We start from the raw sequence: 141,979 nt of genomic DNA, 5'->3' as shown, positions 1-141,979 counted from the left end.
GGAAGAAATAAATATTCATATTTTCTAAAACAAACATCAATGTTTCGCTTTACGTTTAAAACACTGCCTTTTAAATATACTATACAACATATCACTAACGTAATGAGCAAAGAATTGAGGGGCTGACATGACAAATTAGGCAAAAATTACTTTAAAATCTGCCGAGCAAGCGAGCAAAGCGAACGAAAAAGAAATTTACCTTTTTAATACCAAATTTTGTGATATTATGTCATATTATTCAGAATATGATACCATATTTCATCAATATTCTTTTCTTTTTATCTATCATTTTCTCTTTTTTTCCTATACGCCAGCAAGGCCGTGGGAATGTTTTTTTTTTGAGGGGTGCTGATGTAAATTTGACAAGCAAACAAAAAATGTACGCAATTTTGGTGCTGAGAAAAAAAGGTTTCACTACAAAATAGAAGTCATTTTCCTTACATTTCTCCATTTTTAGACACCGAAAAGAATTCCAGGGGGAGCTGCCTACGGAAAATATACACGCAGCACCCCCTGCTCCCCAGGGCCATGTACGCCAGTGTACATTATCGGATAGGCTGGAGCGTGGCAATTATAAACCTGACAAATAAATGTCAGAAGTCTTATGCCTTAGTATCCTCAGTATCTTCCAGAAGCGCCATAGCAATTAAAACATATAAATAAATGAATATAATTATAGTAGCTAGCCTATCTCTTATACTTGAAAAAAAATGTCTTTTTTAAAAGAGTACAGTGAGCAAGGAAAATTTAACATCTTGACTCTTAAACTCAGCCATAAAATAATAATATGCTATATGTAAGGCTATGGTCACAACCCCCAAACTTAGCCTGCTCGGCGACCAGGTGGCGAGTTTTTAGCCAATTTCGCCCGGGCACCGAGCGGCGGCCGTCCGGGCACCACTGGTTATTGGAGCATCGCTCGGTCGCCGCTCAAAATTTAGCGCGGAGTTAAAATTCTGGCGGCGCCTGCTCACTTACACTCGCCGCCCTAAATACGCTCGGTACCGGGTGGCCGTCGCCGTCCGCCACCGACGTAATCGAGCGGTTGCCGTCCGACGATTTAGGTCAAAGTTAACATTGAACTCCTTGGATGAAAGGCTGTCGAGCAGTCACCGGCTGCTCAGATATCGGTCGATGATCTTGCGTTGAACTGAAGATTGGGAGGGGCTACTTTTTAGAAATAGGCCGGTGGCCGGTGGAAGACCACCAGGGAATCGGCGAGTCGTCAGCCGATCACTGCTCGGACGCCAAGCTGAAAAGTGTCCGGCCGATTTGACCCAGATTTGACCTTGAGTAATGGGTAATCAACAAGGCACTGCTCGACCACCGATAGGTCTTTAGAGCCCGCTCGACTTCTACAAAAATCATTGGGCGATGCCTATAAAGGCTTCAATCACAACTCCGAGCGGTGGCCGACCGATAAGTAACCTGCTCGGGCGCCGCTGGAATTTAGGCATCGCCCAACGGTTTTTGTATAAGTCGTGCAGGCTGTAAAGTTTTATCGGTGGCCGAGCAGTACCCTGTCGGTTACCCATTACTCAAGGCCAAATCTGGGTCATATCGGGGGAACTTTTCTGTTTGGCGTCAGAGCACTGATCGGCTGATGACCCATCGATTCCCGGACAGTCTCCCATCGGCTACCGGCCGGTGACCTCTTGACAGTTTTTTGATCCAACGAGTTCAATTTTTAATATCTTAATCATTCGACGCCTTTCGACGGTGAATGCTCGATTGAATCGGTGCCCAGACGGCGACCACCCAGGTACCAAGCTCATTTAGGGCGGCGAGTGAAAAGTTAGCAGACGCTGCCAGAATTTGAACTCCGCGCTCGGTGCCCTGGCGAAATCGGCTAAGCTTGCTCGGTGCCCGGGCGAAATTGGCCCGGTCGCAGAGCACGCTACTTTTGGGAGTTGCGACCCTAGCCTAGATTCCAGCGGCGCCCGAACAGGCTACTTATCGGTCGATCACTGCTCTGAAGTTGTGACTGAAGCCTATAACTCTATTCTAGTTGTCTTATCTTATTCCCATGAGAGATTTGAGTAATCTAACAAGACTTAATTAAAAGTGATTTCCCCAAAAAATTATAATCTCATGATACTCGTCTTATCACTCAGTGCCATCGATTCGACCAACTTCTAAGAAAGGTACAGTAGCGGGTTCGAACTCTTCTGTTCAGGAACGAGTAGATTAGAGGGTCGAATAGTGGGTTGGAAAACCCCAACCATGCCGTGAGTACATCCAACCAATGGGAGAGATGCAAAGACAGGCTACAAGAGTTCACGATGCAGTATGGAGCCCAACAGACAACGGTGGTTAGCACCAGTAAGGTTCCTGGGGAGAAAAATACATTGCAGAGAATTTTGGTCGTCGGGCTGTGGTCATACCTATAAACAAAGTACAGAAATTCGCCTTCGTCTTCATTGCTAATGGTCATGAAGTACTAACAGGGACTAGAGATTCATAGATGGAGCCTCCCGAATACATTTGTAGCTACACGGATGTAGAAGGTGGCTACAATAATTAGGATGAACACGGATGATTACTCCGGGGTGAAATATTGAACATGTTCCATATTTCTCCAGGACATGCCGGTAATTTAAGGATGGCATCAAATGAGTAGCCGGTGTGTACACGGTAATCCCGGACTGTAACACAAATAGGATGGCCCCGGATGTATAATCCAGGATGATTCGTGTTGCATCCGTGAAGGTGTAATTAACAGAGGTTTGATCCTTCCTTCATCATATGCTTATAGACATAATAGGCAAGCATCCTGGTAGTCAGGATGAACTACTGGCATCTTCTTTTCACAATTCAGCGATTGTCTCAACTAAATGCAGACCCTATATCACACCAACACCCAACGATACCAACAGACCCCAGCTCTTTTTTTTTCATTCTTCACGATTCATCTTTCCCTCTTTTTCCTCCTCAGTAAATTCCTGACTCAATTTTTTTGTTCCTACCGCTATGAGAAATCCGTGCAGATTTTCATACATAGGATTGTAAAAAAAATGAATCGAGGGAAATGTCATGAAGGTTGATTTCCATTCAGATAGTAAGTCTTGTTTTAAAAAAATGAAACAACAGAACGTTCGACTTAAAGGAACTATCTGGGGAACTTATCCTAGGGTCACAAATACCTTTACGAATTATTTTATACTATTTGTTGCAATATATAGAAACCGTACGGTGTTCATAAAGGTATTTGTGACCTAGAATAAGCTGAACGAACACTCCCACAATCAAATTTGCCGGATAGGGCCTAAAGTTTGCGAGAGATCTAGATGATAACATTATATTGTCAATGAACCAGGGAAGTGAGATAGTTATTGAACTTTTGTGGGGCCTGTGCCAAATTCTCGTGGCAATAGAAGTCAAAATGATTAATCTATTTGCGAATGTAAGAAATTATACTTACCAGTTAGGGCAATTCTTTTCTCAATGGACCTAGTGTAGTTTTTATCCTTATACCGTGATACCACGAACCCCTGTTGAACTGTCTCATGTTCTTTGTTTTCCTTGTCAGAATATTCAGGGTCAGATTCTTCAGTGTTTGGAGATTGAGTGGGATGACCCAAAGCAGTTGTGGTAAGATTCGAGGAAGTGGTCCCTTCGTTCGACTTGCCTGTATCATCTAGATAATTATCATTGTCATTATCGTCATGATTGTCATCAAGAGTAACTGTAACCATGTTACTAACAGTGCCCGGTTGAAGGACAGCATGGGACCTGAGCAACCGCTTCTGGCGCCATACATGCAAGAACACACCAACATAGCAGAATATCATCATAGGTACGATGGCACCATAGATGATGGTCACGAGTGTGGTATAATAAAAACAGTCATTCTGCCACTCTGGCGAACAGGTGTGAGAATTTTCTTTATATCTGATTTCAGAAACTACTCCAAACAACGACGGAAGGGCGGCCCCAATGGCGATCACCCAAGTGATAACAATAAAAGCGATGGTTCTCGGTTTGGACGTCGGGAAGCGGCCAGGCCAGACTACTATCAGATACCGGTCCAGAGAGATGGCAACGACTGTGGCGAAGTTTCCGATGGCAAAGAGAATGTTTCCATTGAACTGTGCACAATCATAAACATTATAGTAAACGAGTAACTTGACTTGAAGTTAAAAAACATTATTACAGCGTTTTGGCACCACCGTTTCCATAGAGCTATTCTTGGATGCAGAGGGATACCGAACTCAACATGCTTATAAAGAGATATGATATTTTAATCACTGCATACGTTCTATTTGAACTCTATGGGTAAGCTTCAGGTATAGCTCCAGGACCCTTTAAGATAGTCAAGAGTCATCGTTATCCAAAAGCCTGTTATTAAGAATAGTCAATAAAGCTGTCTTTGATCGTTTAAAATTACATTTTTATGATTGGAAAATCTAATAATCTAAAATACATTATTCAAATGATAACATAATCACCATTAACTAGTATGAACTATGATTTCAGGATGGCAAATTGACATGAAGTAAAATAAAATAAAATAAAATCATGCTTGGTAAAATACTTACCAAGCACGCAGCGCGATGGTGGATCAGGAAATACCCGTGGTCGAACGCCGATACGATGGCGAATGACGTGTTCAGTATTGTAAAACTTAAATCATTTATAATCAGGTTCAAAATAAGCCAATTATGGAGGTTACCCCGTAGAACCTTGTCACGAATGATCGCTGTCATTGCAAGAAGGTTAGCGATCAGGGCACCAATGAAAACAATGAAAAGGGTTAGACCCTCAATGACAGCCACCAACGATGTCGACTCGTGGTAAATCGTGACATTGTCGGATCGATCGTATGACGTCAGGGAGGTATTGAGGCTCGACATCATGAAATCACGTATGCCTTCACGAGAATTCATCGCAATGATTTGGCATCTCAAAATGGTAAATGATCGTTTATAGCCTATAGGTAATGGTTAGAGATAGCAGACAATAACTAAAGTAACATATCCTAAAACTAATGTAATAATGAGTTGAAACCATTCACGTCTATCAAATTAATCACGTCAATCAAATTAATCACGCGACTTGTCGAACTGAACATTTTGCCCGAATCATGAATAAATATTCCAGTTTCATAATGTATTGTGTAACGGTAGTGGACGAAAGGCAGGACCGAAAGGGGCTGCGAAACGATTTTCAAAGTGACGGGAGGCTGACCATATAATATAAAACAACACAATCAGGTGATCATTATTTTTTACGTTAATTACACGTTCAGTGCATGGGGGCAGCTGCCCCCACCGTGATACTCCCCGGTTCCGAGGCCCATGGATGAGATTTTCTTTCCTCACTTTCTTTCCACGTCACATTACCGTTCATAAGCTAGGCCTGTGATAAAAGAAATTGCAAGTATTCAATCTAAAATACGCATCATATAGACCTATGTATATATGTTAATAGGGAGGGGGAGAAAAGAAAAAAAAGCATATATATCTGGAGATTCTTTTGGGAATTTCATGTAGATACCATTTTCTTTTTTCTTCTGTTCTATATTTTTACTCGTTTTTTTAATAAACTGAAGATATGGAGTAAGGAGCGCTTATGATCCTTTCGAAAGACACATTATTAAAACCAATTAACTAACACCCATATCCATGAAAGGAAAACACAAGCACGAGTACTCACTGTCAAATCTAACAAAAGATGTTTATTAAACAAAATACTTATAAGATTTTAATACTCCACAACGCCTTTCCTCGGTGAATCTATATCTCATATACAGTGCAATTAATGGCAAAATCGAATGACGAGAGCTGTACAGGAGAGGGTGGAATCCCTCTCGCTTAGCCTGGCGGAAATCATCGGATATCGATGGATAGCGCCACCTCCACACTAAACTCAACGAACCAATTTGTCTCGCTTGCACAGCAGAGTGGGACTATCATAGGCGCCGCTTTTCCGACGCCGGGGCGTCATCAACATCAAATCATAACCGAAGGTTAACTTTTTGAAATGTCATCATAACTTAACAAGTAAATAGGCATAGTCATGAAACTTATACATAATGGTTATCAAGTACTATTACTAAACATCCTGCCAGAGATTGATGTCATATATGACAAAGGTCATTTAGGGTCAATGAACTTATACCATGTTGGGGAATCAACATAAAAATTTTAACCGAGTGTTAAGTTTATGAAATGTCATAACTTAAAAAGTTATGGGCCTAGTTCATGAAACTTTTACATGAAAGTAATAAAGTATTACTAAACACCATGGGCTTGAGTTTCAGGTCACATGATCAAGGCCAAAGGTCATTTAGGGTCAATGAACTTAGATTATGTTGGGGAATCAGAACGAAATCTTAACCAAGGTTAATTTTTTTTGAAATATATATATATCATAACTCTGAAAGTATATGGATCTAGTTCATGAAACTTGGACAATAAGAATAATCAAGTATCAGTTAACATCCTGCGTGAGTTTCATGTCACATGATCAAGATCAATGAACTTTGGTCGTGTTGGGGGTATTTGTTTAATTACCATCATAACTTTGAAAGTTTGTTAATCTAGTTCATGAAATGTGGAAATAAGGGTAATCAAGTATCACTGATCGTCTTGCACAAGTCTTTAGTCACACAACCAAGGTCAAATGTCATTAAGGGTCAGTGAACATAGTATTTTATCATCATATGAAATGCCGTGTTTTTTTTGTGAATGATTATTCTATAGTTGTTTTCAAAGTCAGCTCTGCTGCTGCATTGAATCGTGTAATGCAGGCGAGACTGCCAGAGGCGCTCCACTTTTTTTTAATCATTAAAGTGTATCGCCATTCTTAAAGGACAAGTCCACCCCAACAAAAAGTTTATTTGAACAATTGAAGAGAAAAATCCAACAAGCATAAAACGGAAAATTTCATCAAAATTGGATGTAAAATAAGGAAGTTACGACATTTTGATGTTTCGCTTAATTTCACAAAACAGTTATAATATGCACATCCTGGCTGGTATGCAAATGAGGAGACTGATGATGTCATCCACTCACTATTTGTTTTGTATTTTATTATATGAAATATTCTAACTTTTTTACATTGTCAAGTGAAACAATGATTAATTCTTCCCTGAACATGTGGAATTATCATTGTTGAATAGTTCAGTCAAGTTGGTCTTTATTGTCAAATCTGTAACAAATGAAATATTGTATAATTCAAACAATAAAAAACAAAAGAAATAGTGAGTGATGGACATCATCGGCTGACTCGTTTGCATGTCACTGAGTTGTGCAAATCACTGTTTTGTGAAAAATATGTGAAACTTAAAAATGCTATATAGCTTTTTTATTTTACATCGGATTTTGATGAAATTTTCAGCATCATATATTAAACATAATCAGAAAAGAGTCTATGATACAGAGAATTTAATTATCGATTTAAAAAAAGATGACAAATTATCCACCTCAAAATTATGATAAACATTAAATATCCTTTCCTGATTAGACCGGTCTTTATGGATGAAAATTATAACTGAGCAGCGAACAATCAGACTATATTATACGACTAAAATGTACATACCACATGTTATATAAAGGTGAAAATATAATACCCATGTCAGCAGTGGCGTACCTAGGATTTTCCAAGGGGGGGGGGTCAAATTCGTCGGCCAAAAAAATGACAAGCAAAAATAAAAAGAAGAAGGTCTACAACCACAGATATAGGATTTCGTACCAGAAAAAAAAATTGACAAGCAAAAGAAAAGATCTTCAAGTTCAAAGAAGCATGCCACTTGAAGCTTGTCAGGGATCAGTTGTGACTCGTCAGGGGGGCCGGGGGGCTGGGATACGTCCCTTGCATGGGTTCTGACTCGCCAGGGGGCAGTTTACCCCCTCTGCCCCCCGTAGGTACACAAATGCATGTCAGTAGCTACTATTCTTTGGCAGTAAAACATTATTAGCCACAAACCCTCTGAAAGGACAAGTCCGCCCCAACAAAAATTTGATTTGAATAAAGAGATAGAGAGAGAGAGAGAGAGAAAAGCATATTACCCTGAAATTTTATGCAAAAATTTCATGCAAAATAAAAAAAAACATTTTTAAATTTCGCTTAGTTTCACAAAACAGTTATGCACATTCTGGCCTTTATGTAAATTAAGGGACTAAGACGTCACCCACTCATTACAAAAAGATTTATTTTGTATTTATTATATGAAATATTAATCACATTTTCTCCTCATTGCCATGTGAAAGAAAGTTTTATTCCTTCCCTAACAATATAATGTGCAAGTATTGGTTTTATCTTTTAAGGTTCAGTCAATTGTCCTCTATAGTAAATTTGTACAAATAAAAATATTGTATAACTCAAACAATAAAAAGAAAACAAAAGAAATAGTAATTGATGGACATGATCGACTCTCTCATTTGCTTGTTTAATGGTTTGTACATATAACCATTTTGTGAAAAATAAGCGAAATTTTAAAATGTCATAATTGTTTTATTTTACATCCGATTTCGATGACATTTTCAGTAATATGCTTGTTGGATCTTTCTCTACATTGATTCAAATCAACGCCTTCCTAAGGTGGACTTGACCTCTAATTAGGGAAGGTCATGATATAAGTCTGTCTATAGAGAGAGATATGAATACATAAATTATGAGTACGCGACAGGAGACTGAAAGGCAGAGAGAGAAAGAAAGAGAAAACAAGAGAGGGGGATAGAGAGAAGGGGAAGGATGGGGCATATTCGATGTTTTGTTCCATTTTATTAAGTGAACAGATGGTAATATAGATAAAATTAATACTTTTTTTCATTTTCATTCAAAGTAACCTGTCTCTTTTTAAGTATGCATTTAACTTATTGATATTTAGCCATGTTTTAAGACTTTCATCCGTCTTAATTCGTCTGTTCATCAATCTTATCTACTCTACTATACTAGTCATTCATTCATTCGTTTGTTCATTCGTTCATTCATGCATGCATTCATTCATTCATTTGTTCATTTGTTCATTCGTTCATTCATTCATCCATCCATTCATTTATTCTTATTTTCTAATAAGTAGTCCAACTTACATAATGAGGGAGATGAACTGAACTAAATATGACTATGACCAAATAAGTGGCCCCGTTCAGTATGTGCTCACGTTACTTTAAAAGTTCTGCCGCCATCAGCGGGCAACAAGTGTAAATCAATCAGCAGTAGTAAGATTAGTCTGCTGTCGCAGACCCTTGATTTTCGCACTAAGAGGTGAAACTATATTCACTGTGTACTGTGACTAGCTCTGGCATGTGTGTGTGTGTGTGTGTGTGTGTATTTGAGTTTTGTCAGACTTGACGTGTATCAATCAGATATGATTATTTACGTCTGCACCGACCTTTAACGTCACCATCCGAAAGACGTGACCGAGGCTCGAACTTCTGCATCAATTTGTAACTTCCCAAATTTTTTGGATTACAGGCGCACGCCACAACGCCCATTTTTGTTTTTTTACACACGCAGATAGCTTACACATGCAGACAGGGCCGTAGCCAGAAGCATTTTGTTGGGGGGGGGGGTGTACCAGCTAAAATTTGCCAACTAAATTTGGTGTGACAGCGCCAACGTGAGCACAGGGGGAGTCTGATGGAGGATGTGCCCCCGCCCCCCTACAATAATCACATGTAAAAAAAAATTGAATTTTTAGAATTGAATTAGTGGCATTCGGTGAATACTCTAAGGTAAATTATATACAAAGATATTTGCACTGTAAAAATAAACATTTTGGATCAAAATAGAAAGGCTGGTGTGCCGTAGATGCTAACTCGCAGTATAATGATTTACCCTAATGTGGCTACCGTGGGTCACGGCATGGGGGGGGGGGCACTGGCAAAATTTTTGAGTCACTCGGTGAGCGCGCAAAGCGTGCTCAATTGCCACGTATAGGCTTATTGACCTTATAGAGACATTTCAAGGACTGTGCCATTAAACGGATATGTAATGTACCTCACTGAGCAAATGATGCGAGCGCGAAGCGCGAGCTGAAATTTTTTGATATTCAGACCTAAAAAGGGACATAATAGCAATTCTTAAAAAATAAAAATACTTATCTGTCTCGCTAAACAAACAATGCAAGTGCGAAGTGCGAGATAAAATTTTTGTATTTATTGACCCCAAACAGAGAAAGTTTAAAGACTATTTTTAGGAATCAAATAAAAGAATACTAATCTCACCATACTCATCTAATTTGAGTGCCGAGCGCTTGCTGATTTTGTCAGAAAACATAAAACACTTTTTGTTGTCATTGCAATCATGATTAAAATACGCATCTGACTAACCAAATAATAGCGAGCGCGAAGTGCAAGCTGAAAATTTTGGTAATTCAGACCTGAAGAGAAGCATTTTAAGTCTTTTTTGTAGGAATTTACGAAGACCTTATCTATTTCGATAACAAAATGATGCGAGCACCAAGTGCGAGCTGAAAATTATGTATATATTGACCCTAAACAGGGACATTTTAAGGACTATTTCTTTTTTTTTAGAATCCATTAAGAGTATACATATCTCACCAAAGTCATCTAATGAATGCGAGTGCTAAGCGATTGCTGATTTTGTTAGAATCACATCTATCCAAACACATGAAGAGTTTTTGTAGTCATAGTTATAGTATCCAAGTCCCTTGGAAGTGCATATAGAGACATTATTCATAATTTTGATATGCGATATACAAGTACTGTTTATTATTATTATTACTAATCATGATTACCATACGCATCTCACTAGCGCAAAGTGCGAGCTGAAAATTTTTGATATTTAGATTAGAAAAAGAGACATTTTAAGGACTTATTTTAGGAATTCATGAAGTTATAGGGTTAGGGTCAAATTATGAAAAAAATGATGTAATATAACATAATATAATATAACATTATAATGTACAATAATTTCTTCTTTCCCACTACGTTTCTTTCTTCTCCCTCTTTTTCTCCGTTTTTTTTTTTTGGGGGGGGGACCAGCCGATGGGGGAGAGAAGTAGACAAGTCTACAAGTTGTAGACTTGTCTTCATGAATTTGCCAACTGCAGAGTTACTAGATTTTTAAGTCTTGTGTTCGGTTCTTTTCAGATCTGAAATGGGGCAGTATTTGTACATCACTTTGCTGACTGGTAGTTTGCAAAGTGTTCTGTCACTTTAATAGGCCCCCTTTATAATTTGCCAACTATACTTTGGCTTTGATTATTCAAATGAAACCTTGAAAATTCATCCTATCCCATATTTCTTTACCTAGTCTTGCCTCTAATTTTTTTACAAAACTAATGTGTTCGTTAAATTGTCAATAATTGTGGTATAATTTGCAAACTTACAAGCTTGTTTATATTGGGCGAGGACCGGGAGCTTACTTTGTGTGTTATTATAGCTGGCTACATGGACTTGGCCCGGGACTTGGATTTGCCAACTGGTTGTCTTTACTCTATAAGTCGTAACCTTCTTCGAAGTTAGTACCCCTATTTTTCTTTCCTTTTTTTTGTTTGTTTCTTTCTTTCTTTCTCTTCCTTTCTTTCCCTCTTTCTTTTTCTCCCCTATCCTCCATTTTGCCGACTGATACATAATTTTGCCGACTTCCATGAATGTTGGGGGGTGTCACACTCCCCCCCCCCATACCCCCCATACCCCCCCCCCCCTCTAGCTACGGCCCTTCATGCAGATAGTTTAGAGTAAAGTCTTCACTGTAGACAAAGTTTTGGCTTTTTTTCAAATTTGAGTCTGTGCTGGCAGTCTACGTCATACCGTCAGCTAGCGCCTCGGCCTCGGAGACTCGACTCGCAGCTTGCATTGGCAGAAATCTACCAGTAGTACGGAGAGAGCCTCGGCGCTAAGCTAAGCTAGCACTCGTAGTATTAGCGATGCATATACCGGCACCGTGGCCGTATGCACATTGTACGAAGTTAACAGTTACATAGCTGAGACCACTTATTAGTTCGAACTTGTGGCGTTCGCAACTCGGATGCAGGGCTCTTGTATTTCATCTGTCGCCTTGAGTATCTTTTACGGATTATACTGCTGATACTGTGTCCATTACAAAAAACTCGATTTCGACTTCAAAACAAATTCAAAATGACGATTTAACAGGAAGAGAGGATATATTTTGATCCCGGATTTTGATTGAGGGTAGCTTGCGGGCCCACAGCACAGGCACCACTACCACCAGCACCGAGCATCTCGGACTCGGGTCAGGTGCTTTCTCCTCCCCGTTGCCAGATGTGGATTGGAATGCAAGCGTTCTTTCCTGGCTCGATTGTTGAAGGATAGGAAATTCATTGCATTTTATTAATGTTACATTACAGCTTGAAACATAACTGTTTTGTGTCTCACATTTTTGAAGTCGTCTTAAAATTGAAATCTGTTCTGTTAGTTGACTTCGAATTGTTGACAAAATTATAAATACAAAAAAGTAATATTGAATAGAAAAAAAAAAACAACTGACTTATTGTAGCTTGTTGATATTTAAGAATTAGGAATGTCGTGAATCCTGCGCTAGATTGGTGTACACTTTTGGAAAGATGGCACTTATCACATTCACTGGAATTGTCATCCAGCTAATTTGTTCTTCACTACTTTCCGGTAAGTTTTTGTTATAAATAGATTTAACTTTGGTCAGTTTATAGTATTCACTCATATAAAGTCAGACATAAAAACTTGTCCTAATGTTATATATGTAATTCAGGGGCTGCAGAACTTCACCCCCCCCCCCACTTTTTTCCCAAATTGTGTACAAAAATGTAAAAATGACCATAGGAATTAGGATTGTGATTTTTTGCATGGTCAGCCCCCCACTTTGAAAACCGTTCCACAGCCCCTGTAATTATTGGCTGTTTAAAATTTTTACCTAAATTTTCTCATCCAAATGATATTAAAGGTAAAGGGTTTTTTGCAAGTTTTTTTTAATTCTGTAAATATTGGGTATATTGGAAGGGGGGGGGGGGGCACTGAATCCATAATAACCAAATCATGTTTCTTTTTGTTGTTTTTGTTAATTATTATCTAACATATGTAGACCTATGTGCACTAGATATTTAAATGCTAGTAATATGTCCTGAAATGATTCCCATTCTTCAACCTTCCATCTACCAGTTATCAAAACGGCTGTTTTTATTTATTCATTTTTTTTGTGTGTACCAATTCACTGTTCTTCATGAACTTTCCATATGTCAAATATAGCTTAACCTGCATTAGACCATGTGCAGGCCCAATCATTTACATGTAATATGTTTTGTAAGAGTGAGTCAGTGATGATGATGATGATGATAATGATGATGGCACTGATAAAAATAGTGTTCTGCCCATCATATTTCGATGTTTTCTTTCACAAGAATGACTTCAATTAGTTGTTCACTGCCGGAGACATACAATCTGTTTCATACTTTTCATCCAAATAAATTTTTAGCAAATCATCTTCATGCATAGAGTAAAAAACCTTTATTCTATAATCTTTGTGGAGGGGATTACTCACATTCAGTTGTCCATTATTACACAACTGCTACATCTACTAGTTCCAAATGATTATTTTTTATTTTAACTTGCACAACAGTCAACAATTCTTTGTGAATTAGTCTTTAAAAACCAGGCCTTGTGACCAGTTTCATAAAAGAATTACAAAGTAGTAACTTTGACATTTTGGCAGCTACCATGGTACATGTAACAGGGCTCAGCAGCCAATCTCAAACAAGGTTTCCATGGTAGTTCAAATTTTAAATGAGAAAGTTACCCTACAGATGTACATGTACATATGTATTTACAAATCTTTTCAGAGGTCCAGTTTAGGGCCAAACGAGAACTTCTAAAGATTTGTGCTTCTTTAGTGTCTATGCATGATAGACCCAGCCCAATGTACATTTGGAAATATGGGGGTACTGTACATGACATTGTACATTCAAACTTGCACAGTAGATTTACAAAGGACAAGAGATATTATAAACTTTAACTTTCTGTATACATGTAGGGGCCTAATTTAAAGTGATATTTTGATATAAATAATTGACCATATTGTTCAAGATCTGCTGTAAGTCTGAATTTTAAGCCATCCTGTACTTAAAAAAAGATTTGATATTCTTATGAGAGAGCAACAGAGCATGTACATGTATGACCTTTTTTATTTATGAAAAGATTTGTCATGTAGGCATAGAATTATTGAAATTTTGTATGGTTCTGTCAGCCCACAAGGCTGATCCAGTTTTTGAATTGCATCGTGAGAGTGGATATTGCCTTCGATCATCCTTTTTGGTTTTTTTTTCTCATCGAAAGGGAAGGAAATAAATTCAATCCATGGTTGAGTTTTCATCCAGGATTGTCCAACTTCATCCTGGGTCCCGTAACACAAAGGTTAGCGATTAATCGTACGCTTGACTTTCACGACAGATTGTACATTGTAGTCAATGCAATCAGTCCTAGAAAAATGTTCTATGATCATTGTTAAGTTTTGTGTTACAGGCCCCAGGATTGTCAAACTTCATCCTTGGAGTGGATCCCTTTCGAAAGTTACCAATTTATGGGTTTTGGTAGTGGCGCACATTCTCATAATAATGGTAATTTTTTTGTTGGTTGGGAAGATGAGTCATATACATAGTAACTCTTAATGTGTAATATTGGGAAACACCCAGCTCTGGAAAATGTCAGACTTGATCATTAAAGCTCAAATGATGCTTGCTTGCCATGGTACAATTCCTACTCTTTAGATGGTGCCTTGATCATTATTATGAGAATAAAGGGTACCATTCCTTTCCTTGCACATCTACATGTACAAACTGTGTGTCACTTAAAAGAACTTACATGTGTATAAATTGCTTCCAAAGTATTTTTGTGGTATTGAAATCAAGTCATTCATTGCTCATGCACATGTTTGTGTACTGCAATGCATGTCATGACTGCACATCTTGAGTGGTTAGTTGCCATAGCAACAGATTCCTCCACTGACACTGCCAAGCCTTTGTTGTCAGCTGCCAGTAATTTTGAAGACACTGTGTAGATGAATTGATGAAGTATACTTCTCCCTGCGCAAATTGCACTCTGTATACTCCACAGACCACAGAAATCCATTACCATGACTCATCACACTTTGTTTCTCTCTCATTTGTTGTGGTGATTCTGTGATGAAGCTGCAAGAACTAAATATGAAGATTATAAAAATAATATATTTGGCATATTCTATACATTATCAGGATCCAAGACCTACATGTACACATACATGTACATGCACTACATGTACACATCATAATTAACAACCAGTAATGCAGAGGAATGAATTGCAGAAAGTCATGCTGTTTTTTTTTTTATAATTGCAAGAAGAAGTTACAACATGTGATAAGGCTCAGATCAGGGCATAGATTCTAGAATGCTATGAAGATTAAGAAAAGTAATGTTTTGATTCTGGTTATTTATCCTCATTGTCCTGTTTGGTAGTAGACTACCTGTACATTGTAGAACATAACAGTGTAGTCACAGATTGTTACAGAAGGGCCTAAACCTACATGGGCCTACAAAAGAGTTTGAACAAGAATATTGCATGCATGTTCATGTATGAAGTTCACGATGTGATTGTGCATACTGTATATACATGTACAAGGAAGCTTTTGGTTGGATCAGTGCACATGAATTGGTTTCTCATTGCATTCAAAAGAACATTGAATTGGGGAATCATGTATGTTTTGTTCTGATTATGACAATCGCAACATGCAATTTTTTCTGTAATTCACATACATGTACATGAGCAGTTCTACATTTTCAATGTACAGGCATGCAGTGGTGCTCAAAAGTTAGCGAACCCCACCAGAATATGAACATTTAAAGTGTTCAAGTGTCTGCAATGTGTTACTTGTGAAGTTAGGTGATAAAATGTTACATTCATTATTTTTCTCTGGGCTCGCCAAATATTATAAATGTACATGTATGTATTGTCATTGTTTACATTCAATACTCAGAATGAAGGAGGTCTTTGTATGATGGTGTCTGTGGGGTTCACTATTTATGTTTATAGAGGTCTACTCTATGCCATGACTGTATTTTTTATAGGCATCATGGATTTGTAACATAAAGTCAGAGCCATGTCGAGCCTAGACCATCATCCCCATGTACATGTATTGGTATTCCTGAGTGGATCCAACATACAAATGTAGTTAAGCCTAACTTAAGCAGAACTACCAATGTACATAATACAATGTAGACCAAAGATTTGATAGTAAAATGTCAGAAATTGTTAAAAAGATCCCCTGAAACAACAGTTATTCTTGTCTCTGTCAAATGGTGCTTGCATCTTTTGTCCCTAATCCTGACATTCAGGCCAAAAATTCACAACTTAAAAGAAAAGGCCGGGTTCAAGCTTGGTTTCCTTTCTTGCCCCAACGTTAGGTTAAGGGCTATATAGTTGATTTCTGTTGGCTGAAACCCAGCAACCACATTCAGTTATTTGGTGGCATGAAGGAAGTGGTTAATAGTCAATCAGAAGTTGAACTTTGATATAAAGTATGGTTAGGTTTACATCATGATGAGTTTATTTTTCCATCTATGGCTATAATTTATCAAATCAAATTCAAAACTAACAATAACTTGATTAATGAAAGAGAGGTAATCTGAGATGATATTTATCCTGAATTTCTGACATATCATTTTTTTGTTCCTGAATATTTTTTTTTTAATCTGGTATCAAAGAATGAATAATTGATATCCATTTCCTCCATGGCTTTACCCCTCCCTCCACAGCAAAACCACAAAGCATGTTTCAAGCATTGGTATTTAAGGTTCAATGATGTAGGCTAAATGATATTTGAGTACCGTATTTTAAAATTCAGTTTCAAAAAGTGTATTGACTGTTTATATTTTGTTCAACCAGTGATTCTGTTCTAAAATTTGACTTTTTAGGATGTGTACATAATGTAGCCCCCCCCTCTCTCTCTATTGGTTAGGGTTTAATTTTTATTAAAAGATCATCATTCAACACTTGTCTCAAACATTTTGATACTGATTGAATGTTTATGACAAAATTGTGAAACTTGGGCTCCCTGAAACAACCTCTGCAGGCTCCCTAAAAAAAATGCTTGAGGAGCCCGGCTGGCTCCCTAAAAACAGTAAAGGTCATGCGGCCCTGCTGATATTTTCAGCCCATTCCATACTACGTAGTGAAACACCATTTGCAGATTATAGTTTTGTATTTTTTAAAGGTGATGATCCTGTCAATTAATTCATGCTCTGTCAAAGACCTTTTTCATTTAATAGACTATTCGATTCTACACCTGCAAAGTCTGATCAGCTGAATCTGTACAATGTACATGTATGTGTATTTTTGCTCAGAAAGAAAATTGCCACTTTTTAGTTGTTTCTTTGAACTGTCTTTGAATTTCCTCCATGAAAAAAATCATTTCATCTTGAGGGGGGGGATAGCAACTTACACATGTACTTTGTTCATAACTCAGTGGGCAATCCCTGCTTGGAATGTTTCATGAGGATGAAATCCAGCACTGGAGGTATCAAAAATATTTCAAGGAAAACAGTTTGAGGTGGAAATATGAAACAAATTTTTGTTTTTCCAGAGTTTGACAACTTGTCTTCAAGCAAATTTTATCTAGACACTGCTCCAGACATTGTTTTTTCAACAAGGAGATGCATTTCACTTGCTCTTTAAAACTTTTGTTCAGAAGAAAACTGAACAACAACAATTGCCTTGTAGTGTGAGATGATTGGGAAGGATGGGGGGGGGGGGCTGTCTGAGGAAGATGTTGATAGAGTGATACAATTGTCTTTTTGATGCAAGTACAAACCACTTTCGAAGGATCGAGGTCAATGACATTGATCTCATAAGAAGTGATCCATGAAGACAGTACTATGGGGGAGTTGAGGAGATGAATAAATGGGAACACCGTTGATTCTCTTGATAAATCTGGAATTTGGTATGATGAGATAATGCACTGCACTGACTGTGCAGTTGAATACAGTCCTGTACAACATCAAAAAGTCCACATGTACAATATTGCAGGTGAATATGATATCCCCCTGTATATAAAAAGAGTAAGGTCAAGTCAATCCTAACAAAATGTTGATTTGAATTAATAGAGAATCAAACATCTCATTGAAATTTCATTAGGTGGGATGGAAAATAAGAAATGTTTAAATAATAAAAGATTCATTTTGCCCCCCCCCATTTATTACAGGGGCCGAGGGGGGGGGGCTGGGGGTTTCAGCCTCCCACTTTTTTCCAAATTGTGTGTAAAAATGACCATGCAATTCATGTTGGACAGATTTCAATTTTTGTTGATTTGATTATTTAAAAAACTCTTGATGGAATAATACATTTGTTACAATATTGGTGGTTCTACAAACATGTTGATTTCATTATTTTACAGACTTGCCAGAATTTGCAATCACATCACACATATTCCCCAAAAGCCTGGAACAATAGATCTTGACTCACTGCAATTTATGTCTGAAAGATACAGATTTCCCGATTTGCAGCGGGAATTGTGGTAAAATATGGGGCATAGACCTCGATCGCCAGGCAGGCAGGCACGTATATGTGGTAAGAGTGCAGTTAAAGCAGTAACGTGATTCCTGACGCTGTGGATTTTAAGCCATTCTTGGTATCAGGTTCCTGCATAATGACAGGGTCAGTTCAGGGGTATACCTCTTATGACTGAATGGGTTGTCAAAGACACTGGTGAGAGGGGAAATGCAAAGTACTTGAGGAAGTTGTGCATGAATACATTATCCCCTCCACCCAAATGCTTGCAATTCAATATTTAGAGGATGTCACCTCCCATCTATTTTAGATGAGAGTTGATCTTTGCATGGATGTGAAATCAAGATCAGAAGTGGATTAATTAGAGTACCAGTCACAATTCTTTGACTGCCTGTTTCAACCAGATAGAAATAGATTCAGTGGACTGAATCTATTGTTCTCTGGCTGAAACAGGTAGTCAAAGAATTGTGACTGGTAGTGGAGCTAAACTTGGTGGCATAGGCACACAGGTTATGAGGTTGTAAATCAAACTCCTGTTTGTAGACCTATCTCTATTCTTGTGCTACAGTCACATGGGACAGTTTCAGAGGTTATACCAATCACCGAGTGAAGAGCAGTAACATGTCATTCACATGTTATCACCACTTGATGATACAGTAGCTTGCTCCAGGTGATCAGTAACATGTCATTCAGATGTTATGACCAATTGCGAATTTGCATAGGTAAAAAGTTGTGTGCTCATTCATCATCAGCAGCATACATGTAGTATGTGCTACAATGCATGATGTAGATCTGCTGAGTTATCACCAGTAGCGATGTTGTCATTCAGATGTTACCTTGAGTTGTCATCCATAGCACAAACTTGGGCCGTGTTTTGCTTCCACTTTTCAGGCCAGAATCAGCATTTCCAAACGTGATAAGTCCAAAACACGGTTGCATCCATGCTTACTTTCATTCAAACGCTGTTTCAAAACGCCAATCCTAAACTCACAAAAGGGTGCGTTTGTAAACGTCGTTTGACCAGAATCTGAAAAGTTAAGCATAAACAGCACTCCCAGAACCACGTTTATGATCGCCGTTTTGAATCAACGTTTGAAATCGCTGATTCTGTCCTCGCAATGGAAGCATAAACACACCCTGAGTTGTGAGTGGTGACAGTGGTCCAGTCGCCATCTATCACCCTGGCTATCACCACTATATAAAATGTGAATGAAAGTCTTATCCACCTCCATTTAGCAATAATAGCACATAAAAGAGGATTGTATGCGGCTATGGCTATGACAGGTACATACCAGTATAGGCTTACATGAAGATGACTTATGGTGTCTATGTGAATTACAGAAGTTTTATAAATGATTATTAGCTGTAACATAATCAAGATACAATAATCGTATGAAACCCATTTAACTTTGGTGTCCACAGTACTCAGGTACATGTATTAAAGAAGTCAATGCTTTATCACACACATGTGCCCTTCTACCACTTATTTCCACTACTTATTCCTATCTGTACATGTATAGTTCATCGAGGGTGTCTGACCAATGGGTTGCACTCGTAGGCATAAATATTGAAGCAATTGGATGTCATATGGATTTTGAAATTGAATTACCTACCAAGTGGCAAAGGAAACACTTGTTTTCACTGTTACAGTTGAATGACTGGTAATGCATGTTTTAATTGGAATTGGGAAGTTTATTCAAGCCAAGCTGGTATTGATTGCCCAATGGTCTTAATTTGAACCCTGTAGGCAAATAAACAAGATTTCTGTTGTTTGATGCATTTCTATTTTAAATGTAGATCTACATGTACATGTACTTTGAAACTTGCCAAGGCCCTTTTAAAACCCATTTCATGCATGTAAGGATTTACAGGTAAAAGGGCCCATTTTTTGTCGCCAGCATGGCACTGGCAGGTACATGTACATGTAGTTTTAAGACTCCAAGCTCATATCAGACTCAGTAGGCTTACAGTACATTGGTTCCATGACTTTTGCTCCTGCAACAATTGCTCCCATAGAAAATCTGCATCAACATTCAAAATTCGGCAGGGCTGGTATACGGGAAGACACTGCTTGTTACCAGCTTTTCCATCACATTTTGTGTCATGATTTTATAGGCAACTACAGTACATGTACATCTTGTTCTATTTCCGAACAACCATGTTTTTGCAGATTTTGTGCCACATTTGCACACACAGCTCCCAGAGCTTAGCTTGCGACACCGGGCATAGCTAGCCTGACTCTACCAGGGTTAGGCCCTTAGGGTGATTAATATTATATAATAATATTGCTCACATATCTACCTTGTTAGGTGCTCATGGCGCTCCTATATTACCCAGCTAAGCTAGGCGTTCACAGCACACATAACTTTCTGAGGAATTACTTCCTACCGGTACCCATTTACCTTACCTGGGTTGAATGCAGCACATTGTGGATCAGTTTCTTGCTGATGGAAATTACGCCATGGCTGGGATTCGAACCCACGACCCTCTGTTTCAAAGTCGGAAGACTAATCCACTGGGCCACAACGCTCCACGAGATTAACTCTGTCGAGATTCGCTATTCAGGCATCTCTCCTAAAATGTATTTTCAGTGTATTATCATAAAACTGGAATTTGAATGATTCATTCACTTGATATCATTTTTAATTGTTGTCTACACTGGGATTCATGATTGGTATACATGTATGTTCTCACATGAACATAAGAAGGTTTTAAGCATTATTCATAGAACAAGAGTCCAAATGCTGCACCCTCATTTCGTGGCATGATGCCATGCCTGATCCTCCAGCTCATGGCCCGGTCACTAAGGGTCGCTCTCACGCTGGTCTATGCTGTGGCTTGGTACGGGTATGTTGACTGAAATCGAAACTTTTCATCATTGTACAAACGTGATACTGAACGAGCGGTTTAACCACTTCTGGTCAACTAGGACTGCGTTGCAGTCGCAGAGAAACGAAAACTCAGTAATATTGCTCTTCCCATTTATTGTACATAATCTTGGAACTGTAAATAATTAGCACCACTCTGTTGACAAAGTTTACCAGAACCTTACCAATACACCTGTCAAAGATTATCTTTCTGAACAAAGGCTGTAAAAACATCCTTTATGGACTTGCCCTTTGCTTTGAAAAATAAGATCCAGTTCATTTTGGTCTTTTCTTTAATCCTAATCCCCACTATCAAGACATCTATTATGTGGTCAATGTTATTGTGTAGAGTTGAGAGACCAAGAATTGACCTACATGTACAGTACTTTCTTGAGGATTATTTTAAGCAATCCCTTCTTGTTTTTGACAAGGTTTAAATCTCCTTGGTTTTAAATATTACTGTAAAGCAGTAGGCTAGAATGAGAGGTATGATGTTGAAAAGACTTGAGCCATTAGGCCAACATGAATTAAGGCTTATCTTCCTGAGTTTATACTCATTGACCATGTTGAAATGGTTACTGTAGACAGTTACATGTATACATGTAAATCCTTAATCCTCCATCCTTTTAATTGAATTTAGACCATGCACCTTGCACTATTCAAAAATGCTCTATACATGTAGAAACATGGTACACAAATGTTTCTGACCTCATAAGAACATAGCCTACATGTACATGTAGACAGTATGGACTGAGTCAACAAATAATGTATTGATCATATCACACAGTCAAGGAAAAACAAAGTTTCTGTGTTCCCTCTTCAAAAACAAATTTGAAAAGTCATTTAAAAAAGTAGTGAAAGTGTTGCATTTTAATGAATGATTATATTAAACATAATGATATACATACTATTGATACGTGTGTTTATTTGCCTCGTCATATATATTTTACAACCAAAAAAATTGATTGTCTTTCAAGTATGACTTTAAGATTAAGTAGGGCACTTGAAGTAAAATTCTCACCATGACCCTAGAGTGCTATGAAATGATCATTTCTGGCTGTACACAGATCCACTTTTTCTAATGTACCAATCAGTCTGTACATGCCTACAATGCATACATGGACTCTTGTTCCATTATACACCCTTCATGATTCATACCCCCTTTCTCATCTTTTTGTTCATCATCCACACTGTCCCCCTTCACACACCCTCCCTATTCATGCTTGATTCATTCATCCTTTAGAGTTTGTTCAATGACCCCTTTCTTTCTAAAAACACAACACCTTTGTGGTCATGCCTTTGTGTATATTGCTTCAATGGATGGTGGTTGTGTTTGGTAAAAACTGGTGAAAATATGCTTTCAAAGCCCCAAAGGATGTGGTGATGGACTTGTTGGTCAAGATGAAGAGCTTGAGAGACAATTGGTTCTGATGACATGTACATGTGTAGGTAGCTTTATTCAATATACATGTAGGCACACACATGAACACTATTTCTTTTCATTGTTCTTAGAATGCATTGGTAATTTTCCCAATACATATAGATCAAGTATAATGTATACAACTAGAAATACACTGATAATGTGATATTCTTAAAAAGTAATGAATTGAAGATCAGATGATCTCACTTACACCTGGCCCAGTGGATTAGTGAGTCTCTGGACTTTGAAACAGAGGGTCGTGGTTTAGAATCCCAGCCATTGCGTAGTTTCCTTCAGCAAGGAATTCATCCATAGTGTGCTGCACTCGACCCAGGTGAGGTAAATGGGTACCGGCAGGAAGTGATTCCTCAGTTCATGGGCTTTGATCTAGTTTGTAGCACATGTGCTTGCACAGTAATTCAAAAAAATGGAACAATAAATATTGAAATATAGAATTATAGATCATATGATGTTATTTCTTATAGGAGGTTTTGTCTTTGACCTTTCACAAAATACAATTTCCAGACAGCAACAGATCTATTCCAGGAGTTGGAAATTGAAAATGAAAGTTTCTCATTTTAATTCATTGACTCACCTACTCATATAGCATGGTACTAGAAACCAACTTTCACTTTGTACCAATACAAACATACACCTGTTGGCATGTTTCCTGGTACCTGTACTTGTATTTTGTAGGCCTACTTTTCTCTCTCTCTCTCTGTCTCTTTACAATTATTCATTATTTCCTTTGTACATTGGAAATAATCGCATTATCATATAAAAGAAATTGGCTGTCAAATCCAAACAGTCGGATCTCACACTCTCACAAATGTGGTGGGATTCCTCTGTAGCTTGAAACGAAAGGAGAAGATGGTATCATAATAATAAGAGCAACATCCTCAAAAAGGCAATCAATAATCGTTACGCTTTTAGCCGCTCACTGTGACTAATGCTTGTTGATCTCATATATAAACAAAGCTGAAGGATACATGTTTATCTCTAGAGGTGTCGGATCTTCACCAAAACCATGTGGCTGCTCTACAATGTACACGTCAATGTAGTCTGCTATTGCTGATCCGATGAATTAGCTCTGTCAGATAATATTGGGCTTATTTTCTGCTCGAGCCAGCTCATACGCTAAAAATCAAGCCTGACTTAATACCTTGGACTTATTTCCAGAATGGGCCGGGGAAAGTAGCCAAAGTAGCCACCGACTTGCCTTTTGGTGCAAACCCCAGACAATGAGCCTCATACATGCAGCACTCTTCGATGCACATGCGTTCCAATTTTGGACTTGATCACACCATGGACCTATAGGTCCATGAACACACCAAGTTCAAACTTCGGCCGATTTCATTCTGTTGTAAAGTTGACTTCAGCTGATATATCTTGAAGGGGGCTAGAACAACCACTTCATTCTGGTGAAGATGGACCTAGAAATATCAAAGGTGTTCACAGTGCTAAGCCATTCAAGCAGCTTCTTGTGACTGTAAACTAGGAAGAGTCACATACTGTAATAGTTATAGAGCACATGTACATGTACCTCTGAAGTGAAAACATATTTCCTGAATAGCCACTATTGATTCATTCTCAAAAGTCACTTGAAATAAAACTGGCATTTAAACCCTTTGTAGGTCGACTTTTACCTACAGCATATGGTTATTGCAACGATGCCCCCAACCAGTGAAGGCCCACATACCATTGTTGATGCATTCATCAACTGTTTTGAAAATGCAGTTTCCTTTTATTGCTCTTTTTCTTTTCTTTCTATCATAGGAAATTCTCTAAAAGAATTACATGTAAAATTTGGGCTACTTGTTCATAATGAAATGGCTTGTGAATGTACAGTACACACATGTCGTCGATGTCGACATTTCTTCATTACAGAACTGCCTGCGTAAAATGCACATCCTTTATATACACTGCCATTATTTATAAGTGACTTTTGTATTACCCCTTTAAAGGGGAGGCTATTGTTCTGGAACTCCTTTTGTCAGTTTACTTTGTTGCAACTTAGAAGGGGTAAAATGGACCTTGGGGCAGTTTAACAGTATTCCTTTGTTCATTTTTCATTTTCAAAGCAGTGAAGAGTGCTGTACACATTGTGTACCCTGCAGTATAGATCTGTCTACATACTTAAATTTCATGTTATGGTGTTTGCTTGATGTTTTTCTACTGGCATACATAGTACATGTACACAGGGATTTTAGTAAAATGTATTGTGTAGAATGTAGATTAATTTGGCTTTGTTTTATGATTTATAGTTCTACATGGAATGGCCCAAAGCATGTAGAGGACCTATATAATGCACTGTAGGCTGTATGTACATGTAGCCTACCTATTAATTTGATCGGAGCGTGGACCTATAGGTCCATGATCATGGCAACATTCCATTTATGTTTGGTCACAAACCACTTGTTCACCAAAGGAGAGTGTACTGTGTGGCAGGCCAACCTCTTCTCCTGTCTAATGTCTTGAGATCATGTAGGTACTGTTCTATGTAGAGAAATAGATTGTGGCTTTTCAGGGATTTGTGGTCAGACTGGTTTTAGACCAATGCAGAGATTCAGTGACCCGGAGTCCACATGTGACTGCACTCTTCATGTACACATGACTACGCATGCATTCCAGTAGAAATTTTATTCTTCGAGAGTCAAAATGGTTTAAAAGTAAAATCATGCCCCTAAAGAAAATTGTGAATATGAATTCTCCAAATAATAAATTGAGAAAATTTATATCTTTCTTTCAAACTCACACTATAGTCCTAGCAATAGATCTGCACATGTACATGTAGGGCATACAACCAGACATTCTTCCAGGCTCAAACAACACAGAAAATGAATAAAACATGGTCTCTGATTGTGGAAAACATCATGTACAAAAGCCAAATGAAAAGATTGTTATGACAAACTTTTTTCAACCTTAAGGCTATGAGATAACTGGTCTCTTCTCTATGGGAGAAGCCTGATATCTCTTATTTAAAGAAAAGGCAAATTATCCAGCGAGTTACTTTTTCAACAGTATCATTGTCACTGAGCTTCTAGAGCATTTAGTTCCAAGTAGTTTTCTGAAGTGCAAACCAAGAGTTCAATAGTCTCCTGGATTTCAGCCCTCTGGTTTGTTTAGAGAAGAGGGTAATTTAGCCGAGATTCAGCCCACAATAGCATGGATCTTCTGAAAAGAATCGTTTGGAGGTTTGAATGGAGTGGGTCCACAGAGAGGTGAGGGTTAGGGGTACGGCTTAACTCTTGGCAAGGCTCTTGGTTTGAATACTCCTTGCAAATATTCCCCCTTGGCATACTACAGTACCTGTTGTATTGGAGTGCCAAATGCTGGTAACACGGGAGGTTTGCAGAGAGTCTACATGTTTAAATTTTCCAAAAATGCAATTTCTTTGTTTTGATGTTTTTCCGTTTTCTTTTGTTCTCTGTTCTTTTAGAGCCACAGAACCTTATATCGCATCTACTTTGATAAAACAAATACACTGTAGGTGCAGTATCATGGATAACGAGATGAGCAATACATGTAGCACCATTAATACACTTATGATCATATCAAAGTACTGGCATGGCCCTGGGAAGGGGGGGGGGGGGGTGCTGGGGGTCCTGAAGCACCACAAGGGTTTCCTTGGGGGTGCTGTGTGCATTATTTTCCATTCGCAGCACCCCCTGGAATTACGGTAGATATTAAGAAATGGGAAAATGTAATCAAAATGACTTATATTTTGTAGTGAAAACCTTTTTTGTAAAATTTCTCAGGACCAAAATAACTGTCATTTTGAAGTGAAATCTGTCGGGTTTTTTTTTTGGGGGGGGGGTGGTTGAATTTCTTGGGACCAAAATGACCTTCATTTTGATGCAAAAACTTTTCTCCTTTTTTGTTTATGAATTTACATCAGCACCCCCACTAAAACAATCGTCCCAGGGCCCCGAGTAATGGTACGAAAATATCAAATGATCAGCATTGGATTATACACTGTACATGTAGGCATACAAAGTACGTAGTAGATAACATAGTCACGTATGCCCTATTTTGTAGCATTATATTATGTATCACAAAATTCACAGTTCAGTATTAGAGATAATTGATTGGAGCCTGATTGATGAAGGATGAGCATGCGTTTCCTTCCAATTTTCATCATGATACTGAATTATACCGTATGCTTGTAATATTGATGAATAATAATAGAGACTCATCCATCAAGCTGTCAGCTTTATATGCTGCAGCATTGAAACTAATGGGAATACTTCTATGCCGATTGTCCCAGATTCATGAAAAACCTTACATTCTGAATATTATTGAAATATTGTGTGATGGATACACATACTGTACTTATTGACATGTAGCCCTACACGTATCATAGATAATTTTGAACTCATAGATATTAATAGGAAAAGTTGTGTCTTCTTTATTCCACATACCTGTACAGTGGTACCAACTTTCACAATGCATTGTATGTTCATATCTGATGTACAGTTCGTGTACTTTGTTGATTACAAGAGGAGACAATGAATTCACATTTATTTCAAACTGAAGTTCAAGTAGGTGCATTTCCTTAATAGGAAGGAAGTAATTGCATTTTCATGACAATGTTTCAAACCAGTAAAAAAGTACAGAATATCTTGGTGTGTTTGTGCAATACTGCTACAATCAGAGTAACACATTACAACTCTGATCAGCAGATTGTTTTGCCACCAATATCCACCCAACATTATTGCCAAGGTCCTGATGGATGCCAGTGAAAATCACGACCCATCCATTATAACTGTCATCAGTCATTCATTACACCATGTTCTTTCTGCTCCTCCTGACACTTCACGCTGTCGCCAATCACTTAAACAAGTGTCAAAGCACCCCGCTGTACTTAATAGGGGCTAATGCCTGGAATAGAAACTAACGCCTTGTAATTAGTTGCCTAATGGTTGTCTAATCATGCTATTTCCCTCTCCCTGGGGTGATCTGGCAGGTTGTTCAGGAAAGTGCAAGAATTTGTAAGTGATCCATCAACAGTGTATGATAAACTAATCAGGGATTTCTTACAGAGATTTCATGGTATATTTATTAAATCACAACCAACTCTTTAAAAGTACATTTAGATCGTCGATTATTCTTAATGTACATTGCATTGAAATGAGTTATCAATAATCCTTGATACGCACCACAAGGCGCAATGAATGAAAGAAATTATTTTTGGAGCAAAATTATGATACAAGTAGTTGATGTTCTCATGTTGGGGAAATCCCCTACACATGTTCATGAAGAAAGACTTAAAGCACATTGCATTGTCCATGTTTTTGTCATTGCAGCCTAGTCACAGGGAAATATATTCTCTGGTATAAGCATGTGTGATATATATTTCATAAGACTGCTCTCCAATATGTCTTTTGCAGAGCAGAGTTTACCTGGAATTGTAGAAACCTCAGATTAAAAAATCTTGACCAAAACTGCTGATCAATTTTGGAATATGACATTATTCCTTGCTTTTGTAATTAATTGTTAGTGGACATGGATTTTGTAAAGAACATACCCTATAATTTTCAATCACTTTGTTGAACCTGTAGGTCCATGATGTCACCATTGCAAATGAGGTCTCCAGACAATATGCATTGATGAAGCAAATTACGAAAGGTATTACTAGAAAAGATATTTGAAAGTGTTCTATTTTAGTCTTTACAGTCTGACTTTACTGAATAGTCTTTGTTACATGTAGCTTTGAATATTCACTCCTGTTTAATACGTCTTTTTAAAGCACATTTTGGACTTGCAAACTCTCCCCCAAACCCAGTGTGATTTCACTTTAACAATAGTCCAAGATATCTCTGATTATTACCGTGATTCTTCTTGCTTAGTCCATACACTCCATGAAGCGTGTTGGAGATTACTATAATTCCTCTGCAGGCTCGAGACCCTGTTGTCTCATCTTTTGTTCTGCCGATTGTTGCAGCATTTAATATGAGATAGGGAAAGTTTTCTGAAATACAGAATGGAAATGAGAAAGAGTACATGTAGGGGGGGGGGGGGGGGGAATTACGCATTAAAGGGACAGCTGCAGGAGCCTAATTACACGCAGGGTGTACTATGTACAGCTCAGACACTCCAGCTCAGGCCCAGGGGAATATATCTTTTTCAATAAGATTTAAAAAAACTCATCTTGGATAACCTCTTCAATACAGAGAAGAACTCGATCAAAGTTTTCCATTGAACAAAAAAAATCCCTCTTTTTGTTTTCACAACATTCAATATCACAATGATGATTTTTTTAAACTCTGAGATAATATATATTGGTTGTAAAAACCAAGTCTATCATGCTATTTGTTGCTTCTTCACTACACAAGTTCTTACTACTGAGCCACGCTGTTCAGCTCTGTGTAGATGTGTATCATGAAAATGTGTGTGCCACCTCTGTGTCATTTGTGTGGGTCAATGAACTTCAGATTAGAATAAAGCATGTGAGTCAATGTCATTCACTTGTTCATAAGTATGACAAGCTCTCCTCAAAATGAAAAGAAGGTTTTCTCTTGAAAAAATGAGTGTAGCTAAGCACTTTCTACATGTAAACTTCAAATTAAAAAAAATTAAAATTACTTTTAATGGGCATTTCAACTGTTTGTTGAACCAACAACAATCTTGAAACTTTAATACATGTACATGTAGCTATCCCTGTTTTAGGGTACATTTAGCATACTGTACAAGGGTTTGGTTTTTGCTCAATGCATGTGTATGTACTATTGCAAATTATTCTTTAAAAAATACTGATACTCGGTACACATTCTCTCGTTGTACCAATTATTCAAGGTAGTAGGTCCATGGTATTGTAAGTGTAGAAATAATAGAAATGGAACTGGTACCTGCTGCAATAATAGTTTCTATTAAATGGTAATTTTTAATACCACCCAATGGTAAATACCAAAAGATTTCAAGGAAGACGCCACTGGGTTCCAAAGTACAGAAGTAGCATGATATTAACTTTTTATACACTTTATGCTGAATTGATATTTATGTTTATTATACAGCCATCTGTCACTTGTGCCTAAGGTCAATGTTAGGAATGCAAAAACAGTCTTTGAACAAATACAGAAATTACAAAGCAAACAATTTATAGCAAGCAACCCTATTCTGTAATTCCAATCAAATTATATTGACTTTACAATTCATGAACTTCTTGAAGCATTGCCCACCCACATATTTTAGTACCCCACCCACACAGAGTACAGTAAATAAGTTTTTAATGGGATTTTATTTTAAAGTGAATCAAAGTTCAGGGACATTGCACACACATACACAGTGTACACATTAATTTGATGACAATCATTTACACATAGCAATACAAGTTACCTATAAAGTGTAGGCATCAATCGTTATTGATTAAACTTTAATTCGTAATTGGATGATAGTGTTGATAGCTGTCTGCACATACTGTACATGTACATGTAGGCCTATACAGGAAGCATGCGTTTTACAAGTTGTATTGTACCGTAGAGTTAAACTTCATTATTGCTCAATGAAGTACCAACGTCCAACCATAATGGATCCTACCAGGAGAACCAATGGCCAATATACATGCAGGGGGGAAAAAAGAGGATTGAGGGCTCAGAGCGACTTCACCCCCGAAAGGCCCAATAGATAAAGCCCTGGAAACTCAAAACGGAGCTCTGAAAATTCCCCATTCATTGCAGTGAATACAAAAGCTATATCCATTGCAATTTTAGTATTTAGGCGGCAGATTTTGAAAAGTAGCCCACCCCCCCAAAAAATGAATAAAAATCAATAAAATAAATTATAAAACTTATTGAATGAAAAAAAAATCATACATTTCACATTTTTTACAAATGTACATGTAAGTGTGTATGAATCTAAAGTGTTCTATTGAACTATCATTTTGCACCCCATCCCTGCCCCCAGTCTCTCTTTCTCATTTTTTTTTTTACTTTATTTGTTTCTTTTGTCTATTTCTCTGTTTCTTGACCTGCCCTCCAATCGTCATCCATCTCTCTTTATATCTGAGTGTCTGGTTCTTTCCCTTTCTCACTATTGAGATTATGATATTCATGTTGGCAAATATTGATCAGGAGTGACCTTAATTAGGGATATCATTTACCGCCAGGCTGGAATATTGATTGCCAGGTTCGCTCCCCTCAACCGGATAATTTGTGTCAATATGGATGCACTTCAGACGTGTGAACGGCTTAAAAGGTTCTCGCATCACACTCCATGGATGGTTAGAGAGATCTGGAAGAGACTTTGGTGTGAACTTAAAGTGATGTTATATATTATTAACGCATCTGTAATTGGAATTTAAGCTGTCCCAGATAGCTCTTGAAATTTGTATATGTTATTCTTTAAAAATGTATCGGCATGTACATGTAGACCTATAAAACAGTTTGCAAATTTTACAAGAGTATTATGCCATGAACATCAGCAAAGTCTTCAACATCTATATGAGATGGCCAAGTTGAAGTTGTGGTCTTTGACAGTACATACATGTACTAATAGACAGGGCAGTTTTATATGTACAACAGTGCATATGGTCCTAAAAAAATCAGCATTATTTTGACATTTTGTCGCATTTTCTGTATTTAGTATTTGAGAAATGTTGTTCTGGGGAAATGGAGTCCATATTTAGTGAATTAGTGGGTTCATTCAGGGAACTATCTCTTTAAATAAATCCAGTTTCGGTGACCCTCCTCTCATACTTTCTAACCTTCCCGACAGCAGATCCTCAGATGATATCCATTAGATATATAGCATTTATTGAAAGCTAGAAGGGCATAACTGATCACAGAACTAGTGTCATTCTTGTTCTAATGAGCTAGTAAACCCTGGCTAAATTGTTCAAGGTAAACTTCAAGTGTGCCAGCAACTGCTTTAAACCGAAATTGAAGAAGCATGTGTGCAATTCATGGGCTTTCTTTATCTTTTAGAGCAGTGATTTGGAAAGCCACTGCACTTCTAATGGCTACCCTCGAAGTAAGGTACCAATGTGGTATAAATGTATTATTTTTTCCTTACATGACTAAAAAAAATGCATCATCGTAGAGTGATGTCTATTGTAAGGAGTATAAAGGACTTAAGTTGTAGAACTCTTTTTTCTATATTTTTCTTATTTATGAGGACATGCTGTAGGAGAACTCTTGTTTTGATTGGAACATACTGTTAGCCAAGTTTCTTTGGCAATTCTGTTGGTGATGGGTGCCAAGTAATTAAATTATAAACTGAATCCGAATGTTTTTTTTATAGGGATAGAAGGAATAAGTGCATTGATCATTATTCAAATTGTGTGATTAGTTTCTTTCTGATTTCTGACCATCTTGTAAGGAATTGAGTTTGCATGATGGATAACGATAAATGTTTACTCCCTCATAATTATGTACACAACTCCATGCACATGAAGTTCTGAAAAGAACTTTGGTTCATGTACATGTACAGTGTAGGGTCCATCTAGTCTCTGAGGCAAACCCTTCACCCAAGTTAGGGTCTGAATGTGCAGCCTACTCATGCCTTGTGTTCTGAAGGTCCTCCTGAATTGAAACAGCAAGTTTGTGTGTGATAGTCTTTGCGTGGAGACACACTTGCTGATCAGAGTTTCAATCAGGGTCTGTGCCTGCAGACTAGGGTCCATCCATGGTATGCCCATGGACCTACTACACATGGTATGCCCAATTGGTGGATTTCAGGTGTATGTTGAACCTGAGTCCCATTGCGTAGTTACCATTTTTTGCCATGAAATAGTAACTTGCATGAGGAATCCTTGATTTTGATTGGCTGTTGATCAGCATTACCATGGTACTTGCCATTGAATGGTAAAGTTACCATAACGATAACTTTTATGCAATTACAGGTCCACAAATAAAGCTTTTTTCAGGAACAAAAACACAACCTATAAAGGACAATGCCTTTTGAATAATACCATGTCAGTTGCCAAGAATAAATTATGTTTTGAAATAATTTTTAAGTTTTATCAGCAGAAATCCTCACTGTATGACTGGTGCATTATGTGGGCCTACATGTGTTGTTCCAGTACATGTATTTAGATGACTCACAACAATTCGTTCATATCTGCCAGTACATCAGTGTAAAAATAGTTTTGGTACTACTTCCTTAGAAATAAATATTGGAATGTTCTATAATAGAGACGTCGAGATGAAAAGTACATGTAGTTTGAACTTTAATTTATATGTATCCAAACTTCCTGATTGTTATCAGTGCTCTTTTTAAGAAACTTGTTCTCTACACTACTGATTTCTTTTTCATTCTTTACTCTCTAGCCTATAGAAGAATGGGGGAGTGATTGTTTCCTTTTTATTTGGTGTATAAAATCATAGTTATCTTCATTAGCAACATTCGTGTAGTTTTATACACAATAATAGGCAGCGACTATTGATGAAGAGTACTCAGAGCTGTAGCATGTTCATGCATTGTCAGAAAGAGAAAGTCAGAAGCTTTGCTCTGATAAATCCTGCTTGGATAACCCCATTCTTGTTTACTTCTTTATCTCCTATTTTGTGTATTCATTCTGGAGATTATTTACTGTTTTAGTGATCATGGAATACATGTACATGTAGGAGGGGCAGGGTTACATTAAATATAGATTATGTGTCTACAGATATTGTTTCAAGGGTTTTAAGATATTTTGTTTTATTATTATTCTTTATTTATTTATTTTTTTTTTTTTGGGGGGGGCATAAAGTACATGATCTACATGTATATTCTGTAGTAAACTGTCAGTCTGTTGACATGGCACATTGACCCAGTTACATTGTCAAATCAAGTGCCTCTCGAAGCATCTTGCTCTTGGGCCATTAATTCAAATTTTTCATATTGCACTGCTTGGAATTACTTTTGATTATACACAGTAAAAGAAAAAACAATTATACGATGCTGTTTACAATATGAACCTTACAGTAATTGTTTAAAAAGTTTAAACAAGTGTTTGAACCTTGAGCAACATAGTTTAATTTCAATATCTAATATTCAGTGCATGTACATTAAACATGATTGTTTAAACGGTTAAACAAATACTGTAAGGTTCATATAGCAAACAGCGTTGTGTTTTGTGTAGAAATTAACAAATACATGAACAAATGAATTGGTATTAATTTAAAGGAATAAATAGATGGATAATTAAAATTCATTTTCTTGATATTGATATTTGATAATGGTGACTTTGATAAAAAGATTATTAAGGTAACAAGAATTATAGATCATAATTATGAAATGCTGAGAAATGAAGAGCTGATGCACTGAAACAAAACCTTATTTCAGTGCCTGTATTGAATTATTGGGTGAATTTTCAAGTCATGCTACATGTATGTATATTGGTATTTCAAAAAAGAAGGGTTAATAATATTTTAAGATGGATAAAATTTTTGAAGAAAATGAAACATGCCAAGTCTTGAAATACAGGAATATACATTGAATAAGTTGCAATTGAATGAATGTATCTTTTAGCACTATGACCTTCCTCCACTTTCTCTGCAATTATCAGCAATCTCAACACAAACATGTTGCTTTGTCACTTAGAAACAAGCAGGAAATATCATATTTTGATTTGTGCATATGCAGTTTCCTCCCTATTTTTAGTCACAAGTTGCACATTTTTACTCTTTTTCGTCAAATTGTCTTTGACTCAAATCTCTATCATGTTTTAAATATAGAGTTATAATGATTGCACATGATACCTCCCAAGTTCCCGTCATAGTTGTAATGAGTCATAACGAAATATGATAGCTCTGTTAATAGTGAAGTGAAAAAACAAACAAAAAACTAATAAACAGGGATAAATTTTTTGTAGACACTTTCCTCTATTGAAGTTTCTTACAGAAATCCTTGTTATGATTGTTTAAGACGTATAAACTACCTATATTTATTGTTTCTAATTATGGTACATGTTCATGCATTATTTGGCTCCCCATGTATAAAATCAATATTATTGTGATGAAAATCAAAAGTTTTGTTACTATCAAATTTTGATACATGTAGATGAACATATATGGAATTCTACATGACATTAAATTGATTTGGCATCACCGACAATGTACTTCCTCATTTCCATACTGCCCAACCCTAAAATGCATTTTGTATGTTTGATTGAATTAAAGGGGAAGTTCACCCTGAAGAAAAATTTGTTGTAAAAATAGCAGAAAAAATAGTAAAAAATATTGGTGAAGGTTTGAGGAAAATCCGTTAAGGAGGAAAATCCGTTAAGGAGGAAAATCCGTTAAAGAGTAAGAAAGTTATTAGAGTTCAAAGTTTTGGATTTGTGACGTCATAAACGAGCAGTTGCCCCATGTATTATGTAATATAAAATGCATGAATTTCAAATTTTGTATGGTTCCTGGTGACTTAATTTTGTTTTCTATTCATGATCGGGTGTGAAATGATTTTTCTATTGATATACAAAAAGTACAGTGAAAACCTTTTTAAATTTTCTGAGAAAATGACATTTCATTGATTTTTTTACCATTCGCTATGTAGGAATGCTGCTTGCCTCGCATATGACGTCACAAATCAAATAACTTTTTAATTATAGGATGAATTTCTCTCAAACCTTCGGCAATATTTTTTATTATTTTTTCTGCTATTTTTACCATAAACTTTTTGTCAGGGTGAACTTCCCCTTTAGAGGCTTTTGATCAAAACTTGATAGTGCAGGTTTCTTCCTTAATACATGTATGTTTGATTTATGATTTTTTTTCATTATCAAGCCTGTTTTTTCCCTTTTAATTTAAATCCACTTTGTAGTTGGGATGGACTAACTATATGTATACGGAACATCATGTCACATTTTAAATAGCAGCTTTACACTCTAAACAAATCTTTTATTGCATTATACTATACATTTCCGCACAACAATATTCAATTTATTTGGTCTTTCATTTTTTGCGATGACAGTAGATCAATTTAATCAGACATTAAAAAGTTTGTCTTGTCATTTTAGTCCACAGATAAACCTGAAAATGTACCTCGACATGTCTACATACATACATGTATATCAATTGCAAAAACTCTAGTCTTACACCTGATGACCTGAAACTAAATGAAGATTAGGGTGTTTCGTTTTGGGGGACAAGATTGGGTGTACTGAATAGATCCTGTTTCTTGAATAATATCTTAGGAAGACTTCTCTGTTACAAACTTTTGTGTCATAGCTGTCTTTATTCAAGATACTGTTACTCTTATATGTATACAAGTTGGCTTATTTGCTATATGTTTTACATTTACTTAAATGTAGTTTTTGAAATTAAGAAATGAGAATATAAATTTGTTGATATGATTTGAGTCTAATTTCTCAATGAGACTCCACCCCACCATTTGAGTTTTGTGAAATAAAGATTTCCTTTATAAATAGAGTGATACATGCAGTGTAATTGCATGCTATTCCTATCTGAAGTAATAATGTATATTTACAATTTATCCAATACTGAAAAGAAGTGATACCACCCCCCCCCCCCATACAGTGTACATGTAGTTGATTTCATTGACCCATGTCTGCAAAGGGGAATTAACTCTGGTGACTTCAAACAATGACAATTTAACCTTATTTTTGGAATGTTTCCTTTGTTTCAAGAGGCTGTGAGAGATCAAGGGGTATCTAATCTCAGTAATTGCAACCAATCGAGAAACAAGACACCTAATCATAGACCAGAGTACCTCAGAGCTTGGGGATTTCTGTAAACCATTTCATTTCCAAATGCCATGTTCACACAAGACCCTAAGAAGTTTAAGTCAATGCGACCTTAAGTTTAAATAATCTGGTAATAACGTTAAGATTCTTGAAACTCTTGAAAACCACCATGAATTATAAAAGCCACCTACATGTAAAGCAGTCCTTGCAGAAGAATTCAAATATTTTACATGTTCTGTAAAGGTAAAAGTTTGTTATTGCTCTGGATCAATATCAGATCTTCATTGAGTGAAATTCCTTTGCTCCTGGTAGACATCTGATATTACTGACAAAACTTAAACGAGTTTTGTGACTGCATGCTTATCCACACAGCATTCATGCATATATGTTAAGTTTAAGATTGTGACCTAAATTTAGTTTCAAACAGACTATCAGTGTCATATGAACATAACTCATTTCATTTCCTTAGCAAAAGTACTTAATAGGAGCAGGGGGATTTTGGATACCATATTAATTTAATCCCTTTCCAAGCCCCTTGGGAGATGGATGAATTAGTTCCAAAGCTTCTCTTTCCACCCGCAATCTGTGACATTCTTCTGCTTTTGATTGCAATGAATATGACTTGAGGGGGATTTGGATGTATGATGATTCATTCCCCAAGAATGTGTATCATATTCATATTTCTTGAAAATGATGTCATAAAAGTTACCAAGTTTTAGGACGAGTATTTATTCATCTGCAAAGTATTTATTCATCTGCAAGTATTTGGGATTACCTGCAGATCCTAATCATGATCTTGCTTTATACTGCAATCCAGTATCATAAAGGCCATACATGTAGACCATTTTCCAGAGTGATGTTCTGATTCAAGGTTGATTCCAAGCAACTCGATCATTATTACCTTGGTCACATTTGCTCTATTGCGGCAGTACGGAGAGTCGAAAACAGTCATTTAAAAAATTTTTGTACTAGCTACAAATAGCTGGTTTAAAATAAAAATGAATAAAACGGCTGTTTTTTTCGACTCGCCGTATGGCCACCGTAGAGCAAATGTGACCGAGGTAATATCTAATTTGTTCTTCAATGTTGGTTTACTCGTACATTTCTGGCCAATTTAGGCATAGTTTTGTGTTTATAGGGTGATAGGATTGAAAAGATCAATAATTCATTTTTTATTCAAAATATACATGTAAATTATGGTTAAACTTTCTTGAAACAATACATGTACAGTGTACATGTATAGCGACAAATGTGCTTAAAGTAATAAAATTGCCCTTGTGTATTTTGAAAAGGGTTCGTCACTTTAATAGGCCTATTTTATTATTTTCAATTTTAATTCTGTATTTAATGTGTACTGTACATGTAGGCCACACTGTCAAGCACAGTACATATCCTTTTCATATGGAATATACTTTTATTGATGACACAATGTTTACACTGATAATGTCAGAAGTTTTAATCCTTTCCTGTGGACGTGTAACGGTAAACCAGTTGGTGAAGTAATAGTTTCCTGAATTGCTTTACCACTTGACTCTAATGCTGTGTTTGGTTTCATTTTGCATTTGGCTCGATCATTGGTCTCCCATTTCTAATGAAGAATATATGGCAGTACATGTAGAAACCAAGAGTTTTCTTTGACTTGAGCTTCATGGGTGATGGAACAGCAGAAATTTTCTGTTATTGTTTTTCCTAGTCTTCCATGTACATGTATGCATATCATCAGTACATGTCTCTATTCTTTCAATCGAGTGTACATGAATAACAGAAATGTTCAATTGTAAGGGGTGATGACATTTAATTACAATTTCATTCAAAATATTATTGTACCTATTATTTGATAGTGTATTTTGATTCCAATGATTTATAGAATTTGAAATTGAAATACTTGTCAGCCCTTAACCACGATTTCATCACTATTATTACATGAATTTTTTTCAGAGTCATACATGTACGTGTATATGGAATATCTAAAATCTTTATTCCAATTTCACTTTTTCAAATGAATCTTTCATGCAAATTACAGTTTATTGACATTAGCCCATTTTTAAGTATTTCAAATTTTGGTTAACTTACTTTAATAATACCTAGAGTAGACAATGACCGAGCAACGACCTTGTACCCGTTCAATCTTACTTTAGTCGATGTCAAAATATTTTGGATCTTGAAATTGGAAGAAATTGAGAGCAGCCCACTGGTGGCTGTCGATCAGTGTTACCATGACAACAAGACCTCATAAACCTCAACACAATCCCTTTGTACTATATCAACTGTCATACTTTTTAGGCCGGATTTGGCAGGATTTGGTAAAGAATTTCTTTGTTGGATCTCCATGGGATGCAGAATTGTCTCCGTGGAGACGATGATATCACCAGAAAGTGATTTATCATCTTTCTTCAGTCTGGTCATATTGCTAGCTGTAACTTCAAGAGATGCAAAATCCATGTAGCCTCCATAGACCAATCTAACAAAGATTCATCAACCTTGCTCTGTGAATTTGGAAGGACATAGCTGTTTTGCTTCAAAAATTCCTGAGCATTGTTAAGTGAAAATGGAAAAGGTTAAATATGAAAGATGTATTTGTCTGGGACCAGTCACCTGGATGTATTAAACAAATTTCATTGCTGTAAATTTTAATTTAAAGATAGCAATCATGTGCATTGTGGCGTGCAGTGGTTCATTCAGGCTCAATTACAGAATAAATACAAAAGCAATATTCAGCACACGTCACAAAACAGAACATGTTTACATATTTCCAATGGCATTCGTCTTTCGATTTGTGAATTTTGTCACCCACGCCATTCAACCAATCGGGTTCTCAGATTCAGGGAATGTATGTAAAGTTAGGTACATGTTGGGGGCTACATGTTTTTCATTACCCCTAATTTTACATTGTACTCCAGATCTACAGGTACATTTATAGTGTTTCACCTGAAAAAGAATTAAATTTGGTTGTTGATAGATATGGTGTACATGTTAAATGCAGTATAAGAAAGTCAACTTTAACACTATCATGTGAAGGTCCTCCCTAAGTCTTTGAAATAATAATATTATGGTATACTCAATAATGAACAACAAGGTTGCCTAAATTGGCTTAAACTATATTACAGGCCAAGGTTGTGATTATGCCCCGAAGGCTTACTAGACTGTAAGGCCAATGTGCTGCGAAGAATTGGTTCATGACTACAAATTTGATAACACAAATCTAATAAAAATGCTTAGTTGGGAAGTAATTTCATTTTATATGAATTAGACATTGTTTATGTCTGTTTCGCAGTATATATTGACAATTCATTATTTTTCTTTTTCAGTTTAAGTAACAGTTTGTGTGTGTGTGTGGGGGGGGGGCAACATCAGGAAAAAATTGGTTTGGAATTTTCGGATGACATTTTTGCAATTGGAAGAAAGTGAGAAATCTTTTCAGAAATCAGAACACATCTTTGTACGGTGATGATTTGCCAAATAGCCTGAAGTTTCCTCAAATAGAATCCATGAATTGCATTGTCAAAGTTTTAAAGATGCTAGCCCTGCTACTGGTCTGTGTAAATCCTGTCAGGTTTAATTCGAGAATCAAACAACCTAAAGCGACTGTTATGATATAACCTGATTCATTGTGGTGGTGACTGTTAGCTAACAATTGTTCAATACAGTAATCTGCAGACTTTGGATTAGTCATTTACTGGACATGCAACATGTGGGTCAATCTGTTCTAATGAGGTCGTATAGGCAACATGTGGTTATGTAAAAAGACAAAGAGCAATACTACTCATGTAAATTTTCTATTACTGGATGGATACTTGCAAATGTACATTCAAGTCATGTACATGTACATCTACATGTACATGGAGCCAGATTAATGCACGTACTAGAGATACATGTATGCACAGGATCCTGTTATAAATGTTCTAGTTAACAAAATGCACAATTTCTGTAACGAGTTTACAATCAGCCATTCAATTTGAATGATTTCATTACTTAAAACTGTTATTGCTAACTTGGTATTATGACAAGTTTTATTAAATGGGGGCCCGAGCTGATGTATGGATGGACTAATTCATAGCACCATATCTGTGTTGACTTTTAAAGAATTACAATGTACATTGGTTCAGAGCTTTAATCGGGCAGGAGAAATAAGTAAGTTTCCTCCCTCTGGCTCTACAACCATATTGACTGGGCATCACTAGCTGCACTTATATGCTACAAGTAAGAAATTTACCTGTGGTGCACTACACAGTGCATTGTGCTTATAGAAAAAAAAAACTTGATTGACCATTCAATATCATCTTCAAGCAATATACCTTCCCACTTTTCCATTTTATAAATGATGCCAATGAAGTTCATTGTTTGTAGCTATCAAAAGAGCATCATCAGTATTGGTATTGGAATCAGTGGCATTTCTAGGGGGAAATCCCCCATTGATATATCTCTATGATGTATACATGTACATATTGTTGTTCCAAGCTTTATAGTTTTGTTATTCTTTTGTGGAGGAATTGACATGCTTTTTGATCCAGTGGATACCTGCAAAGTGAGATTAAAATCATTTAAAGTTTGCACCATACCATAGCAGCATTTTTCATTGGAAATGTATTCATCTATAATTGCCAGTTTTGCCACTCTCCATCCAGGATTATTTCATGAAAGTAAATTCATTTTATGCATGATCATGAAGGTCAGAAATTTGAGCCCAAATTTGCCTTGCCTTTCAGCAGAGAAGACACCTTGGTCCATTGGTATAACATTGGCAACTAACTTGGCTCAGCAGTTAATTGAATTCAATATTTTCATTTAGGTACCTTATAAACCGAGTATGACATTTTGAATATTTCTTTTTTACTTATTGGGAGAAATGCCCTCGTTAACAAAATAGATGTTATTACCTTTTCAACTTTACTTTGTGTGTACATGTACACTGAGGATTTAAGACAGTCTAGCTTTAATGCCTTTTATTTTATCTCTGCAAAATGCAGTTTGAATTTTATGTATCGGCACTGTTCTTCAGAACAAGCATTGAAGATGAGCAAATATGACAGTTCCATTCTCTCTTTGGAACCCTTTTTTACAACCATGAGACTGTCTTGATTGTCAACCTACTTTTGTTGCACTCAAATTTTTAATATGTTTCCAGAATTCCAGACATGATATCACCATAGCAATGAATATCTTCACATCTCTTGCTGTGTCTTCAAGAATTCTAATTCCATTAAAGTCTGCTGCCTGTACTTTTTTATGCATTGTTTTTCACATCTGCACCATAAATATTTAATGTTTAAAGCACTTTTCTTTGAATATGTCAATTAAATTTCCTTCTTTATAAACTTTACAATACAATTTTTCTCATCTTTCCTTGTACTATTCAACTTTTTCTCTAAATATTTCATTCCCACCACTTTTTAAGTTTAAGCAAATACTTCATTGCTTTTTTATACAACACTCGTTTAATATGTACATGCTCCTACTGACATCAAAAGGAGCATTTATGCGTGAAGTAATTTTCACTCGCAGTCATGAAATCCACGCTTCTGATTGGCTAATAGCAACTTTTGCAATGAAAGTCACCGCCAAGAAGCTTCTTGAAAAGCTCCCCAGAGCAAAGGGCATCAAAGCCTGAACGTGATCCCCAAGATGGCGGCTTTTGATGGTCTTGGGAGGTCAAATTTCAAGTACATGTTTTGGAATCAGGCCCTGTTGGAACTTGTGAGCCATAACATTGGGCCAGGTGCATGGAATATTTGCATAACCTGCTGTGATTTCTCATCAAACTATCTTGGTTGATTCCGTTTTCAGGCTTTCGCATTTTGGATGATGATGATAGAGCAATCAGTTTTAGCCCAATGAAACTGTGAACCAATTTGATATAGTATTCACAATTTGGAAAATATAAAAGGGATTTGGAATTTTAAATGTTCACGGAATTCCAATGGTAGAAAATTATTTTTCTGGAATCTTCCGCGATGATCCCGTCTGATCTGTTGAAAGATGTTTAGGTTTATTGCAGACAATGATAGCTTTTTATCATTTCAAGATCCATTGGCCAGACAGTCAGTTATACAAAGGAAATAATATTTTCAAACACATTGCTAGAGTTTTATTTATTGATTTGATAACATTTCAAACAAAACAACATACTTGTATTTGTCCTTTTAATAATCCTTGTTTTTGTGCATAAATTATGTTTAATATGAGAATAGCATTGTGGAATAATGTGCAAACGTGTGAAACTACATGTAAATGCGTTCTTGCACCAACAAACAAACAACTTGCACCCGTTCATTGTGGTCAATAATCTCTATCTCATCATCTTCATCATCCCACCTTTTAATTTTCTCTCACTCTCTACAGTACTGCATTTACCTGGTAAGACCATGCGGATTCCTAATTGCAAACCTAGAAAAGAACCTGTCACTTGTAGTTCAGCCTGATTAAATGTACTTGTCAGGGAAAGGAAGTTCCAAATTGGTTGTTTTACCTCTCTGTCCAAAGCAGTTGGATGGATTGGGTATTGAGGTGCCTTCTTTCTCGACGCTTTTCTCGTTTTCACCACACCTCACCATTCCTCATCCTTCTTCATCAATTCTTTTTTTCATTATCACCCCACTATCATCCTTCTTTTCCCGTCTCCATCTCAGCCCCTTTCCCGTCTTCACACTTTCTATTAGTCTGTGATATATTCACACCTGGAGGGGTAAAGAAAGCAGGTCATTTCAGGGTTGGGTGTAGTTCCACCACCAGGGGGAGGGGGAGGAGGGTACATCACACATGCGGTGTTGTCCTCTCGCCTAGTTTAGTGGGGGTACGTGGAGGGTATCGGTGGCACTATCATCTTGCTGATATTACACCCTGTTGTGGGTTTGTTTGGCGAGAGCTTGATGGAAAGTGCAAACTGCAGCCCTCTATCGCTTGTAATTACAGCGCCCAGTCGATACCTGTCCTCGGGCATGTTTCCAATATATATCGGCTGGCTGTCTAATCAAAGCTACTCATTCTGTCAATCAGTTAGTTGCTCAGCTTTACAAATGTACATACAACAGTGAAGTTCGAGTTAATTAGTGATTAGGCCTTAAATTTATTGTATTTCTGAAATGAAGAATCAAAAGGACCATATCAGCAATGTAATTTTTATAGTGAAGTTTTATACTCACAGTAGAAATGGAGATCAAGGATAGTAGTGACACAGGAAAGGATTTCTTTCAACTATTGATACATGTTATGCTATGTTAAAAAGAGTATTTTTATCAATGAGAAGAAAATAACAGGGGTATGAAATTAGAATAAGTTACAAACAAGAAGATTAGATGTGCTGAATTTTCTGTCTTCTTTATGAATTAAAACCAATTTCACAGGTACATGTACATTTATACCATACATGTATATATCTTTAAAAAATCTACATGTAGTTAATCCATATTCTTGCACATTTTGTGCATAGTGTGGGTATTGATATCAAGTTCTTTGTTTTGAATTCAGATTAACTCTAATGAAAGGGACAATTCTCCATGTAAATTACATTTTCATTCATCTTCAACATGAAGGTTCTAAGAACATCAACCAATTAGCCAAGATGTTATTGACATTCCAATTAATTAATCAAAAGTGCAATGGCTACATTTGTACATCTGTACCTATATGTATAACTTTGGAAACATCATTACATCTCCCTCAGTGATTAATTGTAGGTATCTGGGTTCCCCGGAATCATACACGCAGCTTTGCAGTGTCGTGCTGGTTTAATTGATGATCAGAGCAAATGAGCTGGGAAAGAGAACGTGGTCCGATCTCTGGCCGATCTCTTAAAGTCACCGGCGATGATGGTGATTGAGCGAGGCATGATGGTTCATTATTAAGACTGATGTGTGATGGATGACTTGAACAGATCAGTCATGTGAGATGGAGAAATCTGATTCATGCTGCAGCCGGCCAGAAGAATTGATAGTATATTCCCCAACGAAATGTTGCACAGCATCCAGTAAAACCTGACAGTCTGACATTTCAGTGATGAAAGTGAAAAAGAAAATAGATATACATTTTGACTTGATCCCTAGTTGAATGAAGTCTACATATGTCTCTGTAGCTATGATTCTCAGTTTTGTTAATTTTACAAATGTGCACATGAAGATCTAATCCATATACTGTATCTTGGAAGCTTCAGGATTTCTTACAGACGCCGATTCACTCGCCATGCTCACGACTTTACAATAGCAGCATCATCGTCCTTCACTCTATACTTGTGAAGGCACCCTGAGTTACTGAATCTAATTCAGAAGAATTAGGCCTACAGTTATTAGAACAGTTTTGTTCTTAATCCAGTGTCAATTGTTCTTATTTCCAGATTGTCCATGTTAATAAAGGCCAAACCCATTTACATGTAGGTCGGCCTCCAGTTTGGTCCAATTGCTAGTTGGTCCAATCATCACTCACTCAGTCTCTTAGTATCTGCATGTGTTCATAATGATCAAATGGTCTAATTTCTGATAAACATCAACACCATTTCATGTGTTGATTTAGTCTAACACTAGTTTGTGTAAAGTAATCAGATAAAAAGAACAGTTTTATACCCCTTTCATAAACCCATCCTCCAATTATCTGCCTAAGAGTAATGCGGATAATTCAATAAAAATTGCGTTCACAAACCCCGAAAATAATCTGCACTTTTTTTTATGAGCGCCCGACCTGAAAAAGGTGGATAATTGTCATGGCAACTGCACACGCCCCCTCCGATGGGGTTGCCTTGGAAAAGGGTGACCTTGTGACCGCACTATGGCAATTATCCGCATTACATTGGAAATGCGATCATAAAGTCACTATCTGGTCCCGATGCTGCTATTATGCGAATAATAGCAGCATCAAAATAATGCGGATAACTTTGTGAAAATTCTCCATTTGCGGGCTTGCTGTAGTGTAGAGTCGGAAGACCGATGAGGATGGGAGGGTATCACTCTGGTCCAGTGAAAGTGAAGGATGGCAATGCCAAGTGCCAAGGAACTTGTTTTGATGTGTGGCAATGTGATTGATGACTTGACCATGGCAGTGAGTGAGCTAGAGATCTGGATTTATGAGATGCAAGTTCATGGATGAGATTTGAGCTACTCGGTGATAGCGGGGCAGTATGTACATGCACACGTGTTAAAGGCTAATTGGTGAATTCAATGTTCCTTGGGTAGCAGCATGACAGCTCAGTGAGATGATATTGCAACATGCCCGGATTCAGTCTTTAAAGGCCGTCACTCCAAAGGAAAAAATAAGTATGAATGACGACCTCACTAATTCAGAATATTTTGAAAGAAGATGACAAAAATCTATAGAGTATTCATAACTTTGTCCAGTTTGCTTTGGCTTTGGCAAATTGAATAGTTTCCTGGATTTCAATTTCATTCAACAATCAACCAGAATATTTAAGGTGACCACAATAGAGAATTGACCAAAAATCAGTTCATTCTGCTTTTAATATGAAACCCATCTTCCTGTAACTGGCATATTAACCTATCATGAATGAATATTACAAAATTTATTATTTATGTGAATCATAGTTGGCTAAAAAACTGAATTCATGTCAATCAAAAAGAGGAAAACTTTGTGTAGATGTATTGTAACGGCTGGATGATGCTTTTGTATGTAGCCTATAAATCACAGGTACTGTACCGTTGCTTGTGGGATGTTTATTCTACTATTAAAGACATTGATTAATATGACAAATTGAATAAAGTTCTATATGCCTGGGTATGTGGTCATGAGTGCTGTCGCCAAAAGACTGCCGTAAAGAAAGTAAAGGTAGCAAATAGTAACTTGATCAGAGTTTGCTGGTGGTCATATTGTTTCAGTTGAACCAATGATTAAACACTAGGGGTTCCAAATCATTGCGGTGGATTAAATTGTCTGTGAAAGGATGCGAGGTGCGTTTAATTACGCTTCTTCGTTTATTGGCCAAGAGGGTGAAGCGTTTGAAGCACGTGTCACGGTGGCTTTGCTTCAATTAGCTGGAGGTTATCAAGGGGAGAGTAGCGTCACGGTTTCTTACTATAAAAGAAAGAGAAGATGCCCCGAAGACCCACTCCCTGCACACACCTACTAAGTATTTCTGCTGTATGCCGTAATGGGCGCAGATTGAATTTTAGTTGAAGCACTCGGCGCGGTCAGATTTCTGGCTGTGTAAAGCAATTACACCGGAGATAAAATGATGCACAAATTGACTTTGGTTGAATTTGATAAGTGAAAGCTTATTGCTTGCCCACCGGGAACTGCACACATTGAACAGTTGAACTCGATGAGAGGTATTTGAGAAGGAGGGGGTGGGAGGGATGTGAGGGGAGGATGGGGAGGGATGCGAGGGGAGGATGGGGAGGGATGCGAGGGGAGGATGGGGAGGGATGCGAGGGGAGGATGGGGAGGGATACGAGGGGAGGATGGGGAGGGGCAGAGGTGAGGGTCCTGATAGCAACAAGTAAACGCCCCTCTTTCGTTTTTCAAGCATATCCGAAGATTTGATTATCTCTGAACTCCTAAACATGGTTGGGGTTTGTGTCTGAGGTGCATTCTCACTACCCCTGCCATAAATCTCCCTTCCCCTTCACTACCCATTTGCACATTTTAGGAGCATCATCACTGTCTGGATATTGTCTTTGACTCAAATTTATCATATTTTTCTAACCAATTGTTAGATTTTTTATGTTTAAGGAGTACTTAGTATTCTGTTTCCACAGATGCTGTAATAAAGTTAACACATTTATGTTAATACAAATGTCTAATGTGAGAAGGTTGTTAGCATGTGTTTGTATTCGCGCATTTCATGAACATCTTCTGTACATTACTTTCTCTGAATGGATTCTCTGTCCTCGCCAGATGTTTCCTATATATGATGCGAATTTTGGTTGATGTTTTTCATGGTTTCAGTTCAAATGCCAGATCGCTTTGTTAGAAGGGAATCAAGGGTATAAGGGTATACATATGTACCCCGACAATATGATTGAACAAATAGATCTGTTTGAAGGGGGGGGAGGGGAATCAAACTTTATTGTTGAATCGTAGAGGCAACTTCATGTCTCTGGGATCTGATTCATACCCTCTACTCTATCTCCTACAAGCTTTATTGGACCCTAAACCTGAAAAATAAAAACTTTACCAATCACCAATTTTTGCAAGATTTGGGGACATTTGTCTTCACGAATTCTACTCTCACCCCCTTCTCTGGTCTTTAACACCCTTAACATGTAATACTTTTATCACGTCTTTACCAACAAAATCTTGCCTGTCATGGGTCTTTCTGCTCCAATCATGCATGTCTGCATAAAGCAGTGAAGTTGAATGGCCCCCATGATGAAAATCACCATTTTTTAAATGAGATTAGTACAACTTAAATAAATACCAATGATAACCATGCCATCTTATCTTCTTTTCATTTTCAGATGCCTTGGAGCAACCGTTCTTCACCTCGCACCCGATCGGAACCACCGTTATCAACTCCAACCGTCACACCATCTCCTGCCAGGCCACTGGGACCATGCCCATAGACTATGGCTGGGAGATCAACAATACAAGGATCTTGTCCCCAGACTGGGAATCCAATTCCTACACCTTCACGCAGATTGGGAAGAGCAACATAGGGGTATACCGATGCACGGCGATGAATGTCGTTGGGACTGTCATCAGTCGAGGGGCGGAAATTCACGTTGCTTGTAAGTTTGATTTTTTCCAAAGGAATAGGGTGTCTTTATTTTCAAGAGACCAAAATAAAAAAAAATTTAAAAAGAGAATTTAAAAAAATTCAAGATGTTGAATGATTATAATCCGATAAAATTCCAGTCCCTGACAGTTTCACTCCATTCTTTCCATAATGTGATATCATGGTATAAAAAAATTGATTAATTTTTATTCATTTCAATTACATTCTTCAAACATTCCAAAAAAGCCTTTAGAAATATAAAGTCAAAATTATTTCTACCCACCTACCATGAAATATAATTTACATCAAAAATAATTTTCATTTTTGTATCCATGTAATTGATAATGTTATTAATTTGCAATAGCCAAGTAGCCCATGCAGTATATATCTGTATTTTTTAAACTAATGTCTTATTAACATTTTTTCCTCTTCAACAATTTAAACTTGAAAAATTATTTCTGTATCAATTTATATCTTTGAAATTTTGATGGGAATGGAATTGAATGCAATTGAAACATGACATTTCATGTTTATTCAAGACTTCAGTGCTGTTTTCAAGTCATGTGTACATGTTCATGTATGAAATGTTTGACATTTAGACACGTTATTCGTTTCATTTTGTCTTCTAGATTTTGAGCCATATCTTGGTCTCCCAGAGACGACACAGGTCAATGCAGGCGAGGCAAAGATTCTAACATGTCCTCCCTATGGTAAGGCTTACAACACAACCATTAGCAGTCACTAGAAGAAAAAAGAGAAAAAAGCAAAAAAAAATTCTCTTTTTTCCCCTCCCTCACACAATTGTCTCTTGCTGCTTTCTGTTCCTGCGTTCTTTCTATTATATATCAACACTGCTTATAAGGACAAAACATGTGTTCTTATGATAATAGTAATGATAATAGTCTGCTTTTATATACTTATGTACCGCTTAATACATCAGAACGATGACGTCTCTTCCGTAATATTTGACTTTTTATATTCAACTCCAAGAAAGAAAGGGGGAAAAAAGGATATTCCAAATTGCAGTTACAGTGTAACTCTTTTCCATCAAACTGGTCCCCCTCCCTATTCTTTCATTTTTTTCTATCAAGAGATAAGTTTTCATCTCAAAAAGCATTACCCCGTTTCATTATAATTATCAAATCATCCTAGTTATTGTGATTCCTTTTAATGAAATCAGAGCACATATCCCCGGGCCATTCAATCAATTAAAAGAAAATGCTTACGGGCACACATATGGTTCAAATCCTTGATTAATGAAAAAATTATTTGCTTATTTGTGCAAACTGTAAAACTGGTGGTTTTCTCTATCCTCCAATTAAACTCCAGCTAAATATTTCGGATAGGTAATTCCTCTTCATTTTCCGGTTCTTTGAGTATCTCTTTAATGATGGCATTGTATAAATACAATGTGTGCAAACAGTGAGGTCTGCATCTATTGAGCGTGAATCATCCCCCACAATCATTGAATGCCTCTATTTGTTCTTTTGGTTTTGTCCGGACTTTGAACCCTGATTTTGCCATTTTCAGGCTTGTCTTGTCTGCATCTAGTCTATATCCAAACATTTTTTGAAAACTTTTTAAAAAAATCATCAAATATTATGAAATAGATGAATTCTTGTCCCATTGTACATGTTAGTAAAAATACTTGAAAGATATGTGATTTGTTTTGATTTCCCACCTTTACTCTCAATGGTTCAATGGTTTTAATGTAAAATTTGACAAAGGTACGCTGTAGAAACTTTATTTCCTCTTTTGAAGTTGTGAAAATTTGAAAGCAGACTTTATTTATCTTGGTTCAAATATGCCTCTGTCTGTTTTCTATTGGGTATCATTGTGCCGGGATTAAATGCACTGTAAACGAAGGTGAAATAAAAGTTGAGAGGATGGTGTTTGAATAGTCTGTGATTGGGCGCAAAGTCTGATTCAACAGGGTGGGCCATTGTTTGTATATATGTGGGGAATAAAGGATAAATCCATGTGGAATTCGTGGAAATAATGGCGTACAGGGTAGATGCATGTTTACAGAGAGATATATCAACTTTGATTTGAAATACAAGACATTTCAATGAATAGTCTCCTGATATGTATATGTAGTTTACCGGTAATTAAAATTGAAAAAGAATACATTTATTGACAATTGGAAGTTGTAGTTGATACACACAAGCTGAATGGTATATAGTTTGAATCACATGTATATTAGTTCAGACCTTTCATTTTTAATACTTTTCTTAGTAATGATTTCTGTCCATTAAATTTCTGATCAGTATCATGTTGATATCACATTGTTTTATATGAGCGTCATCATTTTTTGTAGCTTTCCATATTACATATATATATATATATATATATATATATACATGTATTTGGGGGGGGGGGGGCGGGTTCAATAGGAAGTTTTAATGGATGTAGAGTAGTTTTGTATTTTAACTAGATTCATTTCATTTTTGTTTTTAATTCAAATTATATTGAAATCGTTAATATTACAGATAGTTACCCTACTCCAACCATAACATGGCAGTTCAATGGAACGGACATCATACTGGGCTCTGACCAGCTGGTGACCGCTGACCAGCGACTGGTCTTAGTCCAGGCCACTAGTGACCACCAAGGCTTGTACACGTGCAAGGCTCACAACAATGTATACGGACAGACACAGACTAGCCCTAGTGTGACTCTGAATGTTCAAGGTGAGTGATGATCTGTATCCTGAAGCTAGTCCCAATCGGTCCAAATTTTTTTAATTATCCTGAGTCCCTGCACATTATTCTGTGATCGGGGGAGCATTCTTGAAAGGACTTGTCGGATATTTTATCTGACGAGTCCTGTTTTATCTGACAGTTACCATAGTAGCAGTGTTTCTCAGCCAATCAGAATCAAGGAAAGTTGTCAGATTTGACAACTTGTCAGAAAAATATGGTGATGAAACACCTCTGAATAAAGATGCAATTATGTGTAGTGAGCTATTCCATAGGTTTCATTATTCAGAGTCAACTTACCATTGTTTTTTGTTTAAAATATATAGCTCAAATTTTGGTGAATTATCTAGTCAATTTGAAATTAATCTGTAAGAGGGCTAATCTGGCTATTAGAAACTCAAGATTAGCAAACTGGCTGATGAAGATCCATCCATTCAGTCAGTCAGAACAATGTGCAGTTACTATGGACCTTTTCACACATGAATCTTGAATCATCATTGCAATGATGATTGCAATTTGTCTTTAGAATCTTCGGACCTTTCACACAGAAAATTCATACCGTAATATAATTGAAACTTAACTGGAATATACTTCCAGAGTAGAATTTGAATTCATGATTGTGATTAGCGTTCGCGATTCTAGTTTGGTTTCACACGTGCTAAAATTCTTCATTAGCCTTATTTTTCACTGGAATCATCATTCAAATTGCGATTTTTCTCCTGTGTGAAAGGGCGGTATGTCTATCATATTATTGTAAGTGCTTACGTTATCAATATGTTTGTCATGGATTTCTTCAGGAGGATGGTGACCAACAATCCAAGAGGATGTCATTGCTAAGAACCATGTTTCTCCCAGGATATCCTAAGAAACCAAATCATCTCCATATGGTGCTTCAGGGGACTGTTGCATGAACTTGATCTTTATGTGATTTTTCCACAGATAACTGATATAAGCTATTGAAATCCTTAAATCTGATTGGCTGAGAGGAAGTTTGTTAGTGAAAATCACAAATGGGATGCTTCCTGAAAAGTTCCCCTGGTGTATCATGAGTAGTACTGTGATGTTTAAGAGATTAGCAGTAGAGTCTGGAGATTAGTGAAAGTGCAAGGGGTATTGAGCTCCAAGACTCTTATCCTCTGTCTGGATGTGGAATGACGTGAACTCCTCTATCTTAACCCTTACAATGCTGCAGGCAGCAATCCTGCAAAAATACTACCTGGGACATTATGTCTGTTCTCGTTTTTGTTTAAAGCCTATCTCAGGCTTTTGTAAAGGGCCAGTAGGGGAGACCGGGGTTAGTTGAAACATGGGGTAAGTTGAAACATTGTAATTTTCTTTAATGCCTGTTAAATTTATGCAATACTGCCCTCAATTTATTGCAATAATAATTCAACACTTTTGTATCATTAATAGCAATAAATTGAGGGCAGTATTGCATAAATTTATTCAACAGGCGTTAAAGAAATTACAATGTTTCAACTTACCCCATGTTCCAACTAACCCCGGTCTCCCCTAATGTTAATTATACTCGAGTATCGTCTAACATTCCAATGTACACAAGTGTTGTGGTCATTGGATGTTTTTCAGCAGTTAGAATTCAAATCTGGCATCTAGATCTCTCTCTTTTTTTTTTTTTTATAATTGTTTAATAAAAACCCTTTGAGCACTTACTTTACAAATTCGGTAATTGGATTTTAGAAAGCTACAGACACATATTACTAGTAAATCCTGAAATTTTAAGCCCAATTCGTGGTGGAGAAGGGGTTTCAGGTTAACAGGAGAAAAACATGCCACAATGCGTTGCCCAAAATCAAAATAGATTTTGATTAGAATTAGTAAATTTATCCAGTATTTTATTTTTTATCCTTCACTTTGGTTATAAGTCAAACTTTACTTTAAAAAGATTATCTTGGGCAATCGAACTAAAATGAGTTAAGCCCGTCTATCTCTAAAGTTGTTGGCATTTGCCCGATTTTTTTCTTCACGCTTTGCTCAATCCCCATGACAGACGGGATTATTGTGGTTTATGTCTATCTGTCCTTATGCTTGAACTATTCCCCAGTCATCATTAAGGAAATAGCAGAGCATGGATCCTTTGAATGTGCTCACACTCCATGGATTTCATACTGATATTTTATCAAGTCCTCACTGTGAAATTGATTAAAGTTTAAAGAAACTCAAGGATACAAGATAAATAAACACTGCATTCCGGGAATTGACATTGTACAGTTGTAAAAAAAAAGAAAGTTTTATTGACGTATTTTCGCTGGAGTTCATTCAACGAATTCTTATTTTATCTATCAGTGCTCATAATAATTACCTGGATAGGTTTTCCAAGTGCAGGTGGATGCCCATCATATGTCATAATGCTGTATCGGGGTTTAATATCTGTCTAAATTTCCTAAAATATTGTCTTTCTTGTCATTTTAATCACTTTCTTTCAGGTACCTTTACACCCCCTGAGTTCATCGCACCCACAATTGTCCTTCCACCCAGTGATACTGTCGTCAGGCCAGGACAGTCCTTTGTACAAATGGAATGCATCATCAGTGCACAGTAAGTCTAAAGGGTTTATTTTCAGTTGGTCTAATGCCAATTTTTCCAATTACCAACTTGTCTGCTATCATTTGGTCTACCATCAGTTTGTCCCCTGTCCACATGGTCTAATTGCCATTTCAACCACTCACAATTTCGTCTGATAGCCAGTTGGTCCGATAGCCATTTAGTCCACATACCATTTGGTCTAATTGGACTTAGTATTAATTGGATGAAATGAATGAAAACAAAAATGGCTACCAGACCAACTGGTTTGATATGAGACGAAATGGTCATAGACAAACTGGTGATTAGGCAAAATGATGATTGGACCAAATGGTTGTTAGATTAAATGCTGATGGACGGAATGGCATTAGACAATTTGAATGTAGACCATGCGATGAGTGAACGAGTTGGCAATAGACTAATTAGCAACTTACCATCTAAGGGACCTTGTCAACGTCAGAGCCGCATCTTCCCTTAAAGAATCCTACAAGTAGTTTTTCACTACAAATCATTACCATAGACAAAACAATGGGGACTGCATGAAAGCTGCAATTAAAGGACACATAGCATCCTTGTATGGGGATTCCTGTAATAAGACATGGCGCAGACTTTTGACAAGTTGCCTAATGTGTCATGAAAAGGCCTGTCAATATATAGATCGGTAATGCTCAGCCACAAACAACCTGTACCATTTTAAAAAAAGTAATTGTTAACAAGATATATATGAGATGTAAAAAAATGCAGGAAATCTCTTTGCAATTCCATCATCACAGCCATTAAGTGACCGATTAGCTCCAGTGATTCCTGTCTGATCTGAAGGTTTGCAATTAAGATTCAACGTTAGCTGCAAGAGAAAAAAATATTTAGATCCTGAATAGACACGCAATCACTTTACAAGAGGAGCTGTGTGTTGTTTCTCATTGACTGTGTGCTATTGACTGTGTCCTATAAATACCCAGTCTTAAGTAACTCCTTTTCAGATAACTATTAAAAAATTAGCCTATAATAGAGTACCGAAGTGTGACGTCAGTTGCCATGGTGTCATGTGGGCTGGTTCTTAACAGAGTCGCACCTGACGATCGTCTGTACGCATTTTGGCTCATCTGAAAAAAAAGGTCGCAAGTGATCATTCGGATAGCAGCCGTTTTCTTCAATGAGAAACACACGCTTTCATTTGGGGTTCATTTGTTTACAACCAGTCCGCCATGACACCATGGCAATTGACGTCATTTATTCTGTACTCTATTAATACTTGCCTATAGAAACTAAACTGTTTTTTAGATAAAAGTTACCTGTTTTGTTTACTTATTTGATAGCATAAATACTGTAGTATGAATATATTGAGGAGTCAATTAGTGGGTTTATATTACAAGACTACACTGCTAAGAATGGTGCATTATGGGTAATGTACATGGCCAGATATAAGTAGTTTAGCACTTGAGGTGTGGCTATTGGGGCAGCTGGTTTGTATGTCCTTTAAGGCATGAACATTAAATAAGGTAGCACGGGAGATGATTGCTCCATCTATCAAAGATAGAAATTGAATTTCAGGTAATTTCCATTATAGTAGTCAATAGTCGCGGTGATTTGGAGGAGTGCTCAAATTAGGGTATCCTCGCAATGGATGTCTTGCTATATCCATCATAGATCCATTGTAAATTGGAAGAAATTCCCGCTGGAATACAATCATGAAACATTGATGGGTGAATAAGCATGGACAAAGTGATTTGTCTTCCAAGTTGTCTCATTCATTTTCATGACTCCTTGCACTCAAACCATGCAATTCGATTGAAATTTTTAATGTGATGGAAAAGAGTCTTTTATTATATTTGGAAATAGATTATTTCTCTCAATGCATTGAAAGGATATACTAACTGTGCCAAACAAATTCTAGCTCTGTGTAATTGATGCATATTATTCCCCACAGAAATTTAAGCGTGCCGCTTGCTAGTAACTAGCATGCGACTAGCAGGGCGCTCGCTTGATAAGCGAGTGCATGCTAGCGAACAGTCCCTGCCCGTTAAAAGATCGCCAAACTATTAATCTGCATGCATATAACACGCTTATTAAGCTAGCCGCATGCTAGTTACTAGCATGCCGCAAGCGTGCGCAAGCTATGTAGTCGCACGCTTGCCACAAGCTCGAAAATTTCTGTAGGGGTTTTGTGGGTTTCTAGTTCCAATAGGAAAAAGTGGTATGTTAAAAGTTACTGTAAGCTGGGCTTCTAAATAAGGCCATTGTTACTATTGAGTATCTTTTATCAAGGTCGTATATGTACACACATCATTTTTGTATTTCACATTAATGCCCTGTCACGTTGATCTGTGCAAGCCTTACATGTATGTGCCACTTGTGGGTAACTATTTTTTGCTACCCGTAGGTCTCCCACAGGTTGCCTGCATTGACAGTATCTCGCCCTCATCTCACATGCAGTTGCCCCGCAGAAGCGCAAGTCTGATTTGCACACAGAAAAGTTTTTAACATTTTCAAAACTTTGTTGCGGGTGACTTGCGGGCAATCACCTCCAACTCAACCGCAAGACTTGCATAGAACAATGTTACAGAGACTTAATAGTATTATCCTATGTCCATTTGTCTGATCTTTTTCTACAGCCCTTTGAGCTCTCTCCAGATCTCGTGGCAGAAGGATGGTGTAGCATTAGGCCCTACTGGGGCCATCCTCAAAATCTTCAACCCTTCCGAGGCTCATGCAGGAACGTACAGATGCTTAGGTGACCTGCAGGGCTCAGATTTGACAGCAGTAGAGGCCTCTGCAAACCTCACCATGTACAGTAAGTCAGACCTATTCTAGAAAATCATGCATTTACAAAACCTCCTCGGAGCTACTTCTTAATCCTTCCACGTGTTTCTCCCTTTTGTTTTGTGTTTGTCTGTATTCTCTGTTATTGTTTTGTACCTTTGCCCTGTTTTGTGAGGTGTGATAAAGCTTTGTTTGTATCCGTTTTTGTATGCATGTCTGTAATGCTGCTGAATCTGTGTATGAGTGTGAATAATCACAGTGCGTGGAAATCAATATATTTGGATAAGAGCAAATTAGCCCAGACACATTACATTTATAATCAATACTTCGGTGAATATCAAATTAGTTCCAGATGCGTCATTTCTTAGGCTTAATGAGGTCATCACAACACAGCGATCTCACATGTCAGTAGAAGTAGAAGTTAGTTTTGAATTAGGATATGTCCAACAGGCCTAAGAAGATATCCAGGGATAGCCTAGATTGATGATGATAACGACCTATAGCTTAGCGACACTGTTGGTTTTTCTTCATGCAAGACAAACAAATTATATTCCCCTCCGTGAGGAACATCCCTCTTCATGTGTAAACAGATCCATTTGTGTAGCAGCCCTGTTCACATTGCTATGAATTTGGGGTATCCCGGTGTATGTACCCATCCTTGTGATAAAATGGCATTATCTTTTCAACTTCAATAAGAGAAGTCTATATTTCAATTTCAAAAATGATTTTATAAAGTATATGAAAATTAGTTGAAACTACTTTCAAAAAGAGACTTTCCCAATTATTTTTCATATTGTCCTGTAATATCAGAGGGTGTAATTTTGTATGTAAGTATTGTGGTTTTAAAGAGGGATTATTCGGGGGGGGGGGGGGCAGGTGTTGTGCACTCATTACATAGTTGAAACCTCCTTTAATACTTTTTCTCAATTTAGAGAAGCTGAACAATTGTTTGTTCCAGTAATTGAAACCAAAACGTTAACCATTCAATATGATTTGAAGCAATTTGAAGCAATTTTCCCCCAATTATATTCTGTACAATTAAAAAAGTCTGAAATGGCAGTGGGGACGAGCTATAAATATTAGGACAGGAATCCAGCAGGCCTTGTCTAGCTAGACATGTGTGCCGAGACCGTTGACATGTTTTAGGCTGCACAGATTACATAGCGCTAATGACGGCTGTCACACAGTTTGAACGGAATACTTGGTCACCAGTCCATCAATGAACGTGAGTGGAGGAGGCATCGGGGAGGAAGAATGAAAGATAGGAGGAGACAGAGGGATTGGATAGAAGAGTTTATGAAGAAATCAATGAGTATAAGAGCAGCGCTGCCAAGTCTCCCTGAAAATTGACTGATTTTCGAGTGAAAAACTCCAGACTTTCAATGTCTCCCTGATTCATGCATTGATTTCTTTCATGGATTGTGTGTAATGGAGAAAGATCTCCCTCCTTCCTCAGTAAACTCTCCCTGAAAAGAAAATATTAAAGATAGCAGCTCTGAAGCACAGGGAGATAGAAAGAGATAAAGATAGAGAAATTAAGAAAGATGAGATGGTAAAATTAAAGGCAGAGATAGAGAGTACAAAGATCCAAAATTAATGAGAGAGTGGGAGTTGGATATTAATAGATAACATTAAATGAAGAGGTGGGATAAGAGTGGATGAGGGAGAAAAATGAAGGTATAGTATATCTTTGACTAATGAATCTTATTCCCAAAGATGCAAAATTTTCACCTTCACATAAGTATTAAAAAAAACACTTCCTAACCCTAGGCATGCAATCTTTATCACTTTCTAGGCAAATACATTTCTGTAATTGATCTATGGTTGTAGCAATTATGGTGCCAGTGTTATCAAGTAATTTCTTGCAATTAATGAAACATAAAACTTCAAATGTAACTTATGAAAACCAAGACGATTCTTATCAGGGCAGTCCCCTCTGATATCAAATTTAATATAAAAGGATTTCACTCAATTAAATGGGATTTTGGTACAACTATCCAAGAAACAGCTGTTGGAGCAGTGATTTACACCTTACTCAGTCCAAACCTCTGACTCACCGCTCCGACCAGGAGCTTTTCGTTTAAAACCCTGGCAGTTTGTATATTTTCACGATTAGTCAGATTTGTACCGCCATCGCTGAATGGGAGACATTGCTGAATCGAGACAGTCCGTTTATGTAACATGATCCCGATGTATAAGCAGGTCCATTTGCTAGATTGAATCGGAATCTCTTTAAAAGGCCATGCATGAAATTGAGTAGGTGGGGTTCAAGTTTTCTAGAATTTTGAACTTCAATCAAGTGGGCGTTTTGAATGTCTTGAAATCAGAACCTGGAAAGTTATTTTTGATCAGATTTTGTGAAAGTGATAGTGGGTCATGTTTCTCCTATTATGAGTAAAAGGAAATATATAAAGCCATTCTTGAACAGAAAGCTGTGCATGTAAGATTTCTCAAACATGAGCTTTATCACTGTTGAAGTGTGTAAACTGTAGAGTTGAATAAGTCCTAATAATAGCTGTTCCTTATGCAGAAAGTTATTTTTAAAAATATGAAAATGAGTCACATTTGTAGATAGGGAATTCAAAGAATATTTAATTAAAATTATATGGAAAATCTAGCATGATTTTATGAAGGGTTATTCAATGCCACTGCGCATGAATTTTAGAATGTGGATAGATACATTTTGTCAGATTATTTTTATGAAAACGATGTAGGAAAACACACCTCCCCCCAAAAAAAAGAAAAAAATAATTCAGGTTACACAGTAAAGCTTTCTTGCTTTTGTCCCTCTTTATAGATGATTTTGAATTTTCTTTACAATTTTAGAATAAAACAAACCCTTTGCCTATGAAGATGCAGTTTTAATCACATTTTAGCAGTGATAGTGCCAAAGTTTCAGGTCAAAGGTCAGTGATAACATCATGTGACATCCTGTTCATGTGCGAAACATTGATAACCCTTTGCCGCGGAAGATTTTCATCATCAAAAACGTTATAAAAAACATCCCTCTTTATAATATATCCCCATGGAGACAGGTGTAGTCCCAAAAACACATTTTGGGGTTAGGAAAACAGCTCCACGAGTGTGATAGCGTGCCGACCAACGCTCTATCCACACCCTGGCGATAACAGGTCTGTTTGGGAGGGGCAGGCTGAAATTGGAGCTTGATATAAGGTGGTTGGTGTAGTATTAAGTTCTGTTTTCATGCAAGAGTAGGTTGTTTTTAAATCTTGTCCTCCCTGCAAAAAAAATAATTAAGGAATAAAGCATGGAGATAGAGGCTCATGAAAAAAAAGGATGTAATGTGTAAGGAAGGGGTTGGCATTGGGAAGGAGTGGGCTGGGAGAAGGAAAGTTTTAATTACTGTGGAAGAGTAGGAGAAGATATCTGATACATTTGGGGTTGTGACGATATCGATTTTGTTTGGACAGTGCATCGCCATGGGGAAGCAAACATTGTGAGAGTTGTTGCATTTGGTTTATGACAGAGTTATTCTGCTATCATTACAGTGGCAAAGACTTGCCGATCAATTATTTTCAAATACAATTCGAGGGGTCAAGTGAAGTTGCAGAGACATCTTAAATCAAACCACAAGTTTCCTGCTTTTTAAAAACTTGATGGCAATTCCCATCATTCCTAATTGTGAAATCAGAGAAGGAGAATATTATTGGTATATTCTCATTATTAAAATTGTGATTTACTTTGTTACTTTCCAAAAGAACGTCTGTGATTTGTTGAAATCATTTCCATTATGCTATTCCCTTTTTTTGAGAAAATGAAAAAAGGTCATGTTCAGATGGGGGGGGGGGCCAGTCCCATTTTTCTGAAATCTTTGTAGCAGATGCAATTTGTCCAATGCTGGGTAGGTGATACTGCATGATTGCACTTCAGTTATAGACCAGAACAACCAAACAAATTAGTTGTATGGATGATTGTTTATATCTTCCAAGTACCCCAAAAGCATTTCACTTTCACTTCTGTTCGTCTGCTTCGGCTCGGCTCACTGATTCCAGAGTACAAGACTCTGTAGATCAAGAATCTGTTAACAGCATTAAAATATCAACGCAAAGGCCCACATTCACATGCTCAAGGCAAGCATCCCCATATCTCTTCCAGCACATACTCCAAACTCAGCGGCAGATGATGGGTAAACCGTATGTTTTCCCAAATGGAATGTCCCGCTGCTGAAATTGACTTTTGCCACTCAATCGCTCTTTCAGGCTTTTCAGGGGGTAATTTTAGTTGCGGGGGACTGCTTTCCGCGGCTGCATTTACAAGACTTTGCACAACAAAATTTGTAAGGGTACGATACGGGCCAATGATGTATTGCTCTTGGTCATGTTAATTTTGTATGCTTATGAATGGTGTGTCTGTGTGACGAGCATGTGTTATTGTCATTTTCTTCATTTTTCCTGTTATTGTGACTGATCAATGTATATTTGTTTTTTTTTTGTTGGTATAGTTTACATGTTGTTCTTTCCTAATGGCCTTATTTAATCTCCACATAGAGTTGCGATTTTTAATGTACCTATTTCCTACTATTATTCAGCTTCTGTTCAGCCAAACAAGAAAATATAGATTAATATACTGTCCCCCATTCCAGAACATTACATCACCTCCAATGATGAAACCATTTTTATACAATCCTACTTTTTTCAGGCATACATGTATGTGTTCTTGCCAATATTTTTGAAGTACAAGTCCACCCCCCAAAAAAAGTATATTTAAATAAAAAGAGAAAAATCCAATGGGCATAACACTGAAAGTTTCGTCAAAATTGGGTGTAAAATAAGAAAGTTATGATATTTTAAAGTTTCACAAAATTTCACAAAACACTTATATGCACATCCTGGTCAGTATGCAAATTAGGAGACTGATGACATCATCCACTCCCTATTTCCAATGTACTTTATTAAATGAAATATTAAATATTCTTATTTTCTCATTGTCATGTGAAACAATGTTTTATTTCTCCATGAACAAGTGCTGTCACCATTGTTTTAAGATTTTATAGTTGGTCAAGTTGGTCCTTATTTTCAAGTCTGCAAAAATTGAAATATTGTATAATTCAAACAAAAAAAAAAAAAGAAAAAGTGAGTGAGGGAAATCATCGACTCTCATTTGCATGCCACTGAGTTGTGCACATAACTGTAAAAATAAGCGAACATTTAAAATATCTCAACTTTCTTATTTTACATCCGATTTTGATGAAATTTTCAGCGTTAAGATTGATTTTTCTCTTTTGATTTTCAAATCAACATTTTTCTGGGGTGGACTTGACCTTTAATGAATGTTTTGTCAAATTTTAATATGTTTATTGGATCTATACCTCAAAGGCAAGTAGGTAGTTGCTGACCATTATTATGCTTATATTAGTATTTACAATGCATTTTTAGTTTTAGATTATTAATACCTTTTCCTCTTTAACCAGGCAAAGTATACCATGCCTTCACCAAGCAGATCAATTTTAATGCATCTTGTGCTTCCTTTTCCAATTATGTAACCCCGGCACTTTGCTTTGAACTAGAGGCACCCAATATTTAGTTTGCATATACAACTTTGTTTCAGAATAAATTACAAATATGACATGAATTTGCTACATTGCATGTTATTACATGTATTCATCCAATTATTTGTTCCCTTTTTCTTTTTTGCATATACCACCCTGCTTGCTTTCTAGACCCAGGTTTGTTATCAGGCCCATGTGTGATGTTGAAGTTATGAAATCAAGCTTGATGTTATGATTGGTTTTTTTTTTTTATTTGTCATGTTTTTTGTGGTTTTTGTTGCTATCATTAGCATTTTAGAAGAATGAGGAAAATTTCTTCCATAGAAAATAGACATTTAGGAATTTTAGAAATAGAGTTGCCGTGTTTGCTGTGTTTATATTTCAAGAATCTAGAAAAATCTTAGATGTATGTTTGGTACTGTTTATGGGAATAGTGAGGTAAACAAATGCATCACACCTGATTACAGTTTTACGCAAATGAAAAATTATCAGGCAAATATGATTTGATAGTCTTGATGTTGGGAAGGTGTACTTCTAGAGACCAGCATGTATATTCTAAGTAAAGTTTAAACTATATATGTGTATACTAGATTAGTGAGAAACAGATCATTGTAAACTCCAGAAGAGTGTAAAACAAATTCAGTGTAAACTCTATCGAGTCTGAGAGTGTATTCAACCCATCATTTCATGCTCTAGCAACTAGATGATTTCATTTAGACATTGTACTATCTATGATGTAAACAATTCTCTGTCACTCTCAAACAGACAAGTATCTCATCTTCATGTCTCCCCTTAGGAAACCAATACATGATCGCTTCTGTAATGCAATGAAGTGATGTTAATGGGCGGTTGTGTTTTCTTTCCTCCTCCTCATCCCGATAGACATGTAGATTGTTGTTTTAGAATCTAATCACTTCTGAGAGATACCATTATAACTTCATTTCCTCTTCTCTTTGGAGGAGTTTTTTTTGTTCTTCTTTTGGCTTTCAATATATTGCAGTTTGAAGATTTTCAAGTGTAATTATGGAGTTTGTGGTTTTGATTGAAGTTTGATGAGGTAAATTTGCAGTGATGAGTACTGTTAAAAAAAGATTTGATTATTTTTTTGTGTTTCTCTTGGAAGATTGATAGCGTGGTTTGCTGGTACAATTTTTACAATGAGATTTTTGTATACAGATCAAAAATCAGTGTTGGGAAGAAAAGTTTAGATTTTTATGAGTGAATATCTCTGATTAGGTTCAAAACTTTTTTTCTTTTTTTTAATACAAATTAAAAGGGGAAGACCATTTCTTAATCAGTTGGTCAAATGTATTTGACTTAAATGCTTTTCTACCATGATGTACTCATGAGAAATATCATAGGAAGTATCCTTGAAGCCCAAAGTACTGTTAAAATTAATATAATTTTTATTTCTTCTTTAATTTCAGTAATATACAGAAATGTGTGAATATAGAAATTGCAGTTTAGATCTCTTAGCAGCGAGTATAATCACCACTTGCACTTGTTATATTTATTTAAAGTGCGAAAGTAATCATTTGAAGTTTTTCCCATCACTTACAACAGTAATTCTCAATTGAAAAATATTGATCATTCTATTTTCCTCCATATTTTATGGCAGTTTAGGGAACAGAATTGATTCAATGGCACTTTCACAGCTCCAACATAAGTTTTTTTTTCACTAAGTCATTTACCTCTATCTTCCGATAATACTTGAAATGGTTTCAAGTAGTTAATGACCAATATACTCCCTCTACTTATAAAGACCATTTCAAGTACTTGCACTCTGTCCTAGTATCATCTCTTGTTCTAGACATTAAGAAGTTATGACGATTAACATGACGTCATTTTCACGTGTAATCCCTCCTCGAGTATGACCTCACGGCTCCCATGGCAACCGTCCCAAATTCACGCATGATTCGAATCTGACTGATGGGATCTGAATTGTGGGCTGAGCTCAACTGACTTTGCAAAACTTTCCTAGTGTTCAAAGTCAGACTTTGACACTGTGATGAAATGTTACTTGCCGATACAGTGACATGTATGCTATGAAATGTTACCTGGGAAGGAAGTTTTGATTATGTCAGACATGAACAAGCATGGTTTGTGTAAAGATGTATTTAGTCTGCCAGACCAAGAGAAATCAGACAGAACACATACATGTGCTCTGATGTATAATCATTTGATGTGCAACAGACGTACAGTTTCAAGCAAAGGCAGATAGGAAGACTGTCATTTTCATGCAATTGAGGGGGGGGTCGAGAGAGAAGGTTCTCAAAGGCAGGAACACTGTCAACATGCACTGTAAAAACTGTGGTGTTAAAACTGACACCAGTTGGTGTCAATAGAAGACCACACCCTGTGGTGTTAAGCTAACACCCTATAGATTGAACATAACACCAAAGAGTGTAAATGTAACAACCAAAGGTGTTGAAATAACACCTATATTTGTTAAACTAACACTTAATTTAACACCGGTGTAAAATAACTGGTGTGGTCTTCTATGTACACCCATTAACACCACACTTTTTGCTATGTGGACTAACAAGCCAAAAGATAGAGAAAGGGAAATATTGTTAGATTAGGGCTTTAAAAATACAAACTTTTCTTCAAGGTATTCATAACCTATAAACAAACATGTTTATGTCTTTGTCACCCTCCCCTGCTTACATGTACATTATATGCATAGAATATGAACAATGGGAATATCTGAAACAATTTTTAAAGCCCTTTTTATAGAATAAATATGATCTTATCACAAACATTGTAAATACTTTGCATAGATTGATTATACAAAACAGATTATTAAATTCCATTCTTCAATATGATACCACTAATATTCATAACACAACTCAATGATAATAAAGGAGTGTATTCTCTGTCCATAGTACTTAGTCCCAAATGACGGAATTCGAAACTGTTCACGCCCTAGTTAGCAGCAGTTTTAATATGACATGAAAATTGGCTTTATGTGAAAGTTCATGGGGGTATCAGAGGTGGAGCATTTTTATGGCAAATGTTACAAAATCAAGTGTTTGTTATCAAGAGGACTTGTAATAAATCATTCTTAAGCATATGTGACAGAGAAACATGAGATTAGACAAGCGGTTTCATGACTTGCCCCAATATATTGAAATTCACACTCCCTCAGAGACTAGTTCCTATGTTTAGAGAAAGGAAAATACATGTATCTATCAATGGTATAGATGAGTTCTGTCATGTCTTTGGTAAGTTATTGTTTGATGATAAAATAATATTTTCAATATTTAAGTGCAATAGTAGGTGCTTTCATATTACTCACCCAGTAAAAATGAAAATACAGATAAATTATGAGAACTTGTTCAGGCCTCAAAATAATAGATCATATTATGTCCTCTCACACTTTGATGGAGAACCAGATGAAGGAATCCCCCCCCCTGGAATTTTATAAGTTTATGTACATGTAGTATGAATTATATATATAAAATGTATAACTGAATATAATTTTCAAATTTCCTGCGGAATGCATTTTATGCTCATCAATTATTCCAATATACATCCTACTAGTAATGCTACTTTTGTACTTATAAAAGTGGGAATCTGAATCCTCCAAGGCACCAAATAAAGAGGACTTTATTTAATAATCAAAGGCTCAAGAATCAAATCATGAGGCGTGTCTGCAGGCTTCACTCTGGTCCATTTAGAAACATCTGTTCATGCCGCAAGGCTACAGAATTTGTCCCTTTTTCCTCCAGTGAATGCTGATGAATTATGCTTTTGGCTGATGGCATAAACTAATGAAAAATGCAAAATTAATATTTTGATACTGTAGGGTGTATAGCACTCACCAGTATATGTTGTCCTATACATGTATAAATAAACTAATTAGCATCTCTTTGACTGGATTATCTGTATTTATAAATATTTTGTCTCCCTTCCAGCAGATAGGATAGAATATAGAACATTTCTTGTTGTCTTTCAAAATATTGTCACCATCAAACAGCCATATATAATATTGTTTATTGTTGGTTATTGGTATCACTAGACTACATTGTACCTTCACTTACTGATTTAACATTTGGAGTTAACTGTTTTCTATAATTGAACATCTCCTTCTGGAAGCAAGTATTTTTTACTGGATTATTTCCATTTAAGCATTTTTAGGGTGGAATTCTGATTGGATGTACCACCTTGAACTTGATGATCCAATCACAACTTGACCTTTGACTTTGAACTATGTCCCTATCATGTTCGGAGGTTAGAGTTTAAATCTTGTTTGCAGCGTAGTCTCATGATCTATCTGATGTTGCTATGGTGACAGAGGTATACAGACAATATTTTCAGTGCCAATGAGATGCAGATTAAACTGATGATATATGTTTTATGAAGACATATCTTGATGAATATTGAAATACAATAAATACACTACATCAAGTCATATTTTTAATGTTCATTGATGCAATACTCCCCATGCTAGGATATTTTTTAACCTCTTCGCATCTGACTGATAAAGGTTCTCTATTTATTCCAAGATTATTTTTGAATACTCACGCTATTAAAAGTCAAACATGAATTCCTCAGTCATAATGATATGTGTGCTAAATGGAATTAGATTTTATATAGGCCCTGTGTATCTTCTCTTTTTTGGGGAGGGGGGGTGAGAGAACTGACAATATTGTGGTTTGGAATGCTGATATGACTAAAGATATAAATCAAACCATGTTTTATAGCTTTAGTTGACCCAAGGTCGCAACTCCTTTCTAGAGTGTTGTAGTAGGATGCCTATATTGCATGTAGAGGCCACAGAGGTGTGATAAAACATCTTGCCTAGGCTTTACATTACACATAGGAGTTTATGCGATACTAAAAGTATGTTGATGTCAAAGTGCAACTTCAAATTTGAAATTCCTTGTGAAAACGAGCCCCCCCCCAAAAAAAATAATAATAATAATAATTATAATAATTAGAGATGAAAAGTAAATTATAAATAAATGAATAAAAAATATATATCATATTGCAATGCAAAATGAGATCCCAATACAAGTGTGTAGCAACTGCAAATTCAAAATGTAGCTGGACGGTTCATGAATGTTTTTACAATGTCTGGTATTAGCTGACTTAACAAGGCTTAGAAAATTATTTAGCCATACACAAGCAGCAAGAAAAATTATGAAGCCTTTCCCCTCATCAATATGAATATAAAAAATGGCCTACTATACCGGTACAAAAAAGGCAAGGATAGGCCAGACATAATGAGTATCCTTGTTACAATGAACACAGCATGGCATAGATGTACAACAAACATAATCACATATATTTCATATATTCAATGCCCACAAAATCACCATTCATGCTGAGAAGGCAGGCTTCAATGTCCTTTAATGTACTGGCAGATCAAAATTTCCTTTAATCATGATAATTCATTGCGCCCACTCAGAAATACAGTGAAATTTGCCAGAAGTCATGAATAGAATATCAGATGATGATGATGATCTCACATGACACAAAAGTCTTTTTATTTTCTAAGCAGACATCCTGACTCTACATTGTCATTTTCAGATCAATATTCATTTTGCTACAAATGCTGGGCTTTCAAAGATTAAATCAGACATTTTTTCTGCTCATGAAAGTATAAAAAAAAATGATTGTCTAATCAACAATTATTTACCATTCAGCAGAATGACTGTGTGACTTTTTAATGAATAATACTGACTATATTTTGTTGACGTAAATTTAATTGATGCTATCAAATTTATTTGTGATCATGAATTGTGGTTTGAAACCAATTATTTAAATGTACACAGTTCACACAATCAGTCAGGATGTTTATCTGCTGCCCAGTTTGCTTCTATTTGCATCGTTTGATGACTGAACAGGAAAAATACATTTTAAAAGTGATTAATGGTTGGTTGGTATTCTGATTTAATTTTTCGATTTGGTATGCTGATACTTCCAAGCAATCTTGCTTAATAAATCAATCAATTGAATGAATCAAGAATAAATAATCATTGTATTGATATGTAAACATAATATGAAGTAGGGGCTAATTATACTAATTGGAAATATGTCCTTCCAACCCTCCCAAGAACAAGATTCATACGTCAAGATCCGAATTTCAGAAGGGTCGAATGATAGCTTTAAAAATGAAGTTTCCACCTTAAGATTTGGGTAATCATGCAAAACATTTCCCTTTTAACTCTTTTTAGAGCAAGGTTTATTATTTTTTGCCATACTGCAAAACACTGATCACAATTCCTAATATTTTTTTCTTCACATAAGGTGGTTTCAGACCGCCTCGAAGTTCGTCAGTTCCAGGTATTCTCTGATCGGGAAATTTACCCCGATCAGAAAATACCAGGTATTTTGGTAATGTGAAAGCAAACTACGCGTAATTTCCCCGAAAGAAAATACCTGCTAAATAGTAGGTACTTGGTGAAATTACGAGAACTTTTGCGGGGATTTTTCCAAGGTCGCAGGTATTTTGGCGATGTGAAAGCAAATTACGGGAACTTTTAGCCCAGCGTGTCGTCGTATGCTCAAGTATTAACAGGATATTAACCTCCCCTTGAAAAAAAAGATTATATTGTATAATCTTTTGCTGCACACTAACTTGATGTAATGTTGGTCATTAGTCCAGGAATTTCCCTGAGTTGTTGACAAGAATGTTTTCTGCAAATACTCCTCCATACCGATGAATCAACATTGACAACCCTGACCCTGGTTTGACCCTATATGGTTCTCACCCTCGAGGGCAGTAAACTAGGGTCAGTCCAGATATGACCCATTTCACACCCCACCGATGGTTTGGTGCAACATGGTGGTACATGAGACTTAACTGCACAAATAATTGTCAAGCTTTGACTTGATGATCTGTCAAGTTGTGCAAATGATGCAATGATACTTGCAGCAAACTTACCATTAAATTGTATGTTCAATTGTGTGCAAATCTACCCATTAGATATTTATGGGTTCCCTTACTTCTAATGCTTGCATGATCTGGGGCCCGTTGCAGAAAGAGTTGCAATTGATCGCAACTCTAAAAATCATGCGCAACTTGATTTTCAACCAATCAACAGCGTGCAGTTGGGACTTGCGTTTGATTTTTTGACTTGCGTTTAAACGCAACTCTTTCTGCAACAGGCCCCTTATCTCAAACTAACTGAAAATTTGGCGCAAATATTGTAGAAAATTATATTTCAAATAAGTCTTTCTCAATGAAATTATAATGAAATTGACAGAAAGCATGCACAAGCTTTCTAAATAGAATTACTCATATTTACACCTGCAATACCTTTGTTTTTGTTTTCGTTTTTCAATCAATAAAATGATATCCACTTCTATTTAGTGAAACCAGGATGATAATGATCATCATACTATCTGAAATGGGTATGCTTTGTGAGTGGGATTTTCAGTGGTTATAAATATTGCCACTTCTACCCAGGTTTTATGGACAGTCTGGCAAGTTTATGGCATTATTTTGTCACGATTGCTTGAGAAATATGAGAGTTTTGTTTCATATCGGGTTGATTTGGAATTTACAAAGTCCCTTTTGCCTTTGGACACCGCAAACAAAGAAGAGTGGGTATATGACAGTAATGAGGAATAGACAAACAGTCCACTGTATTGGTTTTTTCAGGAGCGTGGATTTTGAAGGAAAGATGGTTTATCAAGAATGTTTCTTTGCTTTGGGGTACAGGAAGATAAAAAACAGAAGATACTTCAAGAGAAATAAATAAGAAACTAGAATTTAATTCGTCATGCGGACGAATTAGGTGGTCTGTCATGATTTTTCATTCAGAGTCGGCTAATGTATCAAATGAATAATTTAGATATGATTGATAATCTTGATTCTAGACATCCTAAGAATAAATTTTGACCATTGCTCAATGTGATTATTAATGTTTCCCATAGACTTTACACGTAAGCAATTTTGAGAATTACAATTCCAATATTGCAAGTGAAAAACGGGCGTGATCCCGGCATCTGATCAAAAAGTGGAGGGCACATTACCGAAAGCCCAGAATCTCAGCTATAACATATTAAAAGCTCCGGCAAAACTGACAAAAAGAAATGGAGATATGGCTCACGAAATAGAGGAATGTCGAATCTAGTTTTGAGAAAAAGTCATGTCCCATAGAGATTACACACAAAATACATGTGATATGAAAAAAACAATTATAATCTGTTTTATCTTGCTAAATTTTAACTTTCATACCTTTTAATTATCATAAAGGATCATGTAAGAGGTGGCAAAAAGAAAAAAAAAATGAAAAAAAAAATCATCTTTTCTACCCCAGGAATCGAACCTCCGCCCTCGAGAAAGCAAGTCAAATGCGTTATCCATTGAGCCACGATATTCCCCATAGAGATTACACGTAAGCAATTTTGAGAATTACAAGTCCAATTTTGCAAGTGAAATACGGGCATGATCCCGACATCTGATCAAAAAATGAAGGGCACACTTCCGATAGCCCAGAATCTCAGCTACAACATGTTAAAAGCTCAAGGAAAGCTGACAGGAAAAAATGGAGATATGGCTCACGAAATAGAGGAATGTCGAATCTAGTTTTGGGAAAAAGTCATGTCCCATAGAGATTACACGCAAAATGAGGAAAAATGACATGCCTCTTTTCATCGCTGTTTTACGCAATGATGCGTTTCTCAAAACGAATATTCATGTCAACTGAGGAGAAAGAGTACATTATAAACTACAACATATTGAAATCTGGGCGAAAAATGATCTATATTCGAGAAGTTACAGCAAAATTTGCATAAATTTGATGACGTCATTTTTGAAAAAAATGAAATTTTTAGTTTGGGCGCCTATTTGATGACGTCACGATATAATTTAGGGACAATGGTGACATGAAATCAAATCTACAACTCATACTCTATCGATATATGAAAAAAAATTGGGGGTCAACGGACTTTTTAAAGAGCTACAGTGAATTTACAATAGGCATGTTTTTGCCCATATATGGCCTATAGTGAGAGCTCGCGCGCACACGTGCTGCAAACTTTAATGGGTGTTAATTTCGTTATTAATGGTTGTAGAAGGTTGATCAAGGTATCAAATTGCTCAGAATTTTATTAGCAATGCAATGATATTAAAAGAAACGGTTTTTCTGCCTTGTGTTAAGGTGTAACGCGCGGAAACGCGCGCGCATACGTGCGCGCGCGCAAATTTTTGAAATGCCTAAAATGACCTGAAACGTACCCAAAAAAATTTATAGGTCAATTGGACGATTTTTTTAGCTTTGACGCGCGCGTACGCGCGCGTCATGACCTCTACATGACCTTTGATGACATTGACATTCGACCCTTGACATAAAGTTAATGTCATGTAAATATTGTTAATTTTTGATAATTGATAATGAAGATATGATCAAATGAAGAATTTTACAAAATGGCGCGTAGATGACGTCATCATGACCAGATGACCTTGAAAAGCTTATTTTGCCGTCTCTATGATAGATTCTATATATGACGAGAAAATCAGCAAAATTGATTCAGCCAATTTCGAGAAAAGTTGGCGACAAACATAGGTGCCAAGAATAAAGAAATAAAGAAATAAAGAAAATTCTGACGAAATCAATAGGTGATCTGTCGTAGACAGACCACCTAAATACAAGACGATATATTAGTACCTAACCATTCTGAGATTGTGTTGGTATTCCTCAAAATATGGTTATCTACAACTAAAGACAAGATTTTATACATGAGAAAATAGATTGAAGTTAATGTATCAGCTAGAAGGCAATAGTTAAGAAAATGTCTTAACATCCTTAGTGGATGGTACAAAGAAATGTTTTGAGCTAAACATTAAAATGGAAATATATAGATGTCAGCAACATTTCATGAAATCTAACGGTGAATAGCACAGAAAGATAGAGGAATAAGAAGCATGCAATGTACTGAATCCCGTTGATGATTGTTTCCTGATGTGCTCTTTTACGATTTAATGAACGTTGATATGAAACTCGTGCATTTCTTTTGTGAATGAATCAGTTCTTGTTCAGTAGCAATTAGCCTAGATTAGTCTATTGGAATATGTAGAATAATGGACCACCTTACCTAAGTCCCTCATGACCCACTGTACATCATCATACATTGTAAGAAGTCTTTTACCCTTTTTACTCAGGATTTTCTTAACCCCGGACTATCGCTAACCCCGTACTATCCTTAACCCCGTACTATTTTTTTCCTTTTCACACATGCCAAATTGTTATTGCTAACCCCAGATAAGGAATGCTTGCTTTTTATACACGAAACTCGCTAACCCCGGAGTAGTGGTTTTTGTTGATCATTCGTAGTACAAGTACTTCACTCGTACACTTTTTACACACGCTAAAATTTCCTTAACCCCGTACTATAGGTGGGGCTAAATAGCAATTTAGCCCCACCTATAGTACGGGGTTAAGTTTAGCCCACTTTCGTTTTACACTAGCGATCTTAACCCAGTACTATCGCTCTTAGCACCGCAATTACTGGGATGACCCTGCTTTTTTGCAGGGCCAAATAATCCTGTACTATAGGTGGGGTTAGCCCACTTTGCAAAAATGCTGTGTAAAAAGAAAGTGGGCTAAGCTTAACCCGTACTATAGGAAGGGGCTAAATGGCAATTTAGCCCCACCTATAGTACGGGGTTAAGGACATTTTAGCCTGTGTAAAAAGGGTATTTATGAATGAAAGACTTGAAGAAGCTTCATGATGATCAGTCACGTATCTTCCTCCAGCATTGATGATCTATAATGGTGCCCACGTGTGTCCACCTGCTGGGCTAGTTATCCTGCCCCTGCTAGCTACCCCTGTGGTGAGCTGGGACAGGTTTAGGTATCCTGAGAGAGATTCTTGACTAGCTGTTCTGAAACTATGGGGGAGGGGGGCTGCAGGATCCTGGGGAGGGGGGGGGGATCTTGCATTCATTTAGATTGGTGTTTCAATTTAATTTCTTAAAAGAAGCATATAAAGGGTTTGTGTTTGATGATTGTGTTCTTTGAGTCCATTCTCCTATGGTTATCTTCTATAGTCCACAGCTGGCTGGTAATTTCCTGCATGATACATACAGTAGGCCCTAGGGAGAAGTAGGATTCTGTGCTCCAGCCCCCCAAGTTGTAAATCTCAGTGAAGAAAACACATAGGGCCGACAGTAATGCATCACAAATTGCAATTTCGCCACATTGTCTGTGCCATACAAAAAGCAAGAAAACTACTTCCATCCTATACTAGGTCTTCATTTATAAGAAAATTTTGCCTCTTACTTTTCCCCAGTCACCTGTCAAAGAATGCATTTAGGTTGAAAGTAGGAGGCAGGTGAGCCTGTTTTATCACAAAACTCCAAGCTCTGCTACTGCTGTGTTTAGACCCTTGCTAATAATACCGTCAGCCGTGTAGCTCTTCTTCTTTTTGCGTACCCCTGAACTTCATGGTCATAAATTTATATTGGCTTTGGGAATCTGCTACTGAGGGTCCAGAAACATATGTCTTGTCATGTTGGCGGATGATCAGTAACTCCTGGAGCAGCAGCGATTAGGTCATGCTGTCGTAAACTCTTGACCTCTGTCACCAGAGTTTGTTTGGCGCTACTAAAGATATGATTATGAAAAATTCAGCTATATATTTATCCAGTTTCAAATTACTGCGTTCATATCTGTTTACTGAGTGATCCTTGAAACTTAGTAGCATTTTGCAATCCATTGCTGTCACCATTTTCACAAATTGAAATATGAAGATCTATTGGGATTAATTCTGAAGTTCATACCAGAATCCATGCCATGGTCATAGACAAGTTGAGCAACTTTGAATTTTTTCGTATTCTGACATAAGACGACAAAAAAAATTCCTAGAGAAATAGACGGGGGAAAAAAGAAGAAAGTTGATAAAAAAGCAAATATCTTTATATCACTGAAATATACTGATAATTTAAGATGCTACTTATAAATACAAGTAGATTGATGATTTATTAATAAGAAGGAATTGAAAATTTGATAATGAATAAACGGGTAGGCCTAGTAGATAAGTACATGTAAATGAATTAAATATCTAAATAGGAAATGAAATGGAATGGAAATGAATTTTCATAAATCCGAAAGAACCTGTTTTTGTTGAGAGTATGAGGTCACGGAGACAGAAGAGAAGAAGATAAAGGGGTCACAGCATCCTTTCGTTCAGGCAAGGTCATAGGGGCAAGGGAAATTGTCATCCTGCTGGGCCAGTTGTCGCATCTAAGGATGATAGGTGGGGTAAGGTATGTAAGCAAGTATTAACCTGTAGTGATGTTGGTCATATGCCCAGTAGGGAGCTACTGCAACTTTCAAAGAGAGCAATAAACTTCAGACTATGCTATTGGTTGAAGCATGTTTCTTGCTCAAATCAATTTCCTAATCTTTAATTTGTAGGCCTACCCTTCAAATTATACATCCATGAATGAAGTCATGTAATTGCAATTTTTTTTTAAATCTTCATATATTGACCTACGCTTACGGTGATTCAAGTATCAACTATATTTTGTTCAGGGGGAGGGGGTGGTGTACTGTGTCATTCTCCACCCCCCCCCCAAAAAAAAAGATAAATAATCATAAATAACAAAAAGCTATTAACCTTGTGAATCTTCACCCATAATGACATTTTATAATGGAGGGATGTTGGCCTTAAGTACTCATTTGATTTTGAAATTTGCAATTAAGGCAAAAGAATTTTTAGTCTTTAAGTGACAGCCAAATATAAGATTTAGAATTCAAAAACAAAAATTCTTTGAATCTGTAGTGCTTGCAGTAGACATACATGTAACTATGTCTTAGAAATTCTCTCGTGAAAAATAACATAGAAAAATCTTGTTCCATTTCATTGTATTTTGCCTTCTGGGATTTGAAAAAGGAAATAGAATAGGAATTCTTTGTAGCTTATGAAATATGATGTGTTAATAAAACTGTGTTTGCGGAAGTGCAGTTGTTGAATTTAAAGTGTGAAATCCTGTCACTTGTGGATATGATATTGGCATAACCTTTTCTTGAGGACAACACGCCAGGCTCATTTTCATGTGCCAACCTTAAGCAAACTTTGAGGATAAAAGCTTGTAACCTCACCCCTCCAATCCCTCATTGTGTATTTATTGTCAAATAAATCTACTTATACCAAGGATACCACTTTGGAAACCAAGTCAACCCTGCTACCAAAACAATCCAATGTTGATCCCCCAATGTGGCTCCAAAGAAGAAAAATATTGTATTGTCAATGAACATGTCTTCCAGCACCTAGTCAAGCCTGAAAGCATATTTTGTGGGGATGATTCAATTTTAGACCCGACTGACCCTACACAGGCACTTGGTTCTGATAATAATGAATGCCATGCGTGCGATATTGGCTTCACGCTCAACTGGAGCTTGTCCTAGTACCATCCTATATAACTTGGGATGTATCATCATGTATTGGTATGAGATGGAAAAAAGATGAATCGTGGGTCCAATTTTTGTTGCCGTGACCTTCCCTTTTACCTCGAAATTAGTTTTTTATTCAAACAACACCAATGAGGGTTGTTGAAGCAAAAGGGTTGAGATTGGCAATAATTTCGCTCAGCTTTTGAGAAAAATACCAAAGCTTAGAGAACTATAGTGATGATTTTTGTCATTTTCAAGATTTTGATTGGATATTGATTGCTTTTGAGCAAGGGGGCATGTCGATAATTAGTAGAAGTGCCAGGTACTTTAGGTGTGCACAGCACTACTTGATTGATTGTCATGCATGCACATATGCCTATATTTTAACTTAGCCTTCATTTTCTTTTGTTGAGTTTCTTTAGAAATTAATATTTTTAGTCTAGGATTTTTACATTGATTGATAGGCCCTACATAACTGATTCATAAAAAATGCAATCCCTATTTTAGTGCATTTTTTGGCTTCAAACCTGGTACTTTAACTGTATTGACATTATCTGTGTAGTGTTAAGAACAAAAAAAGATCACCGTTTAAATTTGATTAAAAAATTGAAGGAAGGTGTGCTCATAGGTAAAAAGAAATATTGGGAATCCATTATTCTATTTACATCAGGTCTTTGTGGTCTCTTCCTAAACATCAGTTATCTGTGGCCTCTTCCAAATGATAATATTTGGAAGCTGCTTACAGAGATTATTTTGAAATAAATGAATACAAAGAATTATCTTAATTTGGATTTTATTCGAGAATCTTTACACTTTTGAAGGTTTAGACACTCCAGAATTGGCCTACTTTCTAAGAAAGGACAACTCTTCATTGATAAAAATCATTATATCATGACCATTCTTGGAAATGTTCAGTTGGGGCTTTGAAAAGAGATTTCCCCCAACAAACTTTGCAAATCTCATTTGTTTATTGTTATGTTTCCTAGATCACACATTGTTATGCCTGAATAAATAGATTCTCCAATAATCTTTTGAAAATTCAACTGAATTTAAAGCTTTGATAAAAGAATCTCTGTACAGAATAAAACCAACACACTCCACTTCATCTTTCTTATTGCACAATAGCTGACTTGAAAGATTCACCCGTCATAAGTTCTTTGTATGGATTATATCAGACTATGCCAAATGAAATCTCTTCTGTTAACAATATTAAAAGATATAATTTTATAAAGAAAAATTTGTGCTGCTGCATTTAATTTAATTTCCCTACATAAACCCAGCTCTATTCAAGTCCCTTGTACTCTTGTACATTTATGCCCATCACTATCTACTTGCATGATAGGCCGAAGCATTTTACCAGTGAAGTATTAATAGCCTACATGTATATACCTTCATGTACAGTATATGTGTGGCCTTTGTGGCACCGTGTTAAATAGAGTAGGTCTGAACTTGAGAGAGTGTTCGCTTTCACCTTGGTATGTTGCATGACTGAAAACAAATCATCCCTTCTCTGTCTTCACCATTAACCATCGTAGGCCAAGCGAGGGAGCCTGCCAGACTGACCTGGCTGGAATTTTGATGCAAAAATAATTCTCTGTTTATGCATCGATGTTTGCTGTTTTACACATCTTCTTCAAAACAAATATTTTTACTGTTCATATTATCTCATAAGGTTCTTTAACGCGCAACATACAGGAATGAACATACGTACGTTAATTGATTGGTAATTTTCTTGATCCGTTATTCCTGCATTCTAAGAATATGAAAATCAATGGCGAAATAGATATAAATACATTTTTTTTAAATGTTAGATTAACATATTGGATCGTTCATTAAAGAGGGGAAACCTATATCTCCTCTGATAACTTGACAGTTTGTAGTCTTGTTTCAGCCTGTAGTTTTAAAACTTAATTTTGCAATATAGTTTCTAAACAGTGTGTGCTCCTAGAGTTCAATTGAACCAAATGAAATTTTCAAGTGATCTATCAAGTGACGTATTTCAGTTTCAATCTGTTCTTCAGACACTAAAGTTTGACGAGAGAATGTATGGCACACTTCTGCTTGCTCTCAAAACCCACGCTTCAGTAGCCTCTTCATCACTTTGTTTCACTTCTTTGTATGTGTAGATTGGATTCGATCATTTCATTAATTATTTTCCTAATATAGTAGCATGAGGATAGGCTTTTGTTCTTTATCGGTACTTTACTGCTGGAGTTTCTATCAATAGCATTCTGACAATAAAGATATCAATCGTCCCATATTACATGGACGTACTCCAGTCTTTTATTGAATAAAAAAGGAGATGTGATCAGTATTAGTTTCCATATTTCAATTATGAGAAACATGATCATAGTGAATAGTTGGCTTTGCTTTCCACTCCCCCAGTCTCTTCTCAGTCCCATAGTCACATTCAAATACAACACTTGGATGAGATGAGATGAGTTTGGATCATAAAACACCAGCTATACCTCTCCATTCTGTCATCTGTTTCGAATCTCCACAGTGATACCCTATCTGCCGGGATACATCATATCGTGTTGTCTCGCTAATTCATGTCATATGAGATGATTAAAACCATCCCTTTTCATTAAGAAATTCAGTATCCTTCCCGTATCTCCCCATATATGGGTCGACCCTGCACTACCATCCCGTAATTTCAAGTCGTCCTCCCTCATTGCCTCTATGTCTGCTGCGATTATAGAAGGAGTCATTAATAGCTTGTTTCAGACCGCCTCGAAGTTCGTCAGTTACAGGTATTTACTGATCAGGGAATTTGCCCTGATCAGAACATACCAGGTAATTTTGGCAGTGTGAAAGCAAATTACATGTGATATCCCCCAAAGAAAATACCTGCTAAATAGTAGGTACTTGTAAAAACTACAAGAACTTTTGTGGGAGTTTTCCAAGGTTGCATGTATTTTGACAGTGTGAAAGCAAACAAACTTTCTTAGTTGGTCATGGGTGGTTGCTGAGCTATTGATTTGAATCTCGCGCCTTGCCTACTTATCTTCGGACCATACTGCGCATGCTTGCAACTTCAGGAACTTTCCCCGAAGGGTATGTTTCAGGGCGGTATGAAAAGCAGGAATAATTATCAGGTATTTTTTAGCCTGGAAAATGTTTTTGTAATTTAACAGGCATTCTTGTGATCGAGACGGTTTGAAACCAACTAATGTGTGCCCCTTGTCGTGGTACCGTGTTACTCAACAACCGTTCAGAATGGGACACTTGGGATGATGATCTGTGTCATCGACTTCGCCCCCGTGCCATTCTAGTATTACGGCGGTATAAATTCACTCCTACGTTTGTTGGAGGATGGAGCTCCGTGCACATAGACAAATCTTTATCATGAAACGTTTGACGGGTTCCTGGACATCATCAATAATGTACATGTATATTTGGTCTAATAATTGATAATGGAACATTTCAACTTGCCCTACCTAAATGCTCCCTCTAAGCATGGAAAGAAAATATACCCATCCTCCCAGGCTTCCAAGCAAATTATTTTTGTTTGTGAGATATAACAGAAAGGGAAAAGAAAATCAATTTATACCAGGAGCTCAATGAATTTTAACTGTATTCTTAATGTATTCTTAACAATGACCCTTTCCAAAGCATGTTTATTTTACTGTTATCAAACTTGGTAGTCAAAGAGGCCAAAATCCTCATTATTTTGTTAAAGTGGAACCACACTTAATATATATATGAAATCTTTCAGAAAACAGATTCTAATATTTTTTTAAGGGACTATTTTTTAAACTGTAGATAAGCATTATCATGATAGCAATTTAGCTGTATCTGCGATGCTTTCAATGGAATAGGCAGCCCTGCACTTTGATATTGTTGTTGTATATTCCTGACATTGCTCATAACCATTGTTAGTGCTTTCGATGAAAATGTATAGAGAGATAATGATCTCCTGCTGATATTATATTCATTTCAGTTGATTTACGAACAAAAACCGTGATTCTTCCTTTTGACACTCTTTTGTGTATGATAAGGTCACGTTCAGCTTCAGTGCACTAATCCAAAGCACTTGAAATGAAATCGAATATTGAATTCAACAATGTCACCAAAGAATGATTCAGCTTTTGAAAAATGCTGAATATATGACAAAAGAGAAGGAAAAGCCAGTGGCAGTTTCAGATATATGAAAAGAACACACCCACAGTAACTAAAAGGAACATTATAGTAAATACTACTACTACAGTAGGAAAAGGGCATGGAAAAGAGTAAGACTTTGACCTGGGAGAATTAATTTTAGAACATTTTTGGAATAAAAAGAAGTATAGATACATGTATGATAGAGGAAAAAGTTTGGACAGAAGAGTAATATTACACTCTTCTAACAAATCAGTCAAATGGACTAGACCAGTAGTCAGCTGGGAGCAACAGATATATGGCAATAAATGATATTCACATTTCTGACATATATTCTAGTCAGAAATAACTCTGTTCTTGTAAAAAATTACTAGAAAATAGTCAAATATGACTAGAATAACAGTTGCACCCAGCTGACCCTATTAACTAGTCATTTTTGACTGATTTGTTTTTAGAGTGTACTAGCAGAAGGAAAATCCCCAGCCATGAGAAAGGTCCCATCATAAAGTATTCCCTAGCAGGGGCATAATGACATTTGAAATGTATGCAGACTAGAGCAGAGTTATCATCACGGATGATGGGCTCTTTTATGGCAAATGTGATAATGATAAATAAAAGGAATGCAAATGATCCACACACTCCTTGTTCTATAACTGCTGTACAAATGGGAGGGTTTTAGAAATTAAAGGGGTAGTCTGCCCTAAACCTGATGAATATTTGTAACATATTATAGGGCCCACCTCCATACCCTAGTGGGGGTATATTGTCAGCTAAAGATGTATAGTGTAGAATCATGTCCAAAGAAAAAAGGTCGAAATTAGATAAAAGACTTAAACTTTCTTACTACAATATTATTTTTTCCACTCAGCATTTCGTCAGACTTTGCACAGATTGTTCTGGGAGCATTATTTTGCTTTTATTGAGACAAACTATTGTGTAGGCTAAACAATGATGATATTGCGACATTTTCTGGAAAAGGGGATTCTATTCAAACACCTTGGATTTTGTGCTTCGACGCATGTTATCTCTCCACTCATCTTACAATACGGAAATGCACTAAAAGACAGCTAAAAGATGTTGAATTTGCGCTGAATACAATGTTACAATGTGGTATGAATATTCAAGCTCAAAAGCTCATCTGCTTGACTCATGTTACCAGCTTATCTGATTTTAGGAGCGTGAAAAAAATTCAAAACCTCTTTGGAGTCGGCTATTAGATGCATTTTGGATACAATCATTATCCATTCTTTTCATCACATGAGATAAAAGCTTTTATCAAGGGAAAGAGAACCGATGAGACTGATCATTTTAAGCCATACATTTCACTAAAAAGTAGGTCTACTGCATGTGTTCTTCTGTTCTGTGCTCTTATCATTCAATTAGATCAATTCAGTTTAAAATCATCAATATCATTTTCATAAAGCATATTGATCATTCCACATTGATTAGAGTAACTTGCACGATGGCAGTCTCTTTGAAAAATCAAAGTTTTTACTGCCATTCTTTCATGGGTTTTTCCCCATTTTAATTTTGTTCCCCCTGTACATCTCTTCTTTTTTCTGTTCTTGTTCGATCCCTTTTCTTTCTTTCATGTTGTGTCACTGCGTCCTGTCTCCAGTATATTCTACTCTTCCTTTCCTTATGTGATTGATTTCCCTATCCATTTGCTTTCCCTTCACTTTCAGAAATATTTTAATCAACCTACTGGGTTGGTTAATATTTGAACCTACCAACTCTTGGTTAAAAGAAATCTCCATTCGTGTTACATGCAATTTTCTTTTAGCCAACAGTTATTAGGTGTTTATTTTTAAACAACTTAATATTTTTTTAGTGTTGTATATCCCTTTCACCTATCTCTGTCACCCCCAGTCTCTCAGTCTCTGACAAGTATTTTGATTTTTTTTAAGGAATTTTTTCACTCCCTCTTAAACTTTCCTTTCTATTTTCTTCTTTCAGTTTCTAATATCTCCATTTATTTTCCTTTGCTGTTGTTCTCTCTTATTTCCCCTCTTTCCCGGTCACCTCTCAAACATGAACTCATAGAAATATAGAGGAAACATGAAGACCTTGAGTGATTAATGAAGTTAAATTGGGCAATGACAGATTTACAGATCGGCTTTCAGGGTATCCCACAAGCCCCCTTCTTCCCTCGTCTAGAAGTGGGAGTGTAGTTTGTTCTACGTCATTACTGCCCTATCCATACATCCCTTTCCTTTTATCATCATCGGTGTTTGTTTCGGATGCTGCAATGACGACAAATATCCCTATCTCCAACGACCAATAATAGTTATAAGCTTTGAGGCATGCTTGTCATGCTACATCAGGCCTTGCATGATGCATGCTTTCTCTCTCTCTCTGTCTCATGTCAAATCCTTGCCACCCAAGTTTTTGCTCTACGGAAAAGGAAATCTGAACTCGATTAGGTGATTTTTTTAAATATCATTAGGTGATTTGTTTTTATGTATCTGCTATAGATTTCCATTTTAGTCATGAAATCTGAAATTGAAAACTAAATGCATTTGATGGTGGGATTGCTAATTATGATTAGATTAATGGGGCAAAGTCATCGTTTGGCTCAAAATCATATAGGACTAACAGTACAACATGTCTGGCATGCATGATGTCAGTAGTGTAGTCAAGACCCAAGTATTCTGTTCAAATTGAACAGTACTTTTTGAAAAACATCTTTTGATTGTTCTGACTTGCACAAGAAAGAAAAACCATGCAAACACTTAGGGCGTGTATGTAGAGTTTACTGCATCATGCAGGACATAAGTAAATTATCAGCAACATCATGAGAATCCTAATCATTATATAATAAAAAATAAGAAAAGGTATATTTCCTTTGAGGTTATGAATCTTAAATTATTGGTCTTTATTCTTTCCACCAATCAGTTGCACCAGGGATAACCAGTCGATTGGAGAGGAAGACCCAAGAAGCAGCAGGCAATACTATCACCCTCCCCTGCACGGCTACAGGAGTACCAACCCCTCAAATCAAGTGGTTCCGCAATGCTGCTGATATCGCCATTATGGGCAACAGCCGCTACAGGGTATGTCTTTGAAAAATCATAGCAGTTGATGGCATTGATTCTGTGTTTTGTGTTTTGGACTCAATGAATTAAGATTCAGAGACCCCAAACTTTTTTGAAAGGGTAGCTTCTGTTAAACAATGGCACTAATTCAGGTAGATATTAAATATGGAAGTAATTCCACAGTTTTTTTTTTGTCAGGAAAATTTATGTGATGGTTCTAGAATCTTCCAAGATGACAATTGCTGATGCATGCATCTTTGAGTCAATCAACCCTTTTTATTATTATTATTATTATATAAAAAGAGTGCTGTTGCCTGAATAGTGATTAAATTTTAGTTTAGTCAGGAAGTGTAGATATTCCACACAGCAAAAGTCAAGCTGTTTGATTATAAATACATTAACTATAGAATTCAACATGTATGCTGTGCTTGTAAATGTATGCAAAATTGTTTGGCCTTTTTAAAAGTATGATCAGCAATGATCATGGCAATGATTGTGACTATTTTTAGCAAACAAAATTGCTAGACTATTTTCTGTGGCTGGTGTAGACGAATCTATTTCTATATTTTCATTTCAGTTGGAAGAAGATGGTAGTTTGAAGCTGATCAATCTTGAGAAGAATGACAGTGGTATGTTCCAATGTCAGGCAATCAATGATGTAGGAGAACAGATTGCAGATACATGGTTACATGTTCAAGGTGAGACATATTTGTAATTTCTTTCCTTTTGTGGTTGAGTAGTAATCATTTATACCCCCCCCCCTCCAAAAAAAGGCTTAGATTTAATATAAGTGATCGTCAGTGATGCTGGTGATTTTAACGAAGGCTGGTTGTACTTGTGATATTTATGATCATTATGATGATGATGATGATGATGATGATGATAACATGTCCACCTTATGGTAGGTTCTACTGAGCGAAGTGGAATGGGAGGGATATCTCAATCTCGCTCTCTCTCACTCTTTCCTTTCGCTCACACTCTTGTCATTCGCTCATGTCTGTTTTTTTCTGTAATTTCTGTTATGAAGTGCTTATCAACACGCTGCTTATAATGACAAACGATTTGCTCTTATAATAAAAATAATCACAATGATGATGATGATGGTGGTGATGATGACGGTGGTGGTGATGATGAAGATGATGATGATGATGTTGATGTTGATGACATGGTGATAAGAGGTATATAATGATAATGACAATTACGTTAGGATGACGTAAAGGATAATAATATATTCATAGTGATATACTATTAATCAAAATGATGATTCTCATGGAGATCACTGCAAACTTTATTTGGTCATATCATCATATCTTTTCTCCTCCTTTCTAGAAATTGCTCCAGAGATCACTTTGGCTCCTAATGACACCACAATCCTAGAAGGAGAGACAACTTACTTGGAATGTGCTGCAGAGGGTGCTCCTAACCCTGTCATACATTGGGAGAAAGGTAGGCATTGATATAAGACATTATTCTGATGCATATGTGGTAACGGGTTGCCTAATAGCAATGTTATAGTAAAAACTTATGTGGTATGTGATGTGAAGAGATTATCCAATACAAGTTCCAATAGTCAGGGAAAAGGAAAATAGATAATGGAGTCTTTGTGTGCATAGGAGGCGACCCTTTATAGACAGATGTGTCACTCAAGCCCAACTCACATTCTTCATTATTGTCTCCAAAGACAAGTATACCCGTTATTAGTGGTTTTCAATTTAAAAAGTTCATCACATAAAGTGTATATAATATTTTTGAAATGTGATATTACCTAGGTTTATTGTAGAGCTGTTAAAGTGGAACCTGTTTGGTTGGTCTCTTGGAAATATGTACCCAATAAGAGAAGTGCAAACCTCTTCCACATTTTGATTTATCTCCAGGAGGTATAGGATAGTTTACAAATTAATGAATTGTCCTTACTCTGCTCTCCAATGTCTTCTTTAATTACTTTTGTCTCAAACAAGACACGTAGCTCCGCTTTCAAAATTATATTAAGGTTCCAGCAGTATTTTGACAGTATCATATGTCAACAAATGTCAATTCTCAGTACTTCAATCATGACATACCTGCACATAGAGATATAATTACATGACTGAGTACCATTAAAGATCAAGATGGATAGCCATGTCAAAAATGTCAACATTTGATAAAACTTGCCCTTGTTGATTTTATTATGCCAGTAAAGATAAATATAAGTTATGGGTCCCGAAGCACAAAGGTTAGTGATTGATCGTACGCTTGATTTTCTCTATGGATTGTACATAGCAATCAATGCAATCAACCGTAGAGGTTTACTTCTTTGATCATTGCTAAGCTTTCTGTTACTGGCTCCTGGTCATGTGACTGAATTGTGGATAAAGCTGTTGATCTTAATGCACCCAAGAATTGGTGTTTGCGGATAGCTTTAAGAAATTATTAAAAGATTACAAATGAAGTATTAAGCTTGAGAGCCATATGTTCTGCACATAGAAGTGCATACCCACATATGGTTGTTCTAAATATATTTTCAGTTTTATTTCATTGTAATTTTAGATGGTAGGATATCTGAGGGGCGATCCTTACAATAATATAATAGTAATAATATTACATAATTCAGTTGAACAATGGATGCTGTGCTGTGAAGTATTCACAGTACTCAAGCTTATGTATATGTATCTAAGTTTAGCACAGTAATGCATCGTCTATGTCACATGTTATGATGCATGGTTTAGAGGGAAGATGATACTCTCCTCACCCATAAATATTTACGTAATCACCAGTTTAAGAACAGTTCCGAGTAAGCCGAGACACTGAATTAGTATCAGTTCTGTTGAGTACTCTATTAAAGAAGGAGATATTGGGATATATGTATTTTGTGTCAACCAGTTGTCTTGAACTTGCTCATGAACAAGTTTCAAAGATTTCAATGATAGTGCTTTTGCTTTGCACTCCCAACCATCAGATATGACAGTATTGACTCTCCACCATGTCTTTGCATGGCTGCCATTGTGACATAACGACCATATCTCCTTGGTGATTTAAAGGAAATGTATATTGATAATAAGCAGAAAATAGGGAGTAGCATCTTGCTGAAAGATATTATACAGATATTGCCTACCTAGAGTTTGAATATAACATTTCCTCTCCCCGACGGAGTTATATTTTTCCCAAGGGAATATATTTTGCCCGAAGCGCACAGCGCTGAGGGAAAATATCCCGAGGGAAAAATATAGCTTCGGAGGGGAGTTGAAATGTTATTTATTAAAACGATAGACAAGGCAATATCTGTTATATTATATAGTATATGTGGATTCGCCATCAGAAATTGTATTTATCCTCTGGCTCTAACCCGAAATTCTTGCTACTGCTCTGATCCATCTACGTCATAATAGTTTTTTTTAATACATTAAGCGCGTTCTTCATGCATTCGACGCGTTAACACTAGCGCGTACATCAACTACCTTGTTGCGCAATTGTATGCAGCGAGTGACGTCACCTTAGTGGATATAACGCCGCAATTGAAAATACACCGCGGTATATTCCCTGAGATGACGTCAAAACCTAGAATATAACAAATGCGATCCTCGCAGCCATGGTCACGTGATGGCGTATTGACCTATCACTGATTCGAATCTACATGACCTACATGTATGTAATATAATGATTTATTACTTAAAAAGTTGAGTGGAACATCTTGATTGGGACAGATGTGGAAATAGACTCTTTGTTAGGATTCTCATTTTTTAACTCATATTGATCAATTTGTATCATTTTGAAATAATGACAAACACTCATTAAGCAGTTTTAGTTACGAGTTTAAATGCAATGGATATAGTACATGTTTTATCCTTGAAAACCACATGTTTATAAGCCTCGTTCAACAGTGCACAAAACTGAGCAACACTTTCATTGCGTTCACACTCATTTTAATAAAACATGCATTTTAATCTAAAAATTATCTTCCAAGTTTTGCCAACAAAGTTTTGTATGTTACAAATTTGTCTGTGCCACTTAGATTTGCACTTTGACAGAATGTGACCAGTTGGTTTGATTGCATTTCCTTGTATACCATTGATTTTAAACACAGATGTTGATTGTTGTATCAATGTATGTGTGAACGAGCACTAAATAGCTTTATACCTAGGACTTGTAGTTCTTTTAGTCAAGGAAATAGTACTCTCCTTGAATACCATATGTTTTTATTAACATTTTAGAGGATTTACAGGTACCTGCATACTTTCTTATTTTTGTTCTGTTCTTAAAAATAATTTATTTCCCTTCCACCCAGAATTGCCCTTCCTTCCTGCTTCGAATGTATGTGATTAACTTGTATTAAGTTTTAAAATTTCATTCAAATTAGAAGGAAACATATCACATATGGATGAAATTGCAACATTTTTTCCAATTTGAACAATTACTTTCATATGTGGCACAACTTGTACATTAAGTAAAAGGATGAAGGTCTTAATCAGCCCAACTTCCTGAAAATTTGAAGAAAAAAATATATAAATTTGAGGGCTATGATATGTTGGTGGTATTTCAAATCAGGGTGTTGATAGCATGAAAATCTTCTGTTTTGGAGGATGTTTTTTAACTCTTAACATGCCACGCACACTACTAAGCCAATGCCACAGTGCTAATCCGATGCTAATCCCCTGTGCCAGCCACAAAACCCCCCCAGTGCCACATTGATTTTGGGATCGCGAGTCGTATTCACTCCTTCCAATAGTCATGATTACAATTGCTTGTAACTCTCTAACGATTAGTTTATCCACAAAATATTGTGTAGTAAAGTTGTAAGAAATTTCATACCCCTTATAATGATGTCCTCATTATGTGGATTGGTTATTATCTTTACCGCTAAAATATGAGTTGTATCAAGTAGTTCCATTTTGTGGAGTGTTTTGTATGGATCAAAAACCTAGGTCTCTTCTCTCTCAGAGGCGGAGCCATATCTTGTAAAAAATGCAGAAATACTCGAAAAAGTCGAATGTAATCCGCTTGAGTAAGTTTATCTGTCAGAAAGCAGAGTTCACACTGCACACAATAGTGCTAATTACGGCGTGCATGCGATGCGCAATACAATGCAAAACGGCGTAACAATGATTGTTATTCCGAATGTGCGCAGTCATGCACGAAGCAGGCGAGGGTAGGAAACAATGCAAGCACAAAGCAATCAATAGTAGGCGTGCGAGCACGAGTGTGGCATGTTATAGTAGGATACGTAGCGTGCACGAAGCACTCAATGAGTTAATGTATTTCAAGATTGATCACATTTAAAATAAAGTGTTAGTTTGATTACCTCTTGACTTTATTCTGAGGATGGCTAGCAGATTCAAGTCCTAATTTAATTCGGCAATAACTACATGTATGTCCCAGTCCTATACTAAATGTATATTTATGTTCGTAAGAACAGCTTTTGAAATAAAGTTTTATGTCCTTCTGTTTTTAAGTATCAGGTTGGTCCAAACCTTAGCTATCTGCCTCAATGATTGTTGTGTTTTTGTCCTTTGTAAACATCATAAAGACTTGCTCTCAAAGTTGATTCTTCCCTTTTTTCTAATGACCAATTCGATGTTCTTCAAGAATAGCAATTTTCCCTTAACAGTGTGAGAATGTATATTCATTTCTTTTCAAGACTTAATCTCAATCCATATTTTTGTTTTCCTTCTTTTTCAGATGGCCAGCTGGTACTGAGTTCAACCTTTCAGCTCAACAACCGTTATATTCTTCAGACCTTTGGAAACCTTCTGCTACAGCAGGCAGTCAAGGAGGATTCTGGAGAGTACACCTGCGTAGCAACCAACACCCTAGATAGTGATAATGCTTCTGCCTCACTCATTGTTTATCGTAAGTGCCCCATTTCCCTATCAAGAAAAGAAAAACGTTATCTAAGCTGTCGTCTTTTGAGACTCAATTTACAATTTACTGGATACATGTTCCAATTATATGCATAATTCAGCCCCCCCCCCCTCAGCTGAATATATATTAAATAGCTGGGCTCTAGAGACTTCAGTTATTCTTAACATGCCTGCAATCTACCAAAACAGACAAAAAAGACATAATGAATTAATAATAATAGGCATTTATATAGCGCCATCTATCTAGAAATATTCTATTCCGAGGCGCAATGTTATCATTATTATTACCCCGGCTTTTGCTCAAGCTGCCTTTCAGCCCTCATGCATTCAAGGAATTCATCCTGCCAGGTACCCATTCACCTCACCTGGGTTGAATGCAGCACAGTGTGGATACATTTCTTGCTGAAGGAAATTTACGAAATGAAGAAATTAGAATTCACATTCATCATTCTTACCTCAAACAGTTAAGTCATTAATTTGACATAATCTTAATTATTGAAATAAAGATTTATAGATTTCTTTGTTAAGGAGGTTTTCAGCCTCTTTTATGTCCTAACTTTTCCACACTTTAAATCTCCAATCCCGCACTTGTTTGCCCAAACCAACAGAACGGACCATCATCTCCCAGAGGCCGACCAACGTGGAGACCATCCTGGGCGAGACGTCCACCCTGACCTGCGTGGTCCAGCATGACTCCAGGGTAACACCGACCATCACCTGGATGCAGGACGGTGGTGTCATCGTACCCGATGGACGATTCATCATCCTGGAGTCCGGTTCCCTGGTCATCCATTCCACCGATACACTGGACATGGGGCTGTACGTCTGCAAGGTGACCTCCGTGGCTGGGGATGACCTTGGCAGCGCCAACTTGACTGTCCTACGTGAGTATGATAATGGATAATGGAAAATGTCAAGCCAGAAGACAAATAAGCAATGTAAATAACAAATGTGGAAAGAGGGCTTACTGCATATAAAAAACAATCAATTCATCCAAGGTTATCTTATGTAACTATACTATTGGCCATTCATGAGCACATGTGAAGAACTCGCATTTGATTGTAGAGTAGTGGCATTTAGATATATAAGTTTAACCATCACTTTTATTCCTTTTGGGATGAAATGGCTGTGTACCGGCAGATGAATGACAAGGGAAAATGGGAATCAGTGAGAAAATCATTTTATGTAAATCAGAGGTATATGAAGATGACGATGATGATGATGATGATGATTTTGATTTTACAGAGGTGCCATATCAACCACAGGGATTGACAGCAGCCAAGAGCATGGACCAGGCCAGGACCATCATCGTTTCTTGGTTACCAGTCTTTAATGGTAACTCACCCCTCATCAGATATATCTTGGAACAAAAAGAAGATGGTAAGTATTGTTTAATTGATAGAAGTTGTAGTAATAATGATAGTAATGGTCATGGTAGTGGTGGTGATGATGATGATGTGATGATGCAATCATCCAAATAAGACAACAACTCAACTTATTTTTATTATTATTCTAAGAAATTGTGAATTATGTTATGAGGTGAAGATACGTGATGAGATTTTATCAATCATGCACAATTATTTCAATCACAATCTCACTCGTTTAGCTTTATAAAAAAAATGATAATGCACTATATTCCATGCATCTGTCTCTCCATCCATCAGTCTTAGCATCTTTACCTTCTTTAATCATCCATTGCACCTACATCATTAATCCTTGTTCATTGATTCATTCTTGTAGATTCTGCTTTCACTGAGGTCGAAGCAACTATCAACCCTCTTCTCACTGAGTTCCCAGTCACTGGTGTGAAGCCATCAAGGAGATATCAGTACAGGCTCAGGGCGCAGAATGCCATCGGGATGAGCGAGAAGAGCAACCCTAGCAATGTAGTTCATCTTCCAGAGGAACGTAAGTCTCAAAAAACGGGTGTCTATCAAGAATGGTACATCAATCAAACTTGGTGTGTTTGTTCAAAATAGGGCTGAATTTACCAAGCAATAATTTGACTTGATCAATAACGTGATGTATCAAGAGATGAAGTTTGGTGAAATTTGAAATAGCAGTTAAACGTGATCCTAGGTATAGATCATGATCGACTGAGAGAGGGGGGTAGGGGTCTAGTACCTAGTGGTGTACATCAATTTGCTGCCAAACCCAAAATTATACATGGACCCTTCAGCCTGGGCCCCTGGTTGACCCATCCAAATATTGATTAAGTTTCCTGTACTGCTTTATTCAGCATTTCATATTTCACCTTTACGATTCAACGAAGACTAGATATATATTTTCAGTATACTCTCTTTATGTCTTCTTCTCTCTTTCTATAGCACCTGATCTTCCACCACAGTCTCTGAGGGCCAGTGCTACATCTACCTCTAGTATCATGGTGGAGTTTGGGGTAAGATAGAAAAATATAGTTATCAATCAAAATACACACTGCATATAGTTACAGAAAAAATTGCATTCGAAGATAATTATTTAGTGCTTCAAAAATGAAAATATAAAGTGACCGGAAACAACATCTTAATTTTGTCCCATACACTAATGTGTACTATTTAGGCGTCTATAAGACGCCTATTTACAAAATCGGGATTTGCCTTGTAGTTTTAGCTTTCCATTCTCAATAATGGTCGTTTTCAGGGTTTATTAGTTCTAATACATGCACTTGTACACATGTTTCATCTTGGTTTGAGAATTTTTTAAATCGGCTGCTCACAAAGTTAAACAATACCTTTAAACCAACAGAACTAACAAAGCCAACTCGAGATCAATCAAAGCTATTACATTATTTTCAATTGAATATTATCAGTCAGTATATAGTTGGTTTTGAGTTGTCACTGTAACATTATGAGTAATCACAAGGGACATTCTATTTTCTAGTTATCTCCTACCATTTATTTATTCATTTCTTTGATAGATACCAAGATGCTCTGTCATATTCTTTTACTTGTATGTAAGAAACTGTTGTGGGGTCAGTGCCACGATTGTCCATGGGTAGAGTTATTCATTCATGAGACATGAAAGTGATTGCATTGCTTTCTTGTTAAGCATTTGGGGTCCATTTAAGGATAGGCCTATTTTATGCAACCAGACTTATTCAATATGTCCAGTGTAATCTTTCTCACAATATTGGGTAGTATCATCTGTTTAGATGTAATAAAAAATCACAACAATTTATTTAAAAGAACCAAAGAACTAATTTCCTCTTGGACCTTCTATTTAGGAGCCTCCCTATGAGAGTTGGAATGGTCCTCTCCTGGGTTACATAGTCCAGTGGCGTATGGAAGGCTATAACACTGCATTCCAATTCCACAACATCACCAATTACCGGCAGACCTCTTATGAGATCGTGGGCCTCATCACCTGGAAGATATATGAGATTCAGGTTGCTGCTTACAACGGGGCTGGAGTGGGGGCCTACTCTAATGCTATTGATGTTCGCACCAATGAAGGAGGTGGGTGACTTAATAATGCAACATTTAACTTTTTAAAAACAGATTCTTGAAATGGAATATGCACCAGGTAAACATCATCAATATACTGTAGAAATCTTCATGTCAAGAAATCTCAGTTATTATTCAAACAATTTTTTTAGCATTTTAATTTGTGTGTAATGTACAATCGCTATTATACAGAAGTACAAACATTTGCTATAATGTATTCATCAATATGAACTAATAATACCTCAGCTCATCAAAAATCAGCTGAAATATTTAATCATATTTTGATTAAGTACAATCAATATTATGGCATCTTTGTATCATCTCTTTTAAAAAATACTTGTTATCCTTTTCCTTATTATTTGGTAAATTTCACAACATTGTTTCTGATTCTCTTCCTCATGTTGCTTTTTTTTCTCCAGTCCCCACTGCACCACCCCAGGATGTTGATATCATGGTGACTAGTTCAACATCCTTCATGTATATATTCAGTTCACCTCCCGTCCAGTTTATCAACGGTATCAACCAAGGATATAAGGTTTGTGGAATACATATTTTCAATAAGTTGACCCTTTGTAATATTATCATCATCGGCATTTGTTTGATGGGGTGATGGTGGTGCACTAGATGTTTTACACCAACATTAACCCTATCTAGGCCGGGGTATTTTGGGAGTTCATATGGCCGGGGGGGCCTCCCAGGCCCCCCCCCAAGATCTCGGCCGTCGACCGCGCGATCGCGCCGAAAATTGGCACGCAGGTTGCCTGGGACATAATCTACAAGATTGTATAGTAATTTATTTCATGCGAATCGCTATTAATTGATTATGCTAATTTATGCGTAATTAGTATGCGAAATCATACTTTTTCCTCTAACTCCCTAAATAAAGCTCCAAATGTACTAATTTTTGGTATAGAAACTCTTTGTGGTGTTCTTAGCAAGTATACATGAAAAAAATTGCGATATCAAATCATTTTCTTATGTATTTTATTGTTTTTTGCAATTTCTTATGTATTTCTTTGTTTTTTTACCTTTTGTTTTTCATTGTTTTTTCAATGAAATTCGTTGGGGACTCTTCTGTGATCATAAAAAGCATAAAATAAATACATTTAGACCAGCAAAACTAAAAATAATCATACATTTATGAATTTTGGTTGAAAACACAATTTGCATTGACTTTGTACACAAAATCACGTTTTTGAGCAATTTTCGGTCTGACATGCACTTACATAATGTTGCGTAATTTCCGAACCACATACCCGGGTGACGTAATGTTGGTCTCAAAAGTTGCGCAAGACTTGAAAGTAAAAAGTCAGCGAGCGGCGCGGTCAAAAAAATTTGCGCGGCGAAAATATTGCGCGATTCGTTGAGGGGGGGGCCTCCGAGGCCCCCCCCCCCCCCCGGCCTAGATAGGGTTAAGAATGTTCTCCATTTAAATATGGCAGGAAAAGATTATCTGATATGAACATTAATTTTTGTGCTGTATACATGTATGATGCATTTGTCTTTGGTTTGAATGACAAATCCTGCACAAATAGTTGATCGATGAACACTTTGCTTACGGTCAAAATGGCTATAAAATCATTCAGAAGTTTGATGAAATGTTGATTCTTCTGCTATGTCTATGCTCCAATTTGTATCTCGTTCCACAAAACTAAAACATCTGAAAGTTCAAGTTTAATTTTTGACAGATTTTTATCAAACAATTTAAATCTAAAATGTCTTTGAAGGGTTTGTTTTACTCTCATTATTTTACATGGGGGGATACCGTATCATAGTTCTAAATTAACTAAGGAGGGAGTGAGTATGTCACTCAACAGGTCACAAGACGTATAGGGAATAATGATACTATTGAAATATAAATTTTCCACATGTTCATATTCGACTCGTATCATTAATTTCTTCTCCTTTCCCATATGCTTGCTCAGCTGCTTGCCTGGGAGCCTGGAATGGAGAACAACCCTATCGTAGAGCTGGTACCCCCAAACATTGCTCAGAGTCGATTCATTGGTAACATCACTACCCTGAAGAAGTTTACTGAGTATCAAGCCTCTGTTTTATGCTATACCAACCCTGGGGACGGCGTTCCAAGCACACCTGTCACATTAATGACACTTGAAGATGGTTAGTATAGTTTCTGTAGTCCCAGATGTTTATTTGTGTGTGAAGTTACATTTGAATTCCCTTTGAATTTGAATATATCTGCTTTCAGTTCACTCTGCTACTAGTTTTTGCTTCTATAGTCCCAGGGGCCTGTCGCAGATAGAGTTGCGTTTAAACGCAAGTCAAAATATCAAGCGCAAGTCCCGAATGCAGGTGCTTCATTGGCTGAAAATCAAGTTGCGCAAGAGTTGCGTAAGATTTTTTGAGTTGCGTTTGATTGCAACTCTTTCTGCAACGGGCCCAAATCTTTATTTTTCTCCCTCTGAGATTGAAATTCATGTAGTTGTAAGTCACTTCATTTTGATCTTTGTCTCCTATCTTTGTCTCCGCAGCAGTCCCAAATGTTTTTCTGTGCAGTTTGTTAATGAATGAATATGTCTGTTGATTAATTTTGAAGTCTGTCTTTGTTTCAGGTAATCGTGGGGTTGCAATACATTGAATTGAGTGTTCTCAATCCATTGAGCAGTCAATCTGTGTTTGTCTAATTTCAAAGATATATTTGCAATGGAGTATATTATACATTTCCCTACCAGCATTGCAATTGAAGTACCGATTAATCACTCATTTGCTCTTGATAACAAATTGCATACTTATCCTACTCTAACGGTTACTTATTGTGGAGATATGTATTTATACAAGTTTTTCTTGTTTTCATTTTACCTCCTGTGTAGTACCTGGTCCAGTGAGTAATCTACGTGTGAGCAATGTATATGATACATCACTGCAGATATCATGGGATGAACCACTGGAGATCAATGGGGTACTCCGAGGTAAACAAAAGCATTCCTTTTTTGTTTTTGCTTTTGAATTATTGTTGAGTAATGGATGCTGGAGGGGATGTTGTGTAAAATGAAGGCTTGTCTCATGAATGCACTTGTCGAGGAAAAGCCAGTCATGTGTGTAAATATTTTCATGATGTGTCAAAACTATGTGGGTTTCTTCCTGTTAGATAATGTTTTAGACATTCCAGTATCATGGAAGTTCGATGAATTGATCAGTAGTATAGGTGTCCTAAAGTGTGATGCCCTGTGCAACTTTTCACATTTATTCTGTGTTCAGATACTCAGCGGAAGTTGATGTTGGTAATTAAACATACCAATGACCATATTTTAGAAGAGCATGTTAAAAAGAAAATTGCACTCTTAATATGATGTGAATTAGTTTGTGGTGGTTCAGAGTATGGTCACATGCGTGCCTAATTAGTTCAATGAATTGCAATTTAGATACCAATTTTTATTTGTTTTGAATCTAGGTTATAGCATCAGCTGGCAGGAGCACAACAAAACCTCCAACATCATCAATGCCAGTAGGTTACCAAGTGAGACCAGTTACACCATCACAAGTCTTACACCACAGACTACCTATCTGATCCAGGTCTGGGCTAAGACCAATGTAGGTCCAGGACCTACTACAGACATCATCATCAGTTCCGGGGTTCCACCAGGTGAGATGGACAAGATAGAGCACAGAGTTGGACTCTGCCAATCAATCATCTTACAGTCATTGTAGCCCAGGACATAAAACATTGCTGATATAACCTTCTGGGATAATAAAGTCTTCCCTTCCATTCCCTTCTTCTCTTTCTTTCCTCTCTTCCTTATTCTTACATTTTTATTTTGTTTTCTTGGATGCAAAACCAGTTTAAAGGTGCTTCAACCAATCAAGCTTTTAGCTTATGTTGCAACACCTTTGTATGTTCATTATTTACTTGTGTTTCATATTATATACTTGTATATTATATGTGTATTCTTTTACATTGTTAATTGTGAACATGCATGAATAAATAAATGAATGAATAAATAAATATGCTTCTCCAGAATGACGGAACGCTCTCCCACTCTCTATAGTACCATCACTCAAAATTGATAAAAAATTGATTTAAAACACATTTTAACTTAGACACTCGCTCCTTTTGACTCTATTATTTTGTTATACAATTCCCTATTTTGGGGTATGCTTATGGACTTTAGTATAACTGTCTGAAGTACTATTTTGATATTCTGTATAATTAAGCATCTCTTTGTATGCCATTGAGAAAATAAAAGCGAATCTTACACTTTCGACCCTTTCCGTTTTCAGAGCGCCCCCAACCACCTACCAACCTAAACGTCCCTGATGCTACCATCCAGTCACGATCTGTGGAGCTCCACTTCACTCCAGGATTCGACGGCGAGGCCGGCATCACCCTGTGGACCGTCCAGGCCCTTGTTGGTCAGTCTGACCACTGGGAGCAGATCTTTGAGGTGTCAGACCCCAGCGCTAGGTCCATTGAGGTCACTGGGCTGGAGCCGTTCACATACTATCAGTTCAGGATGATCGCCACCAATGTGGCTGGGTCAAGCAACGTCAGTGAGCCTTCGGAACAGATACAGACCAAACAAGATGGTACGTTTCAATCAAGAGTGTTTACTTCAAACATGTTTTCTGACAAAAGAAAGGCTTTTCCTTAGAGTATTCATAGCTCCCTGTCTGTGGGAATTTCCTGAAGTGCTTCATGTATCTTTTTATACTTTGGAAAAGTTTTAGTGTTCTCACATTGTAATGGAATTAATTTCATTAAAAAAATAATAATTTACATGCTGGATATAGATATGAATTGATGGAGAGAGAGAGATAATTTTAAAAGTTGAAATTTTTAATATGTCATGAATCTCCCCTTTTAACAAGTGCTGTTTATCTACATCTACATGTACTATAGATTAAGCAATATAAAAGCTGGTAATAAAGAGGTAATTTAGCATTTAATAAGCCAATGCCTTCTCAATTGTAACTGACCAGCATTTTAAAACAATTTTCTCAACTGTAGTAAATGACATAAATTGAACGGTCTCTTTCAATTTACTGGCCTGTATTCTGAAGTCAGGTTTCACTTAGACCATGGTCTAACTTTGTGCTAAAATTATGGGAAGCCAATAGGGTCAAAATTTTTATTAAGTTGTATGTTTCTTATATTTACTGTGCTCTTTCCTGATTCTTCATTGGTGAAGACAATCATATATTTATACTTCCTAGACAATTATGAATGATTTGAGAGCCAAATGAGCGGAAATATGATATCTCTACTGTTAGTGATTTATGTAACAATTGGCTATTCATACTTAAACCACAACTTTAAAACCTGAGTTTAAGTTAAACTTAACTTCAGTATACGGGCCATTGTTTAGTCTACTGTGGATTGTACAATATGAATTTGGTTTCTGAAGAGCTACACTAGCCTTAAATAAGCAAATATCTTTCTAATTCTAATAACCATTCAAAAATATTTTTACACCAAGCTGTATGCAATGCCTTTAACTTAGAAAGCCTCTTGCAATGTACTATGTCTACATCTACTTTAGATTGTATGAAATCGTTTACCAATCAGGTAAACTAGCATTTGATAGGAAAATATGTTTCTAATTCTAACTGAATAGCCTTTCAAACTCTTATAACCATCAGCTGTATATAATACCATTAACTTTGAAAGCCTCTTTCATTTTACTACATCTACATCTTCTTCAGATTATGCATCACAGAAATAATTGAAGATAAAATTAAAAAGGATGGACTCTATAATAACATGACTAAATTTATTATTTCATTGACATGAAATTAAATGAGAGACTATTTTCATGATCTTGAATTATCTATGTTTAATACCTACCGTAGATTGTGTAATGAAATGTTGAACATGGATGAAATGCACCTGTCTTTTGCAGAAAAGTTGAAATTATATTTGTCTGCCCTTCAAAAATAGTGCAGTTCTTTCTTATGTTGGCACAGGAAACAATAGATACAACCATGACTGTGTATTGACTGCGCATATAGCACTTAGCATCCCAATGGAGGATTGAACAAAATGCATGTGGCAGCTTGAGGATATTGTTTCATTGTATACAATCTACAAATCTAACCCTTTCTTTTATGTGATTTGATACAGCACCAGCCATTGCTCCTCGTGATGTCAGGGTACGAGCCTTCAATTCCACTGCCCTCAGAGTCACATGGATGGTGAGTTTCTTTTACTGCATTTAATCTGTCAAATCTAATGATTGTTAAGGGCATGCTTGAATACATGTAAAGGCACAAACTCCTGGAAAGGTGATATTATTCCTAAAATCGCAGCAAAATCATTTGACAATTAACAGACCTTCCAACTATTTTTTTTAATTTAGAGAAAGGAATCTGATTGTGGCTCTTCAGTAAATAAGATTTCCCATTTTTGTCTCACCTGCGAAGCAAAGTGAGACTATAGGCGCCGCTTTTCCGACGGCGGCGGCGTCAACATCAAATCTTAACCTGAGGTTAAAGTTTTGAAATGACGTCATAACTTAGAAAGTATATGGACCTGGTTAATAAAACTTGGCCATAAGGTTAATCAAGTATTACTGAACATCCTATTAGAGTTTCATGTCACATGACCAAGGTCAAAGGTCATTTAGGGTCAATAAACTTAGACCATGTTGGAGGAATCAACATCGAAATCTTAACCCGAGGTTAAGTTTTTGAAATGTCATCATAACTTAGAAAATATATGGACCTAGTTCATGAAACTTGGACATAAGGTTAATCAAGTATCACTGAACATCCTACATGAGGTTCATGTCACATGACCAAGGTCAAAGGTCATTTAGGGTCAATGAACTTTGGCCAAATTGGGGATATCTGTTGATTTCCCCTCATAACTTTGAAAGTTTATGGATCTGATTCATGAAACTTGGACATAATAGTAATCAAGCATCACTGAAAATTTTGTGCAAGTTTGAGGTCTCATGATTAAGGTCATTTAGGGTCAATGAACTTTGGCCAAATCGGGGGGTATCTGTTGAATTACCATCATAACTTTGAAAGTTTATTGGTCTAGTTCATTAAACTTGGACATTAGAGTAATCAAGTATCACTGAACATCCTGTGCGCATTTCAGGTCACATGGCAAAGGTCAAAGGTCAATGAACTTTGGCCGAATTGGGTGTATCTGTTGAATTACCATGATAACTTTGAAAGTTTATGGATCTGATTCATGAAACTTGTACATAAGAGTAATCAAGTATCACTGAACATCCTGTTCGAGTTTCAGGTCACATGATCAAGGTCAAAGGTCATGTAAGGTCAATGAACTTTGGCCGAATTGGGTGTATCTGTTGAATTACCATCATAACTTTGAAAGTTTATGGATCTGATTCATGAAACTTGTACATAAGAGTAATCAAGTATCACTGAACATCCTGTTCGAGTTTCAGGTCACATGATCAAGGTCAAAGGTCATGTAAGGTCAATGAACTTTGGCCATGTTGGGGTTTTTTGTTGAATAACCATCATATCTCTGTAAGTTTATTGGTCTAGTTCATAAAAAGTGGACATAAGAGTAACCATGTATCACTGAACATCTTGTGCGAGTTAGAGTAGTATTCAAAGTCAGCACTGCTGCTATATTGAACCGCGTGATGCAGGTGAGACGGCCAGAGGCATTCCACTTGTCTTAATAATTCTACTTCACCCCCAAGAAAATTCTGTTCCTTTCCTACTTTTTGAAAAAAGCCATCCCCATTTATTTGTTCTGTTAGAAAGGTTGGGAGTTATGATATGATTTCATTTTACATTCCAACTTCCATTATGATAGCCCTTGGATGATGTTGAATGGAATGGTATACCTGGAGGATACCTCATCTACTGGAGGCCGTATGGTACCAGCATGCAGGAGATGTTCTTCAACCTAGCTAGTCCATACATCAACAACCATGTCATCACTGGTTTGGAGGAGTGGATGCCCTACGATGTGAGGATCGAGGCGTATAATGAACTGCATGTCGGACCAACCAGTGGAATGGTTACTGGATGGACTAACGAAGCGGGTAGGGCTGGCTGATAGTGATGCTAGTGGATATGAAAGTGGATAGTGGTGGTGGTGGTGGTGAGGGTGATGATGATGATGATGATGATGATGATGATGATGATGATGATGATGATGATGATGATGATGATGATGATGATGATGGTGGTGGTGGTGGTGGTGGTGGTGGTGGTGGTGGTGGTGGTGGTGGTGGTGGTGGTGGTGGTGGTGGTGGTGGTGGTGGTGGTGGTGGTGGTGGTGATGGCGATGATGATGATGATGATGATGATGAACCTTGAAAGAGACGGACAGTGGTATATTTTTTCTTTACAAAGATTTTAAATTCGACCTGATATATAAAGTCATTTGGCTTCACTGCATGATATGATGATAGCTTTATTCTTATTTATCTTTTGTTAGTTCCATCTGCTGGTCCTGCCAACATCCAAGCCTTACCTACTTTCTACTCAGACATCTTGGTCACATGGAATGACGTGCCAGTAATTCATCAAAATGGAGAGATATTAGGCTTTAAGGTAAGTGGGAATACATTTTGAGATATTGTTTTATCAAGAAACCTACAGACAAAACAATGGATGTGCTTGTCTGACCCAAAAGCTCTGTTACTGAGGTACTTGTAAAACTCAACTTATTTGTTTATCTGTTTGGCTGTATCCCACTCACCTAAAGTCTTATCTGATGGTTTCACAATGATGCACTACTGATAAGCCTGTTCTATCATCTACCTTAGACTTCAAAGCCTACCTTTGTCATTGTCCATTTAGTTCAATCCTTTGATGTAAAACTTACAACAAGATACTCTTTCAAAAGTGTTAACAGAAATTAAGTGAGTTGATTTTTTAACTGTCTTACTTTTCAATAAGAACAAACACAGCTCTATTTATTTATTTATCTTTAATTTCCATTCTAGGTTATATTTAGAGAGAGTGGAGGCATTTTGATGTACATGAATGTACCAGGCAACACTTCACGTGAGGCAACCATAACTCACCTCAAAGGCTACACCATCTACACCATCACGGTGCTGGCGTATACCGTGGTCGGTGACGGTGCCATCGGCAATGAGGTGCCCGTCAGGACTCACGAGTGGTGTAAGTGTTCTCACAAGCAATTTCCATTTCTTTGTATCTGACCTTGTGAGTTTGGCATCACAATTAACCATCTGGACCTGGATACATAAAGCTTAGTGATTGATTATGGAGCTGCTTTTTACGACTGATCATACACAATACTCAATGCAATCAATCATAGATATCAGCCACATGATCAATCGCTAACCTTTGTTACAGTGCACTGATATTACTAAGTTTTCACGAAGCATCTAGAAAGATTATAGCTAAACGTAGTAATTCATCGGAACAAATATTTAAAAAACATGTAAGCAAGGTCAAATACTTCAAGCCTCTGCACTTCAAGGGGGCTTCAGCTGCCCCTCAACCTTTAGCCTGTGTTGAATATTTTTGTTGTTACCCACGGCCATGCCTGACCCAACCTGCTCTTTTGTTTTTCCACAGATCCTGGTCCCCCGGTCGGCATCACATTCCCGACCGTCCAGCTCTCCTCCGTCACCATCACATGGAATGAGCCTCTCATTCCAAACGGTCATAACCTCTCCTATAAGGTCGGTCATCGCCTACTGGCTGGTCCACCTGCTTCTCTTGTCGAGGAAAATGTAGGGGGCAGCAGACAGCATACCGTAACCGGACTACAGCCGCAGGAGACGTACTATTTTGAAGTGACGGCGAAAACGTCAATGGGATTTGGGCTGCCTGCTTCGGCTTTGGTTATTACAACAACAAATAGGAGTGAGTTTTGTATTGAATTATGCATCCTTTTACCTCTGTCTTATCCATGTTGGTTTCACTCTGAGTATTGAATATATAGTTCTGCATGGACAATTTTTGAAAATCTGTATTTTTTTTTTATTTTAAACCTGTAGAAGCATTCCAATAATTAGTTAAGCAAAATTGAGTGGAAGTCCAATTGAAACACAGCTCAACCATTTTTGTCTCACCTGCATAGCAGAGTGAGACTGTAGGCGCCGCTTTTCCGACGGCGGCGGTGGCGTCAACATCAAATCTTAACCTGAGGTTAAGTTTTTGAAATGACATCATAACTTAGAAAGTATATGGACCTAGTTCATAAAACTTGGCCATAAGGTTAATCAAGTATTACTGAACATCCTATTAGAGTTTCATGTCACATGACCAAGGTCAAAGGTCATTTAGGGTCAATGAACTTAGACCATGTTGGGGGAATCAACATCAAAATCTTATCCTGAGGTTAAGTTTTTGAAATGTCATCATAACTTAGAAAATAAGGTCAATCATGTATCACCAAACATCCTGCGTGAGTTTTATGTCACATGACTAAGGTCAAAGGTCATTTAGGGTCAATGAAATTAGGCCGAATTGGGGGTATTTGTTGAATTACCATCATAACTTTGAAAGTATGTTGGTCTAGTTCATAAATCTTGGACATAAGAGTAATCAAGTATCACTGAACATCCTGTGCGCATTTTAGGTCACATGACCAAGGTCAAAGGTCAATGAACTTTGGCCATAATGGGGGTATCTGTTGAATTACCATCATAACTTTGCAAGTTTATTGATCTGACTTTTGAAACTTGGACATAAGAGTAATCAAGTATCATTGAATATCCTGTGCAAGTTTCAGGTCACATGATCAAGGTCAAAGGTCATGTGAGGTCAATGAATTTTGGCCACATTGGGGGTATTTGTTGAATTACCATCCTATCTCTGTAAGTGTATAGGTCTAGTTCATAAAACGTGGAAATAAGAGTAACCAAGTGTCACTGAACATCTTGTGCGAGTTATAGTAGTTTTCAAAGTCAGCAATGCTGCTATGTTGAATCGCGTGATGCAGGTGAGACGGCCAGAGGCATTCCACTTGTTCATAAAACTTGTTTTCATGAGTGATGTTAAATTATTGTGACATATTTATGTTCAGACCATCAGGTTTCATGGTTCTAGTATCTAAAATGTAACTTGTTATTAAATCTAATTTTATGATTTTATTGTTTTCCTTTATGCAGCCACTCCCGAAGCCCCATCCAGACCCACCGTAGACCACATCAAGAGCAGGCAGGTCCGTCTTTCATGGACCCCTGGTTACAATGGGAATTCCCCTCTTCGCTATTACATCATTGATGTACGGGTGGGGTCTGGACCGTGGGAAGAACACAACACCATAGTGGACGCCTCTCAGGTCTCCTATACACTAACAGGGTAAGATATGAACTTGAATACAATAGGGTAATTCCCTAAAATGTGTTTGTCTGACCCCCTAAATGTAGGACACTCCCAAAAAGATTAGTCATACGCTCATCTATGGTAAATTCGATAGCAACAGCTGATGTAGACAAATAATTTGCAGGCCGAAGAGTTTAAGATGAAGTTATGTAGATATTAATATTGCCTCTTGCCTCTCCCTCTCCTTTATTTGTCTTTTACTTTCTTTTGCTTTGTCTTGGGGTTTTTAGGTTAAGTATCTATTTTTTCTTATGTAATTTATGTATTCCATTTTTTTTTCTTTCATTGGGGATTGACCTTGATAGATCAATATGGCCTTTGTCAATCCCCTCCACATTTTGATTTTCTATCTTCTTTTTTATGTATATATTGTTACTATTTATACTTGTATTTGTTATTATCTATGTATGTGCTCGATTGTAATGTTTATTACATGTTTTTTACTCAATATGTGGAAATAAATTGAATTGAATTGAATATTCTAGATGTGCTGAACACTATCTTGTTATTTGTAATGAAGTGTTATTTGCATTTTGTTGTCTGTTCATTGATATTACTTGCAGATTAATGTTGTCTTGTCTTATGTCTTTTCAGGCTAAATCCATACACTTTGTACTATTTCCGTCTGAAAGTGTACAATGACATCGGCGCCAGCCCAGAGAGTCCCTCATCGAATCAAATCACTACAGAACAAGACAGTGAGTTTGTTGGGATTTGATCAACTTGATTCGACTATCCGATGGTCTATAATTGTTGATTTTTTACAGTTGTTGCATTTATTACCGTGTAATAAAAACAAAGTTTATATGACATTATTAGAAGATATAACCTCAACCACTCTGGAAGGAAAGAGGTTGATTATGATGAAATTATTGATGGTAATAAGGAAGATAAAAATCATAATGGTGATTCTGATGAGGATTGTTATGATGATATAAGTGGTGATGGAAATGGTCATTACAGTGATGGCATTGATTAATGACATGATTACAATGAGGACAACATTAATTACTGATGAAAATAAATTTCACTTTTCCTTTTTCTTTTAGTTCCTGATGGGGCACCCACTATATTAACAGCAACTCCGATCACAGTCACATCCCTCCTGTTAACATGGCAACCACCCCTCCAGGCTCAAACCAATGGCCCCCTCACCGGCTACCGCTTCCAGTTCAGGCAATTACCCAGTGGTAGTTTCATGGAAGAGAACATTAATGATCCGGGGGTGACCGAGTATGAGCTCCTCAATCTGGTGAGGTATCAGAATTACGAGGTGAAGCTGGCTGCAACCAACAGCAAAGGGCTTGGACCCTATAGTGTTCCAGTCTATGTGTACATCGGAGAAGCAGGTAAGAACAGATTATTTCAATCTCAACCAATGTCTTTTTGTATTCCCCTTTCTCTTAATGTTCTCTTGCCTTTTTTTCTCTCTGTACTCCCTTTTTATGGAATTTTCTCATTTCTGAACATGATGTTCTTTTATACGTATATTTTCAATTGCTGATTGATCGTTAAGTTCCTCTTTATTTGACATACTTGGCGTTGAGGCTTAAAATATAGAATAAAACTTGCTATAGCGACCACATTTCTATAGAATTTTCTGTTTCTATTCAATGTTTGTTACTTATTGAAGCTTGCTGATGTGGTTTACGGTACGCCATGTGGAGTGTTATAGAAACAGTGGATAGAAGAAGAGAAGAAATGGATAGGCGAGAAAGTGGAGTTTTGAGAGTATAGAGTATTCTTTCTTGAAAATAGTCCTGAAAAGGACTGTAAACCAGAAGGAATGTTTAGTGAGAACAGCTTGAGTAGTAGAGCTGATGAGGAGATGCTGGCTTGAGTCGGCGAGTAGAGGTGATGAGTAGTAGAGAGACTCGACGTTTCGGAGACAGCTTGACTGTCTGTCTTCAGGGGTGTGTGACCGAGTGGTGACCGAGTATGAGCTCCTCAAGCTGGTGACGTATCAGAATTACGAGGTGAAGCTTTATTGAAGCTTTACTTTCAGAAGCTTGTCTTTGAAGACAACTCTCCCTTGATGAGCCTTTCTACATATTCTTTGTTGGGTGATACTCAAATTCTCTCTCTGTTCTTTTGACCCACAGTTCCCTCTGAGCCTCCCTCTGCTGTGTCCATTAGTACCACTGGTTCATCTTCATTCCAGATCTCATGGGTACCACCCTCTATGGAATCACAGAATGGTGGTCTCCAAGGTTACAAGGTATACAAATGATTCAACTATTAAATAGTTCCATACTTAATTCTGAATTCCCTGCAGCTCTCTCTCTCTCTATATATAGGAATTGCTAGAGACCTGTGTCACTCATAAACATTGTGAAAATGCTTCAAGAACTTGTGTTGTCACCTCATGTGTTGTTCAGTACTTGACATAGGAGACTTGAGTCAAATGGATTATAACTGCTAGTGGTTCATTAGTTTTATTAAGTGTTGATGATGAGGATAAACCCTGAAGCATTCGCTGGGCCCAAGATGTTAACTGCAAAAAGCTATTAGTCTTGTCTTTCAGACCTGAAGGTTACAGAAACACTAGTTTCTTAAAGATTTTCAATAATCGGTTGATATAGGTATGAAGAACTTTTTGTCATATTATAAGTTGTTATGGTAAGTCCTTGCATATGGAAATGGCTGTCATTGTTGTTGAGGCTGTGGTCATTATCATCATTAAGCTCTTAACTGACATGTTTATTACCAGGTACTGTATTGGGAGAATCACTCCCGCCAGGCGCGTTCCACCATCGTCCAACAGACAAAAACATTCCCAGCCTCGGCCACAGTGGCAACCCTCGATGACCTTAACTGCTTCACCGAGTATGGCATCTCAGTCAAAGGTTTCAATGCTGCTGGTGATGGTCCAGGATCGCCCCCACAGTACAGCACTACGGATGAAGATGGTGAGTTGGAGTGTCCTTCAGGAAGATGTTGTCCCCCCCCATCATTTAAGTGCAGGGGCGCCAATTTTCAAGCTAAAGTCTGAATTAACACTTTTAAACTTATCTTAGCTACAGAAACTTATTCGTCTGTGTACAAAATGGCTCATTTGAGATGATTTTCAGTCCTTGTTTTAAATTCCTGATTTTTCAAGTAAAGGGTGTACTTTATGGGCTCAATTTGTGAAGAAAGAAAGTTTAAATTTTAATAAGATTATTAACATTAATGATAGTTATAAATCCTCTCAGTATAACTCTGAAATCTAGGAGGTAATATTGTTAAGTTTTCTTTCCAAATATTTGTGACAAATGGAATCATTTTATTGAAATCCCTTTCAATATTTGTCATATTATCCCTTTATCTTGTTTGGTGTTTCCCCTCAGTGTTTCTTCACAATATTCTTACAATTTTCCTTCATAATATCAATTATCATAAAAATCTTGTTTGTCCCTAGTTCCGAGTGAAGTCAGCCATCTATTATTCAGCCAGGTCAGGATGAGTTCTCTCAACGTATCATGGGGTCCTCCGACATCAGCCTGCGGGACTGTCACACAGTATAAACTCTTCTATCAACCTCATGAGCCCATCAACGGTAAGAGATCAGAGCATCACCTTTTCTGAGGTTTTCTTCTAAAAATATCATTTTCAAGTTGTTTTAGTGCAAGTAATTGTTGCTGTTGTAGTAGTACTAATAGTAGTAATGTGGTGGTGCGTTGGGCCTACTATTGCATTTTGCTGCTGGAACAAAAATATTTTGTCTCTAAATACTTCAAAGCTTGAAAGATAAATACGTCAAGAAATTCAATGGAATGACTTTCATTTCATTACAGCCTTTTTACAGCCATTTCATTACAGACTGAAAGACAAATACTCGTGTAACAATACAGTCATCTCTGTAGCATGTTGCTATTGCTTCATTTCGTAGAGAGCTTGGATTCCACCAGGACCTCACTTTTAGTTCATATAGTAATTGGAAGTGATATCCCCCTAATTTTAACAACAAAGACTTTTTATCTCATTTGCAACATTTGCACCTGACATCTCATTTGCAACTATAAATCTCGTCCCTCTCTTTGTTCCGTACTAAATTCATCTCTAAAATGATATAAAGATGAAGTAACAAATCACCCATTGATATCATTCTAGGTGAAAGAACATCTGTTGTGGTGACCCTACCCAGTGATCAGTATTCCTACGTTGCCAAGAGGCTTGGTGAAAGAGAGCGATACCTGTTTGAAGTTCATGCAGAGACCACAAGCTTTGTTGGACCACGAAGGGGACAAAACATTACTACTGGACCACAAGCAGGTAGACTTTCCTGATTAAATTCTTGTTAATTTTGCTAACCAATTGATTTTATACTGTAGATGCAATTTCCGGTTTGCATCTAGTAAATAAGATTGTATACTCGATGTGATAAACTATTGATTGTTAATTGTATTTGGAAAACATCACAATTCGTGCTGTCCAGATACTGAATCACAATGGTTATGATAAATGCACAATAAAATGGATTAACTACTTATCCATAATGAACTGATATTTTAAATATGAAGGCAGATGACACACAATTTATTTGAATAAGCTTTCTAAAAGGTTACTTATGGAAAGATGAGTGATGATTTGCACCTGTTACTAAAAAAATCCAAGATTAGACATGTCCCAAATTTCCTGTGGTAGTCTCTTGTTTTGGGGGTAAGTCCCAAGAAAAAGGTGTTTGAATCGTGTTACAGTCATTACTGAAACTCTTGTGATCATGATTAGGATCTTCACTTTAGGGTAGCAACCCCTAAAACCAACATGAACACCAACATCATAAGGCCCATTTCTGCTTGGGATTGTGGCCATTGTAACTGTCATGTTTCATATAGAGGTAAACACATTTTACTGTAAGGGTTTAACATACATTTTTTCCCAAAACCATTCTTTCTCCTTGCCCCCCCCCCCTCCTCTCTCTCACTTCTCCTCTGTCTGTCCGTTAGGTGCCCCTGAATCCCCAAGATATGTTCGGTTGTCTCCAGAGTCTTCCTTCGTCACTGTTTCCTGGGACGCACCTGTGTATTATGGGGATCAACCTCTCACAGGATACATCATACAATCACTGGAAAAAGGTAAGCTAACCCGTTGAATACTGAATTCTCTAATTCCCACAGGCTTTGTACAGGTGCCACTCTGTTCTTGCAGCCAATGGGTTAATTGGATGCTTAATGTCGAATAGCCAATAAATCATATTTATAAGTTGTTGCTTGATAGATTTTCTTGGTGCAGCTCTTATCCAGGGATTTTTTTCCAACATTTATTATAGGACAGTCAGACATCTTGGCTTCTTGGCTAATCAAAATCAAGGAAATTTGTCTGATCAGACAACTTGTCAGACAGCCAAATCTTGGGGTTTAAATTATTTTGTAGTTACTATTAGTGCATACAGTGTTCATGAGAATTGGACTTCTGGAAGGTTATCTATCTTTTAGGAATTGGGGATCCATTACACTAAATTATTGTGAGACTAAATTTCAGGACAACTTTGAGACAGACGACAGTACTGTCTACAGGGAAAACCTGTCTTCAGTTGCCACCAAATTGACTCCCATTCAAAAGAAATATGTGTTAAGGAACCTGTATATTAAAGCAACCTAAAGGAAACAAAGTGTCCACAGGAGAAATGTGGCCTTTATAGACAGGTCTGACTTTATTTTCAAAGTAGAGACGTTTCTCAGGGATTTGCTCTTAAGTAGAGTTATGATGCCTTCTGTGAAACAGACCCCTTATATGTATTGTCAAAATGTGTTACAACCATACAGGTCAGGATACATGGGAGGATGTCAACGATACCATCGCAGCTGACCAATCACAGTTCTCCATTCCGTACAGCAGTCTGAACCCAGTCACAGTATACACCTTCCGGGTGATGGCTGAGAGTGTGATCAGTGTCAGTGAACCTGCATTGAGTGAAGAGCTTATGGTGCCAGGTATGTCTCACCACATTTGGAAAACTTTCCTGAAAAAAAAAAAATTCAATATCTTGCTTCAGAAAGGTGTAATAAATTCATAAACTGTGGTTGTAATATCATCATTTCTATGGATAGCCAAGAATGATGATTCTGTCTCGGCTCCCATTTTTCTGATGAATAGTAGAATTGTGCTGTAATGATTAAGAAAACCTAACTTGTATCATTCCCAGACATTCTTTAAGGATAGGGATATAAATTGTAATAGATTACATTTTGGGGACTCAACTACAAATATTTCTTAATTGCTAGCGGTTTGGGTTATCTGAAAAATCAATCACCTACTCTTCATGCCACACATGGCTAATACTAATTCATTATACATCTCTGGGGAGCATTTCATGAAAAGACTTCTCGGACGTTTTTCAGACATGTACTGTTTTATCCAAGAGTTACCATAGGAACAGTGCTTCTCAGCCAATCACAATGAAGGAAAGTTGTCAGATCTGTCAACTTGTCGGACGAAAATGTTGATGAAACGCTCCCCTGAATTCATCCATGGTTTATCTGAATACACTTTTACTTTCTTATAATTGAGTGGTTGATACACTTTTATCAATATGGCCACTGAAACCTACTTTAGTGTTCAGGTGACTATGAGGATAACTTCTTTACAAAGACCACAATGATTTAAGATGAAACTCTTGGCTGATGGATGTTCTTGCATGAAATACTTTAAAGAAGTTTTTTCTGCTCTGGTACTTTGAAGAATGAAAAGTAACATCTTTGAATATTTGTCATTGCTAGAAATTCTTTTATGTTAATTTTCCATGATATTATCATTTGGTTTCATTTGTTCTTTACGTTCTATCATCACTTCATCTTTTTTGTTTCTGTTCATGTATCTTGTCTGTTATGTGGCATTCATTTTATTTTCATTATCATTTGTCATTATCTACTTATTTGCTTCTCTTACTTTCAATTCAGATGTTTCTATTTGTTCCACCTATTTTATTCTTTTGATAATAGAGAAACTCCTTTTTATTTCAAAGAAATGAGATCTTCACTTTTATATACCTACTTTATGAAAATACAAGTTTTTGACTTTTCACCTTTCTTACTTATAATATATTTCTCATTACATTCTAACCCATCATTCCATTATCATGCTTTATCTAACATATACCTGTAATTTTCAGCCATAGCTTCGCCCACTTCACCTTCATTAAGTTCTTTCCAAGCTACTACGGAAGGTATTGAAAAAAGCTGCTGATGCCGTCTTTTATTTCATGTGTCACTTATTTCTATACTCTACCAGTAGAAATATTGAATATTACTATACTGGAATGAGCTGTGCATGATGCACTCGTGTGGTTTGCCAGTTGGAAGTTAGTGCAAGATTTGACAGAAACTAAATATTGCTTAGTGGTAACAATGATAACAATGACTCACCCCCCCCCCCAAAAAAAAAAAGGTTGAATATCGGTTGTGGATCTTCAAAAACCTCACACCGAGTTGAAGTGCCGTTTTGTGTCTTCAGTGTGGAATTGAAAAAAATTTGTAAAATTTTACAAGTTCTTAATCTGTAATTCTACAAGGTTCAGGTGGAAAAGGATTCTAAAACTTGGTCAAAAGATGTTTTTACAAAGGTTTTATTCTCAATATATGCACCTGATAAGGGTTTTTTCATCCATGTGTGCTGTTGTCTGAAGTTGAATCCCTCCCTTTCCCAAACTACATTGTCCATTTATCTGTTTCTGTGAAATATCTTGAAGTGTTGCTTCAAGTAATTGGAGGGTTAGGGCCGAATTCACACAGGTGGTTTTGAATTTTGTTTAGAGCTATGGTTTATACAGATTTCATGCATCAATTCACATTGATATTTCAAGATTCAAAATTTCCTTGGTGAATTTTGGGCCTACATATGCTCACCCGTTTTACATCATCTATATTTGTAATGGAATGTATGAGTATTTTTGTATTGTATTTAAATGTGTACTTAGTAATGTGACTGCTTTTTTTTACTAGCTATTTATATTGTGATATTATAATCCTGCTTTGTGAATAAAACATATTATTGGAAATGGCATTCCGAAATGCTGATTTTAGCCCAAGAAACCTTTATTGGTTCACAAAAAAAGTATTATTTTGGGATAGTAAATCATTTTGGCAAGTAAAATGTTATAATTAATTTGTGTAGTACCTGAATAGGACATATAAGTTTTGCCCCTCTCATTTTCATTCACTTTGTGATGATGTTAAGCATTAAATGCCACATATGTAGTATATGTCATATTTTTGCGTTGTATCAATTTATACTCTTATACAATAGCACTTATATATACCACACAAACGCTAGCCAGTGCATGAGTAGTATCACCTCAATGCTTAAAGGGGAATCCAACCCAAATAAAAACTTGCTTTTTTAAAGAAGGAAAAATCAGACAAGTTTATAGGTGAAAGTTTGAACAATATTGGACAAACAACAAGAAAGTTAGTAATTTTTAAAAGTTGTATATATTGGTAATCACTATACCCATGGAGACTTCAAATTGGCTGCATATGGGATGTCATAGTGATGTAAGGCAAGGACTACTCTTCCATGTACTCCAATACATATTATGGCTAAAATGTCATTTTTCCCCAAAGTTTTATTTCAAATTATATTTTTCTTTCATGAGGACATAAAACAATATACTACCTGGGTTATATTTAGATTACTGCCCCAAGGGAATGAGTACTTAGGAGAAAACCACAAATCCCTGATAATAAAGTACATGGCCTATGATGGCCTATGAGAAAGTTGTCCTTGCCCCTTGTCATAATTTACTTACCCAGTTGCCAATTTGAAATCTACATAGTATTAGTGATCTCAATTTTAAAGAAGCTATAACTTTCTTATTGCTTGTCCGATTTCTTTCAAACTTTCACCATTCTGTTTAATTTATTTTTCTCCTTCCCAACACAACATTTTATGGCCAAGGCTGGATTCCCCTTTAAATAAAGTGATGCACTATATTACTTCACATGTCATGAGTATTGTTGATCAAATGTTTTCATTAAGAGTTTTCTCAATACATAATTTACTTAAAACTTTTAATTACATACATTTGTTCATAATTACATACCAATATTCATTCTTGCATAGAATGTTTTGATGTTCAAAGATTATTGTCCCATTTAAAAAAAGCACTTTCTTTGAGCATCTTTTGTTGAATTTCTACCTTATATAGTGTAAATAAAAATATGAGCACTTATGTAATTGTCAACAGCTAGTCATATCATCAATCCTTATACAGATAAATGCTAAATAGGCAAATGAAATTCCCTTATTGCAGCTAAGATAACAACAAAAAATAGGATACTATTAGTGACATGAAATAATGTTGAGCTCAGAAATATTTTTATTGACTAAAAAGTCATATTCAATATTTGATTGTCATAGATATAGTGGAGATAGCATGAACAAATAGATAAAATAATGATGTAAGTCATCTCATTATATGAGTCTACCATTAATCATATGAAGATATCATTCTCTATTTTCTGGTGTTTTCTTATTCCTTTTTACAGCTGCTGGTACGAACCTAGCTCAGAAGAACTTCTACGAGGAGTGGTGGTTCTTGGTAATTGTTGCCCTCGTCGGCATCATCGTTATCATCCTGGTGGGAGCTACACTTTGCATGCTGGGAAGGAGCCGTTTATATGTCGGTATGTATCATGTGATGTGTTCTTCTCTGTGGTTTTCTGTTAAGAATGTTTAGAGTTGTATATTTCATGCGTTTGAATTATGTATTATGGTTTCTTGGAAACAAGCTTGCAATGGGTCTTGCAGAATATATTTTCCTGAGACATGTTCATAAATTTTCTGAAATAAACTCCAGAAAATAACCAAGATGTCCAGTCCAAATTGCTTTAGTGACCACCCAGGAAGCATTTCATGAAAGGGCTTGTCAGGTCTTTTATCCAACAAAGTCTGTTTTATCCGTCAGTTACAATAGTAACAGTCATATACTTTTGCCTATCAGCCAATCAAAATCAGGTATAGTTGTCAGATATAGTTGTTAGATCTGACAACTTGTCCAAAAACAAAACTTGATGGAATGCTTCCATGTATAGAAGGACCACTAGTTTGGTTTCCGTTTAATAATTTCCCCATTAAAACATATTATAAAACGGGTTCAAGGATGTAACCAATGGTGAGTGCGTATTCAAGTCAGGTGTTCATGCTTTAATTATGCGCAACCTTCCAGTCGTGCATTTTTCGTGCAGCACTGTGCATTTTTTTTGCAGCACTGTTCAATTTTTGTGCAGCATTAGTTCCAATAGCACGTAAAAACTGATACGCGTTCAGTAAAAGTGGCTGGCTAGGATTTTAATGCGCTTACTTAAGCGCGCATAGTAGATACGCCTGTGATGTCATAATTGACAGTCTTGCTGTGATCTCTTCGTCTGTGCGATCGTACACAAGTTGGAGGGATTTGAACAAGATTTCCATGAAAAATTCATTTTGCCGACCCGTTTTATAAAACAATTAATGCACATTTTGAGATTTGTGATGTTAGTGACGATGCGAGCAACTCTCCGGCATTCACAATATTATGCAAAAACATTGGCGCAAGCGCCTCTTTCTTTCGCATAATTGTAAATACCCTCGAGTGTGCTGCATCGTCATTACACACTCATAAATGTGCATTAATTGTATAATATACAGTGCTGCTCAAACTTTAGTGAACCCTTCCATAAAATGGAACATATTTAACGTGATCAAGTTCTGCCATGTTTTAGATTTTAAATTGTGAATTCAGGTGATGAAATATTATGTTCAATAAACTTTGAATCTCTGGGCTCACCGATGTTGTTGTCTATACATTCAACACTCAGCTTGAACGAGTGCATTTTGTAGTGGGTTTCTTTTTCTGTTCATGGTAACTCCCGTAGGAACTCGGCAGGACAGCATTTTGCTGGTAGACGTCAAGCTGGCATATAACCAATACCTATGAAACATTTTACGTCTAGGTTAATCAGTCATAGCGGCTGATGTTATAGACGACAGATATCACTCTCGGGCCTTTTATCAACGTGGAGACAATGGCAGAGTTGAGATTCGAACTCACAACCTTGCAATTATGAGTCCAATGCTCTAACCACTGGACCAAACGACCCGTTTCACTAACATTTGGAGCACAGCTGCACATAATATATGTTTCATCTTTATTAATCAAAAGAAGTTATACATTCAACCCAGGTCCATGGCGTAGGACTATTATACAATTAATGCACATTTATGAGTGTGTTATGACGATGCAGCACACTCGAGGGTATTTACAATTATGCGAAAGCAAGAGGCGCTTGCGCCGAGTGCTTTTGCATAATATTGTGAATGCCCGAGAGTTGCTCGCATCGTCACTAACATCACGAATCTTAAAATGTGCATTAATTGTTTTATAAAACGGGTCGGCAAAAATAATTTTTCATGGAAATCTTGTTCAAATCCCTCCAACTTGTGTACGATCGCACAGACGAAGAGATCACAAGACTATCAATTATGACATTACAGGCGTATCTACTATGCGCGCCTAAGTAAGCGCATCAAAATCCTAGCCAGCCTCTTTTACTGAACGCGTATCAGTTTTTACGTGCTATTGGAACTAATGCTGCACAAAAATTGCATAGTGCTGCACAAAAAATGCACAGTGCTGCACGAAAAATGCACGACTGGAAGGTTGCGCATAATTAAAGCATGAACACGTGACTTGAATACGCACTCACCATTGGCTACATCCTTGAACCTGTTTTATAAAACAATATAATCGTTATGCCACTGGCAGGGTGTAATACATAGACAATACATACATACAATAATACAGACCATTTCCATGGTATCCCTCAGCTGGTTTTACTGTTTATATATATTCCTTTTGATCTACAGACAGGAAAGTTCATAAAAGGATGACACCTGATGAAAGAGTGAGTGTTACGGAAGACGGCGGCTTCACATCATTCGAGATGGATCCTGCTGCGAGACGGTCAGGGAGAAATGGAAGAACTAACGGTCGGAGTGGAGTATATAACAGAACAAATTCATATACCAGGTAAGCTAGCATGATTAGAGTCATAACTAAAGGCAAAATATTAGAGAGTGGATGTATCTATACTATCGACTAAATAAGAGGTTTGGAGAATGTTGAGAGAAAGGAAGAGGAAAGGATGTACAAGAGAATGAGAAAAGGAGCCCAAGATAGACAAGGATTCGGAGCACTGAAGGGATTATCTCGGGCTAAAATTGTGAGAAATAAAACATCTTTTCAATTGCGTTGAACATTGCTGTCAAGATTTTGTGCTGGAATATGCAATGCAGGTTGCACAATAATTTAGATTTTGATATATATTGTACAAATTGAAAGTATTTGATTTGATGATAGAGTTACAAAAGTATCAACTACACGGCAACGGGATGTATTCCTGTTTTTCCTTTACAGCTCTTGACATTAATCACTTGAGTATTGCATAGTACAGTGTATTTAGATTAGATTATAGATTTGCTATTCTTTCCTTCATTGTATATTATTTTATGATTAATCATTGTTTCACAGCAGTAACGAGGAGCTCCCACAATTGCTGACATTCCTTGGGCCTTCAATCGCGTATGTCCTCCAATCAGAGCAAAGCAAAATTTGAATTGACCAATCAGTGGTTGTGCCCTTATTTTGGAGTGCTGTGGCTTTCATTCCTTAGTAGATTTTCAATGTATTTCCCTGTTATTTGCCCTGCATGAGGAGTTTGAATGAGACTAAAGTTAGATGTGAACAAGGCATGCCTAATGAATGACTGTGTTCACTGTTTAAACTAGCCATGTTCGAACTTCTAGTTAAGCAGACTATTTTGGAAAGTTCCTGTTGTTTGATAACGCATACATACGAAGAATAGCAAGGATCTTCATCCTTGATTTTTTTACAATTTAAATCCAAATGCATGCATTTCATAAGGTTCAAACTGTGCACATTTTTTCAAGTTTTAATGTGTGTTGATTACGTTTGGTGGTATGTATCAATATAGCTTTATGTAAATCACTTTTTAATTGTCTTTAAAGCACACTGGTATATAAATGTTTATAGTGTGTTTCACCAGTCAATATAAGTAGAATCATTGTTTGCTGAAATCTAAAGAATATTATGCAACCACATATTTCAGTAATGATCCATTTTCCCTTGTTCATGTGTTTATAAAATGCTTTCAATGAAGCCAGCTGGTAGATTGGAAAAATGATTTTAAAATTTGTATTTGAATGCTGATATTATGTAATGCTTTTTGATCTTGCATTGTCGTTCTGAAGTCGGTATAACTCGGTTCTAAATTCCATACTTATTTCTCATAATCATTTGTTGGTGTTGACATAGAGGAATGAAATACATTTCATGGTCAATTATTGTGTTTGATATTTAATTATATAGATACACAAACTGTGAATGTAATTTGCAGAGGGTTAAGGGTTACTAACTCATTTAGTATTAGTAGTAACTGTTGTGGTAGTACTAGTAATAGTAACAATCAACAGGAATTTTGATATAGTATCAATATTCATTGATAAATTGATAATATTGTGTATGGTTTTTTTACCCAGTTTGATTAAATGTTTCAGAGTGAAAAGAATGCCACACTTTGTTTGAATGTTTGAAAAAAAAACTTTTATAGCACTTTGCTTATTTTATATGTATTTTGGGTAAATCAAATATACTTTTAGATTTTTGCACAGACAGATTAACACCCCCAAACACACAGTGTAAATTTTTCAAATAGCCAGTGTGAAGGATCATATTTGCAAATCCAATTTTTCTGTTCCTATGCATATTTGTTTATTTCTTGAATATGACATTTACTGAAGTCAAGGGGGTGATTGTTTTTATACTTTATACTTTTTTACCCATCTATTTCGGCTCTCACAGGCATGTTGAAAGAGTGCCCAGTATATTTTTGATTGGCTTTATATGTTTATCTTCGATAGATTTTTTTTTTTATAAAATCACATTTCACCCTTGAGTAATATTAGAAAGAATGTTTACTTTTGGTGATTTTTTTTTTCTTCTGGAAGGCATGTATGTATCTTCAATAGTAGAGATTACAATCTGCAAGACTTGATGCATGTTAACTTGAGTAGTTAGTGAGTTAGCATGACATTCAAGTACCAGCAGCTTGTATGATCAAGAAATATCTATCTGTAAAGCACACACATGTTCATCTCTATACTACTCAGTATGTATTTCTGATCATTCCAGCAAGTGTATTCCAATATTATGTGTAAATTGGACAGGAATTAAAGGGGAAGTTCACACTAAAGAAAACTTTGTTGTAAAAATAGCAGAAAAAATAGTGAAAAATATTGATGAAGGTTTGAGGAAAATCCGTTAAAGGGTAAGAAAGTTATTAGAGTTCAAAGTTTTGGATTTGTGACGTCATAAACGAGCAGCTGCCCCATGTGTTATGTAATATAAAATGCATGAATTTCAAATTTTGTATGGTTCCTGATGACTTAATTTTGTTTCCTATTCATGATCGGGTGTGAAGTAATTTGTTTATTGATATACAAAAGGTACAGTGAAAACCATTTTCAATTTTCATAGAAAATGACATTTCATTGATTTTTTACCATTTCGCTATGTAGGAATGCTGCTCGCATATGACATCACAAATCAAATGATTGGAATTCTAATATCTTTTTAATTATTTGATGAATTTTTCTCAAACCTTCGGCAAAATTTTTTATTATTTTTTCTGCTATTTGTACAATAAACTCTTTGTCAGGGTGAACTTCCCCTTTAAATTGTTCTCATAGTTATCTAGTATCTAATTTGAAAGTACCAACTCTTGTTAGAAGAATCAATTCTTGGGATTTAAAAAAAAATTCTATAGAGTCCAGCAATTTGTTTTAAGACAGTAAGATAGTGTTGTGAAAATTCTCACTTATCCAGTTGTCTAAAATAGGCTAAGTTAATTTATTATCTTGATCAAATGGTCACTTAGTTATCTCACCACATACATGTATTATAACATTTGGTCTATTTCCAGAGTTTGTAGGTGAATATCTGAAACAGGCGTACTTTAATAGAAAACTTGGTGTAATCATTTATGTTCTACATGTAGGTAGTAATGATGCCAAATTGTTTTATTAGACCAAGTGGCTGTAGATAAAATGGAAACTGACCAGTGGGATGAAAATGAATTAGAACTAGATAAAATGAGATTAGATCAGGGCTCCGTAACACAAAGATTAGCGATGAATTGCAAACATGATAGAACCGCACTGATTGGTCCCTGATCAGAATTTTAAACCTAATGCGCGTGTGATATTGATTGGTCAGTTCATTTAGCGATTGTTCGCTAATCTTTGTGTTGCGGAGCCCTGGGGACCAATTTACAAAGACTTGTTGTAATAACAAATGCAGATTTACTGTCATCAAATCAAATGATTTCAGTAGCTTTAAACGTTTACTGCAAATTTGTTATTTGATTTTATCGCAATCCCCAGTCTGATAAGATTTTTACCCTTTTTTCTACATTTTTCCGAACTCTGAAGTCTTATGCAATGGGCCCTTGGAAGAAAGTCATCAGTAATTACTAGTAGTTATGTGTGCGTAGACTTGCAGTGGTAAAGAAACAGTTTTCATGTTCAGAACGCCTCGTGGCTCCGAAGAGAAACCTATTTGCTATTTTGTATTTATTTCACCTATCCTCCAGGCCCCCTCCAAGACCCAGTCCAGGCAGTATACAGTATTCAGAGGAAGAGGAGAGTAAACATTATGAAGATGTAAGGCGGAGAATGGCTGGAGGTGATGAGCCGGGAGAAAACAGCAGTCTAACAGAGAAAAATGATTTACCATCGCTCTCAGAGTCATTAGTAAGTGCTTCTTTCTTTTTGGAATTCAGAACTAGCAGGATTTTATCCTATTTAGAATTTTTAAGGGGAAAGTGACTCTATGATTTTTTTTTCACCAGAAATCGGATTTTAGAAAATTGTAAGAATGATGTTTTATTTTAGATATAGAATTTTTTTGCTTTAAAATAGGATGGAAAGAAATAACAAATAGGATTTTTCACAATTAAAGACACAGCTTTGTGTACAAGACAGTATTATGGCCTTGTGGTTTGGTTTAGAAATGTGAATAATTGTTACATTGATTCCTATAAACTAGTGTCCGTTTAATTCTTTTTCGTTCTACTGCCGTACCACTTTTGGAGCATGGCACTTAGTGTTTTATATAATCATTGGGTCATGGAAATTTTCTCCCTCTTCTTCTGCATATTTTACGCACCTCCTCTATTTGCTACACCCCTAATTCCATTCCTTCTGTCTTTCCTTACCAGGCCAGCGAGAGCGATGTTGAAGTAGACGGTGGAGGAGCCCATGGGGGCGGTCCTCCCTCATTTGTCAACCACTACGCAAGTCTTCCAGGCACGCAGTCATGGCGACGCCAGCAAACATCAAGCGGTCCATCCAGTAACGCGTATAGCTACACAGACAGTGAACCGGATCCCGTACCCACGGTGGACGGTAGAACTGTATACCTGCAGAACAATCTAGCAAGCATGCAGGCCGGCTCACGAGCCCCTGTGCATGGATTCTCGTCGTTCGTATAACGCAAGCTCAGATGTCATCTATTGCTGTTAGTGACTGCATAGTTAGTGAGAACTGAGAAAGGATGATTTTTATATATTTTCTTGAATTCCTTATCATCATCGTCTGTTTTCCTGAAATTGCGAGTTTTTACTTAAGTGACATCTTCAAAATTATGATATGCACATACTTGTCATCCAGGATGACCTGTTTATCATCTTTAAACCTTCAATAGTGACTCGAACTTTCATTTTCGAAACTCCAGTGCTTGTATGAATGAACAGACACGAAACCATCCTTTCTAGGAGGTTCAGTTCATAATGAACTTTGGATTGTACTGATGGACATGTACCTTACAGATGATGAATGAAAGAGAAGGCTATTTCCAAAGATTTGTCATAATATATATAGTACCCGCTGGTTTATGCCTCTGAGGCTTCAAGATATCACCTGAAGGCAACACTCCTGGAAGGGCGCTATGTGCCCTTGTCAACAAAACACAGATAAAAGTGATTCTTGCTGGAGCCTGGCCTGGAGTATCCTGTTTAGTTATGGAGAGGGAATTTTGGCTTCTGTATCGGAAGGGATAAACTGGTTAGCAGTGATTGTGTGTGAGTTCAGGATAATGTCAACGGAGTGAACAGACAGGGATGTCAAGGGTTCATAGCCAGTCTTGGTGCCAAAGATCTGAACTGTTAATTCGATGTGATATGTTAACCGTGAGGAATCGCAAGGCACGGTGCAGGATATTCTGATGGTGAGGAGATCTACTACTAAAAAAGAAATGATAAACGATACTGCACCCTTATCGCCACTTCCCCCTGGAAGTCAAGAGATTCCTTGGAAATTGTGATATCAATTTAAGAAATTTTATCATTACTTAACTCTGATGACTTCCCTCAAATATATGGGTTGAGCAATCTACTTGATGTATAGATAGGTCTTATATAACCCTAAAAAAAGTGACAAGATAAACTTTCATATATTCACAGAGTATAATCAGTAATCCAACCAGTCTGCATACTGCATGTGCATGATACCAAATTTATTTTTTTTAATGGCGAAGTGACTTAAAAGACCATTCTTTAGGACCACATGGAGAAGAACCTTGATATTCAGGAAGCAATGAATGTCAATGCTTGTGCTTGATGGAGATGTCAGTAAGCTGAGATGGTTTTTTTTTTTACAGATTCAGTGTGATGTGGAAACTTTTTATCCAAAAGACACCTGGGGCCCGTCTTACAAAGAGTTACGATTGATCCAATCAATTGTAACTATGGAAAGCCAGCAGCGTCAACATCTTAAATGCATGTTTGTCCAAAATATTTTCTAGAAATGACATATTCATACATTTAGTTTTCTCGACCATTCAATTTGCTTCTCTCTGTTTTCATAGGACATTTGCAAATTTCCTAAAGAAGAAATTATGACATTGATGGATTTCCATATACTTGAGATTGATCGGATCGATCGTAACTCTTTGTAAGACGGGGCCCTGATCATATATATATTCAGGCGACTATATTTGTGAAGAATATGGATGCTTGTTAGCTTGATGTATGGGCAGTTAAGCAATATGAAAATAATGAATTTCAATCAATATTGGTCAGAAAACTGGTTTGAAAGTCATCGATTTAACTTCTCATTTATACTTACATAGATTTTTACTGATAATTCTAATATCTTTACACTGCCTTTACAATTGGATAAATTATATTTTTTCCTTCTTTCTTGATATTTAAATGAATTTCAAACACCTAGCACAAAGTTACGAGGAGACTGAAACACAAATGATTATTTTAACATGCATTTATGTGAGTGAAGAATCCAGCTGTCGGAAATCTTCATGATATTGATTAGATGCTTGATGCATCATTTGCTCAAACTTCCAGATTATACCTCTGTCATATTTGCTCCTCGGTGGCTGTACGGTGTACGGCCGCTGCAGAGCAAATGTGACTGAGGTGTAAGGAACTTTGGTCCACATGTTTGATACTTGAATGATGGAGAGGCAATCATGGTTCTTGTATCATTTTGGTCAACAGTTCCACATTTTGAAATGTGTTTGAATCCATTTATCTCTGCTTCCCTTGGTATTGGTGAAGACACTATTCAAAATAATGAAATCAATGATCAATTCTATTTGTGATGTTAATAATATATTAATTCAAGATGTTGAATGACAATATCCCCCATTTACTCTGTATGTAACTGTGCCTTCTGAGGATAATAATAATAATATTAGGTGCTGAATTTTGTATGAGTCTCAGACTGGTGATGTTTAATAGATGTAGCTATCTTTGATTCTATTGTAATTTATTGACATTTTGACATGAATTTTTAAATTTCAACTCAATTGCTCTGTTAAAACTCTTGTATCTGCAATATTTGGTCTTTGCTTTTGTAATCAATGCTGATTAGACAAACTAACTTTTGCATAATTATGTAATTGTTAATTTAGTTAGTGTTCTTGTATTGTATTTGCTCTTGGTTTGGATTACTACCCGCATCAAAAGGTCAACAGTGTTTCCATTTTCAAATTTATTTCCAAAAGAGCTGATGCATGTACATTTATGAATGGAAGTCTTTCTCTGTTTTGTCTTTTTAGGGGAGGGGATTTCAACAAGTTCAAACAGTGTTAAATATAATAAATTTGGGTTAATCTGCTGTGTCTGTATGTCTGGCATCAGCTGTACATCAAATTTCCATGATGTTGCATTCGCAAATTCAACAAAATGAGGTCTTGTTTGTTGTGAAGTTTAATTGAAAAATCTTGAATCTATTACTTGTGATTGCATTGAATTATCTTGAATCTATTACATTTTATTAGATATTTTGTGTGATTTACATTGATATACCTTGTTTTTTTTCCTTTATTTGAGAAATATCTTATGTGCAATTTGAGTGAGAGATTAGATTTTCACTCAGACAGCAAATGTAACTAATTATGTCTTTTAAGGTCTAGGGTTGTCTTATATATTTTTTCCCTTCACTATATTGGTGCTGAGCAAAATGTTATTTTTATTTGTAGATGATTTTATCTCATTTGGAATGGCTTGATTGCAATAACCATGAGGTAGATATTAGTGTAAAATGAATTCAAACCAAGAAATTGCCATACATGACTTTATTGAGACTTAAATTCAAACTTCCACTTTAATTCTTCTTTTTTTCATTCCTACATATATGTAAAAAATGAAATTGCTAAAACTTAAACTTATAAAAAAACACATTGCAAACCGTCATGTTTCAATGATGACTGTGACTGCCTATTTTGATTGCATTTCTAATATAGAAATAATGATAATTATAAATTACAATTGCTCTTATTTGTAAAAGTCATGGCACACTCCTTCAGGAATTGCTTTCAGCAAGTATTCCTTTTTATTTTTGTGTTAGATGTGCTATTTCTGCATCTTTCATCTTCAGTGCATCACTTAACTGATTTATACACAGATATTACATGAAGCAAATAGTTTGTATATTTTATTTTGTTTTTATTCAAAAAATAAGTAAGTATATACGATGTAGGGAAGTAAGCTATATTAATCTATGCCATTTTATATCATTATGCGAGTTGATTTGTTCTCACTAGGGTTATTCCTTGCCTGGTCATTTTCCATTTCTCAATTTTCTTTTTATTTTATACAAGTTCTTAGTATTTTCTATCGTTTACATGTATTTTAATCAAGAACACCACGTCTCTTAATTTTTTCTACAATTTTTTTTATTTCAGATTTATTAGTGAAGTTTTTATTGTGTTCTTTCTCTTCAATGTACCTGGTATCATTTGATAACAAATATTCCGTGCTTTTGTATTATTTGTATATTTTTGAAAAATGTTTGGTTGAAATTAAAAAAAAGGGCGGAGAATGAGCAGTGTCGGTACTCCACTAAATTACATTTTCTTTTCAAAATGTTCATTTCATAGAAACTAGTCTAATCACATTATTACTTAATCAAATAATGATCCATGATTTCTGAAAACTTTTCAGACTCAGAGAGTGAGATTTCATATTTTCTGAATTTTGTGAAAACTTTAGATTCAAATTTGCTGAACCTATTCCCTTTTTTTCTGGATCCAGCTTCAGTATGGTTCCCATGATCGTCATGTGCTCCAGTGTATTCAGATTTTGACTTCTGATAATATGAAAGTCAATTATTTCTCATTTTCATTTATTTACTAAAAGCGAGAATTCTTTTATAGCTAGGTAGTGATTGGTTGAAATTGTTGCATTTCAAATCTGTCTTTTAATCTTGAATTGTACATGAATATATGAGAGAAAATGTAAGTATGTTTTATAACATTGAAATAAATGCTTTTAAAGTATAAAATATCTTTGAAACTAATTTTGGTTCATGTGATCATTGAAGTTTTGGATTATTATTAGGGTAAATGAGAATACTTGGTGAAATATTTTCCTGTGACTTTCTCTAATAGCTTCCTGTACAAATTCAGGTCACAAATGCCTGAATATGTGACTGAGTGGCATTTCGAGCCTATAAAACTAAATTTGATAAATTGCAGCATGTGTGTAAATTCTTTGGTTTCCATGACTAATAAAAAAATGAGTGGAGACATTCCACAGTAAACCATGTATTATTCTCCTGAAGACGGCAAGAACATACATGTCCAAATGTTGAGTTTGTTTGGTCCAACTCATGCCCACAAAAGAATACATGGTGCTCCTCGACACGACTACATTCAATGTAGCAATTACATATGCAATTAACAAACTCATGTCATATGAAATAAAACACATATCACAATTGATTTCAGGAGATCTAAAGGAGTGATACAAAGTTTATTAAATCTGAAGATTTCATGAGGAATATACAGACAGCAGCTCGCTATGTTCTAGCTGATTACCGTAGAACTAGCAGCGTAACCAGCATGCTCACCAAGCTGAAGTGGCCTAGTCTGTCCTCTAGACGCACTGTAAGCAGACTCGGCATGGTGTATAGGATTGTGAATGACCTTGCTGCAATACCCCAAGACAAATTCTTTAAGCACCACTGTCACTAGGAAAAATCACAATCATGTGATCCAGGGGATTTACCATTCTGAGTTTATACACATGTTTGTGTTTCAATATACTCAACTGCTACATATGTGTTGTTTTTTCGAGAAAATACTATACATGTAAGAAGGAAAATATATATATAATATTGTCATCATCAATACAATTAATGCAATAATACCATGCGAAAGGGAGGTTTTTGTCTCACCTGCGAAGCAGAGTGAGACTATAGGCGCCGCTTTTCCGACGGCGACGGCGGCGGCGTCAACATCAAATCTTAACCTGAGGTTAAGTTTTTGAAATGTCATCATAACTTAGAAAGTATATGGACCTAGTTCATGAAACTTGGACATAAGGTTAATCAAGTATCACTGAACATCCTGCACGAGTTTCACGTCACATGACCAAGGTCAAAGGTCATTTAGGGTCAATGAACTTTGGCCGAATTGCGGATATCTGTTGAATTACCATCATAACTTTGAAAGTTTATGGATCTGATTCATGAAACTTGGACATAATAGTAATCAAGCATCACTGAACATTTTGTGCAAGTTTCAGATCTCATGATTAAGGTCAAAGGTCATTTAGGGTCAATGTACTTTGGCCGAATTGGGGGTATCTGATGAATTACCATCATAACTTTGAAAATTTATTGGTCTAGTTCATTAAACTTGGATATTATAGTAATCAAGTATCTCTGAACATCCTGTGCACGTTTCAGGTCACATGACCAAGGTCAAAGGTCAATGAACTTTGGCCGAACTGGGTGTATCTGTTGAATTACCATCATAACTTTGAAAGTTTATGGATCTGATTCATGAAACTTGTACATAAGAGTAATCAAGTATCACTGAACATCCTGTGCGAGTTTCAGGTCACATGATCAAGGTCACAGGTCATGTAAGGTCAATGAACTTTGGCCATGTTGGGGTTTTTTGTTGAATAACCATCATATCTCTGTAAGTTTATTGGTCTAGTTCATAAAAAGTGGACATAAGAGTAACCATGTATCACTGAACATCTTGTGCGAGTTAGAGTAGTATTCAAAGTCAGCACTGCTGCTATATTGAACTGCGTGGTGCAGGTGAGACGGCCAGAGGCATTCCACTTGTTAAAATAGAACTCACTTAATAAAAATGTCCGCAAATGCATCTGAATTTATGCTTGCATTGTTTATGTTGGCGAGTACCCATGGAATATTTCATTAACAGTGATTAGCCCCACCCAAAATACAGGCCTACTTAAAATATCTTTTCTCAAAGATTTCAGCAAGTAAAATATCAATACCTGTGTTTTAGTTACAAACATCACCTAAGAAGTGCAGTCTTAAAAATTATCAATATAATTGTATACAATCAAGATAATAGTAAAATTTGTCAACAAATTGTGTGAAAAGCCAATAATGGGGAATAAAGCTTCATGAGCAAAATGAGAGTAGGTTATTGACAATATTGCACTTATCCACACAGAAAATATTGAAAATAACTACTTAAGTTCAAGTTCAATCATTCTTAAAATTCCCCAGTATGCAAATGAGAAAATACAAAAAGTTTTGAAATTTAAACTCTGATATCATCAAAATAAGAGAATGAGATATAATTATGAGCTACTATTAATTACATTCTTAGATAATTAAAAAGTCTGAATCAAAAAATCAACTCCTATTAGAGTCAAAGCGATTTTCATGCCAGGTTTGGCAAAGGATGTGTAATTTATCTCAGGTTGAATTTGCCAAAGTCCAACATATTTAAACAGTCATAGGAGATTTAAAGGAAACCAAAACCCAAGAAGAGAAGCAATCTTATTGGAACGAGTAAAACAAGAGGAACAATTTAAAACAAGTTTCATCAAAATCGGTTATGAAATAGACAAGTTATGGATGTTTAAAAAGTCTTGTTGAACTTTCTATGGGGATCCTCAAATTGGCAAACATGCTTTAAAATGGCTGATTTTGTGAGTGGACAACCCTCCTTTTGTTTTATACACAAATTTTCAGATTTTCCCCTTTATTTTACATATTTCACATCATTTTCTCTTGACCTTGACATATTTGGTGCGAATTATATATTCCCATGACATATATTGTACTTAGGATGAGGCAATATGTACTTTGAAAGATAATCTGAAAAATTGTGTACAAAACAAGTGGAGAGTTGTCCACAAAATCAGCCAATTTGAAGCATTGGGTGGTCCTTTTCAGGGCCAACATTTTCCCAAGAAAGATACATGGTGTACCGTGAAATCTACTACACTATTGTTCTTCGCCATGGAAACCTTCAGAAGTTATATCAATTTGAAGCATGTTTGCCAATTTGAGGATCCCCATAGAAAGTAGAAGAAGACCTTTTAAATATCCATAACTTGCTTATTTCACATCCAAATTTGATGAAACTTGTTTTAAATTGTTCCTCTCATTTTACTCTTTCCAATAAGATTGCTTCTCTTCTTGGGTTTTGGTTTCCTTTAACTTAATAAGCACGTTATCCTGTACAGCAAGATACAGTAGATCTATGCCTAATCATTCCACCTTGAATGTGTTAAAAGCTTTATTAAATTAAAGTGTTGTCAAGACTCAAGAAGTATAAAAAATATTTCCAAACAATTAATCGGCAAGTGATTCTTATAATGGTGAATCTACCTAAATCCAATCTCTTCATACTACAGAAATCTATGCGACTTACCAGAAAAAATTGACCGAAAACTTGCTTGAATAAAGGGTCGACTTACATGGTACATGAACAAAAAACGATTTTTCATTAATACATCATATATCACACAAAAAATCTACAAATAATCACTTTTAATATACATGTATACGCTGATATTATATACAAGAGGACATTGCAAGTATAAAAACTTTGAAAATGCTTACGTTATCTTATTTTCTTATATATTCATAATGATCATGTCTGAAATGTATACACAATAGAGCAAATGAAAATTTATAAATGAAAATTATTTATTGACAAAATGGAAGAAAAGTGGGAAATAATTCTTTTGATCTATATACATATAAGGCACATCGAGCTGAATTAAGAGAATAATAAATTTCATGTAAGTGCAATTAAAGGTGTTTTTTTAATGGAATGTTTAAAAATGCCCCCAAATAATTCCCCAATTAGACTTGGAAAAATAAGGGTTGTTACGATATCCACCATGTCCAGTTGCTTGGATGCAGGGAATATCAATGATATTCTATGATACATTTATGATACAAGTTGTGACCTTCTAAACACAACACAAATACAATCCCCCCATTTAAAATCAAATTGTTCCTTAACTAATTACATACATTAAAGTTGATGCTTTGGGTCAAGCATGAATGCACTTATTTTACAGGCAAACTTTTTAAAAAAAATAACAAAATGAAAGAAGTCGACCTCATTTTCTGAACCATTCGAACTTTGAATATCTCTTATTTTCTGCATATCAGATCCAACCGTCATTCTAGGATTGCAGGTTTACAGTTGTCACTGGATTCAGGAACACAATTTTTGTTTTTGTTTAAAACATTTTTATTGTCTTTTCTCAAAGAAAATATACAATAAAATTACAATTATAAATCTCATAAGCAAATTAAGTATCACAGAATTAAATGACTGTACAGCGGTCATTGAGAATGAAAAAAAAATATAGAATGATAATGAAGAACATGCAACTTGTTTCTAATACAGATTGAAATTGCTACAAATCTAAATAAGAGAAAAACAGATGAAAATAAAGTTTGAGTGCGTACACCATTTCCCTCGAACTCTGACCCCTTTCCTATAAATCAAATCTTGCTTCCTTTCATCTGTTTCTTTAGCTTTTTGAAAATCTAAATCATCACTTCCTCATATATCAACAGATAAATTAATTCAAATGACATAATATGTAATAAGTTCATAAATCATTTAACTTTATTCAACTAGGGTAAGACATTCAAGGCTGGCCAAAAATAAGCATTCAAATCAAAGTGTTTTTTTACCCTTATTAATAATATAACTGAAAGTATATAAAGTATGAAAGGTTAAAAATGATACATCTCTACAGTGCTTATGATAATTGATATTCATATCCAATCATGGAAATCATGCAATGCAGAATTTGAACAGTCCAATAATTATTACCTTTAGAAAGTCATTGTGACAGTAAGTTCTCTTCACCTGTTCACTTAACTGGTAAAAAAGTGACTTTAATTCCTAACTAATCATTGTGGTGACATGACGTGGCAGTTACATGATCCTCTTCAATTTTAAGACAATATGGGCTTTATACTCTATATCATCGAAATTTCGAACTTATATTCATGGATTCTCAAACACAATTCAAATGAAGTGATTTTACTTTTTTTTTAAATCATGTTGTGAACAAACATTGAAGGTATTTGGTAGGCTTAATACGATATGAAAAAAATAATTTTTCCTTACGAAGCCTCTACTTTGGCGATTTCAATCCTTGATTTTCTGTTGATACCTTCCGGAATCTTCACACTTGAAAATGAATATTCATCGTCATCAAACTTCAGCATAACATCTTCTTTGCTAATCCCCTGTCCTATCAAGAAAAAGTCCTCTTCGTAGGGTACGATGTCAGCTATATTGTAGTCTGATAATGAAAATAACTTATTTCCATTCAAGTTCATGACAATGACCCTCGCCCTGGTATAGTCAGATACGATAATTTTCTCCGCTGCAAAGACAATGAAAAGTCATTTATTAATCCGCGATCAATGAAGACCCACTTTCTCATTATTCTAATTGTTTCTAGGTTTGAAAGAAAGAAAAATAGATGAAATGTTTTATCTCTCTTAAAGTCTGGTAGGCCATAGATATAGGAAGCGATAAAGCTCGGGGATATTTTTCAAACGTAACGTTAGGACACAGTGAGACAAATCGCACCGTTCTTGAAATAAATGCACATCTCAAAAAGGGTGAAAATTTGAGGGGAAAACTTATGAAATCTTGACTATATAATGGTATTATGATTAATATCTTGTGATGTCACTTCTCACGTATCATTTATCAAATATTGTATGATGTGACCAGTGCGATTCTAAAACTTATGTTCACATACAATGGACCTATTTTTATTTTGGCTCAAAATTTGTCAAAAAATTTGATTGGTTCAGAAAATAGATTTTTTTGGCGGGGGGAAGGGGGGCGCTAACAACTTTGTGCTTGACATTATCTCTCGTTATAATTATACCCCACTGCTATACTTCAGATGGGATAAACTAACCCCCAATTTTGAACTACTTCCCTATATTTCAAATTTATTATATCGGTATTATTACTATCACTATTAATAATTACATATACCGCTCTTTTCCAATTTTGACCCAGAGAGCTTACAATGAATTAATAAAATGGAATTATGTAATCTTTAAACTGCGAAAGAGATGGGTTTTTTAATGTCTGTCTAAAATTGTTAGAGATGGAGACTGCGTAATTATAAGTGGCAAATCATTCCAGTATTTTTAAGCTGATGGAGTAAAAGTAATATTTTATAACATTTTAAAAACTTAACAAAGTCATCATCACCAGTGAAGGACTGGCACTTATATATATATGTCCTCTAATTAATTCATATCTGTTTTATTATTATTATTATTTATTTATTTTAGTATTAAAGATGTGGGCCTACACAGCAAAAATTGTGGTGTTAACCGGTGTACATAGAGGACCACACCAGTTATTTTACACCGGTGTTAAATTGGTGGTGTTAGTTTTACACCTATAGGTGTTATTACAACACCTCTGGTTGTTACATTTACACTCTTTGGTGTTGTGTTCAATCTCTAGGGTGTAATTTTAACACCTCAGGGTGTGATCCTCTATTAACACCAATTGGTGTCAGTTTTAACACCACAGTTTTTTACAGTGTACAAACTGTGTTTAGACTGCAGTTTGCCACTATTCTCTTCGTACTTGCCTCCAATATCTACTGCCATTGCATCAATATCTCCAGTCTCGATGTTCTTGAGAAGTTCATAATCATCGTTATGAGAATTATATTTCCAGCGGTATATTGCTCGGCGATTCTGCGTGAAATAAAGATACCTGAAGAAAAGCAATATTACTTTTTTTAATAGTCCAACTGCTAAGTCCCATTTTTATAATGTACCTTTTTCCGGAGTCCCATTTTTATAATGTACCTTTTTTCGAAGTCCCATTTTTATAATGTACCTTTTTCTGAAGATTACTAACCTTTGATGTCATTTTCAAATTTTACCCCCATGGGCCTCTGCAAATCAGCACATTAACATGTATATAATCTGTTTAGGGCAAACTTTTGTTAAATAAAAAAAATGACGGTAAAGGGTCAATTTAAATAAAAAGATATACTTTTAATTTAAAATCCATAGATATTGAAATGTACAATATCAGATTTTTAAAATATAATATAAGAGGGAAAATATCAAAATAATCAGGAAGTCAAATATTATTGTGCTGGTACACTCTAAAAAATGAAGTGCTCTAATTTCGCAGTTAGTGTCCTTGTACAGTGCGTCCCACAAAAAAACGAAACCGAGATTCATCAATAGACAAATTACCTACCATTATAAAGCTGAGAATCTCCTCTTTCATCTGAAATTACTTAGATTATTTCTCATTCACGCATGAATGAGCAAAAACAATTTGAAGAGGGGATACCAAAAAGTCATTTGGCGGGCTGTATCTGGGTTTCAAAAAGAAAACAACATTTTTTTAAAGTTCAATATCTGCTCTTTGATTTGATACCTCAATTACGGAAAATGGTCAAGAAATAACAAAGTTCTGGTTATTTGAAATAAGGCTTGAATTTTAATAATTTCATAAAATGAAGAGGTTTTACAGGCTAGCGTTCAAACTCACTCGACACTCCGTTTTGCTGACGATCAACCATGCATTAAGTCTTTTGTTAACCATGCGATAGCTTCTGTGGGAAACCGGGGAAAGCACGTTTATTTAATGAAATTATGGAAATGGATGCATTGTTTCGAGGGAACATAACTTTTTTACTTCTTGACCATTTTTTGTGATTAAGGTATCAAATAAAAGAGCAGATATTGAACTTTTTAGGCATGTGATTTTCTTTTTGAAATTCAGATACCCCCCGCCAAATGAGTTTTTTGGGTATCCTTCCTTCAAAGTAATATCAGATGAAAGAGGAGATTCTAAGCTTTACATTGGTAGGTCATTTGTCTATTGTATTTGTGATTAAGTTATGATAAATCATCGATAAATCTCGGTTTCGTTTTTTTTTCTGGGACGCACTGTATAGTGACTGTACTTTGAGTGCCGATTTTCTAGTTCAAATTTGAATGACAAATCAGCACTCAAAGTGGAGTCACTATACAAGGACATTAAGTGTTAAATTAGCACTTCATTTTTAGAGTGTAGTTCAATTAAATTAGGTCAAAAACTTACAGCTATAAAGTAAGGCCAGCATATGACGCAGAGTTTGTTAACTGCTTTTTGCATTCATCTTTTACTCTAATATTTTTTGGTGCTGTTTTTTTTCGACATTCCCACAGGGGTAGGATATTAATTTAAGGGGAGCATGTCTGATATTTTATCTGCCAAAGTATGTTAATACAAAAAAAAAAACACACAAAATTGTCAGATCTGACAACAACAACATTTTGATGAAAGACATACTCTCCAAATATGCAACCTCTGCTACCTTTGATCCCATGACCCCAAAATGTAGTCTGATTGTTTTTTGGCATTATACTTATATGAACAAAGTTTGAAGATTAATCATCAAAATGTTGATTGCAATGGATTTAATGACCTCTGTCATCTCTCATCTTTGACCCCATGACCCTAAAGTCTTATCATACTATTCCACCAATATAATAATAATAGCAGCTGGACTTATATAGCGCGTTTTGCCTGAGGATACAAAGCGCTTGCTATTATTATCCCGGCTTTAGCTCGAGCTACGCAGCAAAAACTGTGGTGTTAACCGGTGTACATAGAGGACCACACCAGTTATTTTACACCGGTGTTAAATTGGTGGTGTTAGTTTTACACCTATAGGTGTTATTACAACACATTTTGTTGTTACATTTACACTCTTTGGTGTTACGTTTAATCTCTAGGGTGTTATTTTAACACCTCAGGGTGTGGTCCTCTATTAACACCAATTGGTGTCAGTTTTAACACCGCATTTTTTACAGTGTACCATCACCGGCGCTAAGTGCATGCAAGGAGTTAATCCTGCCTGGTACCCATTCACCTTATCTGGGTCGAGTGCAGCACAGTGTGGATGAATTTCTTGCTGAAGGAAAACACGCCATGGCTAGGATTCGAACCCACGACCCTCTGTTTGAAAGGCGAGGGTCAGAACCACTAGACCACGACGCGCCCGTGCACTCATAAGACAAGTTTGAAAATGATCCCTCAAACATCTCTTTTCGTCGTCAACATTGAAATCATAACCAAGGGTAAGTTTTTGAAATGTCATCATAACTTAAAAAGTATCTGAATCTAGTTCATGGAACTTACACATAAGGGTGATCAAGTATTACTGAACATCCTGCCCGAGTTTCAGTTTACAAGACATAGGTCATTTAGGGTCAATGAGCTTAGACCATGTTGGGGGAATCAATGTCGAAATCTTAACCAAGGTTAAGTTTTTGAAATGTCATCATAACTTAGAAAGTATATGGACTTAGTTCATAAACTTCTACATTAGGGTAGTGGTGTATAACTAAAGATCCTGCCTGATATTTTGAGGTAACATGACCAAGTTCAAAGGTCAATTAGGGTCAACGAACTTTGGCCATGTTGTTGGTGTTTGTGGAATTGTTCACATAACTTTAAAAATTTATGGATCTAGTTTATGAAACTAAGACATAAGATCGATTAGATTTTCAGGTCACCTGACCAAGGTTTAAGGTCATTTAGGGTCAAAGAACTTTGATAATGCTGGGGTATACTTGTGAAACTATCATCACAACTTTGAAAGTTTATGGATCTAGTTCATGAAACTTGGACATATTAAATAGAGTAACCATGTATATCTGAATATCCTGTGCGCGTTTTAGGTCACGTGACCAAGTTCAAAGGTCATTGAAGAGCAATGAACTTTGGGGTATTTGTTGAATTTGAATCATAACTTAGAAGTTTATGGATCTATACATGTAGTTCATTGAATATGGACATAAGGGCCGTAATCAAGTATAAATGATTGTTTTGCACACGTTTTAGGTCACATGATCATGGTCAAAGGTCATTTTGGGTAAATGGACGTAGTATTTTATTATCATATGAGTGTTTTCTTTTGTGAATAATTATTCAATAGCTGTTTTCAAAGTCAGCACTGCTGCTATATTGAATCGCGTAATGCAGGTGAGACTGCCAAAGGCGGTCCTCTTGTTTTGTTTTGTTTCGAACTCGATCAGCAGGGAGACTCAGTTTCGTAACAGGCGGCGGGGGGGGGGCAGCAACCACCTAAGGTATAAAAAGAAGCATAGGACACTAGCTTTCAAAGAATAAGAATAATCAAAATATCAGTTACCCGATATCTTCGGCCACTATTATATTGCTGGGGTCCGTAAGATCATGTAGAACGTATTCATCCCTTGTGTTTGGGTTATCATGATCGATGCGAGAAATCTTACTGCCGCCATGAAATACACAAAAGATCTGCTTTTCTCTCTCATTGAGAGAGATCGATGCTCGGTCTGCAATATTATGAAGATATTGATAATAAAATTACGATGATGATAACAAAGCAACTTAAGTATTACTCAACATGGAAACAAAGGGGAAAGGTAAATCAACCTCTTATGCAACATATTTTGTAAATGTTTGTAATATTTCATGCATGTTTACATACCTTGCAATAATTCCATGGGCCTATAGAAGCAGCAATGGAATATCTGACTGCTAGGTATAGTGTTTTGAAATCTAATGATGATTGGGCTTATACAGTAGTTTTGCCAAAAATCCATGTGCTCAAAACTATGGCTTAATGTAGAAGTAGTAGTAGTAGTAGTAGTAGTAGTAGTACTACTACTACTACTACTACTACTACTACTACTACTACTACTACTACTACTACTACTACTACTACTACTACTACTACTACTACTACTACTACTACTACTACTACTACTACTACTACTACTACTACTACTACTACTACTACTACTACTATACAACCACCACCACTACTACTACTAATAATAATAATAATAATAATTATAATATTAACAGTAATAATAATAATAATAATGACAATAATAGTAATAATAACTGAATAAGATTCCATTCCAAAATCAATGATTCCATGCAAGTAACCATTGGATGGCAACATCAATAATAACCTTTATGAAACAGGGATGCAATTGCTCCTATTGGTTGAAGTTGAATCACCAAAACATTCGTTAGTTAAGTTTAGTTCAGTTAAGGTACGTGTGCAAAGGCAAAGAAAAGGTATCAATAGTTTCATCATTACCATAATGGTGGCCGATGGAAACAGGTATGCTTTCCGCCATATCCCAGCTGCCACGGTAAATTATATTATCCCGAGAGTTTATCCAGAAGAGTTTCTGGTTGGTCTCATCAAAAGCGATGTCCGCGGCACGAATGGGATCATTTTCGTTCAGTGCAGTGAAAGAGTAATTCCCTATATCAGCAATATAGACCCTTTCATCCTTCACATCTGTCAAGTAAACTTTGCCTTTGCGTTTAAGTTGCACAACAGCATCAGCATCCCTGAAGGCTGCATGGGAAAATGTGAGAATTTTGAAAAGAAGCATTGGGTTTATAGTCAACAACATGTTTACTTTAATTTTCACTGATTAAAATAAATATATTTCTTGGTGTGTATGATGTGTAAAGTATTATATCTGACAATTTTCATCCAAAACAAAGAAATACATTAGAAATTCGAAAATTATATTGATTCAATTTCTTTGTGTGCCGTGTGAGTAAAGAAAACTTAACACCTCACATTCTTATGGCCAGAAAGAGTATCTTCTCTTAAATGATTACATGTATATTAATTTGGTATGTCTCCACGCTTGGATAATCAGTATAGGTATTCTTTGAAGAGATGTAACTTTTGATTTGCATCAAAGTAGGCATGACTGCAATGAATAAATCCAGATGTCAATGATATGTTATAATCCTACAATGGTTGCAATGCAAAAAAGTCAATAATCAACATTAAAAATTGTTTAAGAAGCATTTTTTTGTATTCTCAAGTTCATTTCATTGAAAAGATATTTGCATATAATTTGATTATGACATCAGTGTCATCTGGATTCATTTATTGCAGCCATGCCTTGCTTTGTCGCAAATCAAGCTATAGATCACAATGAAAATACCTCCTGATTATCCAAGTGTTAACACATACTACATATATAGAATCAATTTTTTATCAATTAAAAAAATTGTAATTTCATGAAATAAAATGCATATGAAACTTTTGCATTTGTGTTTTAGTTAAAATCTTCCCACCTGCAGATGTGTTGGTAATTCCAGGAGTAATAACAGGTACCTCAGTTGGTTGATCGCTTTCATTGACTGTAACAAAGGTCATAAGGTACAACGGGGGTATTGAATATTCTGATACACATTTTCTCAAATTCCATTTAGTTTACAGAATCTCCAAATAAAAGATACCTTCATGCATATCACGATATATTTCTTTCAAAGAAAACTTCATGCAACAAGATGATAAAAAATATATACTAATGACTATTTATACACAAGTATAATAATAATCATTAACTTAATCATAACATTCATTTTTATCACTCCTACCTGATACTGATGTCATTGCCATGGTTGAGGTTACTATGGGGACAGTAAGTGATTCATCAGTTGAAACTTGCACAAGGCCCTCAACAACTGCAAACAGAGATTCGATAGGGTGACATTAAATTGTGAGGAATTATACAATGTGTTCCAAAATAAAAGAAGACTGGAGAAATATCGATGTTTCCCAAAAGCAAACATTGTGTAAATACATAATAAAGCAGAAATAATTATGATAGACAAATGACCTGTAACGAGTAGAATTTCCTCTTCCACCTGGATCCCGCCTTAAAAAGTACACTCTTAAAACAAATCAATCAAATTGACTAGACCAGTAGTCAGCTGGGATCAACTGATATGGCAATTACTGATATTTTAGTCAGAAATAACTCTGTTCTAGTAAAATATGACCAGAAAATAGTCAAATATGACTAGAATAACAGTTGCACCCAGCTGACCCTATTAAGTAGTTATTTTTGACTCATTTGTTTTTAGAGTGTACGCGCAGAAAGACCAGGGTTTGAAGAAAGCAAAAAGAAATGACCCCACCCCCCAAAAAAAAAATAAATAAATAAAAAAATAAAATAAAATAAATTATTCCCTACAGCTTATTTTTCTATTTTTGCTTGTTTATTTATTCATTTACTTTGGGGGGCTACTTTTCACAACATACTGCCTAAATCTACAACATTAGAAGCTGTAACACTGTAGAGAATGAGAATTTTCCAAGGTTTTTTTTAATAGTTTTAGTTTTGGGGGCATTTCTGGGGCGAAATTGCCCCAGCGGCCCCCATGTAAGGTTTTTCCAGTTCATACCTCTTTCACAGTGAAGTCCATAGAAACCTGGAGGACAGTGGCATCTGTAGTTTTTCTTAGTCTCCTCACACCAACCATTCTGACAAGGGTTGCTGATACAGTCTAGATAGAGGTATAAGGGGAAATTGGACAAAGATTAATAACCAGAATACAGTTCTTCTCCAACTTTGACTTTGTATTTCGACATTTCAAAATAACAAAAGTAAAGTATGATCATTTTTCAACATTGTATAACAAGAATTAAACACCTTCCATCATAAAGATTAACCTACATAACGTTATTGTAATTCAAACAAAAATCATGCTTGGACAAATTTTCTTGTTTAGGAAAATTTTCTTCTCCCCCTGGCATCCGTATTTATCTATAAATATTTTGTGACCGGAGTACCCCTTTAATCAATTTATTTATTTAAAATATCCCTCTCCTGTTTCTTCATAACGATAGGCCTGATCTCCCTTGTTCATAAAGCACAATAATGTTGAAATTCATGAATCTTTTTGTATAGCTCATATGTAATCAATACTTCACACAAATTGGAAAAAGTCAGACAATATACCATTAACACAAAAGAAATTTACGGATTTCATTCACCAACCAAACCCTAAATCTTTATTTTTAGTACCAGTATAAAATAATAAAATAATAAAATAATGAAATAATAGATATAGTGAACAAATAAAAAAAGCCACAGTCACGATGGTATTGACAACATTTTATTTGAAAATATTATAGAATATATTGTTGATCCATTAGTAACATATTTAACCTTTAGGTAATGGCGTCGTGCCAGACTATATGAAAATATAAAAGATAATACCAGTGCACAAAAAAGGAGAAAAGATTAATGTATGTAACTATACAGTGCGTATCCAAAAACAAGTTTACACTTTGAAAAAGCCCTGGGAATTAAAAAAATATACAAGTTGGTAATTTTTTCACATGTAATCTTGGGTTTGGGTCTCATCTATCCAATGAAAGTAGAAGTTTTGACAGAATGTCACACTTGAGTGAGCACTGTCCATTTTTGTAAAGCTCGCAGAAATCTGTTTGCGCAGAAATGCTCGTTTTCACGCTGTGTCAAGGGGAAAGGGCGAAACCAAACTTACCCTGCGAAACATTTCTCATATATTTCCCTTGGACTTTTGATCATTTGAAATAAAACGGATACATTCAAGCATTTTGTAACAATTTTGCCACCCAAAAATTAAATTTCAACACTTAGTAAGCACAACCTTTAGCCTTTTTGTGCCAGTTGGATCTGAGGACATAACTGAATCTAAACAAAAGTTTAGTTTAGTTTTTATCATAAGTGTAAACTTTTTTTTGGATACTCACCGTATAGACCGATAGCTTTATTGCCTACTTTGTCTAAAGTTATGGAAAGGATGATCTATACAAGATTATTAAATTTTTTGAATAAATATAATATAATTTCTGATTTTCAATTTGGATTTCGCCAAAAACGTAGTACATCTCATGTCACTCTCTCATTTATTGACAAAGGCCTTTGACACTATAAATCATGAAATACTTCTCTACAAACATGAAAATTACGGAGTTCGTAGGAAGGTCTCTGAGTGGTTAAGAAACTATCTTGCAAATCGTAAAGAATTCGTAAGCATAAATGAACAAAATTCTTCTCTACAAAATTTTGACTGGGGTGTTCCCCAAGGCAGCCTCCTGGACCCACTTTTATTTATAATCTATATAAATGACATTTAGAACTCCTCTGAAATATTATCTTATGTCCTTTTTGCAGATGATTCAAATGTACTCTATACTCTCTTCCTAACCCCGATATTTTAATTAATGTACTGAACACTGAACTGGATAAGCGGGTGGATAAGTTAGTAAAATGGATCAGGGCTAACAAATTGTCAATTAATGTACAAAAAACGAAATGCATGCTTCTTAGCAATTCTTTAGAACAATTGCCATTAATATTAAACTGGACAACAAAGACATTGAAGTTGTTACTACAACAAATTTTTAGCTCTCATAATAGACAGCAAATTATCTTGGATAACACTTATTTACTTTATATATCGTACAATTTCACGCAATTTTGGTGTTATCAACAAAGTTAAGTTTTTTCTTCCACCTTCCGACCATCCTTGCAAAGTCAATTTTATTTTTGAAGGCCCTAGACTCTGGGGACCTATCAGAAATAACATCAATAGAAACACCAGGCCTAAATTCTTTCAAATAGAAGTACAAAAATTTCTCCAAAATAACCAATGAATTAACTCTTCATCACTCAAACCCTTGTATAATTTTTTAATCAAACATGATTATCTTGAGACGTACAGTTTTTCATCTCTTTTGTTGGGTCCGTTTGTGAGTGCTGGGACTGGATTCTGGAGACCTTTAATCTCTCCTTTTTTCTTATTTCTTTATCTATTTTAATTTCCCCTATTTCTTTTTAATTAAACTGGTTTATGCTCAAGTTGATATTTTGATTTTCATATGCTATGTAACTTCAAGAATATTTATTAGGAGGCTGAACTCTACAAGCTCCGCTTTTTAGCAGCCTCCTCCAACCTGATATGTAATAATCTTGAATATAATTTTGTTGACAGAGATACCTCAAATATGTTTTGTTATTTTTATGTCAAAATGTACAAAGCAAATTCTAATTGTTGAAAATGGAAATAAACGAAATAAAATGAAATTCTTGTATAAATATTTATGAATATATATATATATGTGTGTGTGTGTGTATGTGTGGGTGTGTGTGTGAGGGTGCGTGCGTGTGTGTATGTATGTATGTATGTATGTATGTATGTATATAATCTAGGTTTGTAGAGAGTAGAAAGAAAAATCAGTCTAATTTGATGAGTTTGGGAACATTTTTACAACTTTTTTTTTCCTCAAAAGATTGAGGTTATCAGTGGAGTCAGACATAGTCTCAGCGAAACCAATGACTGCATATAGTGAGGCTTTCGGTCTGGCTTTTATTAATAGGGGCTGATTATTAAGGCTAATGGCCAGGCTGCCGCATTCATATTTTGGGGGTGGGGGTGATAAGTGGGTAGGTTTTTTTTATTATTATCGTTTTTATTTTGTCTTTTTTGTGTAATTAACTTGTGTTTATGTGATTTGCAATCACCTAATAATCATTTATTAATTTTGTGATTTATTTTAATTTGCTGTAATAAAAACAGAAATAAAAAAGGCTAATGGTCAGGCAATAGACTCTTCCAAAGATATGTTCATTGTGGCAATCCCAGGTGGAGGGGTCAAGTTCCAACCCCCTCCCTCCTCAACTTTTGAATTTTGTACAGGAGCCAATTATGGGTCATCTCGTTCCCCCTGATGGACAAAAATCTCATGAAATGAATACTACTGCTTACCCATCTTGCCACGACCTTATTCCCCTTCTCTTGTTTCTATTTCCGATTACACGCATGCTATACACTAGATTTTGAACTTACCTGGAATGCGACAGAGACTCAATATTGCTTTCTCAGTAAGTGCTGAACACTCATCGGGTGACGTGGAGTTGATGAGGATGCTTGGCAGTTCCGGGAAGTACTCCTTTGGAATGGTCTGAATCAGATCCCCACCTACCTCTTTCCGCGAGCAAGGGAACGGCAGCCAAATGGTGTAATTAAGGTTGTAGTTTGTCGAGCATGACGATGTTGTTCCTCCGACATGGAAAGTGGCTGTAAATTGGATGAGTGAATTAAAGAATTTGCTGTCATCACACTTCCGGACTGGTGTATATATATTTTGACAGAATATATACACCACTCTGGAAGATCGTCTTGGAAATTGGGTAGGCCAATTTAACTGTTTAAGGCAGATAATCGTTATGAGCAATGCTGTATCTCTTTAAAGAAACAAAGCGAGCGCGAAGAGGGAGTTAATATTTTACTGGTCAATAAATTCCATCCTATTTTTGCCTTTTTATTTTTTATCTCTTTTTTTCTCTTCTTGTTTCTTCTTCTTTTTCTTTTTCTTCCTCCTCCTCTTCTTCTTCTTCTTCATCTTCTTTTTCTTCTTCCTTCTCTTCTCCTTCTTCGTCTTCCTTTTCTTCTTCTTCTTCTTCTTCTACTTCTTCTTCTTCTTCTTCTGATTTTTTATCTCTGCTATTTGTACCCCTGCCACTCTTAGCTGACACTCTTACCTGATGTCGTCTAGTCTATATTTTTTCATTAAAACTTATATCAAAAGGATGTAAGTGTGTGTGCTATACTTTCCACCTCACCTTCAGATAACCTTTATACTATGGCCCTTTTTATAAATAAGTTTTTACCTGTTGCCATGACAACCAGTAAAGCTAGCATTGTCCGATCTTTTATAGGGTTACCACTGCTGCATTGTGTGAGAAAAGTAAAAAGGGTGTGTCTATATATTCAAAGAAGCAATTCGTTAATCAGATTGTAAGACTCCTAAGAACTCCATTCCATGATGCATAACTATTTTCGGTGTACCGAAATATTATCATACTTGTGTAAATCAAAACGCTTGAAACTCTCCATGAAAACGCTTTATTCAACTTTTTACACAGATCGAGGGGCACAATTGTGACAAAACGTGCAATAATTTGTGTGAATTAAAACCGCGAGAAACTCTCCGTGAAAACGCTTTATTCAAATTTACACAGATCGAGGGGCACAATTGTGACAAAACGTGCAATAATTTGTTTGATTTTTCTTACGTTTGTATGAAGAAAAATACTACCTTTACAAAAAAAATGCAATTTTAACCAAAATGTAACCATTAAGAGATGTTTCCTTCTGTTACGATTTATCAGAAACTGCCTCCGACTTTATACAGTGCGTATCCAAAAAAGTTGACACTTTGAAAAAGCCCTGGGAATTTAAGAATATACAACATGTGGGTAATTTTTTCACATTATAATCTTGGGTTTCGGTCTCATCTATCCAATGAAAGTAAAAGTTTTGACAGAATGTTACACCTGAGTGAGCACTGTCCATTTTTGTAAAGCACGCAGAAATCTGTTTGCGCAGAAATGCTAATTTTCACGCTGTGTCGAGGGGAAAGGGCGAAATCAAACTTACCCTGCGGAACATTTCTCATACATTTCCCTTGCACTTTTAGCCATTTGAAATAAAACGGAGACATGCAAGCATTTTAAAAAATTTTGCCACCCAAATACAAATTTCTGAGAACATAACTGAATCTGAACAAAAGTTTATATTAGACATCTCCAGCATTTTTTCACTAAGTTTTTATCATTTAAAGTGGGTTTACATTTCATTTTTCATTTGATTTGATTTATTTATTTCCACATTCCAATAAAATCATATACAAGTGAAATCATTTTTTTTTCCTACCATAACAAAAGTAAATGATATAATAAATAACATATACATATATACAATCTAATAAT

General features: G+C 36.2%; 2 protein-coding genes across 2 annotated transcripts; one reads left to right on the top strand and one right to left on the bottom strand.

Annotated features, from left to right (window-relative positions):
* The first annotated feature begins 47,722 nt into the window (after nt 1-47,722).
* Nucleotides 47,723-121,148, top strand: LOC121422742 (protein sidekick-2-like). The gene is made up of 39 exons (XM_041617922.1): nt 47,723-48,015; nt 48,632-48,712; nt 50,492-50,692; nt 53,146-53,257; nt 55,855-56,033; nt 61,683-61,688; nt 81,860-82,017; nt 82,577-82,697; nt 83,329-83,445; nt 87,652-87,822; nt 88,442-88,717; nt 89,079-89,213; nt 89,574-89,741; nt 90,161-90,231; nt 91,057-91,288; nt 91,696-91,811; nt 93,202-93,397; nt 94,108-94,206; nt 94,689-94,880; nt 95,516-95,821; nt 97,356-97,426; nt 99,036-99,267; nt 99,666-99,781; nt 100,177-100,357; nt 100,781-101,071; nt 102,322-102,514; nt 103,133-103,236; nt 103,588-103,887; nt 104,641-104,756; nt 105,249-105,447; nt 105,939-106,076; nt 106,631-106,792; nt 107,467-107,595; nt 108,286-108,453; nt 112,006-112,143; nt 114,365-114,527; nt 115,029-115,079; nt 118,168-118,327; nt 118,795-121,148. Exons 1-39 carry the CDS (start codon nt 47,841-47,843, stop codon nt 119,065-119,067), a joined length of 6,297 nt encoding a protein of 2,098 aa, XP_041473856.1. The 5' UTR covers nt 47,723-47,840; the 3' UTR covers nt 119,068-121,148.
* A 5,922-nt stretch (nt 121,149-127,070) lies between these two features.
* Nucleotides 127,071-140,952, bottom strand: LOC121422669. The gene is made up of 9 exons (XM_041617831.1): nt 140,879-140,952; nt 140,055-140,285; nt 136,620-136,721; nt 135,810-135,896; nt 135,504-135,569; nt 134,497-134,763; nt 133,555-133,720; nt 129,979-130,106; nt 127,071-128,736 (listed from the first exon to the last, which is right to left on the bottom strand). Exons 1-9 carry the CDS (start codon nt 140,907-140,909, stop codon nt 128,471-128,473), a joined length of 1,344 nt encoding a protein of 447 aa, XP_041473765.1. The 5' UTR covers nt 140,910-140,952; the 3' UTR covers nt 127,071-128,470.
* Nucleotides 140,953-141,979: the final 1,027 nt, after the last annotated feature.

The sequence above is a fragment of the Lytechinus variegatus genome, chromosome 10 (genome assembly GCF_018143015.1).
Source record: "Lytechinus variegatus isolate NC3 chromosome 10, Lvar_3.0, whole genome shotgun sequence".
NCBI classification, from domain to species: Eukaryota; Metazoa; Echinodermata; class Echinoidea; order Temnopleuroida; family Toxopneustidae; genus Lytechinus; species Lytechinus variegatus.
The sequence above is the reverse complement of the archived record's forward strand: the minus strand, read 5'-3'. Positions and strand labels throughout refer to the sequence as shown.

What these genes read in the sequence shown, in the direction of transcription:
- LOC121422669 (XM_041617831.1), bottom strand. Translation starts at nt 140,909, where the DNA reads ATGCTAGCTTTACTGGTTGTCATGGCAACAG. An exon ending in GAGTCTCTGTCGCATTCCAG is followed by an intron (nt 136,722 to 140,054) that starts GTAAGTTCAAAA and finishes ACCTCTATCTAG; the next exon opens with ACTGTATCAGCAACCCTTGT. An exon ending in AATGGCAGTAGATATTGGAG is followed by an intron (nt 128,737 to 129,978) that starts GCAAGTACGAAG and finishes TTGTCTTTGCAG; the next exon opens with CGGAGAAAATTATCGTATCT.
- LOC121422742 (XM_041617922.1), top strand. Translation starts at nt 47,841, where the DNA reads ATGCCCATAGACTATGGCTGGGAGATCAACAATACAAGGATCTTGTCC. An exon ending in AGTTCATCTTCCAGAGGAAC is followed by an intron (nt 89,742 to 90,160) that starts GTAAGTCTCAAA and finishes CTCTTTCTATAG; the next exon opens with CACCTGATCTTCCACCACAG. An exon ending in TGTTCGCACCAATGAAGGAG is followed by an intron (nt 91,289 to 91,695) that starts GTGGGTGACTTA and finishes TTTTTTCTCCAG; the next exon opens with TCCCCACTGCACCACCCCAG.